Consider the following 144,179-nt stretch of genomic DNA (forward strand, 5'->3'; position numbering starts at 1 on the left):
TGTACGAGGTTCGGAGATGATGCTCCTACTCCTCGGTGTGTCCGTAAGGTGGACGAACCCAATCAATCCGTCGGTGGATGAGTCCCCGAAAACCGGCTAATAAAAACTCCTTCTGGGTGGAGAAACCTCGCCACACTTGTTTGCAACAGCAAACAGGAGTACAAGTACAAAGAAGAAGCAAGAAATACAATAAGAATACACAAGCACTCTACCAATCTTGCTTTCTCATTGACTGGAGTCCGGATGAAACAGCAGCTTCAAAAACCCTAACAGCAGCAGCTGTTCCAGTCGGGGAAGCTCACGCGAAGCTTTCGGAAGGAACTCAAACAGAGCTCTTATCACAACCCACAAATCTTCAGCAGAAGAGAAGAAAAGAAGAGAGTGCTAGCACCGAAGATGCCCTCGATCCTTTATACCTGTGAAGAAGAAACAGCGAAGAAACTAGCCGTTGCGTCGCAACGGCTAGAACCCTGATCGGTCTGTGGACCGATCAGGGAAGAAGCCTTAGCTTCTGTTCCGTCCCTGATCGGTCCATGGACCGATCAGGGAACCTCCTGATCGGTCCACAGACCGATCAGGGAACTTCCTGATCGGTCTAGGGACCGATCAGGCTTTGTGCTGATCGGTCCCCTGACCGATCAGCCCCTCTTGCGCCTCGCTCCTGTTCGGCTTCTGATCGACTCCTGATCGGTCACCAGACCGATCAGTTATCACACAGTATGCTACTGATGTGTTACTGATCGGTCACCAGACCGATCAGAATATTCGCGGTATCACTGGATCGATCACCAGATCGATCCAGCTCATGGTTTTCGCCCAAACCAAGTCCAAACCAACATCCGGTCAATCTTGACCTGTTGGTACATTGCGCCTAGCATCCGGTCACTCCCTTGACCTGCTAGGACTCCCCGCTAAGTGTCCGGTTAATCCCTTTGACCCACTTAGACTTTTCTCTCTGTACCAAGTATCCGGTCACTCCTATGACCTACTTGGACTTCCCATCACCAGATGTCCGATCACCCTTGATCCATCTGGATTTTCCCTTGCCCGGCTTCACTCACCAGGACTTTCACCTAGCTTCACTCACTAGGGTTTTCACACTGCCTAACATCCCAGTTAGGACTTTCTCACTGCCTGGCTTCACTCACCAGGACTTTCCACACTGCCTAACATCCCAGTTAGGACTTTCCACACTGCCTAACATCCCAGTTAGGACTTTCCCACTGCCTGGCTTCACTCACCAGGACTTTCCACACTGCCTAACATCCCAGTTAGGACTTTCCCACTTGCCAAGCTCCCTGCTTGGACTTTTCCCGTGCCAAGCTCCCTGCTTGGACTTTTCCAGTGCCAAGTCTCCATACTTGGACTTTTCGCGTGCCAAGCTCCCTGCTTGGACTTTCCCAGTGCCAAGTCTCCATACTTGGACTTTTCAGGTCAACCAGGTCAATCCTTGACCTAGGGTTGGACCAATAAACTCCCAACCATCTATTCTTGTCTCACATCAAGAATAGAACTCTCTCACGAGTGTCAAACATCAACATGCAACTCAACTAGGTCAACCTTGACCTAAGGTTGCACCAACAATCTTCCCAAGTCAAACATCAAAATACAACTCGAGTCAAGTCACCTCGAGTTGGGTCAACCAGGTCAACCTTGACCCAAGGTTGCACCAACACGAACCACTTAAGGTGCTGGAACACCTTTGTTTGGTCTTCTTCACCTAGTTTGTTCGTGTGGATACGCATAGAGGATCGTACTCTTGACGATCCCGAGATCTGGCGAACCTTTGGACGAGCGGGATTGTGAAGGGCATCTCATCAAGGGTAAAATCTCTCAACCATATAGTTCTAGTGTAGATCTAGAGGTAAGAAACTCGTACTCGAAATTTTACGAAACTATTTTACTTCGCACGGATCCTGTGGCTTGGGGTTCGGGGTTTCCGCAACGTAAAAAGGCAGTTTTTGCGGCCCGAAAAATGCAACATCCACTTCTTCAATAATATCTCTCATATATCTCATCACATAAAAATCACACTATTTCAAATATGGTTGGCGAGGACCCTATGTTAAAAATAAATTGTAAATGTCTTATATACATGTTTAATTGTTTATAATTTAATCATAAGTATACATGCATACCCTTATTACTTCCCATGTAACATGTTTTTTCCCTTTTTTTCCTTGTTTGAATTAAACAATCTTATGCTCCTTTATACATCAATAAGAATATGAGAGTTTTACTGATTAAAAAAATGCTTAATAAAATTTGAATATGTACTCACATATCCACTACGTATTTCCAGTCCTCGTCACGAATGCGATGACTAAGCGAATCCAACAAATAAATTGTTTCCTTATATGGATCAATGACTGTGAGAATCCAATGATAACTATACACAAATCACATAATTATTGCATGCATATTTCTCAAACCAATAAATTAAAACTGATATTATAAGTCTTACTTACCCAGCATTATGTGACACCAAAACTAGTTGATTTCTTGATGCTTGACTTAGCTTATCTACCAAGACATTCATTGAGATAAATTGAGCACAACTTAAAACATTCATTGAATTTCACTATAGGCAACAAAGCCAATGAATAATATTGTCACTTCATAAATCAAGTTTCAAGAAAATTACAGATAGAAGAGACCATTTTAGGAATATATTCTACCATTTTCTATGTTTCTTGAGATAAATGGCTAACAAAGGTAACACCCAAGGAAAGAGCAGATAAATCAGAAAGACCATAATATCTTAGCTAAAAAAACCACCACATGTTGGATTAACGTCACTATTAGCAGCCTCCCTTAAAAAAGATAATGTAATAATATTAAAAATTGTCTCAAGACAAGCATAAAAAAAATGACAAGCGGCTTACAAACTAGAAACGAGTTTGCAGTGACAATGTTCACAGATTTGAAAACATTTCCATTTTAAAGGCATACTAGAATAGCTACCAATATTATGCAGTCAACCATACCAAGGAAATTCATGAAAAGCTAACTAGTTGTAGATTCTAAATTATATTCAAATGCTTAAGTATAGCTGTTAAGAAGTATTAGTATTTAATAGAATTATGGTGTAACAAGTTCAGTCATGCATTGATATTTCAGTTTAGGATTGTATCCAACATTCTATGCATATCCATGTTAATATTTCAGTTTAGGATTATTGTGACATTTTTGTACTCAGTATGAGATACTTTCCAGTGCTTCATCAATTTTGTCTCAATTTTCAATGTAATTTGAGGGTTTGTTTTGTTATTGCATCAGTTACGAATAAATAAGTTTATATATATAACCACAATAGAATGTTGCTTAAAGTTGCAATTTCGGATTTCATTGCTGTAGATAACACAGTGGCCAAAAACTATAATACTTGATTGAAATTCTAGACAACAGCAGTCACACCTGAGATGACTTTAAATAAAAGACATATTTAGAGAACATAAAACAAAACAGTTGTTTCAAATATGGCAAATAAAGCAAACAAATACCAAGGAAAAACGAATTATGTGGCAGAAGCTTACATTTGCTCTAATTTTCCATTGTTTACAAAATATTCATTATGTTTTGTTGACATTTTGTTTACTTGAAAGTATTCATCCTGCAAAAAATAGCATATTCAATATAATCTTTCAATGTTAAACCAGCAAAAAGAAGAAAACAGAATTAAAGGCATCATTAATCAAATGCAAGATGGAAGACAATCTTTGATGCACCTTCTGATCCAGAACTTAAAAGGAACAAGCAATGCATACAAAAACAACTTGGCTGGCAGACGGTAGGTAGGTGCTAGCTTATTTCTGCTCAGGATATATGCTGCCAGTCAGGGCCTCCTAATAAATGGAAAGACAAACATGACTTGAAATATGCATAGCTTATCATTAAATGTCAATCTCAAGAAATGTTTCTGAAATCGACAAGCTGTAGTTGTGGGCTAAAGTTGCTGCCCATGTTCATTGTACCATTGAAGCCATTGTCACTTAGCAATCTATCAAGGTGTCAAAGTTTCAGCATTAGGTGCCATTCAGTCAAGTATCCTCTGCTTTCACATCAAATAAAAACTCGCAAATGAGTACTCACACTTGTTGCAATTGAGGCAAGCTGAATAGCTCGGCCAGAACTTGAACTGTTAACAAAACTAGATTATTTTAGTAAAAAAATCAGTAATGAAGAAGCAAAATCAAATAAAGAAAATTATTCGAGAAACTTGAGCATATGTCAAATATTACCATTGAGAAAAATGAATCCTTCTAGCTGGTAGCATTTCCTTCAATAATTTCTCTCATAAATTTCATCACATAAAATCCACATTGTTTCACATCAGGTTGACAAGGACCCTATGTTAACAAAAAAATTATCAACGAATAATGCACATATAACTATTTTTTAATTAATCACAAGTAGACATATATGTGTATATATAATATAGAAACCTTTGGCAAAGAAATACATGTGCGCACTATAGTTTTTTCTGGATCAGTGTTCATACTATTAGTTCAAGCGAACAAACAGAAAGCACAGATGGATATACTTGAGCACAGAGAAGTTGTTAGTCATCCAAGAGGGTCTTCAACATTTATGAAGTGAAACTACAAACCATGTATCAACCATATATTTGTTAAGTCAGCACAATATTTGTGTTCGGTAGGTATTTGGACAAAAACTAACAAAAGAACAATATGATTTGATGATGATGATTGCTTCTCAGTTCTCTTATCTATTGATCTTTTTTACATTATTTCTAAAAAGTTGCCCAATTTCCATTAGGGTTCTTGAATCATTAGCTTAGGATTGATAATAAATAAATAAACACTGCTTAAAGCTAATCTTTTTATGCTATACTCACCTCCCAACTCATGATTCTTCCGTTTCTCTTGCAGCTCATAGACCAGATCCACAATTCTTTTTTGCTCGGGAGTGCTGAATACTCCAGCATGTAGATCGAGGACATTGAGGATATTAACGATCTTGTCATTAGCCCTCTCCAGGCATATGAAATCCTTCTTCCTGACAACATTCCTAAAGTGTATTTCTTCCCTCTTCTCCCTTGAAAATCCCGTCTCCTTCTTTGCAATCTCCCTTTTAACTCTTGTTGCTCCCTCAATCGAAGTTCTCCCTGACTCCCCCGTCTTTTCCTCCTGCGCCGCAGCCTCCTTGAGCTTGTCTTTTTGAGCCATGTCGGCCCAAGACATCCATATTTGAGGGGACTCTGGCGAAGACGTCAGATCCGGGTCCTACCCAGTTGGTTGGGCATCGGGAAAGGAGGCAGCAAAGCTAGCAGAGGCATATGACGCCTGATCCTCCGTGGAAGTGGACCCGGAGGCATCCGCGTTAGCTTCGGTAGCAAACCGAAAGAAGAGCACCACCCCAGCGAACTAAGTAATCTAGCATTCTTCCAAAGGGACAGGGATCAACAAATTAAGAACCGAGAAAGGAAATGTGATACTTGGGCGAAGGGAGTCGATGCGGCTTCGGACAATGGCGGAGCAGCAGTCGCAGAGGGATCGGGTGAGGAAGTGGAAGCCAATTGGTGAGGAACTCGGCTACGATCTCCAAGTCTTTTGGATCAAACTGTTGGAGGAATAAATCGTCGTCCTCCATGAGCAGCTGTCTTCTTCGTTCAACAAGACGAACAGGTTATGAATCGACGGAGGAGTGCCACCTTTGGCGAAGGAGCAGCAGTGGAAGGTCAAAGGGCCTCGTCGAGCTCAGAACCCGGCTCACTAGGGAGAGAGGAGAGCACACAGTAGTGGATGGCGTGAAGAGATTATATGAGGAGAGGGAAAGAAAAATGGCTTAGAGATCGAGAATGCGAAGGGGAAAATAGGGTGCCGAAAAAATTTGCAGAGATAGGGAAAGCAAAATTGTGAGAGGGAAAATGACGGAACAAATAAAGTCAAAGATAACGGTTTTATCAAAACTGTTGTCGTAGCCCCTAAAACAGCGCTTAAAAACAACGGTTTTAGATAACCGTTGCAAAATGTGTTGTTGATTTAAAAAAAAATTACTCAACGACAACGGTTTTCACAAACCTGTTGTCTTTTGTATTTTATGGGAGCTCAAAGACAACTGTTTTTTGTAAAACCGTTGTCTTTTACCAAATTTACTACAGTTTCATCTAAAACTGTTGTCTTTGTGGTGTTGTCGTTTAACATTTTTGTTGTAGTGATCCTACATTAAGAAAAAACCGACAACGATCTTTGGATGATACAAATAGAGTAAAGAAGTCTATATTTTTTTAGTTATATTTGCCAAATTTAAAGTTGAGAACAATTTAGATGTGATGCACATTGAAAAAATCATTTATGATGCTTTGGTTGGCACATTATTTAATATAGATGGAAAGTCAAAGGATACATTTAAAGCAAGGTTAGACTTGCATGATATGGGGATTAGAAGTGAATTACATTTAAAGAAAGTTGGAGATAAATTTAGTAAACCATATGCAAATTTCACGCTGACATTGGAAGAAAGACGTGCATTTCATCAATTTTAAAATTTGTGAAGTTTCTTGATGGATATGCTACTAATATATCTAGATATGTGAATGTAGATGATGGAAATTTACATGGATTAAAATCACATGATTGTCATGTCTTGTTGCAAAGAATACTTCCATCTACTGTACGTAAATTCACTACAACAAAAACCCTCATAGACATCGGTTTTCCACCGATGTCTATTACATTTTCGACCGATGTCTATGAAGGCGATGTAAAAGGTCTGCCATTTTAGACATTGGGTTAAAACCGGTGTAGTATCACTTAACGACATCGGGTGTAAAATCGATGTAATATTATATGTTAATAACACCAGTTTTGGCAGCGGCTTACGACCGATGTAATATTAGTTAATGACACCGGTTTTACAGCGGTGGAAAACCGATGTAATATCAGTATTGTTTAACGACACAAATTCGAATTCCGAAATAGTGAAAAACCAATATTATCACCAGGCAAATCATAAAATTAAGTTAATATTATTAATTCAATAAGAAAATCACAAATAAAAATGCACCGATGTATCTAAACACACCAAGTCAATATCTATATAACCAACACATAAATATTCTTCTTACAACATAAAAGATAATAGATATTGTGCACATTAAGTCAGTATCCACAAATTACACATAACTATTCTTCCTGAGGGTGACAACTGATTGATGATTCTTTGTAAAGGAGGCTTCCATCTTAAAGGAGCCACTGGAGGCTTTGGGAACTTTGCAACATCCTTCTTGGTTGTCCTCTCACCATTTAATTGATTCTCCAGTTCTCTTACCTAATAAAATAAAACAAAATAATCTGTTATAAGGCATCTTAAAGGGTACCATGCCATTTGGTTAAACTCACACCTTTGGTTCATCAGGAGGATCATATTGGCCAATCCAGTCCTATGGCCAATCAACAAGATGTGGCATTAAGATTAGACAATGCATGAATATAAAAGAAAAGTTTAACTTACCACAGCAGGAATATCAAGTCCACGAGCAGCAACATCAGTGCAGAGCAGTATATACCCTTTTCGGCTTTGCAGAACTCAAAAAATCTACTAGTTCGTTTCTGCTGCTTCTGCTTTCCATGGATATCGAGAAAATCGACATGAATGTATCTGAGAAGCTCAGAATGGTACTTGACCGAATTGCATGAGGAGAAGAAGACCACTATCTTCTTCGACAGGTTCCTCTTAAGAAAAGCATACAAGACCAGAAACCTTTTATTTCTAGGCACGACACAATAGCCCTGCTGCAACCCTTCGACGGTCACCTGAGAAAGATGAATTCGTGTCAACCTTGCTATTGACGAAACAACCGAGTAAAAACAATGATAAAATAAATCTGGAGATTACCTTCGACCTTCCATCATCAACACCTACATATACAGGCTTTTTCCTTAAATGACAAGTTCGCAAAATCCTCAACCTGCTATTTTTTTTATAAGTTAAAGAAAATGAAAACCCAAAATGATTATGAATGGTAGTTAGAAAGAAATAGAAACATGCTTAGTTTGGGTAGCTGTAAATAGAGCAGTTTGCCTTGTCTGCGTATTAGGGAGTGAATGTGATAATTATAAAACATGATGCCGACTTTGCAACACTCTTGTAATAACTATAAACCGAAGGGAACTAAATAGCATACCTTTGGCAGCCGCTTAAATATTTGCTCCATGTCTTCCTCAAAGTTAGCCTCCAATATTCGGTCGGCTTCATCGATTATAAGAAACTACATTTGGTGCACCAACACCCAAAATTAGTATCTCAATATCAAACAAAGGAACATATGAAAATAATTATTGATCTCATGGTTAGGATTAAACATGCTAGCAAATAATCATTAGCATGGATATGCGATAAGATGAAACACGCAACTAGTTGGAGAACATAAGTAGAGCTCATTAAAGCAAAAAAGAAAAGAAACAACAGATCATTTAGTAAAAGGAACTCAATGAGTACTGAGGGCATTCAATGGAAAGATATACAATTTCAGTATGCAACCACTTCAAACTACATCCAGTCACCTCCACTTTGCCATTCTAGTATCTTTCTCAATATGGCTAGCATGCTATGCTGTGCTTAGTTACATTCAATTTCCAAAAACAAATTTCAATAGAACAATGATAAATGAGATTTTAAAAAAACTTTGCTGCCTAAAAATACAATACAAGAGTTCTGTGTGCTAAAAGAAAGAACAATTCCTCAATCCAATAGTCAACGGTTAAGGTATTGTTTAAATCAGTTCCTCACTACTTTTTGTGCTATCATTCCATATAATTGCATAATTTATCAAAACATAAATGACCAGGAACCAAAACACTGAAAATAAGAATAAGCCAATAATTTAGATACATGGGATCAAATGCTTTACAAAAATAATCCATTTATCATAATTTTACTTATTTGCTCAGCTTTTTTGATCTACAAATTTGAAATAATCTGTTATACGACAACTGATTTGAAAGAAGCTAAATATAGTGATGCAGGGTGTATAGTAGATTATTATGATTTTTCTTGGAATATATAAAATAATTTATTCACACTATCTTCAAAAAGATTCTACTTATATTAACATAATAAATTTTCAAAAGAATAAAATGAAAGATTCTTCCTTCATTCTTAAACCTCATAAATCTAAGCGGCATGGAGGAGGCATGATTATAATTAAACTTCCACATAATCAATAGATGTGAATTCACATTCTGTGATCCGAATACATTAACACTAATTTATTGAAAGGTTCATTAAACATGAGATTGAAAAGGAACATGAATTCTTCCAAAAAAAAAACAATGCTCCAGCTCAAAGGAGGTGCAAAATGTGGGCTAGACAGCATCTAGAACCTTGGCCTGCATATTCCTTGACCTCTTAGATATAACTACAATCTTGGTAAAAATTAACCAGAATCAAAGCAAAAGGAATAATATTTATCCAACTCCAAGGCATCAAAAGAAAATCAGAATATCAATGGAAGAAGTAACACATGAACAATAGAACAATGTCAAAACCAATTCCAAGGAAGCCCACATATTACTATAATGGCCTCAAGTAACTAACATGAATGACTGGCGATATACCGACATCAATTAAACAAAAGATATGGCAAAAAATATCTGGAGGTGTACAAGAATAATCTTGCAAATTTCAAAAAAATTGAAAAGTGTCAGAAAGATCAGCATGTACCTGTTAAAGCAAATGTGCCACCAAGCACGGCACATAGCCGAGTTAGGAAATGAAGAAAACTACGTCATTCTTCTCTTATTGTCACCGTAATAGGTGACAGATCATACAAGAAGAAAACAGCTGTTCAAAGGAAAAGGGAAAAATGGGGTTAAAATTCTACCCAAAAAAAAACAAATCATTTTGTATGTTAAATCAGTATGATGCTTGAGACATTGACCTACAACGACCTATCAAAGTCACGCATTGGCACAAAGTATTTTGTGACAGAAAACTGGTCTGTAGTCAACACTTCTTTAGAGAGGTATCTGTATTCCGTTGGAACAATCTGCATTGAATTACCAATTAACCTCTTTCTTGTCTTTTAGAAGGAAAAGGTAGTACTACAAGATTGAATCTAAAGACAATCGAAAACTAGTGTTCTGCAGATTATATTAATTAAAAGAGCAAAATCAAAAAGGTTATAGATGACTACACAAACTGTGTAGAAAATAAGATGTGGCTAGAGTTTGACAAAACCATAACAGACTAAGTAGTAATGTAAACGCCAGGGCGTGAGGTTTAACAGTATATATTTATCTCACTACAGGGAGAGTAAATTTCTCAGTTGAAATCACAAAAAAATACAAGTAAATGAGTGCTACTTTTACTAATGCAGGTTAATCCAATAAATGAAACAAAAAACAGTAGGTTGAAAAACCAAAAGATAAAAATTTTGTTTAATGAGATATAAGAAAAGCCTCAGATGTCAAGAAAAAAAAACCTTCGTAGTACAATCCTGCAATTAGATGAAAGGGCAGAAACAACCTTTATATAATACTTGAACGTTCCACTTGTATCATCTAGTATCCTTGCAGTTCCATCAAGAGGATTATGGATCCCTGGATACTTTGGTCCAAAAGACAAATCGTGAATCACATGACTTACATTCACCTTTTTTGCCCCTCCAAAAATTTGTGGAGGAAGAATATAAAATGATGAGGTAATTGTACAAACCAACATACTATTGTAACTTCAGACAAGTAATAAATTTAGCCAAGTAAGTTGCCATATTCATTATGTGCTTTGGGATACCAGAGAAACAAAATTTACGTTAAGAACATGTAAAATAATTAAAATAGGAACAATAATTAAAATTGAATTGTTAATCACATCAAAAGGTCCAAACCAATTCAAGTTTATCCAGTACTGCATATAAATACAAATAATCATTTAAGTAATCTTCATCGTGAAATCTTTGTAAACATGAATTGCTAAAATTCAATAACCACCTAAATAAAACGGAGGAGCTTTAAAAAAAAGGCAAATCTACCAAAACAAAGGAAAATATCTTTGTTTATGTAAAGTAGATACTTTTAATTCCACATTTCTTGCATGCTTGGTTGCTTTCATCTATTGGAAATTGACAAAGCAGAATCAATCAAATGAGAAGGTAAGCAGAAAATATTTTGTAGCAAATAGTTGCTTACATGATCAAGAAGTGGAGATATTGCACAAGCATTCACTGGATGTTCTATCACATACGTCTGTAGAGACAATGAAGACAAGAGGGTGATTTTCAGTCCAGGGAGGTGAGAGTATTTATGTAATTAGCATAGCACACTACAAACAGACAAGACGCTATGGTGTAATTTCTTATTTCACTTTTTCTTATGAAGTTATAGTAGTCGAAACACATGAACTTATGTTCAATATCCTTAAAAGCATAGCAAAAAATCTACTCCTGGACAAAGAACCCTAATTGTCCCTCCAAAAAAAATGAAGCAAAAGCAAAACCAATCAAAGATTTGTACCTCTGACCTGAGAAGCGAAGTCAAAACCAAGAATAAAAGTAAATACTAAAAATTATTAATAGATCTACACCATCACCTTAATTTAACAAGCTTTAAACCCCTCAAAAAAAAGTCTAGCCATCAAAACAACCAGCGTGAAGAAATTCCAACAAGGAACTCAAAAATCCCAATAGCTCTAGCCCAGTGCCGACCGATTTCCTCCAAGAAAACACTAAGAAACAAACTAAGCATACAAGGATCAACGAGTGATCACCTCCGCATTTGACGAGAGCCACCATGAGTGTAAACGACGAAGGAGCAGCCCCGAGGAGCCAAATTCGAGCACCAGCAGCGAAAATAGCAACGTAATCAAGACGATTTCCTGGGAAAAGGCCGCCGATGAATCATCGGAGAAACCAGAAAGCATGAGGAGAAGAAACCCTAAGAGATGGAGCAACCCGTGAGAGGGCAAAGACGGAAGTGAGAGGAGAAGAGAAGGGGAAAGAGGATATGGATGTGGTCGTTTGGGAAAGCGGGGCATTCCGCAGACCTCACAAGGGAGTCGTGTGTTGATCCTGATCGGAAGAGGAAGGGGCGTCGATCTAGGAAGGGGAAGGACGGCGCGATCTAGGAAGAGGAAGGTTTAGGTTTGGAGGGAAGAGTGAAGTGTTGTAAATTTTGGTTAAGTATTGGTGGAAAAATTAAATTATTTTATTTATCATAGACACCGGGTTTTAAAAACCGCTATTAGAATCGGTGTCTATTAACGAAAAAAAAGGCGATGATAGACATCGGCTAAAAAACTGATGTCTATGAGTGAAAATCTGCGCTCATCGACATCGGTTTTTGGAAAAATTGGTGTAAAATACTCAAAGATATCGATTTTTGCTTAAAACCGTTGTTGTTCCACCGATGTCTATGAGGGTTTGTCTTGTAGTGATTCTTCCCAAAAGATATATGTGGCACACTAATTGAGTTATGTGATTTTTTTTCAAAAAGATAATTGCAGGATTTTTACATATAGCGGACTTATATAAAATGGAGGAGGAAATAGTCTTCATAGTGTGTAAGATGGAAAGAATATTTCCTCTAGTATTTTTTGATATTATGGTTCTTTGGCAGTTCGTTTACCCCATGAAGCTATGTTAGGTAGACCTGTTTCGTCACGATGGATGTATCCCTTTGAACGATATTTAGGCAAACTAAAAAAATATATTTGTAATAAAGCAATACCTGAAGGATCTATCGCAGGGGTATATTATAAATGAGGCATTAACTTTCAGTTCTTTATAAACGAGTCAAATTGAGACAAGATTTAGTAGGGCAGAATGAAACAAAGATATTCAACCAGTAACATGCAATTTAAGTGTTTTCTCACAACAAGCAAGAGTGTTTGGCAACCAACATAATATGAAATTACCTTTGACTTTGTATAAGAAAGTATATTGGTATATTGTCAACAATTATAAAGAAGTTGACTAATATAGAAAGTAAGTTTTTACATTATGTAATTTTATTGTTTATATTTCATTATAAAATTATAACTTAAATATTTATTTATGCAGTGAATATCTACAACTGCTATCACATAAAGTTCATTCACTCGTTCGGGATACATTAGAGGACTTGGAAGTGAGCCAAAGCCAGTTAGGTCCACTTCTTTAGATGCCATCTCCTTAACCAGATCAACTAATACCGCATTACGTGAAAAACTTGAATCCACCTAAGAAGAGTTAGTAACACCAAAGTTCAATTAGCAAGCACTCAAGATGAGTTAGCATCAATGAAATCAAGACAAGATATGTTTGAACAAATTCTTAACCGATTGACACCTGGAGCATTAGATTCCTTGATCCATGATTCATCTTCGGTTCCATCTCCTCCTCCTCGTTCTTAGACTTTGATATTGTGGATTTTTGGATATGAACATGATGTTGCGAAGTTTATTTCTTGTAGACTTTGATGTTGTGGATTTCTAGATGTGAACTTCATGTTTTCAACTTGTTACTTGTTTGTACTTTATTTGTTGCGTTACTTGTGTACTTTATTTGTTGCGTTACTTGATGTTAGACATTGATGTTGAGTACTTGCATCTGTTTGTGAATGTTGCTACAGGTGTGAACTTATACTTGATGAACTATGAGTTGTTTGTGAGTTTATTTGTGAATTTGTTGTTAGAGTTAATATTGTATAAGTTTGTGAATATTGGTGTTAGAGTTGTGATTATTGTGAATATTGTTGTTAGAGTTGTGATGATTGTGTGGGTTTGTAAATGTGTATACAGAGTATGTTGAAAATATTTTTTTTGAAAAAAAAACAAAGGTTAGCGACGAAATCCTCGAAATTTGTCACTAACATTATTAGCGATGAAATATTGTTCAAATTCGTCGCTAACAACTCAAACATATCGAGCCTCATAGTTGGCGTTTGCGGTGAAATGAAATGGGGTTAGCGACGAATCATAATGTTAGCGACAAAAACTTAGCGACGAAACAGTTCAAATTCATCGTTAATAACTTAAACATATCAATACTTATCGCAGGCGTTTGCGGCGAAATGGAATGGGTTAGCGACGAATTAAGATGGCGTTAGCGACGACATTAGGAAAATCGTAGTTAACTTGTTTGCGACGAAAAATTTAGATTCGTTGCAAACAAATTTCTTAGCGACGAACGATTTTAATTCGTCACTAAAAATTTAGCGTTGATTAAAATTATTTAGCGACGAGTTAATCACGTCGTTAATTTATTAGCGACGAAACATAAAAATCGTTGCTAATAATTATTTACGACAAGTTATAACGACGATTCTAGCGTTGAAAAGTTATCATCACAAATATTTGTTAGCGACGAACATTAATATGTTAGCGACGAAATATTTCATCTCTAAATATCAATTTTCTTGTAGTGTAGGACTTTACTTGCCTATCATCTGATTAACCTAGATCTATTAAAACTTTTTATCTTATGTTTAACCTGCGATCAACTTTGATCTACAAGATCTTCGTGATTGCCAAATATATGGTCTTATTTGACCTGTTTAGACTTTCCATCCCAAGTTTAATATCTGATTAATCTTAATTTCTCAAAATTTTATATTTATCTAACATCCGATCGCTCTTAATCTATTTAGACTTCTTTTCTTACAGACCCATAAAATCAGGTCTTTCATGAACTATCAGAACTTTCAATGTTGTCAAGGATCCTCTTGTGTTTTTTATGCATCCATTTGTTGATATTCTTTAGTGTTAATATAGGACGATTGATTTTCATCCAATGTTCGATATATATGCTCTCATATGTATTTACTATACTGGCATTTAAAAAAACATGCACTTCAGCTTGTCTAAAATTCACTACTACTTAAATCACAATCATCAATTTTCAATAATTTTTATTTTATCGTTGGTTAATAACTGTTTATGTATACTTTATTGATATGAACGGATAGAAATATTCCAATGGCGTGCCCATCTTTGAATATTTGGATCGATCAAAAAATATCTTCTAGATTACACAACTTTTGTCGGATAAAATATTTAGAGAAGGGGACTATAAATTCACCATGATTATGACTTACTGTCAACCAAATAATGTGGATGAGTTGGCAGAATAACGTTCCGTAAAAATTAAATCAATATTATAATTTTTTAATATTTGCGCATTACAATGGTAGAGAACTTAAAGTGAAGTGGCATATATTTATTGGCGAGTTTTGTCCTACTCTACAAATCAATGATAAATTATTTACCTGGATTATCTACCGCACAACCACTTGGTATAATTTCGAATGCTTTAATTTTAATAAATAAATTTATCACCTTCTCATCTATAAATAGATGGGAATTGCATGATACTCTAAACAAGCGATCACTTGACTGAAGTGAGTGACATCCGTAGCTTAACCATGGCTTCCCTTGTCATGCTCTCTGCTGCTCTCCTCCTCGGCCTCTTCCTGCCTTCCTCCATGGCCAACAACGTTCTCTTTGGTGGTGACAGGCTGAACACCGGCGAATCCCTCAGAGAAACAATATTATTCGCTAATGTTTATGATTTTGGAGGAGAAGGTTTTTTTATTTTAAATTTTAGAGATCATCTAGAGAATAAGTTAAAAATAGTGGATACTATCGTCCTAAAAATATATATATATAGTATGCCATCCTCTCTCGACTTCTATCTGTGTATATGTATATTATATATATATATATATATATATATATATATATATATATATATATATATATATATATATATATATAATATTAATTTATTTATTAAAAAATAAGGAAAAAATAAAGCTCATAATTAAATATCGAGTTCGATCTTAACTCAATTCTACCAGCCAGCTTGAGCTAGTTTGAACTTGAATTGAATTAGTATTAGTCGAGCCGAGTTCAAGTGTAGTCTGACTCGAGTCGAGGTTATTTACAACCCTAAATGGTAGTTTCGATCGTGCCTACACAGGCAGTACAGGAACATGACACAAAGAGGTTGCCATGTATGCACTCTCGGATGGGCCCCATTGGCCCTCTTGTGTCACGTAGGATTGAAACAAGCAACAAAGAGAATGTTATGATCATTTACTTTCTTCCCCGACACATTACCCTTAGAAGTGGATACCCACTCTCTTTCAAATATCTTTTTAATAAAAATAAGTTCAAATACTACGGCTGAGAAAATTATATTGTAGTAGTTATTGGTTAGTAGCTGCTAGCTAAATATATTTGTTAAGTGAACTTTAAGAGGTTATAATTTTTGACGTAGATTAAACCATGAGATGCACAATATATCAAATCGAACCTCATTCAGATATCTTCAATTTGATATATCAGAATAAAAAATTATGATCTCTCAAATTTACTCAACAAATATATTATAGCAGCTACTGATTAGTAGCTGCTACAACACAATTTTCTCTGTTGTAGTAGCTACTAACCAGTAGCTGCTACAACATAGTTTTTCCTATGTTGTTGTAGTATCTATGAACCAGTAGCTAATACAACAGAGAAAATTATGTTGTCACAGTTATTGGTTAGTAGTTGCTACAATATATTTGTTGAGTGGACTTTGAGAGGTCATAATTTTTTACTCTAATTAAACTATAAGACATACAATATATCAAATCAAAGCTAATTCAAAGATCTTCAATTTTCTATATTGTGCATTATATGATTTATCTATAATCAAAAGTTATGACATCTCAAAGTTTACTTGACAAACACATTGTAGTAGCTAATAACCAGTAGTTGCTACAACACAAATTTCTCTGTTGTAGCAGCTACTAACCAGTATCTTCTACAATATAGTTTTTCCTATGTTGTTGCAGCATCTACAAACTAGTAGCTGCTACAACAAAGGAAATTGTATTATAGCAGCTATTGCTTACTAGCTGCTACAACGTGTTTACCGAGTGAACTTTGAAATATAATAACTTTTGACTCGGATTAAATCATAAGATGCAAAATATATTAATTCAAAGTCCATTTAGAGATCTTCAATTTGATATATTGTGAATTATATGGTTCATCCAGAATCAAAAGTTATGACATCTCAAAGTTTACTCGATAAACACATTGTAGCAGCTGCTAATTAGTAGTTGCTACAACATAATTTTCTCTATTGTAATAGCTACTAGCAAGTAGCTGCTACAACATAGTATTTCTTATGTTATTATAGCATCTATGAACCAGAAACTGATACAATAGAGAAAATTATGTTGTAGCAGCTAGTGGTTAGTAGCTATTACAATGTATTTGTTGAGTAAATTTTAAGAAATTGTAACTTTTGACATAAATTGAATCATGAGACATATAATATATCAAATCGAAGCTCATTTAGAGATCTTCAATTTGATATATTGTTCATTATATGATTCTGTTGGTAGTTTTGAGAGTATGAAACAGAAACAAAATAATGTGGTAACCACTCACAGTGATCTCCCGAAGATATCGTAACTGAAGACGCCGCCGGTCAACGAAGAGGTTGCCGCTGTCGGAAGCACGATCACGGAGCAACCGGAAAGTACTTCAAGGTTCACGAGCCAAATCTCAGCCGTTGGATGTTCTCCTTTGCTCGCACACGATTACCTCACGGCTACGCTCTCTGATCACCTTCGCAACACCAGTCGCTCGCACCCACTCTTCTCCTCTTTGGATATGTGCTTGGACATTGCTTTTATAGGAAGCCTAAGGAAGACGAAGGGGAAAGGACGCCTCTTCGTCTCCTTGGCGTTTGCAGCAAAGGGAGTAACGAAGGGGAACCCTTCGTCTCCAGTAACGCCTCACATCTCCCACTCGTCCAAGTCAATCCATATGGTCACATAGACCATGTTAGTCACATAGACTATAAGGTGATCATGACACAAAGACCAAAGTGAAATTAGTCACAAAGACTAAATAAGTCACGTAGATTTTATGAGGATCAAGTCACAAAGACCAGAGCAAAACTTAGTCACAAAGACCAAATAAGTCACGAAGACTTTATGAGGATCAAGTCACAAAGACCAGAGCAAAATTTAGTCACAAAGACCAAATAAGAACATCTATTCCATACATTAGGGAAAATGGTTCGTGCGACAGCAAGCACAGTGAGCATTCAATTGCTAAGAAGATTGTCACACCTTACTTAGCTGGTCCTTAGAACGAATCAGAGATTTAAATGTCCATAGAAAGAATCAGAGACATAAATGGCTTGCCTTTACCCCAGATTAAATTATTTACATTATTATGAACATCTCTAATCCCTCATATTGACCATATGTCAAGAGCATATTCAACATCTCCAATCAAACAAATTATTCACAATTACATTTTATATACTGAACTAAAAATGTAACGGGCACCAGTGAATAAATGTCACAGATGTAAATCAATCTTAATATTCCTTTTTAGCTAGAATCTATTCATTCTAATCAGTCGCTTTCCTAGTTATGCTCCATAGACCGAATCATCTATAGCCAATAGGAAACATGCTAAAGTAGCAGACACTGATCATAATTTCAAGTAGACAGCTAAATAGTCACTTAGGATAAAATCGAGATTAACTTATAATCTCAAGGGTCTCACATAGAAGAGAAGCAGGGATCCATTCTCCTACTACCCTTCTTGTCGCCATAGCACATGTGGTATGAATCACATGCTACGATGTTATTCTCTTTACCAAAAAGAGCGCATGTTTCCCAAAATTTAACATCGTATAGATTTCGATCTAGACATTCCTAATGTCTAATCCTGAATTCAACATATGAATTCTAATCTGGCCTCAAGCAGATTCAGTAAATGGTGGGTGCATTTACTCCAATCATTACACAAATGATCTCATCTTGACACAAATATCAAGGCGACCTTAACTTATGGGTATGTCTCTATTCACAGCTACATAAGTTGTCCCATAAGTAACGGTCTTACATCTATTTGTACTTAACAAATAGAGATGATTGTCCATGTGAGTGGACCAATCCAATCTACCAACATGCTTATCGAGACTTTTATTCGAATGTAACAAAGACATATACACTGAATAGATCATGGCATTTTTCATTTATCAAAATGTCTTTACAATTGTTACATTCTTCGAAGTCCCAAAGACTTCATATGCCCATGAAATGACTGTTTAGTCAACGACTTAGTAAAAGGATCAGCAAGCATATTTCGTGTAGGGATGTACTCAAGAATCACCTTTTTCTTGTCAACAATATCCCTTACAAAATAATATTTAATTTCTATATGCTTACCTTTGCTGTGATATTTGGGATCCTTGGAAAAAGCTATTGCAGCTTGACTGTCACAGTACACAGTAACAGGACTCCCACTATGCTCAGCAATCTTTAGATGCTTTAGGCACCTTCTTAACCAGACAACCTCTTGCACAACCGCTGCACAAGCCACATACTCAGCTTCCATTGTCGACAAGGCTACACAAGCCTGCTTCTTGCTGTTCCATGAGATGGCGCCATCATTCAGCAAGAAGACATAGCCAGATGTGAATTTTCTGTCATCAAGGTCCCCTGCCCAATGCATTTGTGTAGCCATTTAGGTTCATTTCTGATCCTTGGAAATAGAGGCAATAATCAGTTGTTCCTTTAAGATATCTGAATATCCTCTTCACCACTTTCCAGTGTTTCGATCCTGGGTTTGACTGGAAACGACTAACTAAGCCAACAACATAGCTTATATCAGGACGAGTACATAACATAGTGTACATCAAACTACCAATAGCACTGGCATATGGTTTCTTCTTCATTTTGGCTATTTCCTCAGGAGTCTTGGGATATATTGTTAGGACCAAAAGTAGCTAGAGGGGGGGGGGGGGGGAATAGCTCGTCGCATTTGCTCGGTGCTCGACGTTGCTTGGCGTTGCTTGTTTCTTCAAAGATGTGCAGCGGAAATACAAAGAAACAATCACACAACGCTAACACGGTTGGTTTACTTGGTATCCACCTCACAAGAGGTGACTAATCCAAGGATCCACACCAACACACACACCCTCCACTAATAAAACTCTCCTTTATGGTAACTACCAAGGGCGGAGAAGCCCTACAAGACTCAATACAAGAAGAGAGGGAAAGGATACAAGAAATACAAGCTTACAAGCTTACAATGAGTATAAACCCTAACCCTAGCTTCTCTTCTTGGCTTTGATCCGCCTCTTGACTTAGAGAACTTCCAAGATCCTTCAAGAACTAGCGATCTAAGCTTTGTGAGTGCTGTGGAGGAGCCGACGAGATGGAGTGAATCGGTGAAGAGATGCCGAAGGAATCGTGCGCCTGCGGCCTTACGCCAACGGACGGATCCCGATCGATTCGAATGTTCCCAATCGATCGGGAGGCTTTGGATCGATCCACGGATCGATCCAGAGCGCCTTGGAACGGCCGGATCGATCCATGGATCGATCCGGCGCTTATCGCGCGAAGCAGCCGCTCCCAATCGATCCACCGATCGATTGAGACATCTGGATCGATCCACGGATCGATCCGACCTGCTAGAAAGGCTGGATCGATCCATCGATCGATCCATCTCTGATCGATCGATCGATCCAGCACTTGGTTTTTGCCCAAAACCAAGTCCCAAGCCTCTCAAACCAACATCCGGTCAACCTTGACCTGTTGGTACATCATGCCTAGCATCTGGTCACTCCTTTGACCTGCTAGGACTTCCCACCAAGTGTCTGGTCAATCCCTTTGACCCACTTGGACTTTTCTATTCATGCCAAGTATCTGGTCACTCCCTTGACCTACTTGGACTTCCATCAGATGTCTGGTCAATCCCTTTGACCTATCTGTATTTCCTCGTGCCAAGTATCCAGTCAATCCTTTGACCTACTTGGACTTCCCAACACCAGATGTCCGATCATCCTTGATCCATCTGGATTTTCCCTTGCCTGGCTTCACTCACCAGGACTTTCACCTAGCTTCACTCACTAGGGCTTTCACCTGGCTTCACTCACCAGGACTTTCACCTAGCTTCACTCACTAGGGTTTTCCATCTGCCTAGCTTCTCTCTCTAGGACTTTGCTTCTGCCTAACATCCCAGTTAGGACTTCCCAGTCAAGTATCCGGTCAACCTTGACCTACTTGACTCTTCTTCAATCAATTTCTTATTGTCAAACATCTAAACTCAAACCAAGACTCAGCTTGGTCAACCAGGTCAACCTTGACCTGAGGGATGTTGCACCAACAATCTCCCCCTTTTTGATGTTTGACAATACCACAATAACACTTACAATACCACATGTAAGTTAGGCTAATCCTATAGCCTCAATCTTCATGCCACTAGGTAATGAACACATAAATTAAGCTCTTCATTCTCCCCCTAAGAGGGCACACTCCCTCTAGGTAATGAAAGCCTAACTTACACCTATTCACAGGTCCTTTCATTCTCCCCCTATTGGCACACATCAACCCATCTTTGGGCACACATCAACCCTTGCCCCAATTTTGGGTACACATCAACAAATCCATTTGTTGACGACTCTCCCCCTGAAGAGTTGCTCCTCGTTGTTCACAACATCACTCGTTGTGATCAACACGATAATGAAGGTCCCATAGCCTTCATTTATCCTTAACTTCTCCCTCAATGTAGACAAATACCCAACCTTGAGTATTTTCTAACCACTTGAGTTCCCACTTGAAATAATGAGGATATCCACTCCCCATTTCAAGTTCAAAAGCTCATACATGAGCATTTTCTTTAAAGAAGGTTAACCACCTTCCAAGGTTCATGAAAAATAAATTTTTCATGTCTTTAAAGAGTCCCTCCCCCTAAAGACATGGTGGTAACTTCTGTCATTGCACCAATAATGACTTGGAATCCCTAAACCTTTAGGAAACCCAGATTTAGAAGTTTTGAGGTTCAAATACTCAAAATTTGAAACAAACCTCAACCTAAACTTCAATGAAGCCTTCCTTAACCAATCCATCCTTGTTTTCACATGAAAACACCCTTTGTATGCATACAAATGTATTTTAGGGGTTTGGAATGGTTACCTAGACTCAAAGAGGTTCAAAGATGCTGAAATCAGGCCTTCCCAGCCAAAATCAGCAACTTGGATCGATTGGAGTTGGGTTCCAATCGATTGAACCTTTCTGAATCGATCCACTGATCAATTCAGACTACCTGGATCGATCGGCTGATCGATCCAGCGAGCTTCTGCTCGCGGGATACTTGCCTTTTGAATCGATCCACGGATCGATTCAGGCACTCCAATCGATCCATGGATCGATCAGAGCTCTGATAGTTGCTGAAATTCCATTTCAGTCAACTTCAGAAAACCCTAGAAAATTCTACAAAAATCCAAAAATCATGAAATTTCGTGTAGACATTATTTAGGGCATATACTATCAAAGAAAAATAGTTTTCTATGAAAATACTTCATATTTTCAAAGATTGACATAAACTTGAAAACTTGTAAAACTTTAGTGTTTTCTTCAAATTTGTGTCTAACTATTTAATGATGATTACTATCAAAAGATAGCCTTCACCAAGATTTTCCAAAATCATTTTGAAAACATTTTCAAAACCAATATCCCATCATGTTCCTTGAGCATAATGCACATGACTTGCACATTAGCTTTCCCAATGATGGGAAAACACATAACTATGTGTTTTGATGAATTTAAAACTCAAAAGAATGCACTAAATCAACATGTTGAGTTTTGTTCATCATCCTAACATCTCACTTGTATCTATTGTGCACAAAACACATACAAGTAATCTTATAGGTCTTTGTGAGATGTAAATTTTTGGTTTTGCCCTAATCTAGGGATCATGCATATCTATCTAGGTATTTTAGAGATATTAGACATCCACCTAGGATGTCACTTGTTAATAAGTGTTGTTAAATGCCATTTGTCCTTAATTACAAGGAATTAAACTTAATGCATGATTATGTTATGGCATACATCAAAATGAAATAATTTCCAAAAGAAAATATCCTATAACTACATGATGTATGAATGTCGTGACATGGTATTTTTTTTGGATTTTTCATAATAGCACATGAATGCACAAATAAAACATGATGTCATGGCATATAATGGGCAAACAATCATGGCAAGAATTAGCATAAATAAAATATACCTAGATTATCTATCTAAGTATCCTTAACCACTTAGCTACCTCAAAACCACTTGTTTTAACTTAAACCGTTAAACCTAGATTGCCCTAAATGCTTCAAAGAAATGCCAAAACCTAAATTGACATTTCTATTTCTCTTGATTTGTTTATGCCACTTAAAAATTAAGCATGTCCTGAAATGTTGGCATATTTCATTTTTCCTCAAGAGTGATTACATAAATCAAGGCCCGGATTGCCTTAAATATCCAGGATAATACCAAAATCCCAACTTGGTATTTCTCAAGGTTTTCCCAATTTGTGCCATTTTAAGATAAAATCAATTTTTCCACCAATAGGCACATTTTACTCTTTCAAGGAGTAAACATTAGTTCCATTCCATTTTCAAAGGTTAACAAAAACCTTGAAAATGCTTCTTGAGTGTCAATTTCCTCAAAGTTGGGTTAACTACCCTTCTAATCGGAGTTGACACTCTCTGACCCATCTATGGGGTAGAGAAGATGCTCCTAGGAACCCAACACCTATTGGTGCTCCTTGGATGCTCTAGGTACTCACTAGGGATAACTTCCCTAGATACCTTCCTAGTGACCTTGTTGGGCTTCTTAGAAGCCTTGGTCACATTTTCTAGGTCAACTCTAGGGATAGCCTCCCTTGTGACCTTGTTAGTGACTTTCTTAGACTTCTTAGAAGTCTTAGTCACTTTGGTTGCAAAGACACTTCTAGGGATATCTTCCCTTGTATCTTTGACTTGACCTCTAGACTTAGGGTTTGTTCTATAGCTATATGGAACCCTATGATAACTAGGCACATCCTTTTTAGCTTTGAGTTTGTATCCCAAACCTCTATGGCCATTGGATGACCTTTGTGCTCCTAGCCCTAGGTATTGCTCATTTTGCCCTTTTAGGATATTTTCCATCCTTTTTAGGGTCTTTTCCATTTTATCAAGTCTTGACCTCAAGACTTGATTTTCTATCATTAAATCCTTAGGTTTTGGTCCATGAGCATTTTTGATCTTGGGCATGTATCTATTTTCCTTAGTGTTCCTGCCCAAGTGTCTATCTACCTTCCTAACCTTAGGTTGGGTAGTTTTGGCATGCAGGGCCACATGTTTTTCCTTAAAGCCCTCATGCTTTCTATTCTTATGGTAAATTGCATTAAAATGATAAAGATTAGAACTATCATGCTTTTTACCATAATGTAAAGGGGTAGGCTCAATAAAAGATACCTTCTTCTTTCCCTTGAAGGCTCCCCCTTGACTAGTGCCTCCTTGAGCCTTGACCACCTTCTTCCCCTTGGGGCATTGACTTCGGTAATGCCCCTTTTGATTGCAAGAGAAGCATATAATATGCTCCTTGCTCTTCTTTTTGTTGGGGATGATCTCCTTGGGCTTCACCTTGCCCTTTTGTGCCACTTGGCCCTTCTTCTTGGCCAATTTATGACACTTGCTCTTGTAGTGCCCATGTTCCCTACACTCAAAGCATATAATATGATTTTTATTATTAATTGAAATATTTATACCTTTGCTTGTAGGGGTGGCATCTTTTCCTTTGGATCCGGAGGTAGAAGCTTCCTCTTGATCGGACCTTGATTCTCCTCCATTTGATTTTTCTTGACTTGTGGAGATAGAATCTTCTTCCTCCTCTTCGTCTCTTGACCCGGATGTAGAAGCTTCTCCTTCTTCTTGATCCGGCGTCACCAAGGATTGCTCCCCCTCAATCCTAGAGGTGGAGGCTTCATCATCTTGAGTATGAAACAAGGAGTATGTTCCCTCCTTGTTCGTTGCATTCCCTTGAGGATGAAGCTTCTTGGATTTCCTCTTCTTCGGAGGTTGAGCATCTCTCAACCTCGGAGCCCTCCTCTTGGTCTTGCTCCAAAGAGTCACCCTCTCTGGATACTTCTTGCTCTTGTACAGTGGAGGGGATCTCTTCATGAAGCTTGGCCAATTTGCTCCATAATTCCTTTGCATCTTCAAATTCTCCAATTTTGCAAAGGATGGTGCTTGGCAATAAATTGACCAAAAGCTTGGTCACTTTGTCATTTGCCTCGCACCTTTGAATTTGCTCTGAGCTCCATTTGCTTTTCTTGAGAAGCTTGCCCTTGGAGTTTGTTGGAGCTTCAAATCCTTCCATTAGAGCAAACCATTGCTCTATCTCCATCATAAGAAAGTTTTCGATTCTTGATTTCCAAGAATCGAAGCTCGTGGAAGTGTACGGTGGAGCCACCCTTGTGTCAAATCCAAGTCCATCTTGGAATTGCATCTTGAAGTTGAGCTTCTTGAAATCTTTGACTTTTGATGAATTTGCTTCAACTTCTTCACCCTCTAGCTTTTCTTGTTATGCTTGACCCTTCCGGCGATGATTCCGGTGAAGAGCGGCCTTGCTCTGATACCACTTGTTAGGACCAAAAGTAGCTAGAGGGGGGGGGGGGGTGAATAGCTCGTCGCGTTCGCTCGGTGCTCGACGTTGCTTGGCGTTGCTTGTTTCTTCAAAGATGTGCAGCAGAAATACAAAGAAACAATCACACAACGCTAACACGGTTGGTTTACTTGGTATCCACCTCACAAGAGGTGACTAATCCAAGGATCCACACCAACACACACACCCTCCACTAATAAAACTCTCCTTTATGGTAACTACCAAGGGCGGAGAAGCCCTACAAGACTCAATACAAGAAGAGAGGGAAATGATACAAGAAATACAAGCTTACAAGCTTACAATGAGTATAAACCCTAACCCTAGCTTCTCTTCTTGGCTTTGATCCGCCTCTTGACTTAGAGAACTTCCAAGATCCTTCAAGAACTGGCGATCTAAGCTTTGTGAGTGCTGTGGAGGAGCTGGCGAGAGATCTGGAGTGAATCGGTGAAGAGATGCCGAAGGAATCGTGCGCCTGCGGCCTTTATCGACGCCAACGGTCGGATCCCGATCGATTCGAATGTTCCCAATCGATCGGGGAGGCTTTGGATCGATCCACGGATCGATCCGGAGCGTCCCCGGGGAAAAATGCCCGGATCGATCCATGGATCGATCCGGCATTATCGCAAGAGCGTCCCAATCGATCCATCGATCGATTGAGACATCTGGATCGATCCACGGATCGATCCGAGCTCTCTCTCGCTAGAAAGGCCTGGATCGATCCACCGATCGATCCATCTCCTGTGATCGGATCGATCTAGCATGGTTTTGCCCAAAACCAAGTCCCAAGCCTCTCAAACCAACATCCGGTCAACCTTGACCTGTTGGTACATCATGCCTAGCATCTGGTCACTCCTTTGACCTGCTAAGACTTCCCACCAAGTGTCTGGTCAATCCCTTTGACCCACTTGGACTTTTCTATTCATGCCAAGTATCTGGTCACTCCCTTGACCTACTTGGACTTCCATCAGATGTCTGGTCAATCCCTTTGACTTATCTGTATTTCCTCGTGCCAAGTATCCAGTCAATCCTTTGACCTACTTGGACTTCCCAACACCAGATGTCCGATCATCCTTGATCCATCTGGATTTTCCCTTGCCTGGCTTCACTCACCAGGACTTTCACCTAGCTTCACTCACTAGGGCTTTCACCTGGCTTCACTCACCAGGACTTTCACCTAGCTTCACTCACTAGGGTTTTCAATCTGCCTAGCTTCACTCACTAGGACTTTTCTTCTGCCTGGCTTCACTCACCAGGACTTCCATTCTACCTAACATCCCAGTTAGGACTTCCCAGTCAAGTATCCGGTCAACCTTGACATACTTGACTCTTCTTCAATCAATTTCTTATTGTCAAACATCTAAACTCAAACCAAGACTCAGCTTGGTCAACCAGGTCAACCTTGACCTGAGGGATGTTGCACCAACATATATACTTTTGCTCAAGACAGTACCTTTCGCTATAGGCGTCTGTTCAACGTTGCAATCTGACATATTGAAGTGTTGCAACATCTTAGTGACATAAACTTCTTGAGACAAACCCAAAAGCCTCTTTGATCGGTCTCTAACGATCTTCACTCCTAAGATGTACTCTACTTCTCCCATATCTATTATGTCAAATTGTGATGAAAGTCAACTTTTGACTTTTATCACACACTTTATGTCACTTTCAGCTATTAGCATATCATCAACATATAATGATAAAATAACAAACTTTCCTTTTTTCCTTTCTTAGGTAAATACAATGATCCTCATTGACCATTTTGAAACCATAAGATAATATTACTTCATTAAATCTTATGTTCCATTGTCTTGACACTTGCTTTAGCCCATATATAGACTTCCGAAGTCTACATACTCTTTTCTCTTGGCCTTCAGCAACATAACCTTCTGGTTGTACCATATAGATTTCTTCGTCAAGATTACCATTAAGGAAAGCCGTTTTTACATCCATCTGATGTAATTCCATGTCATATTGTGGTACTATAGCTAGGATGACACGTATTGACACAAACTTCACAACTGGGGAGAATGTCTCTTCAAAGTCAATACCCTCCATTTGGGTATATCCTTTTGCAACCAATCGAGCTTTGTATCGATTAATCGATCCATCTGCTTTCCTCTTTACTTTGAGAATCCACTTATTCCCAATAGTCATTCGGCCCGGAAGAAGATCGACTAAATCCCAAACTTGATTCTTTCTCATTGACTCCATTTCTTCATCCATTGCAACTTTTCATTCTTTTCTAACTGAGCTGCTCAAAGCTTCCTCGAACTCAGTTTCAAGAAAAGTAGCATCTATTGACTCTATTTTAGAGATGGTTTCATCTTGTCCCTCACCAATAAAAACATAACCCTTAGAAGTCTCAGAGTACCTTATAAAGATACACTTCTTACCTCTGGATCCTAATTTTTCATATTCGTGAGTCTTATCATGAACGTAGGCAGCTGACCCCCAAGGTCTCAGATTACTTAAATCCGGCTTTTTGTCTGTCCAACGTTCATGTGGGGTAGATGGAACTGACTTTGAAGATACTTTGTTAAGTATATAGGTCGCAACTAATAATGCATCTCCCCAATAGGAGATTGGCAAATTAGCCTGTGCCATCATGGACCTAACCATTTCAAGAAGAGTCCTATTTCTTCATTCAGCAACCTCATTTTGCTGTGGAGTTCCAGGGACAGTTAGCTGTCTAATAATCTCTTTCTCATTACACATTGTCTTGAACTGATCAGATAAATATTCTCTTCCACGGCCAGTGCGCAAGGTTTTAACCTTACATTCCAATTGATTCTCAACTTCATTCAAGTAACAAATAAAGCAATCCAATGTCTCAGATTTGTGAGAAATCAAATATACATGACCAAAACGTGTGAAGTCACCGATAAATGTAATGAAATAAGAACTCCCATTTCTAGCCTTCATATTCATTGGACCACAAATATCCGAATGAATTAATTGCAATGGTGATTCAGCCCTAATAGTCTTACCAAATGGTTTTCTAGTCGTCTTTCCCTCAAGACAATGCTCACATATAGACAAGTTAATCTTAGCATGAGTGCCTAATAGGCCCTCCTTAGCTAATCTATTCATTCGTTCTTATCCTATATGCCCCAATCTAGCATGTCAAATTTCATCATTTACATCAACATTACTAGTAAGAGCAATGTTTGAAAAACAACCATCATTATTATTTGGTTCCACATCAAGAACCATAAAACCACTTGTTACACAACCATACCCAATTAACACAGAGTTAATTCGAAGTTCCACACAACGACTATAAAAATTTACATTGTAACCTAAATCAAGAAGACAAATGACGGAAACCAGATTCCGTCGAATATCAGGATCGTACAGGACATCATGTAGAAACAAGGTGCCTCCACCACGTAGGTTGAGCTTGCAAGTGTCAATTCCTTTGACTTCAATTCTTGCATTGTTTCCTACATATATCTATTTTTTGCCAGCTGGTACCTGATGATACTCCACATATGTAGCTCGATCATGAGCTACGTGGTTCGTTGCTCCTGAATCTATAATTCACAAAGGATACGAATAAGCTAACAACACTATACTTGCAACATATTGCTCGTGGAAAGAAGACAAAAATGGATCTACCTTTTTAGGCTCAGTACAATCCCGAGCAAAATGACCTTTCTTGCCACAGTTGAAGCAAGTCAACCTGCTCTTAGATTTTTGTCCATATTTCTTTCCTTTCTTCTTGATTTGGTTTTTCGCAGCAACAACATTGCCTCCTTTCCTTTCCCCTTTCCTTTCTTAAACCACTTGTTCTTATTCTTGGAACCAGAACCTTCAGCTACAAAAGCTTGACCCGAAATCCTTGCGGATTCAATCCTCTCCGCCTCAAGTTCCACATGGCGTGAGACATCAGTGAAAGTCTTGATACTCTCACTATGGGTCAGGTTCTGTTTCATCATTTCCCAAGAATCAGGAAGGGAACGGATAACTGTCTGAACCTGTTGTTCATCAGTCAATGTATAACCAACAGTCTTAAGCTCTCGAATCATGTTACCCATCTCCCTGAGATGTTGGTCCATGGTAACATTCGAGCGCTTTTTACAGCTATCAAACTTTATAGTTAGCTGACGGAGCTTACTCAGACTGACTCCACTGTACTTCTCTCTAAGGGCTACCCAGACAGCATGAGCCGATGGTAATGGCTCATACTCAAATACCAGGTCATCCACCATTGAACTAATCAATATACCCTTAGCAATGGAGTCCTTCATTTTCCATGCCTTATAGGCGTCAATGTAACGACCCAACTCCTGGATACTAAGCTATGAGCCGGATCGCTACATTAACTACTGACGCTACTGGGGTGTACTGTGCGGAAACTGGGTAAAATAAAATTTTACTAAACTATTGTAGTTGCCTCTGTTAACTCTGTAGGAGTGAGATTTCATATCCAACTACCTTCTAGGTATTTATAGCTATGCTGGGGAGATGAAACTGGAGCTTTGGATCGGTCCGTGGAACAATCTACTGACACCCACGCGAACACTGGCTGGATCGGTCTGCCGACCGATCCAGCTGCTCACTGATCGGTCAGTGAGACCGATCAGTGGCTCACTGATCGGTCGGCCGACCGATCAGTGACTGCAGATTTCGTCCCGAACTCTCTGTTCGCGGATGGATCGGTCGGCTGACCGATCCTGGGAGATACAATAGCTACTGTATCCATCTGGATCGGTCGGCTGACCGATCCAGGAAGAGGAATGGCACTGGATCGGTCTGCTGATCGATCCAGGTTCTGAAAGTCTGAAACGAAATCAGAGTTTCTGATTTCCAGCACTGATTCGTGCCAAAAATCGCATACACAAGTTCTAGATACATGAAAACACTCTAGCATGCAAATACTAACATTCTAACATCATATATTTAACATTCTAAGCATAATCTAAAGCATGGTTCGTTAACTCATGTCAAACATGGAAATACTAAAGTTCATATGCTGAATTGAAATTACTAAAGAGTTCAAATGCATAATTAAAGCTTGTTAGATCCCTAAGATCTTTCATTCCAGTTCCACACACACACATCTTGATCTGCATTGTCCTTCAGCCTCCTCTGCTAGTCCATCTTTCCTTTACCTTTATCTGCAGTATAAGGAAACATAGTATCTGTAAGCTTAAGGCTTAGTAAGAAACCATCTACCTCACTAAATCATGCATACGATGCAAATATGATTTTAAATCATGCTGTTTGAAAAACATACTGAATATGCAAGCATGGCATGGCATAGTATCATACAAAGCATGGCATAACATATAAACTGAACATGAAACTGAACTAGTCATGCATATATCTAAATCTGTACATGAACTCAAATCAGGTAAACTGAACCTGAACTGAACTGAAAGCTAAATTAGTGTTCTCATCACTGGTTTCAAATTTGAAAACTATACATATAATAGATGAAAATACTAAATATCTTCTTTGGCCCGCAACTATACATCTTGTCGCGCATCCCTACGAGACCGGGATTGCAAGTTCGAATCCAAATAGGTTACTAGGTTATCGAACCTAGGGACGATTGTGAGTCCAGCCCATGGATATCTGATCCAAGTACAAGCGAATAAAAAGTAAAATCTTGAATCTTTATTTTACTTTGTCGCTCTAGGTTATCCGAACCTAGAGGCTACCTAGAGCCCACCCAATGGATATCTGATCCATATAACTGTAATAACTAATAATAAACTGAATAAAATATTTCTAATACATTTTACATGCTGTTAGGACGCCTACTGGTGCATCCTTCGAACTGGGCATTCTATCGAATGCTTGGTGTGCACTAAAGGCACACCTAAAAGCCCAGTAAAACTACTAAACTAACGCCAAAACTAACAAGCGAGAGCAATTAGCAGGTGAGGGGTTTCTTACCTCAATCGCAAGGTTTTCTTACGATTCTATCCGTTAGGTTTTCTGGAAACTGTTCCGTTCGACGAACCGCTTACGTCCTCGCGTTCCTCTCGCGGAGAAGAACCGACTTCGTGTTGGTGTTGTCGCCGGAAAGTGAACACACGATCCTAGGGAAGGAACCCTAGGTCTCCTTTGCTTTGTTTGCTGCGCCGAGAGAAAAGAAACGGGAGAGGGAAAGGAGGCTTCGGTGAGGAGAGAAAATGCCGAACCCAAAAATAAACCAAATCCCAACTTAAGTTAATATTTATATTAAGTGGGTAACTAGGCCCAACTCTAATATAAATTAAATTGTTTCCCTTTCCTTTCAGCACGGCCCTGCTGGGTTCACCGGTTACTAAACTTATCCGTAAACCATAGGTCTCGGGTTCGATTCCCGCCTAAGCTATTTTACGGTTCCAATTATTTTTGCATTTTCCGCTACTCGGAAAATTTCGGAAAAATATCTAAAAATTCTAGAAAAATCATAGAATAATTCTAAAAAAAATTCGGGAATTTTTCGGGCTTTACAATCCCCCATACCTTATAAAATGTTTGTCCCCGAACTTAAAACAATTCTGGGTACTTTTGTCTCATGCTGGCCTCTGTCTCCCAAGTCGCCTCTGCCGCTGTGTGATTTTGCCAACTGACTTTGACTAATGGTACTTCCTTGTTCCGTAATTTCTTTACTGCTCGGTCTATTATGTGAATAGGCCTACTGTCATAGCTGAGATCATCACGGACTGTAACCGGGGCTCAATCACCGGTGGCGTCCGGAATATGCTTCTTGACGGAGACATGAAATACGTTGGACGGTGACATCTCCCGAGGTAACTCTATCTCATATGCTACCTTGCCCACTCTCTTCGTGATAAGGTATGGTCCCATATCTGGGAGCTAGCTTCCCTTCTTCCCAAAAGCATGACTCCCTCATGGGAGCTACTCTAGGAAAACCGTATCCCCAATCGAAAACTCTAGGGTGCGTCGCTGTATCGGTGATAGCTCTTGACTGCTGCCGCCTCTATCCTCTGGCGAATCTGTGTATGGTCATTGTGGTTTCGCTACTAGATCTGTTTGAGCTCTAGTTCCTTCATTCACCACTCTCATACCGGTGATTGGTGATCCGCACCTCCGCCCATAGAGTGCCTCATAAGGTGCCATGCCGATAGTGGCTCGATAACTGTTGTTGTTTGTAAATTCGCTAGATTCAGATATTTGCACCAACTTCCTTGAAATCTAGGCACAAGCCTGAGCATATCTTCGAGTACCGATTTACTCGCTCCGTCGACCATCCGTCGGAGGATGGAAAGTCATCAATTTTACTGGGTGCCCATAGTCGATGTACACCCTTCCGTAGTGTGATGTAAATCTGCTGTCTCTCTCTGATATAATGGTTGACTCCATGCAGCCTGACTACCTCCTTGAGATACAACTGAGCTAGCTCCATGGAATAGGATATTCGATAGCTAAGAAGTGGGTGATTTAGTCAACCTGTCGACTATTACCCAGATAGCATCAAAACCATTCGTGGTTCGGATAATCCCACTATGAAGTCCATAGAGATATCCTCCACTTCCATTCTGGAATCTGGATGGGCAACTCCTCCTGGTCGCTGATGTTCCGCCTTAACCCTTTGATAGGTTAGACAGACTGACGTATCTGGCGATATCTCGCTTCATCCTGGCCACCAAAATCGTTTCTTCATATCCTACATTTTGGTGGAGCCAGGATGCATCGCATAGGAGTCCTGTGAGCCTCATCTAGAATCTATTTTCGTAGTTCCTCGATCCGAACACAAAGTCATCACCACGACACTACCCTGGCGGACACTCAACTCTCCACTTTCTCGCTAACCCTTGCTTGATTTTCTGATTTCGATCCTGCTCCTGAGCTGTCTGGATATCATCAAGCAAGGTAAATGCTAAGGACATAGTGGAAAGCTGCCCGACCATAAGCTCGAGACTAAAATCGTAATCTCCTTCCTTAGGGGTGGTGACATAGGCTGAAGATAATAAGGTAGCACCGACTTCCTGTGGTCTCGCTACCTTATTAGCTTTCCCTGGATGGTAGAGGATATCTATGTCATAATCCTTGACCAGCTCTAACCATCTCATCATATTCGGATCCTTACGAGTAAAGAAATACTTGACTTTGATGATCTCAGTATACACTCTGTGAGCTCGTACAAATAATGTCTCCAAATCTTGAGAGCGAACACCTGCCGCAAGCTCAAGGTCGTGAGTAGGATAGTTCCTCTCATAATCCTTGAGTTGTCTGCGGAGGCATAGGCGATCACCTTGCCTCGCTACATCAGTACTGCTCCTAATCCCAATTTAGAGGCGTCACTGTCGCTGTCTGTGTTTTCTGGTATAGCTAAAATAGGAGCACTTTGGTCAATCTCCATTTTAGTTCACAAGTTTTCTCGCATGATCCTCACCTTGAAATTTCTTGTTCTTCCGGTGAGAGCAGCTGGGGAGGCTATCTCGAGAAGTCCTCTCAATTTCTGTAGTAGCCTCGCTAATCCCAGCTTCGATTTCCGCGTTCTTGGGTCTCTTCCAGTTACTTACTACTTCTATGATCTACAATAACACCATCCTTGGAGATGATGTGACCTAGAAAGGCTACTGGTTCTAGCCAAAATTCACATTTTGTGAATTTGGCGTACAGCTGGTTCCGCAAAACTGTCTTCAGATGCTCTGCATGGTCCTCCGAGTGCCCGAATAGATAAGAATGTCATCGATGAACACGATGACAAACTTGTCTAAGTATTCTCTGAATACTGTTCATGAGGTCCATGAAAGTAATGGAGCATTTATCACGCTAAAAGGCATGACTACGAACTCATAATGTTCATATCTGGTGTCTGAAAGCTGTTTTAGGTATATCACCTTTCTTGACTCTAACCGTGATATCCTGATCCGAGGTCAATTTTAGAGAACACCGTGGCTCCCTTTTGGTCAAACGGGTCATCTATCCCGGGAGAGGGTACTTTTTAATTGTGACTGTTCAAAGCACTGTAGTCTATGCATAGGCGCATGCTTCCATCCTTCTTCTTCACGAACAACACAGTGCTCCCATGGTGAGTGACTAGGGCGATGAAACCCTTGTCAAGAAGCTCCTGTAATTGCTCCTCAAGTTCCTTCATTTGGAGCCATACGGTACAGTGCCTTGGAAATTGGATTTGTGCCGAATGAGCTCTATCTCAAATTCAATCTCCCCGTCTGGTGCTAAGCCTGGTAGCTCTTCGGGAAGACTGAGGTAGTCACAAACGACTCGAACCTCGATAGCTGTTGGTTCTTGTCCTGGCCGGTGTTGACCACATTTGCTAAAATCCCATGCATCCACAGAATCCAATAGTGCTTTCAATGCCGAGAGAAACTTCAGCTTTTCTCTTTGGCTTTCCGTGTACTCAAATCAGCTGCTCCTGGAATATGACCTTACATTTCCGGCACTCTATAGAAGCGCCATATCATAAAATCCATTCCAAAGATGACATCGTAGTCGATCATTTCTAGCACTATCGGATCACCAAAAAGTTCTCTGTCTGCTATTACTGCTCTGAGCCAGTGTGTAGATGCCATAATGTCTCCGAGGGTAGCGTTGTCGAAACTATTGAGTACCTCGGGGTGTTGCTATTTTCTCGCAAATGCCACGGATACATAAGAGTGGGTTGCCCCGATATCGAATAAGACAGTTGCATTATGCTGAAAAATACTGATCTGACCTGTGACAACTATCGAGGCATTTGCTACCTCCTCTCTGGTCAGTGAGAAAATCCTGGCATTTATGGTAGCTGTGGGGGCTTCTAATCTGCCCTGACTGATCTGTGGACCATCTAAGACTGCATACATCTGGTGTAGCTGCGCTGGCTGAGCTCCATACTGTATCGGCTGAGGCTGAGGAAGACTGTTCTTGTTCGGGCACTGCTTAGCCATGTGCCCTTCCTGTCCACATTCAAAACAACCTCGCGTACCCTTGCGGCAAACTCCTGGATGATGTTTCCCACAAGTAGCACATTTGGGATGTCTGGAGTGTTTTCCAGCTGGTCCTCCTTTTGGGTCACTGCTTGCCTTGCGTTTCCCCTTCCAGTTGGAGCTATGTCCCTGTTGTTTCTGCTGAGTACCTGAGCTAGCTTGTCCCTTGGGCTCTATGGAAACCTGCTTCTGCTGGGTGATATTGTGCTGATAGTGCTCGGTGATCAGAGCACTACTCACTAGCTCCTCTGTGGTTTGTGGCCTATGAACGCCACCAGCCACATTCATTGCGATCTCTGGTCTGAGCATCTTCAGCATCAACCGTACTCGTTCCTTCTCTGTGCTGACTAGTTCTGGACACAGACGGGCCAACCTGTTAAATTTCTTCACGGCTTCCTGAACTGATAGGTTGCCCTGACGAAATTCTGTAAACTCGTCATAGTGTCGGTTCGTGACTTGCATGTGAAAGAATTCCTCGAAGAATTCTTTCTCGAAGTTGGCCCATGTCATCTGGTTTACTGGCCACTTTGATTTAATCCGCTCCCACCACATGCGTGCGTCTCCTGTTAAACAGAAGGAGGCACACTTCACCTTTTCGTGCTCTGGCCAGTCTAGAAGCTCCATCGTGCTTTCCAGTGTTTTAAACCATGCTTGAGCATCCCATGGTTCGCTGGTGCCTGAGAAGTTCTCGGGCTTAATTCTCTGCCACTGGATAAGGTAAGCTTCTCTCTTAGCCCCTGCTACTGGGGCTACTGGGACTGGTACTGCAGGCTGAGCTGGTACAACCTCTGTGATTACTGGAGTCGTGAGGTTCAATACTGGAGTGACTGGGGGAGTAGTCTGCTGGTTAGCCTTTAAGGAGGCTATCTCCTGCTGCTGTTCTGCTAACTGACTGAACTACCTGCCTCATGCTGAGGCTCAGCCGCTGATGCTTTCTTAGCTGGACGTCCTCGTACCATTTTCTAGACAGCAGAGAACATATGTATATAACTAGGCTATCATGTTATAGTTAACTACTGGTAACATGTTAAATACTATCACTGTAAACATGAATTAATTAACTACCAACATGAGAGCAAACATGAAAGCATATATAACTGATATGAAAGCTGAAAACAAAACTGAGTGAGAGATGTTCTTACTTGGAAGCTGTAGGCACAATGCTGATGTGTGTGTAGGAAGTAAGGAACACTGCTCTGATACCACTCTGTAACGACCCAACTCCTGGGTACTAAGCTGTGAGCCGGATCGCTACATTAACTACTGACGCTACTGGGGTGTACTGTGCGGAAACTGGGTAAAATAAAATTTTACTAAACTATTGTAGTTGCCTCTGTTAACTCTGTAGGAGTGAGATTTCATATCCAACTACCTTCTAGGTATTCATAGTTATGCTGGGGAGATGAAACTGGAGCTTTGGATCGGTCCGTGGAACAATCTACTGACACCCACGCGAACCTTGGCTGGATCGGTCTGCCGACCGATCCAGCTGCTCACTGATCGGTCGGTGAGACCGATCAGTGGCTCACTGATCGGTCGGCCGACCGATCAGTGACTGCAGATTTCGTCCCGAACTCTCTGTTCGCGGATGGATCGGTCGGCTGACCGATCCTGGGAGATACAGTAGCTACTGTATCCATCTGGATCGGTCGGCTGACCGATCCAGGAAGAGGAATGGCACTGGATCGGTCTGCTGACCGATCCAGGTTCTGAAAGTCTGAAACGAAATCAGAGTTTCTGATTTCCAGCACTGATTCGTGCCAAAAATTGCATACACAAGTTCTAGATACATGAAAACACTCTAGCATGCAAATACTAACATTCTAACATCATATATTTAACATACTAAGCATAATCTAAAGCATGGTTCGTTAACTCATGTCAAACATGGAAATACTAAAGTTCATATGCTGAATTGAAATTACTAAAGAGTTCAAATGCATAATTAAAGCTTGTTAGATCCCTAAGATCTTTCATTCCAGTTCCACACACACACATCTTGATCTGCATTGTCCTTCAGCCTCCTCTGCTAGTCCATCTTTCCTTTACCTTTATCTGCAGTATAAGGAACATAGTATCTTTAAGCTTAAGGCTTAGTAAGAAACCATCTACCTCACTAAATCATGCATACGATGCAAATATGATTTTAAATCATGCTGTTTGAAAAAAACATACTGAATATGCAAGCATGGCATGGCATAGTATCATACAAAGCATGACATAACATATAAACTGAACATGAAACTGAACTAGTCATGCATATATCTAAATCTGTACATGAACTTAAATCAGATAAACTGAACCTGAACTGAACTGAAAGCTAAATTAGTGTTCTCATCACTGGTTTCAAATTTGAAAACTATACATATAATAGATGAAAATACTAAACATGCTGCTGGGCCTTGGCAACTATACTTACTGTGCACGCATCCCTACCAGACCCGGGATTGCAAGTTCCGAATCCAGCAGGGTTACTAGGTTATCTGAACCTAGGGACGACTGTGGGAGTCCAGCCCATGGATATCTGATCCAAGTACAGTGCCAACTGAATAAAAAGTAAAATACTGAATACTGTTTTATTTTACTTTGCTGTTCTAGGTTATCTGAACCTAGAGGCTACTGTGGGAGCCCACCCAATGGATATCTGATCCATATAACTGTAATAACTAATAATAAACTGAATAAAATGTTTCTAATACATTTTACATGCTGTTAGGACGCCTACTGGTGCATCCTTCTGAACTGGGCATTCTACTGAATGCTTGGTGTGCACTAAAAGCACACCCTAAAACTGAAAACTGTAAAACTACTGAACTAACGCCAAAACTAACAAGCGAGAGCAATTATACTGCAGGTGAGGGGTTTCTTACCTCAATCGCAAGGTTTTCTTACGATTCTATCCATTAGGTTTTCCGGAAAACTGCTCCGAACCGCTTACGTCCTCGTGTTCCTCTCGCGGAGAAGAACCGACTTCGTGTTGGTGTTGTCGCTGGAAAGTGAACACACGATCCTAGGGAAGGAACCCTAGGTCTCCTTTGCTTTGTTTGCTGCGCCGAGAGAAAGAAACGGGAGAGGGAGAGGAGGCTTCGGTGAGGAGAGAAAATGCCGAACCCAAAAATAAACCAAATCCCAACTTAAGTTAATATTTATATTAAGTGGGTAACTAGGCCCAACTCTAATATAAATTAAATTGTTTCCCTTTCCTTTCAGCACGGCCCTGCTGGGTTCACCGGTTACTAAACTTATCCGTAAACCATAGGTCTCGGGTTCGATTCCCGCCTAAGTTATTTTACGGTTCCAATTATTTTTGCATTTTCCGCTACTCGGAAAATTTCGGAAAAATATCTAAAAATTCCAAAAAAATCATAGAATAATTCTAAAATAAATTCGGAAATTTTTCGGGCTTTACAGTCAAGGTCACGTATGTTCTATGCTGTAGAACCATCAATCGGTTCCTCCATGATTTGATTTACAGCCTCTAGAACTTCTTGTTCCTCAAGAACGTATTGTATTTTGAGGTGCCAGATTTTGTAGTTATCCCCATATAATTTCTCACCCTTATTGAGTTCAGCTATGATGTTTTTTTTGTTGCCATGATCTACATAAATAAACAAATTATTTATTATTTTAGTGTAATTCATATATGTGCAATTATTTATTGACTCAGTGTAAATTATAGTTAGTTTACAAAATCAAGTGATAACATTGTTTCCACTCATCATTGGTATGTTTTAATCTAATCAGCATTGATCAATTATATTACACACATCCCATCTAATGAACGAATCATTTTTCATATGAATTAATCATATGGATATATAAACTAATCATATCATGAAATGAACTAATCATTTCCAAGTTAGTTAACATATAACTTGTGTATTTATTTGCTAACAATAGTCTGTGTTGTTAGTGTGTGTAAGAGGTTTTTCCGCCTTCACCAAAAGAGATTCTTAGTGAGCTTTCTGTTGGTGCAATATTCCTTAGGTCAAGGTTGACCAAGTTGACTGAGCTTGGACTGAGTCATGCTCGAGTCTTGATATTTGAGTTTCAATGTTTGACAATACATGTAAACAACACATGGAGATTGCAGGTGCAATTGTTCATGTGGGGAGATTGTGAAGAAGAGTCAAGTAGGTCAAGATTGACTGGATACTTGACTGGAAAGTCCTGGTGAGTAAAGCCAAGCAGAAGGGAAGTCCTGGTGAGTGAAGCCAGGCAGAAGGGAAGTCCTGGTGAGTGAAGCGAGGCAGAAGGAAAGTCCTGGTGAGTGAAGCCAGGCAGAAAGAAAGTCTTGGTGTGTGAAACCAGGCAGATGGAAAGTCCTGATGAGTGAAGCCAGACAGATTGAAAGTCCTGGTGAGTGAAGCCAGGAAGATTGGAAGTCCTAGTGAGTGAAGCCAGGCAGATTGAAAGTCCTGGTGAGTGAAGACAGGCAGATTGGAAGTCCTGGTGAGTGAAGCCAGGCAGATTGAAAGTCCTGGTGAGTGAAGCCAGACAATTAATAAAAGTCCAAGTAGGTCAAAGTTTTGACCGGATACTTGGCACGAGAAAATCAAGGTGGATTAAGGTTGATCGGACACCTGGTGGTGAAAGTCCAAGTAGGTCAAAGGGATTGACTAGATACTTGGCACGAGGAGGAAAAGTTCAAGTAGGTCAAAGGGATTGACCGGATACTTGGCACGAAGAAAAGTCCAAGTGGGTCAAAGGGATTGACCAGACACTTGGTGAGCAAGTTCTAGTAGGTCAAGGGTGACCGGATGCTAAGTATGATGTACCAACAGGTCATAGGTGATCAGATGTTAGTTTAGGGGGCTTTGGACTTGATTTTGGGCAAAATCAAGGAGCTGGATCGATCAGCCGATCGTTTGGGTCATGCCAAATCGATCGGCCGATCGATTGGGTGAGTCCCCGCGATAAGATTCCTCTCAATCGATCAGTGGATCGATTGAGAGAGGCTCACAATCGCACAGAACAGCGCTGGATCGATCAGTCGATCGATCTAGAGCTCCCAATCGATCGAGCGATCGATTGGGAGGTGCGATTCTGCACAATAAGCCTTGGATCGATCAGTGAATCGATCCAGGCATTTTCTGAGAGCACAGAGGCGCTCTAGATCGATCGACCGATCGATCCAAAGCCTCCTCCGATCGATTGGGAGCAACCCAATCGATCGGGATCCGACCGTTGGCGCTGGATAAAGCCGTTGGCGTGCGATTCCTTCCCCATCGTTCGCACTGTTCACTCCCGATCTAGACAGCGATCTTCGAGGACTCTTCTCCAGAGCTCATTGCCAGTTTTTGAAGCTTCTTGGAGCAGCGTTTCCAAGGTCAAGAGGCATCCCAAGCAAGAGGAAGAAGCTAACTAGGGTTTATTATTGTACTCAATCTTGTAAGATTTACTTGTATTTGCTTCTTCTTCTCTTCTTGTTTGTTGTGTGAGTTTGTAAAGGCTTCTCCGCTTTCGATAGTTACCATAAAGGAGTGTTTTCATAGTGGAGAGTGCTCGTGTGTGTGGATCCTTGGATTAGTCATCTCATCTTGAAGTGGATACCAAGTAAATCCTTTGTGTTAGCGTTGTATATTTTGTTTCTTGTATTTCCGCTGCATATCATTGAAGAAACAAGCAACGAGAGCACGAGGAGCGCGACAAGCTATTCACCCCCCTCTAGCTACATATTTGGTCCCAACAAGTGGTATCAGAGCAAGGTTGCTCTTCACCAGAATCATCGCCGGAAGGGGCAAAAGCTAGAGGGTGAAGAAGTTGAGGCAAGTCATCACAAGTGAAAGACTTCATCAAAAGTCTCAACTTTAAGATGGAATTCCAAGATGGACTTGGATTCGATACAAGGGTGCCTCCATCATTCACAATGACAAGCTTCGATTTTTGGAGATCAAGAATTGAAAATTTCTTGATGATGGAAATAGAGCAATGGTTTACTCTAATGGAAGGTTTCGAAGCTCCAATAAATTCCAAGGGCATAATTCTCAAGAGGAGCAAGTGGAGCCAAGAACAAATTCAAATATGTGAGGCCAATGACAAAGTGACCAAGCTTTTGGTCAATATATTGCCGAGCAACATCTTGGAGCGAATTGGAGAATTCAAAGATGCCAAGGAGCTTTGGAGCAAATTGACAAAGATTCATGAAGTCCCCTCCACTATGCCAAACCAAGAAGAATCCAAATAGGGTGACTCATTGGATCAAGACCAAGAGCAAGAGGACTCCGAAGTTGAGAGATGCTCAACTTCCAAAGATGAAGAAGTCCAAGAAGCCTCATCTTCAAAGGAGTACAATGAAAAGGGCAAAGAGGGAGCATACTCTTTGTTCCATATACACGATGAGAAGGAAGAAGCCTCCACCTCTAGGATTGAGGGGGAGCGAACTTCGATGATACCGGATCAAGAAGAAGGAGAAGCTTCTACATCCGGGTCAAGTGGAGAAGAAGATGATGCATCCTCCAAGAGTCATAAAGAATCAAATGGAGGATCAAGTGTCATCCCTACATGTGAAGGTATAAATTGTTTAATTAAAAATAAAGATCACATTATATGTTTTGAGTGTAGGGAACATGGACATTACAAGATCAAGTGCCCCAAATTGGCCAAGAAGAAGGGCCAAGTGGCACTAAAGGGCAAGGTGAAGCCCAAGGAGACTGTCCCCACAACAAAGAAGAGCAAGGAGCACATTGTGTGCTTCTCTTGCAATCAAAAAGGACATTACCGGAGCCAATGTCCTAAAGGGAAGAAGGCAGTCAAGCCTAAGGGAGGAAGCATAAGTCAAGGGGGAGCCTTCAAGGTAAAACGAAAGGTATCATTTATTGAGCCTATCCCCTTTAATATTGGTAAAAAGCATGATAATTCTAATTTTTATCATTTTAATACTATTTACCATAAAAATAGGGAGCATGATAGTATTAAAGAAAAACATATGACTCTTCATGCTAAAACCACTCAATCTAGGGCTAAGAAGGTAGATAACCAATTAGGAAGTAATCCTAAGGATTTTAGGTATTTACCTAAGAAAAAGAAAAATCAAGGTTTAGTGAAAAATCCAAGGTTGAGGGATTATGGAGAGAAAATCAAGTCTTAAGGTCAAAACTTGATAAATTAGAGAGGACACTTAGAAAAATCACAAATACTACACAAGGATTCAAGAGTCAAAACCTAGGTCTAGAACAACAAGGGTCATCCAATGGTCATAGAGGTTTGGGATACAAACCTAAGGCTAAGAAGGATGTACCTTCGTATCATATGGTTCCATATAATTTTAGAACCAACCCTAGGTCAAAGGGTCAAGTCAAAAATACTAGGGAGGTCATCCCTAAGAGTATTTTTGCAACAAAAGTGACTAAAACTTCTAAGAAGTCCAAGAAAGTCACAAAGAAGGTCGCAAGGGAAGAAATCCCTAGGGTTGACTTAGAAAAAGTGACCAAGGCTTCTAAGAAGCCTAACAAGGTCACTAGGAAGGTATCTAGGGAAGTTATCCCTAGTGAATACTTAGAGCATCCAAGGAGCACCAATAGGTTTTGGGTTCCTAGGAGCATTTTCTCTACCCCTTAGATGGGTTAGAGAGTGTCAACTCTAATTGAAAGGGTAGTTAACCCAATCATGATGAAGTTGGCACTCTAAAAGCATTTTCAAGGTTATTATCAACCTTTGAAAATGAAGTGGAGTTTCATTTATTCTTTGGTAGAGTAAAATGTGCCATAATTTGAAAGTTCAATTTAAAATTAAATCGGCACAATTGGGAAAATCATAAAGAACTACCAAGTTGGAATTTTGGTATGTTCTTAAGGAGTAAAGGCAAAAATTTAGAACTTGATCTCGATGATTACTCCTTGAAGGAGAAAATTGTGCCAAAATTTGAGGAATATACTTAATTTGTATTGGCACAATGTAGGAAAAGCAAAGGAAATGTCAAAATTAGATTTTGGCATTTTCTTGGGAAATAGTGGGCAATCTAGGATCTAATTTTAACTTAACTAAAGTTAAGGATACTTAGATAGATAATCTAGGTATTTCTTTTATGCTAATTTGCCATGCGTTGTTTGCCCAAAATATGCCATGACATCATATTTATTTTTGCATTCATGTTTTATTATGAAAAACACAAAAATACCATGCCATATCATACATACATCATGTAGTTACAGGAAATTTTCTTTTGAAAATTATTTCTTTTTGATGTATGCCATAACATATCATGCATTATTTTAATTCCTTGCAATTTAAGGACAAATGACATTTATTAACAAATAACATCCTTGGTGGATGTTCATAACCTCAAAATGCCTAGGTAGATATGCATGATCCCTAGATTAGGGCAAAACCAAACTTTACATCTCGCTATGAACTATAAGGTGATTTGTATGTGGTCTAGTACACATTAAATACAAGTGAGATGTTAGGATGATGGACAAAACTCAAGATGTTGATTTAGTGCATTCTTGTGAGTTTTAAGTTCATCAAAACATCCAGGTATGTGTTTTCCAATCATTGGGAAAGCTAATGTATAAGTCATGTGCATTGAGCCCAAAGAACATGGTTGGAAATTGGTGTTGAAAATGATTTCAAAAATGTTTTCGAAAACCTTGGTGAAGACTATCTTTTGATAGTACTCATCATTGAAAAGTTAGACACAAACTAGAAGAAAACACTAAAGTTTTTACAAGTTTTCTAGTTTGTGTCAATCTTGAAAAATATGAAGTATTTTCTTAGAAAACTATTTTTCTATGATACTATATGCCCTAAATAATGTCTACAACGATTTTTATGATCTTTGGAATTTTGTAGATTTTTCTAGGGGTTTCTGAAATTGACTGAAATGGAATTTCAACTTTTTCAGAGCTTCAATTGATCACCCGATCGATTGAAGGGTCTCAATCAATCGGGTGATTGATTGAGAGCAAGATTTTCGCGAACAGAAGCTTCCTGGATCGATCCACCGATCGATCCAACCCTCCTGAATCGATCAGTGGATCGATTCAAGCAGGTTCAATCGATTGGGACCCAACTCCAATCGATTGGGAATGCTGATTTTGGCTGGTAAAGCCTGATTTCAGCATTTTGGACTGCCTTTAGTCTAGGTAACCACTCCTTACCCCTCAAAACATATTTGTATACATTTAGGGGGAGTTTTCATGATGAAAACAAGGACGGATTGGTTAAGGGAGACTAAGTAGAGGTTTAGGTTGAGGTTTGATTTCAATATTAAATTTTTGAACCTCAAAACTTCTAAATTTGGGTTTCCTAAAGGTTTAGGGATTCCAAGTCATTGTTGGTGCAATGACAGAAGTTTCGTACATGTCTTTAGGGGGAGTTACTCTTTAAGGACATGAAAATCTATTTTTCATATACCTTGGAAGGTGGTTAACATTCTTTAGCGAAAATGCTCAGGGTTGGGCATTTGAATATAATGGAGAGTGGATATCTTCATTATTCAAGTGGCGTATGCTCACGGATGAGCATTTGATGACAATGAAGGGTATGTGACCTTCATTTGAATCATGTGTGAATATACCAAGTGGCATATGCTCAAGGATGAGCGTTAAGAATAATGAAGGGTATGGAACTTTGTTATTGTGTTGTGAACAACGAGTGAAGTTGTAAACAACATTGGGTAACTCTTCAGAGGGAGAGTTTTTGATGTGTGCTAATAGGGGGAGAATGTGTGGTTAAGTTAGACCTTCATTTCCTAAGAGGGAATTTGCCCTCTAGAAAAGGAGGAGAATGAATGAAACCATCATTCTCATATTGGCATGAAGGGAGTTGAGGCTATGAGATTAGCCTAACTTACTAGTGGTATTGTTAAACATCAAAAAGGGAGAGATTGTTGGTGCAATATTCCTTAGATCAAGGTTAATCAAGTTGACTGAGCTTGGACTGAGTCAAGCTCGAGTCTTGATGTTTCGGTTTCAATGTTTGACAATACATGTAAACAACACATGGAGATTGCAGGTGCAATTGTTCATGTGGGGAGATTGTGAAGAAGAGTCAAGTAGGTCAAGATTGACTGGATACTTGACTGAAAGTCCAGGTGAGTGAAGCCAGGCAGAAGGGAAGTCCTGGTGAGTGAAGCCAGGCAGAAGGAAAGTCCTGGTGAGTGAAGCTAGGCAGATTGAAAGTCCTGGTGAGTGAAGCCAGGTAGATTGAAAGTCCTGGTGAGTGAAACCAGGCAATTAAGAAAAGTCCAAGTAGGTCAAAGTTTTGACCGGATACTTGGCACGAGGAAATCCAGGTGGATCAAGGTTGATCGGACACCTGGTGGTGAAAGTCCAAGTAGGTCAAAGGGATTGACTGGATACTTGGCACGAGGAGGAAAAGTCCAAGTAGGTCAAAGGGATTGACCGAATACTTGGCACGAAGAAAAGTCCAAGTGGGTCAAAGGGATTGACCGGACACTTGGTGAGCGAGTTCTAGCAGGTCAAGGGTGACCGAATGCTAGGCATGATGTTCCAACAGGTCATAGGTGACCGGATGTTAGTTTAGGGGGGTTTGGACTTGATTTTGGGCAAAATCAAGGAGCTGGATCGATCAACCGATCGATTGGGTCATGCCAAATCGATCGGCCGATCGATTGGGTGAGTCCCCACGACAAGCTTCCTCCCAATCGATCAATGGATCGATTGAGAGAGGCTCGCAATCATACAGAACAGCGCTGGATCGATCAGTCGATCGATCCAGAGCTCCCAATCGATCGGGCGATCGATTGGGAGGTGCGATTCTGCACAATATGCCCTGGATCGATCAGTGAATCGATCTAGGTTTTTCCCGAGAGCATAGAGGCGCTCTGGATCGATCAACCGATCGATCCAAAGCCTCCCCGATCGATTGGGAGCAATCCAATCGATCGGGATCCGACCGTTGGCGCTGGATAAAGTCGTTGGCGTGCGATTCCTTCGCCATCGTTCGCACTGTTCACTCCCGATCTACACAGCGATCTTCGAGGGCTCTTCTCCAGAGCTCACCGCCAGTTCTTGAAGCTTCTTGGAGCAGCGTTTCCAAGATCAAGAGGCATCCCAAGCAAGAGGAAGAAGCTAGCTAGGGTTTATTATTGTACACAATCTTGTAAGATTTACTTGTATTTACTTCTTCTTCTCTCCTCTTGTTTGTTGTGTGAGTTTGTAAAGGCTTCTCCGCCTTCGGTAGTTATAGTAAAGGAGTGTTTTCATAGTGGAGAGTTCTCGTGTGTGTAGATCCTTGGATTAGTCACCTCATCTTGAAGTGGATACCAAGTAAATCCTTTGTGTTAGCGTTGTATATTTTGTTTCTTGTATTTCCGCTGCATATCATTGAAGAAACAAGCAACGAAGAGAACGAGGAGCGCGACGAGCTATTCACCCCCCCCCCCTCTAGCTACATATTTGGTCCCAACACTTTCATCTGCCTTAGATTAACAACCATCCTGGTTGTAACCAAGTAAATTCTGAGTCTCTTTCTTTTAGTTTCGTATTGTTTATTTTTATGTTATTGTTGCTAATCTAAGTCGAAAGATGAGAAAGGTGCTGTGTTTTAGTGTTTCATGCAACTCAACCCTCTCCAGCCGGCCTACTCGATCCTATAAGTGATATCAGAACCTAACAGCTTCAGGAGGACTAATCGTCGAATGAAGAACATGAGATGGTCAGACCAAGCATCTACCCACCAAAGTTTGAGGGGGAGTTCGCGAGCTAGAAAAAGAGAATGGAAGTATTTTTCTAAACAGACTTCGATTTATTATTAATAATGAAATTTGGTTTTGAAGTACCCAAGGGCAAGGAAAAGTTTCAATGGACGAAGATGATTTTCAAGACATGTTTACTGATTTAAGAAATGCAGAAAATATCAATACCATTGAGCCTCAATTAGATGATATTAATGAAAACAAGAATGCAAATGATATTAGAGGAAGTTATTACTCAATGTTTGAAGAAGCACAAAAAGAGTTGTATTACACTTGTACTAATTTTTCTATATTCAGTTTTTTGGTCAAGTTAATGCATGTGAAGGTGTTAAATGGTTGGAGCAATAAATATTTTGATATGTTACTTTAGTTATTGCAAGAGACATTTCCCAAATCGAATGTGATTCCAAACTCTCATTATGAAGCAAAGAAAATGTTAAAAGAGTTAGAATTGGCATATGAGAAGATATATGCATGTAAGAATGATTGTATATTATTTTGGGGTGAGCATGAGAATAAGGATACATGTCCGGTGTGCAAGAAGCCTAGATACAAGTATGATGAGATGAATAAAAAAAGAATGCTCAGAAAATTCTTCAATATTTTCCTTTGAAGACCAAACTTAAGCGGTTGTTTATTGCAAAACATACAACAAAAGATATTAGATGACATAAAGAAAAATGGGTTGAAATTGATGGTGTATTAAGGCATCCAGCATATAGTGAATCACGGAAAGAATTTGACATATCACATGAAATATTTGCTAGTGATCCATGAAATATTCGCTTAGGGTTGGCTATAGACAGTTTTAATCCGTTTGAAAATATGTCAAATGCTTATAGTATGTGACTTGTTATACTTGTAAATTATAATTTGCCACCATTGAAAATGATGAAGCCATCATACTTGATTATGTATCTTTTAATTCCTCGGCCTAAATCACCTGGGAAAGAGATAGATGTATACTTATGACTTTTGATCAATGAACTGATGGAGCTATGGGATGATGGGGTGGCAGTATATGATGCATCGACTAAACAAGTATTTTGATTACATGCTGCTACGATGTGGATCATTCATGACTTTCCAGCATATGGAACAGTATATGGATGGAGCACAAAGGGTTATAAAACATGTCCAGTATGTGTAGTTGAAACTAAATCTCAAAGATTATGGAGTAAAATATGCTATACATGCTACCGTCGATTCTCAAATGTGCAACACCCATGGCGCAGAAATAAAAATTTCAATGGAAAGATTGAATAAGAAGGACCACCATGAAGATTTAGTGGTTATGAGATTTTAGCACAGTTAGATACATTACCCCAGGTGACATTCAGTAAGCATCCTACATTAAGAAAAAACCGACAACGATCTTTGGATGATACAAATAGAGTAAAGAAGTCTATATTTTTTGAGTTATATTGGCCAAATTTAAAGTTGAGAACAATTTAGATGTGATGCACATTGAAAAAATCATTTATGATGCTTTGGTTGGCATAGTATTTAATATAGATGGAAAGTTAAAGGATACATTTAAAGCAAGGTTAGACTTGCATGATATGGGGATTAGAAGTGAATTACATTTAAAGAAAGTTGGAGATAAATTTAGTAAATCATATGCAAGTTTCACGCTAACATTGGAAGAAAGACGTGCATTTCATCAATTTTAAAATTTGTGAAGTTTCTTGATGGATATACTGCTAATATATCTAGATATGTGAATGTAGATGATGGAAATTTACATGGATTAAAATCACATGATTGTCATGTCTTGTTGCAAAGAATACTTCCAGCTACTGTACGTAAATTTTTCCCAAAAGATATATGTGGCACACTAATTGAGTTATGTGATTTTTTTCAAAAAGATAACTGCAGGATTTTTACATATAGCGGACTTATATAAAATGGAGGAGGAAATAGTCTTCATAGTGTGTAAGATGGAAAGAATATTTCCTCTAGTATTTTTTGATATTATGGTTCATTTGGCAGTTCGTTTACCCCATGAAGCTGTTGGAAATGGGGATAGTGGGGATGTGGGAACATGACCCACGTTCCCCACTACTTATAATGGAAAAGTCCATTATGCCCTTGGTTTATTTTCCTATATAAAGGGGTTGCGACCAAGAGATCATTAGTGGGTTGGAGACGAGAGTAAGCGAGGAGAATATTCAAGGCGGTGGGATTTGATTTGTGGACTTGCGGAGGGCTTTTCGATCCTGTGATCGCTCTTCCGACAGTGAGTTTCACCATTACCGATTTCGGATCTGCGGGAGATCGCTATAAGTTTTTACCGCTTTAATTTGATTCCTCTTTTCATGCATTTAGAATTATCTACATTGGTATCATAGCTGTGTTAGTTCTAAATGCATGATAAATTCCTAAATCCTTATCTCTGCATTGAATCAAAATTATGGCTTGGTTCTGTTCATTTTTGTTGGGCGAAATCATGACTGAGTCGTTATCAGCGATTATCATCGCTGCCCTGAACGGAGTTTGTCTTCGTCTAGTTTTACCATAGTCGAGTGAAATCGTGACGCCGTATGCCTCGAGGAACATCCACGGAGTTTGTCTCCGATGATGGATGGCGGCAACGATCCAAGTCCGGCGACAACATCAAGGTTGGCCGGCGGAGTGCTCATGGACACCTCTGCGACCCGTGTTCGTCGCGGGCAAGGTGGCGTGCATAGTGTGCACGACGTGCGCAGCGTGCATGCAGAAGATTGAGGTGGCCTCTTGCAGTTTCTGCCTAGCGTTTGTCGCTCTGAGGCTGGCTGTTGCAGGTGAGACGGCATGCGGCATGGTCGACGTGCGGTCTGTAGCGTGCAGCGTGCAGCATTCAATGTGCAACGTGGAATCGTGCAACAAAGAAAAATGGAAAAGATAAATATCAAGTTTCTGTTTTGACTTTTTCAAATTAAAAACGAACATTGATATGTTCACATAATGAGGTGGAAGGAAATAGGATTAAGTTTTTTTTTAAAAAAAACAAAAGATTGCATAAAATAATTTAAAATTTCTCATTAATTCATGCATGGTTTAAATGCCTACATGCATGTTTAATTATTTTTATTTAATGCAATTAATTTTATTTGTATGCGTTAATTAATTGAATATTACTTTCAATTAATTCACCATTTATGATAAATGGTCTAGAGTAATTTTGGTCCATTTAGATCCGGTTCAGGTTTAAATCATTAGTTGGTTTAACCGAACCAATTTGATCCAACCCTGAAATCAATTTAGGTTGATTGATTGGACTTGGACCAAATATGATCAAATGACCAGATTTGTTCTAATGGGTCAGATTTGATCAAAATAATTAGATTTGTTCTAATTGATCGGACTTAAACCAATGACATTGGTTTGATCAAACGAATCTGAGTTTGATCAATAAGTCTGAAATTGGTAGAAATGGACTTAGATTAAAAGTAACAGAACATAGGTATAAAAATCCCTGTCCAATTAGATTAGTTCTAATTGTCGACTTGAACTCCTGAAAATCGAGAAGATTTATTTTTCTTGATTTATTATGTTGGTACTATGCCTATATAAATTGAAATAAACAGTTTTGTACTGGTTAGTCGGTTTTGTACTGATTTATTTATTTTCAATTTTTCAGATGACACGGATGATTACCACATTGACTCGTCGTGAAGTGCGACGAAATCAGCTCAGAGAGGAAATTCAGGAGATAGAGTATAACTCTACTTATGGAGTCGATGGACACATTGGACGGCTTGATGATCTGTTTTGGAAACTTGAGCGAGAAGAGTTTCTAGTCCTGGACAGTTATATGATATGGGCTTTGATGTGTTCATTGCCAGAAAATCCAAAGATGATAGCGGACTATATTTGGGGGCGTCATCAAGGATGTGTCACATATTCTGTATTATGTGAGGAGATGCTTCATCATATGATTGAAGAGCATCCGGAAGAGTTCGAAGAGGACCCGGAAATGATCGAGGAGGGAACCAAAAGAGGATCCAATTGTGGATCCAATAGAGAACCTTGAAGCTGTCCTGCCTGTGATTACCCCAAATGAGTCTACGCTGAGAGGGATTATTTTGGCCACTGCACTAGTGTCTATCCTAGTGGGAGTGGTAGTTGTCTATCTAGTTTACTAAAGTTCTGTTATTGTGATTGTCGTTTTGTATGAACAATATGTTAGTCCAGTTCATTCATGTCAGTTAGTTGTATGTTAACAATTTGCAGCATAATTTTATGTTAATGATGTGTTCATTTATTTATGTTGTTTGCTTGACATGATGCATGATTAGTTCATGAAGTATTAAATGATTAGTTCATTTAATTAAAAAAACATGATATATTAAATGATTAGTTCATTTAATTAAAGAATTCATGATATTATAAATGATTAGTTCATTTGTTGGGATGTATGTAATAGAATTGATTAATATTAATTTGATTGGTCATACGAATGATGAGTGAAAACATAGTTGTCACTTGATTTTGTAAACCAACTCAAAGTAATATTAAGTCAATCATAAATTGCATACATATAATATACACTGAATACTAAATAATGTGTTTATTTATGATAGATTATGGCAACCAAAAACATAATAGCTGAACTCAACAAAGGTGAAAAACTTAATGAGGATAACTATAAGATCTGACACCTCATGATACAATATGTACTTGAGGAACAAGAAGTTCTAGAGGCTGTAAATCAGGATATGGAAGTACTTGTAGATGGTCCCACTGCACAACACAGACGAGATCTTGATGCCTATAAGGCATGGAAGAAAAAGGACTCCACTGCAAAGGGTATATTGATTAGTTCAATGGTAGACGACCTAGCTTTTGAGTATGAGTCATATCTTATGGCTCATGCAGTCTGGGTAGCCCTTAAAGAAAAATACAGTGGAGTAAGTCTGAGCAAGCTTCGACAACTGACAATCAAGTTTGACAACTACAAAAAGCGCCCGAATGTATCAATGGTTCAACACCTCAGGGAGATGTCGAACATGATTCGGGAGCTTAAAACTACTGGTCATGAGTTGACTGATGAACAACAGGTTCAAGCAGTTATTCGTTCACTTCCAGATTCTTGGGAGACCATGAACAGACCCTAATTCACAGTCAGAGTATTAAGACTTTCACTGACGTCTCACACCATGTAGAATTGGAGGCGAAGAGAGTTGAATCCACAAGGATTTCTTGACAAGCCTATGTGGTTGTAGGTTCTGCTGGATCATATGGATCCAAGAAAAAGAAATGGTTCAAGAAAGGGAAGGGAAAGAAGAGGGAAGTTGCTGGTGTGGGACAGGGCCCAATCAAGAAGATAGTTAAGAAGACTGAAAAAAAACCTAAAAACAAGTTGACTTGTTTTAACTATGGAAAAAGGGTCACTTTGCTCAGGATGCAGTGAGCCGAAAAAGGTAAATCCAAGTGTGTCTTCTTTTCAAGAGCATTTTGTTGCTAGTTCAGTGTTGTTAGCTGATTCTTATCCTTTGTGGATTATAGATTCGGGAGCAACCAACCATGTAGCTCGGGAACGAGTTACATTTGTTGAGTTTCGTCGGATACCAGCTGGCAACAAGTGGATCTATGTGGGAAACAATGCAAGAGTTGAAGTCAAAGGAGTTGTCACTTGCAAACTCAACCTCCGTGGTGGTAGAGTTTTGTTTCTACATGATATCCTGTATGCTCCTTAAATTCGACGGAATCTTGTTTCCGTAACATGCCTTCTTGATTTAGGGTATTGTATTAATTTTTACAGTTAGTCTGTTGAACTTAAAATTGACTCAATGTCAATCGGACATGATATTTTAACAAATAGTTTTATGGTTCTTGATGTAGAACCAGATGTCAGTTATGCTATTGATGGTTGTTTTTCAAACATTGCTTTAACTAGTGATGCAGATATAATTGATGAGGTTTGACATGCTAGATTAGGACACATAGGACAAGAATTTATGAATCAGTTGGCTAGAGATGGTCTATTGGGCACTCGGGCTAAGATTCAATTGTCTATATGTGAGCATTGTCTTGTTGGAAAAGCAACTAAGAAACCATTTGGTAAGGCTATAAGATCTTAAATCAACATTGCAGTTAATTCATTCGGATATTTGCGGTCCAATGAATGTAAGGCTAGAGATGGAGCTTCCTATTTCATTATATTTATTGATGATTTCTCTAGGTTCGGTCATGTGTATTTTATTTCTCACAAATCTGAAGCATTAGATTGCTTCATTCATTATATGAACGAAGTTGAGAATCAAACGGAACGTAAAGTTAAGACATTACGCACTGACCATGGAGGGGAGTATTTGTCTGATATGTTCAAGACAATATGTGATGATAGAGGGATTATTAGACAGCTGACAATCCCTGGAACTCCGCAGCAAAATGGGGTAGCTGAAAGAAGAAATAGGACTCTTCTTAAAATGGTTATGTCTATGATGGCACAAGCTAATTTGTCGATCTCCTATTGGCGAGATGCATTATTAATCGCAGCCTATATACTTAACAAAGTGCCTTCAAAGTCAGTTCCATCTACCCCATATGAACGTTGGATAGACAGAAAATCAGATTTAAGTAATTTGAGACCCTGGTGGTCAGCTGCTTATGTTCATGATAGTTCTCACAAGTATGGAAAACTAGGGCCTAGGGGTAAGAAATGTATCTTGATAAGATATCATGAGACCCCCAAAGGTTATGTTTTCATAGGTGAGCAACTAGATGAAACCATCTCCGAAATAGACTCGAAAGATGCGACTTTTCTCGAAATAAAGTTCCCAATCAGAGGTGATGTTGATAAAAATGTTCCTCTATTTGTGGAGGATGAAATATTATCAACAAGAGAGGTGTCAAAAGGGATACCTGAGTCTAGTCAATCGAGTGGGAGTGATATGCCGAGTCATGAGTTGACTTCTCAACAGCCCAACTTACGGAGAAGTGTTTGTAAGATCAAACCTAAGAAGAGGTTTGATATTGAGAATGAGGCATTGGTTACACTTTTAATTGACGATGACGAACCTCAATCCATTGAGGAAGCATTGGGATGTAGAGTTAGAGAAAAATGGGAAGTTGCAATGGTTGAAGAGATGGAGTCCATGATTCAAAATCACGTTTGAGACTTAGTCGATCTTCCTCCGGGCCGAAGGGCTATTGGGAATAAGTGGATTCTCAAAATAAAGAGGAAAGCAGATGGATCAATTAACAGATACAAAGCTCGTTTAGTTGCAAAAGGATATACCCAAATGGAGGGTATTGACTTTGAAGAGACATTTTCTCCCGTAGTGAAATTTGTGTCAATACGAGTTATTTTGGCCTTTGTGGTACATTATGGCTTGGAATTACATCAAATGGATGTAAAAACCGCTTTCCTTAATGGTGATCTTGATGAAGAAATCTATATGGTTCAGCCAGAAGGTTTCATTGCAGAAGGCCAAGTGCAGAAAGTATGTAGACTTAGAAAGTCTATATATGTGCTAAAGCAAGCATTAAGACAATGAAACATAAGATTTAACGAAGTCATTTTATCTTATGGTTTTGAGACAATCAATGAGGATTATTGTGTTTTCCTGAAAAGGGAAAAATGAAAGTATGTCATTTTATCATTATATGTTGATGATATGCTGATAGCTGGAAATGACATAGGATATGTGAATGAAGTCAAGAAGTGGTTGTCATCACAATTTGATACAACAGATATGGGATAAGCTAAATACATCTTAGGGGTGAAGATTATAAGAGATCGTTCTAAAAGACTTTTGGGTATGTCACAAGAGTCTTATATAAATAAGATGTTACATCATTTCAGCATGTCTAATTGCAACATAGAACATACACCTATTGTGAAAGGTACTATTTTGAGCAAGAGTATGTGTCCTAAAACTCCAGAGGAAATAGCTGAGATGAATAAAAAACCATATGCCAGTGATATTGGTAGTTTGATGTACACTATGTTGTGTACGCGTCCCGATATCAGCTATGTTGTGGGCTTGGTCAGTCGCTTCCAATCAAACCCAGGACCGAGACACTGGAAGACGGTAAAAAGGATATTCAGATATCTGAAGGCGACAACAGATTATTGTCTCTGTTTTCAAGGATCAGATATGAAACTGAAAGGTTATTCAGATGCAGATTGGGTTGGATACCTGGATGATAGAAAATCCACATCAAGCTATGCATTCCTGCTGAATGGTGGCGCCATCACCTAGAACAGCAAGAAACAAGCTTGTGTAGCTTTGTCGACTATGGATGCTGAATATGTGGCATATTCAGTAGCTGTGCAAGAAGTAGTCTGGTCGAGAAGGTTTCTAAAGCATCTGAAAATTGCTGAGGATAGTGGGAGTCCAGTAACTGTCTACTGTGACAGTAAAACTGCAATAGCTTTTTCCAAGGATCCCAAATATCATAGCAAAGGCAAGCATATAGAAATTAAATATAATTTTGTGAGGGATCTTGTGGCTAAAAGAAAAGTCATTCTTGAGTATGCCCCTACAAGTGTTATGCTTGCAGATTCTTTTACTAAGCCAATGACTAAAGAGTCATTTAAAGAACATGTAAAGTCTTTGAGACTTCATAGAATGTAACAATATTGAAATAACAATCAGACTCTGTGTTATGATTGTGTCATTTGCCATAATTTATTCAGTGTATATGTTGTATTTGTTACATTCATATAAGATCTCGGTGAGCATGTTGACAGGTGGAGATTGCTCCACTCACATGGACAATCATCTCTGTTTGTTAAGTACAAATATGGGTAAGACCGTTACTTATGGAATAGCTTATGTAGCTGAAATTAGAGACAGATCCATAAGTTGAGGTCGCCTTGATAATTGTGTCAAGATGAGATCATTTATGTGTTAATAATGATCGAAGTAAATGAACTCACCATTTACTGAACCAGTTGAAAGCCAGATTAGAATTCATATGTTGAATTCAGGATTAGACATTAGGTATGTCTAGATCAAAATCTGTACGATGTTAAATTTGATGACAACATGCACTCTTTTTAGTAAAGAGAATAACATCATAGCATGTGATTCATACCACATATGCTATTGCGACAATAAAAGTAGTAGGAGAATGGATCCCTGTTTCTTTATTATGTGAGACATTTGAGATTATATGTTAATCTCAGTTTTTGCCTTAGTGACTATTTAGCTGTTTACCTGAAGTTTTAATCAGTGTCTGCTACTTTAGCGTGTATCCTATGGCTATAGATGATTCGGTCTATGGAGCATAACTAGGAAAACGACTGATTAAAATGAATAGATTCTAGTTTAAAAGGAAGATTAAATATATTTACATCTTTTATTGTTATTCACTGGTCGACCCATTTCTGTTATGTATAGAAATGAATGTGAATATTGGATATGGAGCATGCTCTTGACATAATGGTCATTATAAGGGATTAGAGATGTTCATATCGATGTAAATGAAAATTATTTAATATGGGTAAATAGCAAGACATGGATATCTTCAAGATAATGGTTGTGTGCCACTTGAAGATTGGATGGATCCTGGATAAAGGCTATGTGCCACCAGGAAAGAGGGTATGTTCCATGAAGAGTGTGTCTCTAATTTATTTGGGCAGCTAAGTAAAGTGTAACAACTTTCTTAGCATTGATTGCTCAAGGAGCAGCTAAGTCAAGGTGTAACAATCTTCTTAGTAACTATCGCTCAGTGTGCTTGCTGTCGCACGAACCGTTTTCTCTAAGTATGGATTGGATGTTCTCATATGGTCTATGTGACCAAACTCTCTAATAGTCTATGTGACTTATTAAGTCTTTGTGACTTACCTGAATGAACTAGTCTTAGTGACTTACCTTGGACGAGTGGGAGATGTTGGAAATGGGGATAGTGGGGATGTGGGAACATAGCCCACGTTCCCCACTACTCATAATGGAAAAGTCCATTATGCCCTTTGTTTATTTCCCTATATAAAGGGGGTGCGTCCAAGAGATCATTAGCGGGTTGGAGACGAGAGTAAGCGAGGAGAATATTTAAGGCGGTGGGATTTGGTTTGTGGACTTGCATAGGGCTTTCCGATCCTGTGATCGCTCTTCCGACAGCGAGTTTCGCCATTGTCGATTGCGGATATGCGGGAGATCGCTATAAGTTTTTACCGCTTTAATTTAATTCCTCTTTTCATGCATTTAGAATTATCTACAGAAGCTATGTTAGCTGGACCTGTTTTGTCACGATGGATGTATCCCTTTGAACGATATTTAGGCAGACTAAAAAAATATATTCGTAATAAAGCAATACCTGAAGGATCTATTGCAGAGGGGTATATTATAAATGAGGCATTAACTTTTAGTTCTTTATAAACGAGTCAAATTGAGACAAGATTTAGTAGGCCAGAATGAAACAAAGATATTCAACCAGTAACATGTAATTTAAGTGTTTTCTCACAACAAGCAAGAGTGTTTGACAACCAACATAATAAGAAATTACCTTTGACTTTGTATAAGAAAATATATTGGTATATTGTCAACAATTATAAAGAAGTTGACTAATATATAAAGTAAGTTTTTACATTATGTAATTTTATTGTTTATATTTCATTATAAAATTATAACTTAAATATTTATTTATGTAGTGAACATCTACCACTTCTATCACATAAAGTTCATTCACCCGTTCAAGATACATTAGAGGACTTGGAAGTGAGCTAAAGCCAGTTAGGTCCACTTCTTCAGATGCCATCTCCTTAACCAAATCAACTAACACCACATTACATTAAAAACTTGAATCCACCAAAGAAGAGTTAGTAAACACCAAAGTTCAATTAGCAAGCACTCAAGATGAGTTAGCATCAATGAAATCAAGACAAGATATGTTTGAACAAATTCTTAACCCATTGACACCTAGATTCCTTGATCCATGATTCATCTTCGGTTCCATCTCCTCCTCCTCGTTCTTAGACTTTGATGTTGTGGATTTTTGGATATGAACATCATGTTGTGAAGTTTATTTCGTGTAGACTTTGATGTTTGGATTTCTAGATGTGAACTTGATGTTTTAAACTTGTTACTTGTTTGTACTTTATTTGTTGCGTTACCTGTGTACTTTATTTGTTGTGTACTTGATGTTAGACATTGATGTTTAGTACTTGCATTTGTTTGTGAATGTTGTTACAGGTGTGAACTTATACTTGATGAAGTATTAGTTGTTTGTGAGTCTATTTGTGAATTTGTTATTAGAGTTAATATTGTATAAGTTTGTGAATATTGATGTTAGAGTTGTGATTATTGTGAATATTGTTGTTAGAGTTGTGATGGTTGTGTGGGTTTGTAAATGTGTATACAGAGTATGTTGAAAATATATTTTTTCAAAAAAAAACGAAGGTTAGCGACGAATTCCTCGAAATTTGTCACCAACATTATTAGCGATGAAATATTGTTCAAATTCGTCGCTAACAACTCAAACATATCGAGCCTCATTGTAGGTGTTTGCGGTGAAATGAAATGGGGTTAGCGACGAATCATATTGTTAGCGATGAAAACTTAGCGATGAAACAGTTCAGATTCATCGTTAATAACTTAAACATATCAATACTTATCGCAGGCGTTTGCGGCGAAATGAAATGGGTTAGCTGTTGGTGCAACCTTAGGTCAAGGTTGACCTGGTTGACCTGACTCGAGTTGACCTGACTCCAGTTGTATTTTGATGTTTGACGAGAATAGAAAAGTTCTATTCTGATGTTTGACGAGAATAGAAAAGTTCTATTCTGATGTTTGACGAGAATAGAGAAGTTGAAGTTGTATCTTGATGTTTGACAAGGATACAAACTTGGGAGATTATGGGTGCAATCTTTGGTCAAGGTTGACCTGGTTGACCCGACTTGAATTGACCTGATTCGGGAAAAGTCCAAGCAGGGAGCTTGGCACGGGAAAAGTCCAAGTATGGAGACTTGGCGTGGAAAAGTCCAAGCAAGGAGCTTGGCACGGGAAAAGTCCAAGTATGGAGACTTGGCACGGAAAAGTCCAAGCAGGGAGCTTGGCACGGGAAAAGTCCAAGTATGGAGACTTGGGGTGGAAAAGTCCAAGTATGGAGACTTGGCACGGGAAAAGTCCAAGTATGGAGACTTGGCACGGAAAAGTCCAAGTATGGAAGCTTGGCATGGGAAGTCGGAGAGGGCTCGACAGCTCGTTCTCCGGACTAGGTCAGAGAGGACTCGGGAGCTCGTTCTCTGGACCAGACGAAGTCGGAGAGGGCTCGGTAGCTCGTTCTCCGGACCAGGTCAGAGAGGGCTCGGGAGCTCGTTCTCTGGACCGGACGAAGTCGGAGAGGGCTCGGTAGCTCGTTCTCCGGACTAGGTCAGAGAGGGCTCAGGAGCTCGTTCTCTGGATCGGACATGGAAGTCGGAGAGGGCTCGGTAGCTCGCTCTCCAGACTAGGTCAGAGAGGGCTCGGTAGCTCGTTCTCAAGACCAGGAAGGCCTTAGGATTTAGGGATGGGAAGCTCTAAATCCACATGGGCATTGGATCGGTCAGCAGACCGATCCAGTGATACTATGGGTTTTCTGATCGGTCTGGTGACCGATCAGTAATCAAACAGTAGCTCACTGTAAATAATCTGATCGGTCACCAGATCGATCAGGAAACGATCAGGAGGCAGAGAAGGTAGGGGGATCGGTCTGTGGACCGATCCACCTATAGCCTGATCGGTCCACAGACCGATCAGCTTCAACCCAGACCGATCAGGATGTGTCGGGATCGGTCCGGAAGACTATGGATCGGTCCGACGACCGATCGAGATCTCCTGGACCGATCGGGATGGAGCCCGATCGGTCCAGGCCTAGCCGCTGCGACACAACGGCTATCTCTGCTTCGTCTGTTCTTCTTCGCAGGTTGCAGGGAGATACCAGATGATATAAGGCCTCTACAGTGAAAGACAACACTAAAAGAACTGCTTCTGCTAATTCTTCTTCTTCCTCTTGAGCTTTGCTGAGCTCTCGGTTTGCTGAAGCTTCGCGTGAGCTTCGTGCTGGTTTTCTAGCTGCTAGAGCCGTGAAGCTGCTGCTTCATCAACGGACTCCGACGAGAAGGCAAGCAAGTGTGTTTACAATTTCTATTGTTCTTGTTTGTTTCCTCTATTGCTGTACTCCTCTGTTTTGCTGTTGCAAAGACTTTGTGGTGAGGTTTCTCCACCCAGAAGGAGTTCATATTAGCCGGTTATCCGGGGTTTAATCCACCGACGGATTGATAGGCTTCGTCCACCTTACGGACACGCCGAGGAGTAGGAGTATCATCTCCGAACCTTGTTACATCGCTGCGTCTAAGGTTTGATCTTCTCGTTCTCGTTTCTATTATTTTATTTCCGCTGCGCTAACTTGATTTGTAGAAAGAAACGCGAATTTGGGGTCGGCTATTCACACCCCCCCTCTCTAGCCGCATCCGAAGGTCCTAACAAGTGGTATCAGAGCAAGGTTGTTCTTCGTCGGATTAACACCCGGGGGAGCACAAGCTAGAGAATGGATCGACTCGAAGAAGACATCACGATTCCACCCTTCTACGAGTGCTGCGACTTCGCGTATTGGAATGTAAGAATGAAGTATTTTCTTATGACTAACCTAGCAAATTGGAATTGTGTACAAGTAGGTTTTATTCCTCCGGTGGATAGAAAGGGAGAACTTCTCAAGAAAAAGAAGTGGACGAAAGAACAAATCCACCAATCCACAATCAACGACGAGGTAACGAAAATCCTTGAATTTTTATTACCTAGTGATATCTTGTGTAAGATAGGTGGATACCACAATGCCAAGGAGTTGTGGAACAACTTGGCTAAGTTTCATGAGGAGAGCTCCAATTCAAGTCATGAAGAGGAGTCAAGTGAGCCAAGTAGCTCACATCATGGAGGTAAGGAATTAGAAGTTGAGGGCTACTCAACATCTATGGAAGAAGAGGAGGAGAGTTCTTCTTCAAGATTGGTGCAAGAAGAAGCTTCTACCTCCAGAAGGGATGAAGAAGAGAGCTTACATCCATCCTCAACCCTAGGTAACTCAAGCGATTTAATTTCAAGTAAATTACATATAATGTGCTTTGAGTGTAGGGAATATGGGCATTACAAGAGTAAATGTCCAAAGAGGACTAGGAAGACTCCACCGGCACCAAAGGTCAAGGAAGCCGGAGTCCCGAAATGCAAGAGCAAGGAGCACGTGGTGTGCTTCCAATGCAAGGGAAGGGGACATTATAGAAGTCAATGTCCGAGGGGGGAGGCAACCTCACAAGGACAAGAGACCAAGCACATCTATAGGGGGAGCTAAGGCAAACCCTAAGGTATCTTTTAAGGCACATTCTTGCAATCCTTATAAGACACATGCTAGTAATTTTATTGCAATTGTCAATAATGATAAGCATGATAATCTTAGAAACCGATACATGTGCTTAGGTGCAAAACATGTTAGCCTAGACAAGAACAATACTAGAAATGCCAACCCTAGGACTAACTCATCTAAGGTTAAGGAAAACCTAGGTAGAAATCCCAAAATAACTAGACATATGCCTAGGAATACCTCAAAGAAAAATGACAAATTAAAACTTGAGGTATTAGAAAAGGAAAATCAAGTCTTGAGGTCAAGACTTGACACCTTAGAAAAAACCCTTAAGAATTTGGAGAAGTCAACTCTAGGGTCTAAGGGTCAAAAGCAAAAGCCCAAGGACATGAGAGGTTTGAGTCACAAACCTAAGTCTCAAGTGGTCGAGCCCACTTACCATAATGTTCCATTCGATTATGGAACAAGACCTAGGGCTAGGAAGACCATCACCAAGGTCACAAGGGGAGTCACCCCTAGAGTTGATCTTGATGAGTCCCAAATGACCAAGGCTTTAAAGCTTAGGAGGGTCATTAGGAGGGTTGCTAGGGAAGTCATCCCTAGTGAATATTTAGTGAACCCAATGAGCTCAAATAGGTATTGGGTTCCTAGGAGCGTGATTCCATCACGCTAGATGGTTTAGGGTGTGCCAACCTTACTTGAATAGGTAGTTAACCTAATCATGGAAAAAGGTGGCACTTTAGGAATTTTCAAGGTGTAATCAAGCCTTGAAAATGAAATGGAAAGTTATTCCTAAGATGATTAGCATGTGCCAACCATATTCGAGGAATTCTCTAGGGTCAATCTAATTGGCACATAGTGATCTAAAAATCTTTAGTATATGATTTTAGGTCTATTACACTTAGGAATATGGAATTTATGGCAAAAAGATCAAAATTATCAAAAATGGCAACTAAGACTAGAATTAGGTATTTTCTATACCTTTATATATTATTTGCCATGTATTGTTTGCCATATGCCATGTCATGACATCATATTTAATTTATTATCATTTGAAATGTCATGATAATACTTAGGTTAGCTATATGTCATGCCTTATTTAAGTTTCATACTTTATGACATGACATCATGACATTGGCACATGTTTTTACTTATGATATTATTTTATGTCATGTCATCATCTCTTGCATTTATCAATTAATTTGATTTAAGGATAAAAACACAATTTGATATGGAGATCAAATTGTTGTTTAGAAAATGCATGAGAACTTAGATTAAGATGACCTAAACCATATCTCACATCAAAATTGACTTGGATGTGTTTGATACACCTTAGATGTGTGTGAGATATTAGGATCATGAGTTAGGATCAAGGTGCATAGTTCTTGTACCTAGATGAGCCTAATTCAAAATGGAGGATCATAGGGAAAGCTTGTGTACAAGTCATGTACACTTAGCCCTAAGATTGTGGTCCTAAATTGAATGGTTTAAAATCATTTCAAAATTGATTTGAAAAACCTTGATGAAGCTTTTCTAGTGATAGAATTCATCATTGAGCAAGTTGATACAAAGTTGAGGTAAACTTGAACTATTTCAAAGTTTTTAAACTTTGTATCAAGATTTGAAAATGGAAGTTATTTTCATAGAAAACTATGTTTCCATGATAATATATGTTATGAGGAATGTATCCTCAAAATTTTATAATTTTTAGAATTTTCTGTAATTTTGTAGGGGTTTCTGAATTTCGGGAGGAAGAAATTCAGAAATCAGATGTGTGACCGATCAGGAGGTTTCCTGATCGGTCCAGGGGATGCTGGATCGGTCACTGGACCGATCCAGGGAGCTCCCGATCGGTCTGGTGACCGATCAGAGCGTGTCAAAATGCTGATTTTCGATTGTTGTCTGAAATTTCAGCTTTGGAAGTTGGTGTTTTTGATTTCTAAAGGTTTGAAACTCTCCAAGACATTGTTGGTGCAATGGTCAAGGGGGAGTTGACCTTTAGGGGGAGCTTTACCTATTGGTCAAGGGGGAGTTGCCTTTTAGGGGGAGTTTTTACTAGTGATATGGGATTATCACTAAGTTGATTGTTGACTTTAGTATCAAGGGGGAATTTAAGGGTTTCAATGAAAGGTATGGGACTTTCATTAGGAAGAAACTCTTGACCTTGATTTACTCTTTTTGATGTGTGTCAAAAAGGGGGAGAATGGGAGAATGTCCAAAGAATGTTCAAGAAAGAACATTAGAGTTTGGGGAGAATGTTCAAGGAAGAACATTGGAAAAATGTTCAAGGAAGAATATTGGAAAACCTAAGTTAGGTTATCGGGTTAACCTAACTTGATTATGAATTTTATCAAACATCAAAAAGGGGGAGATTGTTGGTGCAACCTTAGGTCAAGGTTGACCTGGTTGACCTGACTCGAGTTGACCTGACTCGAGTTGTATTTTGATGTTTGACGAGAATAGAAAAGTTCTATTATGATGTTTGACGAGAATAGAAAAGTTCTATTCTGATGTTTGACGAGAATAGAGAAGTTGAAGTTGTATCTTGATGTTTGACAAGGATACAAACTTGGGAGATTATTGGTGCAATCTTTGGTCAAGGTTGACCTGGTTGACCCGACTTGAATTGACCTGATTCGGGAAAAGTCCAAGCAGGGAACTTGGTACGGAAAAGTCCAAGTAGGGAGCTTGGCACGGGAAAAATCCAAGTATGGAGACTTGGCGTGGAAAAGTCCAAGCAGGGAGCTTGGCACGGGAAAAGTCCAAGTATGGAGACTTGGCACGGAAAAGTCCAAGCAGGGAGCTTGGCACGGGAAAAGTCCAAGTATGGAGACTTGGCGTGGAAAAGTCCAAGTATGGAGACTTGGCACGGGAAAAGTCCAAGTATGGAGACTTGGCACGGAAAAGTCCAAGTATGGAGACTTGGCACGGGAAAAGTCCAAGTATAGAGACTTGACACGGAAAAGTCCAAGTATGGAAGCTTGGCATGAGAAGTCGGAGAGGGCTCGACAGCTCGTTCTCCGGACTAGGTCAGAGAGGGCTCGGGAGCTCGTTCTCTGGACCAGACGAAGTCGGAGAGGGCTCGGCAGCTCGTTCTCTGGACCAGACGAAGTCGGAGAGGGCTCGGTTCTCCGGACTAGGTCAAAGAGGGCTCGGGAGCTCGTTCTCTGGATCGGACATGGAAGTCGGAGAGGGCTCGGTAGCTCGCTCTCCAGACTAGGTCGAGAGGGCTCAGTAGCTCGTTCTCAAGACCAGGAAGGCCTTAGGATTTAGGGATGGGAAGCTCTAACCACATGGGCATTGGATCGGTCAGCAGACCGATCCAGTGATACTATGGGTTTTCGATCGGTCCGGTGACCGATCGAATCAAACAGGAGCTCACAGTAAATAATCGATCGGTCACCGGATCGATCGTGAAACGATCGAGGCGAGAGAGGTAGGGGATCCCGTGGACCGATTCAGCCTCGATCGGTCCACGCATCGATCAGCTTGGAACCGACACTCACAGATAGTTGGGGATCGGTCCGGGACCGATCAGACAGGGTCGATCGGTCCACGCATCGATCAGGATATCTGGACCGATCGTGATGGAGCTCGATCGGTCGAGCCCAGCCGCGACACAACGGCTATCTCTGCTTCGTCTATTTTCGTCTGTTCTTCTTCGCAGGTTGCAGGGAGATACCAGATGATATAAGGCCTCTACAGTGAAGAACGAGAGACAACACTGGAAGAGCTGCTTCTGCTAATTCTTCTTCTTCCTCTTGAGCTTTGCTGAGCTCTCGGTTTGCTGAAGCTTCGCGTGAGCTTCGTGCTGGTTTTCTAGCTGCTGGAGCCGTGAAGCTGCTGCTTCATCAACGGACTCCGACGAGAAGGTAAGCAAGTGTGTTTACAATTTCTATTGTTCTTGTTTGTTTCCTCTATTGTTGTACTCCTCTGTTTTGCTGTTGCAAAGACTTTGTGGTGAGGTTTCTCCACCCAGAAGTAGTTCATATTAGCCGGTTATCCGGGGTTTCATCCACCGACGGATTGATAGGCTTCGTCCACCTTACGGACACGCCGAGGAGTAGTAGTATCATCTCCGAACCTCGTTACATCGCTGCGTCTAATGTTTGATCTTCTCGTTCTCGTTCTCGTTTCTATTATTTTATTTCCGCTGCGCTAACTTGATTTGTAGAAAGAAACGCGAATTTGGAGTCGGCTATTCACACCCCCCCCCTCTCTAGCCGCATCCGAAGGTCCTAACATTAGCGACGAATCAAGATGGCGTTAGCGACGACATTAGGAAAATCGTAGCTAACTTGTTTGTGACGAAAAATTTAGATTCGTTGCAAACAAATTTCTTAGCGACGAACGATTTTAATTCTTCGATTAAAATTATTTAGCGATGAGTTAATTACGTCGTTAATTTATTAGCGACGAAACATAAAAAAATCTTCACTAATAATTGTTTACGACAAACTTATAACGACGATTCTAGCGCAGCGATGAAAAGTTATAGTCGCAAATATTTGTTAGCGACGAACATTAATATGTTAGCGACGAAATATTTCATCACTAAATATCAATATTCTTGTAGTGTAGGATTTTACTTGCCTATCATCTGATTAATCTTGATCTATTAAAATTTCTTATCTTATGATTCATATCCGATCAAGTTTGATCTACAAGAATTTGTGATTGCCAAACACTTATTTGACTTGTTTAGACTTCTCATCTCCTACTTAATATCTGATTAATCTTAACTTGTCAAGATTTTATCATTGTCAAATATTCGTTCTTTCTTAATCTATTTGGATTTCTCTTCTTACACCTAAAATATGGTCCTTTATGACCTGTCAAAACTTCCAACGTTGCCATGGATCATCTTGTTTATGCATCCATTTGTTGATATTCTTTATTGTCAATATAGCACGATTGATTTTCATCCAATGTTCGATATATATGCCCTCATATGTATTTAATATACTGGCATTTAAAAAAAAACATGCACTTCAGCTTGTCTCAAATTCACTACTACCTAAATCACAATTCATCAATTTTCAATAATTTTTTTTTGTCATTGGCTAATAACCTTTTATGTATATTAGAAATTTTAAGCAAGATTATGACTTACTGCCAACCAAATAATGTGGATGAGTTGGCAGAATAACGTTCCGTAAAAATTCGGTCAATATTATATATTTTTTTTAATATTTGCGCATTACAATGGTAGCGAACTTAAAGTGAAGTGGCATATATTTATTGGCTAGTTTTGTCCTACTCTACAAATCAATGATAAATTATTTACCTGGATTATCGACCGCACAACCACTTGGTATAATTTCGAATGCTTTAATTTTAATAAATAAATTTATCACCTTCTCATCTATAAATAGATGGGAATTGCATGATACTCTAAACAAGCGATCACTTGACTGAAGTGAGTGACATCCGTAGCTTAACCATGGCTTCCCTTGTCATGCTCTCTGCTGCTCTCCTCCTCGGCCTCTTCCTGCCTTCCTCCATGGCCAACAACGTTCTCTTTGGTGGTGACAGGCTGAACACCGGCGAATCCACGAACATTCTCTATGGAGGTCACAAGCTGCGCACCGACGAATCCCTCAAAGAAGGGGACTATACCTTCGTCATGCAGTCCGACTGCAACCTGGTGCTGTACGCCAACAACAACAACCAGGTCATGTGGTCCTCCCAAACCAACAACCTAGGTACGAGGTGCTTCGCCCGCATGCAGACCGACGGCAACTTAGTCATCTTCGAGGGTATTAATTTCAACCAAATTTGGGATAGCAACACCCGCAGCCCGGAGGGCAAGTACATCCTCGTCCTGCAGCGCGACGGCCACGTCGTCATCTACGGCAGCCCTATATTTACGATCCCCAACGATGAACCCACGAACAGGAAGATCGCCATGGTGACTAAAAAATAGTTGCCTTCACCACGAAGGATGCATGGGTAGCTATTAAATAAAAGCGAATAAATTGAAGCGAGGCATAAATAATAATTAGCTAGCTACATGGTGGCATAGCACGTAGCCTCGTTGTTCTGGTGTACGTAACTACTGTTAAGTTGGTGTGAGTCGATCACCTTAATTATCTATCTGCTCTGCCTTTTTTTAGTTGAATTGCATTGAAAAAAGAAAAATAATTAATTAAAGAAATCTAATAGTACACATATATAAATTGAAAAAATAAAATTATAAGGTAGAATCTAATTAACCAATTCCAGCTTTGATAATATGAAACAATATTATTCGCTAATGTTTGAGATTTTGGAGGAGAAGGTTTTTTTATTTTAAATTTTAGAGATCATCTAGAGAATAATTTAAAAATAGTGGATACTATCATCCTAAAGATATATATATATATAGTGTATCATCCTCTCTCGACTTCTATCTGTGTATGTGTATATGTATATTATATATATATAATATTAATTTATTTATTAAAAAATAAGAAAAAAATAAAGCTCATAATTATATATCGAGTTCGATCTTAACTCAATTCTACCAGCCAGCTTGAGCTAGTTTGAACTTGAATTGAATTAGTATTAGTCGAGCCGAGTTCAAGTGTAGTCTGACTCGAGTCGAGGTTATTTACAACCCTAAATGGTAGTTTCGATCGTGCCTACACAGGCAGTACAGGAACATGACACAAAGAGGTTGCCATGTATGCACTCTCGGATGGGCCCCATTGGCCCTCTTGTGTCACGTAGGATTGAAACAAGCAACAAAGAGAATGTTATGATCATTTACTTTCTTCCCCGACACATTACCCTTAGAAGTGGATACCCACTCTCTTTCAAATATCTTTTTAATAAAAATAAGTTCAAATACTACGGCTGAGAAAATTATATTGTAGTAGTTATTGGTTAGTAGCTGCTAGCTAAATATATTTGTTGAGTGAACTTTAAGAGGTTATAATTTTTGACGTAGATTAAACCATGAGATGCACAATATATCAAATCGAACCTCATTCAGATATCTTCAATTTGATATATTATGTATTATATGATTAATCCAGAATCAAAAATTATGATCTCTCAAATTTACTCAACAAATATATTATAGCAGCTACTGATTAGTAGCTGCTACAACACAATTTTCTCTGTTGTAGTAGCTACTAACCAGTAGCTGCTACAACATAGTTTTTCCTATGTTGTTGTAGTATCTATGAACCAGTAGCTAATACAACAGAGAAAATTATGTTGTCACAGTTATTGGTTAGTAGTTGCTACAATATATTTGTTGAGTGAACTTTGAGAGGTCATAATTTTTTACTCTAATTAAACTATAAGACATACAATATATCAAATCAAAGCTAATTCAAAGATCTTCAATTTCTATATTGTGCATTATATGATTTATCTATAATCAAAAGTTATGACATCTCAAAGTTTACTTGACAAACACATTGTAGTAGCTAATAACCAGTAGTTGCTACAACACAAATTTCTCTGTTGTAGCAGCTACTAACCAGTAGCTTCTACAATATAGTTTTTCCTATGTTGTTGCAGCATCTACAAACTAGTAGCTGCTACAACAAAGGAAATTGTATTATAGCAGCTATTGGTTACTAGCTGCTACAACGTGTTTACCGAGTGAACTTTGAAATATAATAACTTTTGACTCGGATTAAATCATAAGATGCAAAATATATTAATTCAAAGTCCATTTAGAGATCTTCAATTTGATATATTGTGAATTATATGGTTCATCCAGAATCAAAAGTTATGACATCTCAAAGTTTACTCGATAAACACATTGTAGCAGCTGTTAATTAGTAGTTGCTACAACATAATTTTCTCTATTGTAATAACTACTAGCAAGTAGCTGCTACAACATAGTATTTCTTATGTTATTATAGCATCTATGAACCAGAAACTGATACAATAAAGAAAATTATGTTGTAGCAGCTAGTGGTTAGTAGCTATTACAATGTATTTGTTGAGTAAATTTTAAGAAATTGTAACTTTTGACATAAATTGAATCATGAGACATATAATATATCAAATCGAAGCTCATTTAGAGATCTTCAATTTGATATATTGTGCATTATATGATTCTGTTGGTAGTTTTGAGAGTATGAAACAGAAACAAAATAATGCGGTAACCACTCACAGTGATCTCCCGAAGATATCGCAACTGAAGACGCCGCCGGTCAACGAAGAGGTTGCCGCTGTCGGAAGCACGATCACGGAGCAACCGGAAAGTACTTCAAGGTTCACGAGCCAAATCTCAGCCGTTGGATGTTCTCCTTTGCTCGCACACGATTACCTCACGGCTACGCTCTCTGATCACCTTCGCAACACCAGTCGCTCGCACCCACTCTTCTCCTCTTTGGATATGTGCTTGGACGTTGCTTTTATAGGAAGCCTGAGGAAGACGAAGGGGAAAGGACGCCTCTTCGTCTCCTTGGCGTTTGCAGCAAAGGGAGTAACGAAGGGGAACCCTTCGTCTCCAGTAACGCCTCACATCTCCCACTCGTCCAAGTTAATCCATATGGTCACATAGACCTGTTGGTTGCTACTCGGAAAGCCTAGAGGTTCCACTGTACAAAAATTTTGTACAAAGGTCTGAACCTTTTCCTAGCTACCATGTGTTCTTTTAAATTAAATTTTGGATCGCCTGCGGAACTTAACACGTTTGATCCAAAACTTAATCTATTTGTTCTTTTAGGTTTTGACTTGGATCTCCTGCGGAACTTAACACGTTCGACCCAAATCACCTTAAGTTATTAATTTCATTAAATATTAATTTCCATAATTGGTTCCTAGTACTGACGTGGCGAGGCACATGGCCTTCTTGGATATGGGAGCAACCACCACCGACTAGACAAAACCTTTTATAGAAATCTAATATTTAATTTCCTAAAATAACTTTAGGTTAACCGAAAAGAACAATCAAATCACAAGGAAAAATAAAACAAAAGAACACAACTTCGAAAAACATATTCGAAATACTAGAATCGTAAGCCTCTTGTATTTGGTATTATTTCCAAAAATAACTAGTATGATGCGGAAAGAAAAAATACTAGTTATACCTTTTAGAAAGACCTCTTGATCTTCTACCGTATTCCTCTTCTAACCTCGGACGTTGTGTGGGCAACGATCTTCCGAGATGAGAATCCACCAAAGCACCTTCTTCTCCTTTCTTCAAGTTTCGGCCAAGCACAAAGCTTCCAAAAGATGAAGATCTTTTTCCACCAACCAAGCTCCAAGGGATACAAGCTTTCTCTCCTTCTTCTTCTTCTCCAAGTAGTATCCGACCACCACAAGAGCTCCAAGCAAATAGAGAAGGTTCGGCCACCACCAAGAGGAAGAGAGGAAGAGAGGTTGGCCGGCCACAACACCAAGGAAAAGAGGGAGAGAAATAATAGAGGTTGTTCACCATGAAGCCTTCTCTACCCCCTCTTTTATAATCCTTGGTCTTGGCGAATAAGGAAAATTTAATAAAAATTTCCTTAATTCTTTTTCCATTGAAAAGGAAAAATTATTTAATTAAAAACAATTTTCTTTCTCAATTCTATTTGGCCGGCCACACCAAAGCTACAAACAAGGAGAGTTTTAATTAATTAAAACTTCCTAATTTGTCTCCAGAAATTTATAAAATTTCTCCAATAATTTAATCCCTTCATGATTGGTTTAAAAAGGAAATTTAATAAATTAAAATCTTTCTTTTAAACATGTGGATAAAAAGAAAGTTATCTCTAAAAATTAAAATCTCTTTTAATCTACAAATAAGGAAAGATATCAAATCTTTTCTCAATCTTTTGTAGAAACTAATAAAAGAGAATTATTAATTTTAAACTTTCTTTAAATCATGAACATGGTTAAAAGGAAAGTTTTCTTAAAATTTAAAATCCTCCTTTAATCAACAAATAAGGAAAGATTTCAAATTTTAAACTCTCTTTTAAACATGTAGATGATTTACAAATAAGGAAAGTTTTTACCAAAAATTAAAACCATCCTTTTAAACTACAAATAAGGAAAGAGATTAATCTCTTCTCTTAATCTTTGGTAGAAAGCTATAAAAGGAAATTTTTAATTTTTAAACTCTCTTTTAAAATCATGATATCCACATAAGAAATAATTTTAATAAAAATCCTTTTTAATATTCTAGTGGCCGGCCACCTAAGCTTGGGACCCAAGCTTTGGCCGGCCGCCTACATGACTCATCCACTTGATCTTGGCCGGCCCTAGCTTGGGTTCCAAGCTAGCTTGGCCGGCCCCATTGGATGGGTAAGAAGGTGGGTATGCGGTGGGTATAAATCTCTATATACTAGAGGCTACGATAGGGACCGAGAGGAGGAATTGGTTTTGGTCTCCCGATGCATCCCGTGTTCGCCCCGAACATACAACTTAATTTCATCAATAATAATTCATTCCACTAAAGAACTATTATTGAACTACCTCACCAATCCCAAATTACATTTTGGGCTCCTTCTTATTATGAGCGTGTTAGTCTCCCTGTGTTTAAGATATCGAATGTCCACTAATTAAGTGAGTTACTGACAACTCATTTAATTAATATCTAAGTCCAAGAGTAGTACCACTCAACCTTATTATCATGTCGGACTAAGTCCACCTGCAGGGTTTAACATGACAATCCTTATGAGCTCCTCTTGAGGACATTATCAACCTAATATCTCTAGGACACAGTTTCCTTCTATAATCAACAACACACACTATAAGTGATACCATTTCCCAACTTATCGGGTTTATTGATTTATCGAACTAAATCTCACCCATTGATAAATTAAAGAAATAAATATCAAATATATGTGCTTGTTATTATATTAGGATTAAGAGCACACACTTCCATAATAACTGAGGTCTTTATTCTTTTATAAAGTCAGTATAAAAGGAACGACCTCAAATAGTCCTACTCAATACACTCTAAGTGTACTAGTGTAATACCTAATTACACTACGACCTTCCAATGGTTTGTTCCTTTCCATCTTGGTCGTGAGCTACTGTTTATAATTTATAAGGAACCGATAACATGATCTTCTGTATGTGACACCACACACCATGTTATCTACAATATAAATTAATTGAGCAACTACATTTATCATAAATGTAGACATTTGACCAATGCGATTCTTATTTCTAGATTAATGTTTATACCAAAAGCTAGGCTTTTAGTATACACTCTAACAAGACCATGTTAGTCACATAGACTACAAGGTGATCATGACACAAAGACCAAAGTGAAATTAGTCACAAAGACTAAATAAGTCACGTAGATTTTATGAGGATCAAGTCACAAAGACCAGAGCAAAATTTAGTCACAAAGACCAAATAAGTCACGAAGACTTTATGAGGATCAAGTCACAAAGACCAGAGCAAAATTTAGTCACAAAGACCAAACAAGAACATCTATTCCATACATTAGGGAAAATGGTTCGTGCGACAGCAAGCACAGTGAGCATTCAATTGCTAAGAAGTTTGTCACACCTTACTTAGCTGGTCCTTAGAACGAATCAGAGACTTAAATGTCCATAGAATGAATCAAAGACATAAATGGCTTGCCTTTACCCCAGATTAAATTATTTACATTATTATGAACATCTCTAATCCCTCATATTGACCATATGTCAAGAGCATGTTCAACATCTCCAATCAAACAAATTATTCACAATTACATTTTATATACTGAACTAAAAATGTAACGGGCACCAGTGAATAAATGTCACAGATGTAAATCAATCTTAATATTCCTTTTTATCTAGAATCTATTCATTCTAATCAGTCACTTTCCGAGTTATACTCCATAGACCGAATCATCTATAGCCAATAGGAAACATGCTAAAGTAGCAGACACTGATCATAATTTCAAGTAGACAGCTAAATAGTCACTTAGGATAAAATCGAGATTAACTTATAATCTCAAGGGTTTCACATAGTAGAGAAGCAGGGATCCATTCTCCTACTACCCTTCTTGTCGCCATAACACATGTGGTATGAATCACATGCTACGATGTTATTCTCTTTACCAAAAAGAGTGCATGTTTTTCCAAAATTTAACATCGTATAGATTTCGATCTAGACATTCCTAATGTCTAATCCTGAATTCAACATATGAATTCTAATCTGGCCTCAAGCAGATTCAGTAAATGGTGGGTGCATTTACTCCAATCATTACACAAATGATCTCATCTTGACACAAATATCAAGGCGACCTTAACTTATGGGTATGTCTCTATTCACAGCTACATAAGTTGTCCCATAAGTAACGGTCTTACATCTATTTGTACTTAACAAATAGAGATGATTGTCCATGTGAGTGGACCAATCCAATCTACCAACATGCTTATCGAGACTTTTATTCGAATGTAACAAAGACATATACACTGAATAGATCATGGCATTTTTCATTTATCAAAATGTCTTTACAATTGTTACAATCTTCGAAGTCCCAAAGACTTCATATGACCATGAAATGACTCTTTAGTCAACGACTTAGTAAAAGGATCAGCAAACATATTTCGTGTAGGGATGTACTCAAGAATCACCTTTTTCTTGTCAACAATATCCCTTACAAAATAATATTTAATTTCTATATGCTTGCCTTTGCTGTGATATTTGGGATCCTTGGAAAAAGCTATTGCAGCTTGACTGTCACAGTACACAGTAACAGGACTCCCACTATGCTCAGCAATCTTTAGATGCTTTAGGCACCTTCTTAACCAGACAGCCTCTTGCACAGCCGCTGCACAAGCTACATACTTAGCTTCCATTGTCGACAAGGCTACACAAGCCTGCTTCTTGCTGTTCCATGAGATGGCGCCATCATTCAGCAAGAAGGCATAGCCAGATGTGAATTTTTTGTCATCAAGGTCCCCTGCCCAATGCATTTGTGTAGCCATTTAGGTTCATTTCTGATCCTTGGAAATAGAGGCAATAATCAGTTGTTCCTTTAAGATATCTGAATATCCTCTTCACCACTTTCCAGTGTTTCGATCCTGGGTTTGACTGGAAACGACTAACTAAGCCAACAACATAGCTTATATCAGGACGAGTACATAACATAGTGTACATCAAACTACCAATAGCACTGGCATATGGTTTCTTCTTCATTTTGGCTATTTCCTCAGGAGTCTTGGGATATATATTTTTGCTAAAGACAGTACCTTTCGCTATAGGCGTCTGTTCAACGTTGCAATCTGACATATTGAAGTGTTGCAGCATCTTAGTGATATAAACTTCTTGAGACAAACCCAAAAGCCTCTTTGATCGGTCTCTAACGATCTTCACTCCTAAGATGTACTCTACTTCTCCCATATCTATTATGTCAAATTGTGATGAAAGCCAACTTTTGACTTTTATCACACACTTTATGTCACTTTCAGCTATTAGCATATCATCAACATATAATGATAAAATAACGAACTTTCCTTTTTTCCTTTCTTAGGTAAATACAATGATCCTCATTGACCATTTCGAAACCATAAGATAATATTACTTCATTAAATCTTATGTTCCATTGTCTTGACACTTGCTTTAGCCCATATATAGACTTCCGAAGTCTACATACTCTTTTCTCTTGGCCTTCAGCAACATAACCTTCTGGTTGTACCATATAGATTTCTTCGTCAAGATTACCATTAAGGAAAGCCGTTTTTACATCCATCTGATGTAATTCCATGTCATATTGTGGTACTATAGCTAGGATGACACGTATTGACACAAACTTCACAACTGGGGAGAATGTCTCTTCAAAGTCAATACCCTCCATTTGGGTATATCCTTTTGCAACCAATCGAGCTTTGTATCGATTAATCGATCCATCTGCTTTCCTCTTTACTTTGAGAATCCACTTATTCCCAATAGTCATTCGGCCCGGAAGAAGATCGACTAAATCCCAAACTTGATTCTTTCTCATTGACTCCATTTTTTCATCCATTGCAACTTTTCATTCTTTTCTAACTGAGCTGCTCAAAGCTTCCTCGAACTCAGTTTCAAGAAAAGTAGCATCTATTGACTCTATTTCAGAGATGGTTTCATCTTGTCCCTCACCAATAAAAACATAACCCTTAGAAGTCTCAGAGTACCTTATAAAGATACACTTTTTACCTCTGGATCCTAATTTTTCATATTCGTGAGTCTTATCATGAACGTAGGCAGCTAACCCCCAAGGTCTCAGATTACTTAAATCCAGCTTTTTGCCTGTCCAACATTCATGTGGGGTAGATGAAACTGACTTTGAAGATACTTTGTTAAGTATATAGGTCGCAACTAATAATGCATCTCCCCAATAGGAGATTGGCAAATTAGCCTGTGCCATCATGGACCTAACCATTTCAAGAAGAGTCCTATTTCTTCATTCAGCAACCGCATTTTGCTGTGGAGTTCCAGGGACAGTTAGCTGTCTAATAATCCCTTTCTCATTACACATTTTCTTGAACTGATCAGATAAATATTCTCTTCCACGGCCAGTGCGCAAGGTTTTAACCTTACATTCCAATTGATTCTCAACTTCATTCAAGTAACAAATAAAGCAATCCAATGTCTCAGATTTGTGAGAAATCAAATATACATGACCAAAACGTGTGAAGTCACCGATAAATGTAATGAAATAAGAACTCTCATTTCTAGCCTTCATATTCATTGGACCACAAATATCTGAATGAATTAATTACAATGGTGATTCAGCCCTAATAGTCTTACCAAATGGTTTTCTAGTCGTCTTTCCCTCAAGACAATGCTCACATATAGACAAGTTAATCTTAGCATGAGTGCCTAATAGGCCCTCCTTAGCTAATCTATTCATTCGTTCTTGTCCTATATGCCCCAATCTAGCATGTCAAATTTCATCATTTACATCAACATTACTAGTAAGAGCAATGTTTGAAAAACAACCATCATTATTATTTGGTTCCACATCAAGAACCATAAAACCACTTGTTACACAACCATACCCAATTAACACAGAGTTAATTTGAAGTTCCACACAACGACTATAAAAATTTACATTGTAACCTAAATCAAGAAGACAAATGACGGAAACCAGATTCCGTCGAATATCAGGATCGTACAGGACATCATGTAGAAACAAGGTGCCTCCACCACGTAGGTTGAGCTTGCAAGTGTCAATTCCTTTGACTTCAATTCTTGCATTGTTTCCTACATATATCTATTTGTTGCCAGCTGGTACCTGACGATACTCCACATATGTAGCTCGATCACGAGCTACGTGGTTCGTTGCTCCTGAATCTATAATTCACAAAGGATACGAATAAGCTAACAACACTGTACTTGCAACATATTGCTCGTGGAAAGAAGACAAAAATGGATCTACCTTTTTAGGCTCAGTACAATCCCGAGCAAAATGACCTTTCTTGCCACAGTTGAAGCAAGTCAACCTTCTCTTAGATTTTTGTCCATATTTCTTTCCTTTCTTCTTGATTTGGTTTTTCGCAGCAACAACATTAGCCTCCTTTCCTTTCCCCTTTCCTTTCTTAAACCACTTGTTCTTATTCTTGGAACCAAAACCTTCAGCTACAAAAGCTTGACCCGAAATCCTTGCGGATTCAATCCTCTCCGCCTCAAGTTCCACATGGCGTGAGACATCAGTGAAAGTCTTGATACTCTCACTATGGGTCAGGTTCTGTTTCATCATTTCCCAAGAATCAGGAAGGGAACGGATAACTGCCTGAACCTGTTGTTCATCAGTCAACGTATAACCAACAGTCTTAAGCTCTCGAATCATGTTACCCATCTCCCTGAGATGTTGGGCCATGGTAACATTCGAGCGCTTTTTACAGCTATCAAACTTTATAGTTAGCTGACGGAGCTTACTCAGACTGACTCCACTGTACTTCTCTCTAAGGGCTACCCAGACAGCATGAGCCAATGGTAATGGCTCATACTCAAATACCAGGTCATCCACCATTGAACTAATCAATATACCCTTAGCAATGGAGTCCTTCATTTTCCATGCCTTATAGGCGTCAAGGTCACGTATGTTCTGTGCTGTAGAACCATCAATCGGTTCCTCCATGATTTGATTTACAGCCTCTAGAACTTCTTGTTCCTCAAGAACGTATTGTATTTTGAGGTGCCAGATTTTGTAGTTATCCCCATATAATTTCTCACCCTTATTGAGTTCATCTATGATGTTTTTTTTGTTGCCATGATCTACATAAATAAACAAATTATTTATTATTTTAGTGTAATTCATATATGTGCAATTATTTATTGACTCAGTGTAAATTATAGTTAGTTTACAAAATCAAGTGATAACATTGTTTCCACTCATCATTGGTATGTTCTAATCTAATCAACATTGATCAATTATATTACACACATCCCATCTAATGAACGAATCATTTTTCATATGAATTAATCATATGGATATATGAACTAATCATATCATAAAATGAACTAATCATTTCCAAGTTAGTTAACATAAAACTTGTGTATTTATTTGCTAACAATAGTCTGCGTTGTTAGTGTGTGTAAGAGGTTTTTCCGCCTTCACCAAAAGAGATTCTTAGTGAGCTTTCTGTTGGTACAATATTCCTTAGGTCAAGGTTGACCAAGTTGACTGAGCTTGGACTGAGTCATGCTCGAGTCTTGATGTTTGGGTTTCAATGTTTGACAATACATGTAAACAACACATGGAGATTGCAGGTGCAATTGTTCATGTGGGGAGATTGTGAAGAAGAGTCAAGTAGGTCAAGATTGACTGGATACTTGACTGGAAAGTCCTGGTGAGTAAAGCCAGGCAGAAGGGAAGTCCTGGTGAGTGAAGCCAGGCAGAAAGAAAGTCCTGGTGAGTGAAGCCAGGCAGATTGGAAGTCAGATTGGAAGTCCTGGTGAGTGAAGCTAGGCAGATTGAAAGTCCTGGTGAGTGAAGCCAGGCAATTAAGAAAAGTCCAAGTAGGTCAAAGTTTTGACCGGATACTTGGCACGAGGAAATCCAGGTGGATCAAGGTTGATCGGACACCTGGTGGTGAAAGTATAAGTAGGTCAAAGGGATTGACTGGATACTTGGCACGAGGAGGAAAAGTCCAAGTAGGTCAAAGGGATTGACTGAATACTTGGCACAAAGAAAAGTCCAAGTGGGTCAAAGGGATTGACCGGACACTTGGTGAGTGAGTTCTAGCAGGTCAAGGGTGACCGGATGCTAGGCATGATGTACCAACATGTCATAGGCGACCGGATGTTGGTTTAGGGGGCTTTAGATTTTATTTTGGGCAAAATCAAGGAGATGGATCGATCAGCCGATCAATTGGGTCATGCCAAATCAATCGATCGATCTATTAGGTGAGTCCCCGCGACAAGCTTCCTCCCAATCGATCGGTGGATCGATTGGGAGAGGCTCGCAATCATACAGAACAACGCTGGATCAATCAGCCGATCGATCCAGAGCTCCCAATCGATTGGGAGGTGCGATTCAGCACAATAAGCCCTGGATCGATCAGTGAATCGATCCAGGCATTTCCCGAGAGCACAGAGGCGCTCTGGATCGATTGACCGATCGATCCAAAGCCTCCCCGATCGATTGGGATCCGACCGTTGGCGCTGGATAAAGTCGTTGGCGTGCGATCCAATCGATCTTAGAGCAGTGTTTCCAAGGTCAAGAGGCATCCCAAGCAAGAGGAAGAAGCTAGCTAGGGTTTATTGTACACAATCTTGTAAGATTTACTTGTATTTGCTTCTTCTTCTCTTCTTGTTTGTTGTGTGAGTTTGTAAAGGCTTCTCCACCTTCGGTAGTTACCGTAAAGGAGTGTTTTCATAGTGGAGAGTGCTCGTATGTGTGGATCCTTGGATTAGTCACCTCATCTTGAGGTGGATACCAAGTAAATCATTTTTGTTAGCGTTGTATGTTTTGTTTCTTGTATTTCCGCTGTATATCATTGAAGAAACAAGAAACAAAGAGCACGAGGAGCACGACGAGCTATTCACCCCCCCCCCCTCTAGCTACATATTTGGTCCCAACACTTTCATCTGCCTTAGATTAACAACCATCCCGGTTGTAACCAAGTAAATTCTGAGTCTCTTTCTTTTAGTTTCGTATTGTTTATTTTTATGTTATTGTTGCTAATCTAAGTCGAAAGATGAGAAAGGTAATGTGTTTTAGTGTTTCATGCAACTCAACCCTCTCCAGCCGACCTACTCGGTCCTATAAGTGATATCAGAACCTAACAACTTCAGGAGGACTAATCGTCGAACGAAGCACATGAGATGGTCAGACCAAGCATATACCCACCAAAGTTTGAGGGGGAGTTCGCGAGCTAGAAAAAAGAGAATGGAAGTATTTTTCAAAACAGACTTCAATTTATTATTAATAATGAAATTTGATTTTGAAGTACCCAAGGGCAAGGAAAAGTTTCAATAGACGAAGATGATTTTAAAGAAGATGATTTTCAAGACATGTTTACTGATTTAAGAAATGCAGAAAATATCAATACCATTAAGCCTCAATTAGATGATATTAATGAAAACATGAATGCAAATGATATTAGAGGAAGTTATTACTCAATGTTTGAAGAAGCACAAAAAGAGTTGTATTACACTTGTACTAATTTTTCTATATTCAGTTTTTTGGTCAAGTTAATGCATGTGAATGTGTTAAATGGTTGGAGTAATAAATCTTTTGATATGTTACTTCAGTTATTGCAAGAGACATTTCCCAAATCGAATTTGATTCCAAACTCTCATTATGAAGTAAAGAAAATGTTAAAAGAGTTAGAATTGGCATATGAGAAGATATATGCATGTAAGAATGATTGTATATTATTTTGGGGTGAGCATGAGAATAAGGATACATGTCTGGTGTGCAAGAAGCCTAGATACAAGTATGATGGGATGAATAAAAAAAGAATGCTCAGAAAATTCTTCAATATTTTCCTTTGAAGCCCAGACTTAAGCGATTATTTATTGCAAAACATACAACAAAAGATATGAGATGACATAAAGAAAAATGGGTTGAAATTGATGGTGTATTAAGGCATCTAGCAGATAGTGAATCACAGAAAGAATTTGACATATCACCTGAAATATTTGCTAGTGATCCATGAAATATTCGCTTAGGGTTCACTATAGACAGTTTTAATCCGTTTGAAAATATGTCAAATGCTTATAGTATGTGGCTCGTTATACTTGTAAATTATAATTTGTCACCATTGAAAATGATGAAGGCACACTACAAGAAAAACCCTCATAGACATCGGTTTTCCACCGCTGTCTATTACAAAATTGATCGATGTCTATGAAGGCGATGTAAAAGGTCTGCTATTTTAGACATCGGTTTATAACCGGTGTAGTATCACTTAATGACATTGATTTTCGAATCAGTTATAAACCGGTGTAGTATCACTTAACGACACTGTTTCAACAACGGTGTAAAACCGATGTAATATTAGTTAATGACACCGATTTTAGCAGCGGTGGAAAATCGATGTAATTTCAGTATTGTTTAACGACACAGATTCGATTTCTGAAACAGTGAAAACCCGATATTATACAAACAAGTCAATATCCATATAATCAACATTTAAATATTATTCTTACAACATAAAAAGATAATAGATATTATACACATCAAGTCCGTATCCATAAATTACATAAATATTTTTCTTACAACAGTATCCATAAAATACACAAATATTCTTTTTACAACATCAAAAGGTGTAATAGATATTGTACACATCAAGGTAGTATCCACAATTTACATTCCATGCAAATGCATGGATCATCCAAAGTTTTCAAAAATCAAATACCTTTCCTGCTCAAATGTAATCTAGCATGCATTCAGCCCACTCGAACTGCACTTCATCAATTTCAACTCTGGAATACTTGAGATTTGTAAACTGTAAAAACACATAAATAATATATTAGTAAACCAAGACCAAAAATCATAGTTGAAAGAGAGAAGAGAAGTCCGTTTTAGACCAAACAAATGGTATGCTGCAACTTAACTTAAGAAGACCGTTTCCACAACCTCCAGATTCCTTGGATGGGCAAGGAATGTTGCTTCCATGATTCTTAGCCTTGCTATCAGACTCAACGGTGGATAAAGATGAGTTATCTGGTCGCTCTCCTGTGGAACATCTCCGTCTTTTCCCAACAATTTCTCTGATGACATACTTCTTTGCCCTCTGTCTCCTACCAGCCTTGGAGGAATCAATTGTAGGTGTCTGAGAAGCAGTTCCCTTTACTATCTTTACGCAACAATCTAAGCAAAGTTTGTAAGAGCAATTTGAGCAGCTTTTGTGAAAATCCACTAGTGAAGTCCTGCAATAATTACTGGTTCCAAGGGAGAAACAAGAAAAGAAAACAATATCAATCAAGTGAACATTTTAATGCATGATGAGACGATAACAAAGAACAGAATATGACCTAAAAATTAGAACTTGCTAAAGCAAAATAGAGGCACAAGTTTACAAATGACCATCTAAGAAACAGGGTCAGGACACATTATTCAGTTATTATGTCCATGATTTCAGAAACATAGCAAATTACGAAATTCTCAGAGGTGTTACAGATGTGAAGACATACCAGTTAACAAGCTCATTGTGAGGCTCATATACTCGAAGAAGTACACCAGAAAATCCACCTTCTGGATGATAGATCGATCAAGAGGATATCTAACTGGAGGAAGAAACTAGGAAATTGTTTTGAAGCTTACCTTGATCCCCTTGCTTTACTTCCAGCTCATTTAATTGGTTCTGATAGATATGTTTCAGCAAGGGAAGCAATTCAGATATCAAGCTATATGTGTGCTCCTTATTATTAAACTTGTTTTGTAACCATTTGCTAGTTCCTGAAGATGATACAAATTGCATATGCATATAAAAGTTCTAGACTAGTATGAAAGTTGACAGAAACCGTCTCTAACTTAACAATAATTGGCTAGGAAGTTAACCTTATGCCAGTCTTCTTTTGCTCCAAGAGGAGAACAAGTCGGACAATCCAATTGTTCATGACTAACAGGGTAGACAGTTGTCACATCGACAAGACAAATCTCATTACTATCGGCATGCTCAGTCTTCCTATGCTCTTGAACAATTTCAAGATCCTGAAGATCACATAAATGGAAACTTTCATGACAAAACATTCTCAGAGTAAATAATGTTCATAAAACTTTGCATGTTAAAAGTAAGTAAACCTTATAACCATCTTTAGCTGGACTTCTAGAATATGCTTTGCAATCACAACAGTCGCGACAAACAAGACAAGCAATCTTTACCTCCTTTTCAAACATACCAGAGTACCTTGACAATACAAACTAAATCAGATAAACAGAAGTAGTTTTTTTTTTATGTATAAGATCCTATATCACTGATATCAAGATGTTCAAGTCTAAAAAGGATATGTGATTCACATCCTGTTTCCACAACATCAAAAAGCTAAAAGAGAAAAATAAATCAAAAGCATTTTGCCAATATGGTTCAATTCTCTTCCTGTAGACAATGCATGCCATTTGAAATTTAATCACAAACAGGGTGGATATACAAACAAGATCACAATTCAAGCCATTGGATGTGAATATAGTAACAGCAATATAGCTCAACCACAATGAAACTTCACCAAAATAACAAAAGCAATCTAGCTCAACTCACAGTGAAACTTATACTCATAAGACAAAAAGGTAATTTAATAATATCAAAATCAAACCAAATCATGAGAAAAGGCTCAAATAAGATTAAAGCATAATTAAGATTAACCCAAACCTAAAATTAACTTGGATTCATCCTACAATAAATCAAAATTGATCTAAAAATCTCTACTGAAAGTCCTAATCCAAGTGTACCTTGAGTGACCCTCCATAATGATAATCCATTCAAATCGAAGCTTCTCATACTAAGGAATATAACAGAACCTGCAAACTGAATCCAAAATAAATAAACTATTTGGTATTCAATTTAGGGAGTAAGAGTTCACAATTCAGCCTAATGACATAACTAGCCCATCAAGGGATACAGTGTGTGATTATATCCACTGTAGAATTTATATGCTTTCAGGACCAAGAGATACCAATTGCAAAACTAATCGGGTAGGCTGGAAACCTAAAGCCATGCTTCCCAGATGGCCGAAAGTTTAACAATAAAAATTTGTTTATATGTACCAATATATTGAAGTTTCATCGACTTTAATCTAGTAACACACACAATAGGTAACAGCTTGTAGGACACATTTTGGTATAAATTAATGGGTGTCAATGAAAGAAATCTTTTTGTCTTTGTGAAATGTTAATAATATGATTGGTTAGCTTATGAAGATTCACAGGATTTCATTAACTTATGAAGTTGTTACGAAATCTCCCAGTTGCAGAAGCTTAGCTAGGCCAAGTATTCACACAGAACTTGTTATATTAGCAACACACTAACTAAGATGATAGTATGAGGGTGCCAATAGGAAATGCATTTATGTTAGGGAACTTACTTTTAGTTACTAAAGACAGTGAGTAACATGTAAATCTCGATAATAAGTTGTGAGATGCACAAATTCTGTTATTCACTAATGTGGTATAAAAGGAAGCTTTTGACATGGATTCATGATCGATTATCATTTGAAAATTCTGAGTATTACCTTTCAAATTCCTGCATAATAAGATAATAATCACAGGATAATAGCATTAGTATAGCAAAAGGAAATAAATTTAGTTTAGACAATTTAAGTTTTTGGTGCTGAAATACGGAATAGGTAATAGCTTGTAGGACACATATATTCTGCTATTGACTGAAGCAATAAGCTTTTGCCTTGGAAGCTGTTATGATTGGTTATCATTTGAAATTCACAGTATTGTTTTCCAGTTCCTGCATAATCAAATGTAAATATATTAGATAATGCAAGAGTCCAATTGAGAGAATGTCGTCGATGTAAAATCTGTGTACAAAACAAGAAAATTTCATGAACTTTCACAAAAAAAATGTTACATTTGCAACATCACCACGCCACAAAGAAAGTGATGCATACGAACTTTCAAATTCAAAATAATAGTAAAAGGACAACTATAGATGCTTTTCTTCTCAATGCATGTAGACATCCACACCAAATGCACAAGAATGAGTAATGATCAGTCTTTTTCCTTGTCCAATTACATGATGTGGCACCACCCAATTTTTTAGGTTTATTTAGTAGTAAGGAAAAACCAGCATGCAAGGAGGATCTAAAATCAACAAACATATGAAAAATAGAACCTGTGATCTCTTTGTGAAGACTTGATAAGAAGACAATCAAAGTCTGAGAAAGTGAAATCAATAAGTCACAGATCCATGCAATGAACTTGCAGGACAATTAGAACAATACAGTTACATTAATGAGAAAGCATTTTTATGCCATCATCAAAATCCATAGCAGACAACTGCCTAGTGTATTAGATTCTTTGCAACTTTGACAAACACACTCATAATTGCATTAAAGAGAAAGCGGACAGTAGGAATTCGGTAATGCATACTTGATACATAAAAATGTTGCAACCAATGAAAACAATACAAAGCATGCATGACAGCAAGGATACATTTTCCAGCATCTGAAGGAACAAGTCTCATTTCAGTGATTTTTGACAACACCAAATCACCATTTATTTCTGAATATGAGTCTTCGGACTCCTCTTCATCATCCTCATCACCCGTCTCAATCTTATCAAGAATCCAACAAACATGCATAAGCAGGAAAATGAAAATCACTAGAGAAGCCATAGACAAAATAGTCCTTTAATGCTCAAAAAATTCAAGTCAAAGTGACAAACTCAAGTTTACCAAGCAGTGAATAAGGGGAAAAAATATATCACATTTTGCGCTTTAATCCTGTTATCTTCAGATAGAAAATCACGAAACTCGATCTTAAACCAAATACCTGAGTATAGATGCAAGGAAATGGGTAGGCCTCCCGGTCCCTCGATACAGCGTGAAGGGACAACGACAGAAAATCCACCGCGTATCCTTTCCCTCTGTCGGCGTCGCTCAACCAAATCACTCTCCTACAAGGAGCTATTCGCATCAGACAGAAACACCAAGAAAGAAAGTGAGCAACGTGACACTGATACCTAGTGGTGACATAGAGAGACCCAGGAGACTCCAGGGCTCGGGAATCGAGGGCGACGGCGATGCCATGCAAAACATACATCAGCTCCTCGCTGCCGTCGGAGCCCAACCGAGGTCGTGCGTTGCCGTCGATGATGCAATCGTCGAAGTGCTGCAGCCCTGGAACAAGGTAGGTTCAAAGATGTCCTTTTTTTAAAAAAAAAAAATCTTTTAACAGAACCTAGCTATTCGCTGGTCGAGGGAGAGGTGGGCAGTCCGGCCGTGGCCGTGAAGCATGAGGTTGGAGTCTCCAAACAGTTGGGTGTAGCCTTCCTCAAAGGAGATGGTGGCGAGGTTGGGTAACTTCGAGAGGAAAGCAGCCTCATGGGAAAGGAGCAGAACCGAACACAAAAACAGGAGGAAGTAGAAAGGAAAAGATAAAGTATGGACTAAGAAGGGGAAGCAAGGGCATCGTGTCTTGATCCTGATCGGGAGAGGAAGGGGCGTCGATCTAGGAAGGGGAAGAGGGAGATGAGGCTGAGAGAGATGGTCGAATGGCCAGCGGCGAGGAGGAAAGTGGTGGTGGTGTCGCGACGGTATACGGTGGACGACGCGATATAGGTTTAGGTTTGGAGGGAAGAGTGAAGTGTTGCAAATTTTGGCTAAGTATTGGTGGAAAAATTATATTATTTTATTTTGGTTCATAAACATCGGGTTTTAAAAACCGCTATTAAAATCGGTGTCTATTAACGAAAAAAGGCGCTCATAGACATCGGCTAAAAAATCGATGTCTATGAGCGAAAATCTGCACTCATAGACACCGATTTTTGAAAAACCCGGTGTAAAATACTCAAAGACATCGATTTTTGCTTAAAACTGTTGTTGTTCCACCGATGTCTATGAGGGTTTTTGTTGTAGTGCCATCATACTTGATTATGTATCTTTTAATTCCTCAGCCTAAATCACCTGGGAAAGAGATAGATGTATACTTATGACCTTTGATCAATGAACTGATGGAGCTATGGGATGATGGAGTGGCAGTATATGATGCATCGATTAAACAAGTATTTTGATTACATGCTGCTATGATGTGGATCATTCATGACTTTCCAGCATATGGAACAGTATATGGATGGAGCACAAAGGGTTATAAAGCATGTCTAGTATGTGTAGTTGAAACTAAATCTCAAAGATTATGGAGTAAAATATGCTATACATGCCACCGTCGATTCTCAAATGTGCAACACCCATGGCGCAGAAATAAAAATTTCAATGGAAAGATTGAATAAGAAGGACCACCATGAAGATTTAGTGGTTATGAGATTTTAGCACAGTTAGATACATTACCCCAAGTGACATTCAGTAAGCATCCTACATTATGAAAAAACCGACAACGATCTTTGGATGATACAAATATAGTAAAGAAGTCTATATTTTTTGAGTTATATTGGCCAAATTTAAAGTTGAGAACAATTAAGATGTGATGCACATTGAAAAAATCATTTATGATGCTTTGGTTGGCACATTATTTAATATAGATGGAAAGTCAAAGGATACATTTAAAGCAAGGTTAGACTTGCATGATATAGGGATTAGAAGTGAATTACATTTTAAGAAAGTTGGAGATAAATTTAGTAAATCATATGCAAGTTTCACGCTAACATTGGAAGAAAGACGTGCATTTCATCAATTTTAAAATTTGTGAAGTTTCTTGATGGATATGCTGCTAATATATCTAGATATGTGAATGTAGATGATGGAAATTTACATGGATTAAAATCACATGATTGTCATGTCTTGTTGCAAAGAATACTTCCAGCTACTGTACGTAAATTTTTCCCAAAAGATATATGTGGCACACTAATTGAGTTATGTGATTTTTTTCAAAAAGATAACTGCAGGATTTTTACATATAGCGGACTTATATAAAATGGAGGAGGAAATAGTCTTCATAGTGTGTAAGATGGAAAGAATATTTCCTCTAGTATTTTTTGATATTATGGTTCATTTGGCAGTTCGTTTACTCCGTGAAGCTGTTGGAAATGGGGATAGTGGGGATGTGGGAACATGGCCCACGTTCCCCACTACTCATAATGGAAAAGTCCATTATGCCCTTGGTTTATTTCCATATATAAAGAGGGTGCAGCCAAGAGATCATTAGTGGGTTGGAGACTAGAGTAAGCGAGGAGAATATTCAAGGCGGTGGGATTTGATTTGTGGACTTGCGGAGGGCTTTCCGATCCTGTGATCGCTCTTCCGACAGCGAGTTTCGCCATTGCCGATTGCAAATCTGCGGGAGATCGCTATAAGTTTTTACCGCTTTAATTTAATTCCCCTTTTCATGCATTTAGAATTATCTACATTGGTATCAGAGTTGTGTTAGTTCTAAATGCTAGATAAATTCCTAAATCCTTATCTCTGCATTGAATCAAAATTATGGCTTGGTTCTGTTCATTTTTGTTGGACGAAATCATGACTGAGTCGTGATCAGCGATTATCATCGCTGCCCTGAACGGAGTTTGTCTTCGTCTAGTTTTACCGTAGCCGAGTGAAATCGTGACACCGTATGCCCCGAGGAACATCCACGGAGTTTGTCTCCGATGATGGATGGCGGCAACGATCCAAGTTCGGCGACAACATCAAGGTTGGCCGATGGAGTGCTCATCGACACCTCTGCGACCTATGTTCGTCGCGGGCAAGGTGGAGTGCACAGTGTGCACGACGTGCGCAGCGTGCACGACGTGCGCAGCGTGCATGAAGAAGATTGAGGTGGCCTCTTGCAGTTTCTGCCTAGCGTTTGTCGCTCTGAGGCTGGCTGTTGCGGGTGAGATGGCGTGCAGCATGGTCGGCGTGCGATCTGTAGCGTGAAGCGTGCAACGTGTAACGTGGAATCGCACAACAAAGAAAAATGGAAAAGATAAATATCAAGTTTCTGTTTTAACTTTTTCAAATTAAAAACGAACTTTGATATGTTCACAAAATGAGGTGGAAGGAAATAGGATTAAGTTTTTTAAAAAAAAACAAAAGATTGCATAAAATAATTTAAAATTTCTCATTAATTCATGCATGGTTTAAATGCGTACATGCATGTTTAATTATTTTTATTTAATGCAATTAATTTTATTTGCATGCGTTAATTAATTGAAAATTACTTTCAATTAATTCACCATTTATCATAAATGGTCTAGAGTAATTTTGGTCCATTTAGATCCGGTTCAGATTTAAATCATTAGTTGGTTTAACCGAACCAATTTGATCCAAACCCGAAATCAATTTGGGTTGATTAATTGGACTTGGACCAAATATGATCAAATGACCAGATTTGTTCTAATGGGTCATATTTGATCAAAACAATTAGATTTGTTCTAATTGGTCGGACATAAACTAATGCCATTGGTTTGATCAAACGGACCTGAGTTTGATCAATAAGTCTGAAATTGGTAGAAATGGACTTAGATTAAAAGTAACAGAACATAGGTATAAAAATCCCTGTCCAATTAGATTAGTTCTAATTAAGAACAATGGACCGAGCTTAGGATCTAGATCCCTAATCAACCGATCCAATGGGTCTGACCAATTAGATTAGTTCTAATTGTCGACTTGAACTCCTGAAAATCGAGAAGATTTGTTTTTCTTGATTTATTATGTTGGTACTATGCCTGTATAAATTGAAATAAACCGGTTTTGTACTAGTTAGTCGGTTTTGTACTGACTTATTTATTTTCAATTTTTCAGATGGCACGGACGATTACCACATTGACTAGTCGTGAAGTGCGACGAAATCAGCTCAGGGAGGAAATTCAGGAGATAGAGTATAACTCTACTTTTGGAGTCGATAGACACATTGGACGGTTTGATGATCTGTTTTGGAAACTTGAGCAAGAAGAGTTTCCAGTCCTGGACAGTTATATGATATGGGCTTTGATGCGTTCATTGCCAGAACATCCAAAGATGATAGCAGACTATATTTGGGGGTGTCATCAAGGATGCGTCACATATTCTGTATTATGTGAGGAGATGCTTCATCATACGACTGAAGATCATCCGGAAGAGTTTAAAGAGGACCCGGAAATGATCGAGGAGGAACCAGAAGAGGATCCAATTGTGGATCCAATAGAGAACCTTGAAGTTGTCCTGCCTGTGATGACCCCAAATGAGTCTACGCTGAGAGGGATTATTTTGACCACTGCACTAGTGTCTATCCTAGTGGGAGTGGTAGTTGTCTATCTAGTTTACTAAAGTTCTGTTATTGTGATTGTCGTTTTGTATGAACAATATGTTAGTCCAGTTCATTCATGTCAGTTAGTTATATGTTAACAATTTGCAGCATAATTTTATGTTAATGATGTGTTCATTTATTTATGTTGTTTGCTTGACATGATGCATGATTAGTTCATGAAGTATTAAATGATTAGTTCATTTAAATAAAAAAACATGATATATTAAATGATTAGTTCATTTAATTAAAGAATTCATGATATTATAAATGATTAGTTCATTTGTTTAGATGTATGTAATAGAATTGATTAATATTAATTTGATTAGTCATACGGATGATGAGTGAAAACATAGTTGTCACTTGATTTTGTAAACCAACTCAAAGTAATATTAAGTCAATCATAAATTGCATACATATAATATACACTGAATACTAAATAATGTGTTTATTTATGATAGATTATGGCAACCAAAAACATAATAGCTGAACTCAACAAAGGTGAAAAACTTAATGGGGATAACTACAAGATCTGGCACCTTAGGATACAATATGTACTTGAGGAACAAGAAGTTCTAGAGGCTGTAAATCAGGATATGGAAGTACTTGTAGATGGTCCCACTGCACAACATAGACGAGATCTTGATGCCTATAAGGCATGGAAGAAAAAGGACTCCATTACAAAGGGTATATTGATTAGTTCAATGGTAGACGACCTAGCTTTTGAGTATGAGTTATATCTTATGGCTCATGCAGTTTGGGTAGCCCTTAAAGAAAAATACAGTGAAGTAAGTCTGAGTAAGATTCGATAGCTGACAATCAAGTTTGACAACTATAAAAAGCATCCGAATGTATCAATGGTTCAACACTTCAGGGAGATGTCGAGCATGATTCGGGAGCTTAAAACTGCTGGTCATGAGTTGACTGATGAACAACAGGTTCAAGCAGTTATTCGTTCACTTCCAGATTCTTGGGAGACCATGAACAGACCCTAACTCATAGTGAGAGTATTAAAACTTTCACTGACATCTCACGCCATGTAGAATTGGAGGCGGAGATAGTTGAATCCGCAAGGATTTCTGGACAAGCCTATGTGGTTGTAGGTTCTACTGGATCATATGGATCCAAGAAAAAGAAATGGTTCAAGAAAGGGAAGGGAAAGAAGAGGGAAGTTGCTGGTGTGGGACAGGGCCCAATCAAGAAGATAGTCAAGAAGACTGAAAAAAAAAAACCTAAAAACAAGTTGACTTGTTTTAACTATGGAAAAAAGGGTCACTTTGCTCAGGATGCACTGAGCCGAAAAAGGTAAATCCAAGTGTGTATTCTTTTCAAGAGCATTTTGTTGCTAGTTCAGTGTTGTTAGCTGATTCTTATCCTTTGTGGATTATAGATTCGGGAGCAACCAACCATGTAGCTCGGGAACGAGTTATATTTGTTGAGTTCCATCGGGTACCAGCTGGCAACAAGTGGATCTATGTGAGAAATAATGCAAGAGTTGAAGTCAAAGGAGTCATCACTTGCAAACTCAACCTCCATGGTGGTAGAGTTTTGTTTCTACATGATGTCCTGTATGCTCCTGAAATTCAACGGAATCTTGTTTCCGTAACATGTCTTCTTGATTTAGGGTATTGTATTAATTTTTACAGTCGGTATGTTGAACTTAAAATTGACTCAATGTCAATCGGACATGATATTTTAACAAATGGTTTTATGGTTCTTGATGTAGAACCAGATGTCAATTATGTTATTGATGGTTATTTTTCAAACATTGCTTTAACTAGTGATGCAGATATAACTGATGAGGTTTGACATGCTAGATTAGGACACATAGGACAAGAACGTATGAATCAGTTGGCTAGAGATGGTCTATTGGGCACTTGGTCTAAGATTCAATTGTCTATATGTGAGCATTGTCTTGCTGGAAAAGCAACTAAGAAACCATTTGGTAAGGCTATAAGATCTTAATCAACATTGCAGTTAATTCTTTCGGATATTTGCAGTTCAATGAATGTGAAGGCTAGACATGGGGCTTCCTATTTCATTATATTTAGTGATGATTTCTCTAAGTTCGGTCATGTGTATTTTATTTCTCACAAATCTGAAGCATTAGATTGCTTCATTCATTATATGAACGAAGTTGAGAATCAAACGGAACGTAAAGTTAAGACTTTACGCACTGACCGTGGAGGGGAGTATTTGTCTGATATGTTCAAGATAATATGTAATGATAGAGGGATTATTAGACAGCTGACAATCCCTGGAACTCCACAACAAAATGGGGTAGCTGAAAGAAGAAATAGGACTCTTCTTAAAATGGTTATGTCTATGATGGCACAAGCTAATTTGCCGATCTCTTATTGGGGAGATGCATTATTAATTGCAGCCTATATACTTAACAAAGTGTCTTCAAAGTCAGTTCCATCTACCCCATATGAACGTTGGATAGGCAGAAAATCATATTTAAGTAATCTGAGACCCTGGGGGTCAGCTGCTTATGTTCATGATAGTTCTCACAAGTATGGAAAACTAGGGTCTAGGGGTAAGAAATGTATCTTGATAAGATATCATGAGACCTCCAAAGGTTATGTTTTCATAGGTGAGCAACTAGATGGAACCATCTCCGAAATAGACTCGAGAGATGCGACTTTTCTCGAAACAAAGTTCCCAATCAGAGGTGATGTTGATAAAAATGTTCCTCTATTTGTGGAGGATGAGATATTATCAACAAGAGAGGTGTCAAAAGGGATACCTGAGTCTAGTCAACCGAGTGGGAGTGATATGCCGAGTCATGAGTTGACTTCTCAACAGCCCAACTTACGGAGAAGTGTTTGTAAGATCAAACCTAAGAAGAGGTTTGATATTGAGAATAAGGCATTGGTTACACTTCAATTGACGATGATGAACCTCAATCCATTGAGGAAGCATTGGGATGTAGAGTTAGAGAAAAATGGGAAGCTGCAATGGTTGAAGAGATGGAGTCCATGATTCAAAATCACGTTTGAGACTTAGTCGATCTTCCTCTGGGCCGAAGGGCTATTGGGAATAAGTGGATTCTCAAAATAAAGAGGAAAGCAGATGGATCAATTAACAGACATAAAGCTCGTTTAGTTGCAAAAGGATATACCCAAATGGAGGGTATTGACTTTGAAGAGACATTTTCTCCCGAAGTGAAATTTGTGTCAATACGAGTTATTTTGGCCTTTGTGGCACATTATGACTTGGAATTACATCAAATGGATGTAAAAATCGCTTTCCTTAATGGTGATCTTGACGAGGAAATCTATATGGTTCAGCCAGAAGGTTTCATTGCTGAAGGCCAAGAGCAGAAAGTATGTAGACTTAGAAAGTCTATATATAGGCTAAAGCAAGTATCAAGACAATTGAACATAAGATTTAACGAAGTCGTTTTATCTTATGGTTTTGAGATGATCAATGAGGATCATTGTGTTTTCCTAAAAAGGGAAAAATGAAAGTATGTCATTTTATCATTATATGTTGATGATATGCTGATAGCTGGAAATGACATAGGATATGTGAATGAAGTCAAGAAGTGGCTGTCATCACAATTTGATACAACAGATATGGGAGAAGCTGAATACATCTTAGGGGTGAAGATTATAAGAGATCGTTCTAAAAGACTTTTGGGTATGTCACAAGAGTCTTATATAAATAAGATGTTACATCATTTCAGCATGTCTAATTGCAACATAGAACATACAACTATTGTGAAAGGTACTGTTTTGAGCAAGAGTATGTGTCCTAAAACTCCAGAGGAAATAGCTGAGATGAATAAAAAATCATATACCAGTGCTATTGGTAGTTTGATGTACACTATGTTGTGTACGCGTCCCGATATCAGCTATGTTGTGGGCTTGGTCAGTCGCTTCCAGTCAAACCCAGGACCGAGACACTGGAAGGCGGTAAAAAGGATATTCAGATATCTAAAGGCGACAATAGATTATTGTCTCTGTTTTCAAGGATCAGATATGAAACTGAAAGGTTATTCAGATGCAGATTGGGCTGGATACCTGGATGATAGAAAATCCACATCAGGCTATGCATTCTTGCTGAATGGTGGCGCCATCTCCTGGAACAGCAAGAAACAAACTTGTGTAGCTTTGTCGACTATGGATGCTGAATATGTGGCATGTTCAGCAGCTGTGCAAGAAGCAGTCTAGTTGAGAAGGTTTCTAAAGCATCTGAAAATTGTTGAGGATAATGGAAGTCCAGTAACTGTCTACTGTGACAGTCAAGCTGCAATAGCTTTTTCCAAGGATCCCAAATATCATAGCAAAGACAAGCATATAGAAATTAAATATAATTTTGTGAGGGATCTTGTGGCTAAAAGAAAAGTCATTCTTGAGTATGCCCCTACAAGTGTTATGCTTGCAGATCCTTTTACTAAGCCAATGACTAAAGAGTCATTTAAGGAACATATAAAGTCTTTGAGACTTCATAGAATGTAACAATATTGAAATAACAATCAGACTCCGTGTTATGATTGTGTCATTTGCCATAATTTATTCAGTGTATATATTGTATTTGTTACATTCATATAAGATCTCGGTGAGCATGTTGGCAGTTGGAGATTGCTCCACTCACATTGACAATCATTTCTTTTTGTTAAGTACAAATATGGGTAAGACCGTTACTTATGGAATAGCTTATGTAGCTGAAATTAGAGACAGATCCATAAGTTGAGGTCGCCTTGATAATTGTGTCAAGATGAGATCATTTATGTGTTAATAATGATGATCGAAGTAAATGAACTCTCCATTTACTGAACCTGTTGAAAGCCATATTAGAATTCATATGTTGAATTCAGGATTAGACATTAAGTATGTCTAGATCAAAATCTGTACGATGTTAAATTTGAAGATAACATGCACTCTTTTTAGTAAAGAGAATAACATCATAGCATGTGATTCATACCACATGTGCTATTGCGACAATAAAGGTAGTAGGAGAATGGATCCCTGTTTCTCTACTATGTGAGACCTTTGAAATTCTATGTTAATTTCAGTTTTTACCTTAGTGACTATTTAGCTGTTTATTTGAAATTTTAATCAGTGTCTGTTACTTTAGCGTGTATCCTATGGCTATAGATGATTCGGTCTATAGAGCATAATTAGGAAAATGACTGATTAAAATAAATAGATTCTAGTTAAAAATGAAGATTAAATATATTTACATCTTTTATTGTTATTCACTGGTAGACCCATTTCTGTTATGTATAGAAATGAATGTGAATATTGGATATGGAACATGCTCTTGACATAATGGTCATTATAAGGGATTAGAGATGTTCATATCGATGTAAATGAAAATTATTTAATCTGGGTAAATAGCAAGACATGAATATCTTCAAGATAATGGGTGTGTGCCACTTGAAGATTGGATGGATCCTGGATAAAGGCTATGTGCCACCAGGAAAGAAGCTATGTGCCATGAAGAGTGTGTCTCTAATTTATTTGGGCAGCTAAGTAAAGTGTAACAACTTTCTTAGCATTGATTGCTCAAGGAGCAGCTAAGTCAAGGTGTAACAATCTTCTTAGTAACTATCGCTCAGTGCCCTTGCTGTCGCACGAACCATTTTCTCTAAGTGTGGATTGGATATTCTCATATGGTCTATGTGACCAAACTCTTTAATAGTTTATGTGACTTATTAAGTCTTTGTGACTTACCTGAATAAACTAGTCTTAGTGACTTGCCTTGGACAAGTGGGAGATGTTTGAAATGGGGATAGTGGGGATGTGGAACATAGCCCACGTTCCCCACTACTCATAATGGAAAAGTCCATTATGCCCTTGGTTTATTTCCCTTTATAAAGGGGGTGCGCCCAAGAGATCATTAGCGGGTTGGAGACGAGAGTAAGCGAGGAGAATATTCAAGGTGGTGGGATTTGGTTTGTGGACTTGCGGAGGGCTTTCCGATCCTGTGATCGCTCTTCCGACAACGAGTTTCGCCATTACCGATTGCGGATCTGCGGGAGATCGCTATAAGTTTTTATCGCTTTAATTTAATTCCTCTTTTCATGCATTTAGAATTATCTATAGAAGCTATGTTAGCTGGACCTGTTTCGTCACGTTGGATGTATCCCTTTGAACGATATTTAGGCAGACTAAAAAAATATATTCGTAATAAAGCAATACATGAAGGATCTATTGCAGAGGGGTATATTATAAATGAGGCATTAACTTTCAATTCTTTATAAACGAGTCAAATTGAGACAAGATTTAGTAGGCTAGAATGAAACAAAGATATTCAACTAGTAACATGCAATTTAAGTGTTTTCTCACAACAAGCAAGAGTGTTTGGCAACCAACATAATATGAAATTACCTTTGACTTTGTATAAGAAAGTATATTGGTATATTGTCAACAATTATAAAGAAGTTGACTAATATAGAAAGTAAGTTTTTACATTATGTAATTTTATTGTTTATATTTCATTATAAAATTATAACTTCAATATTTATTTATGTAGTGAACATCTACAACTTCTATCACATAAAGTTCATTCACCCGTTCGGGATACATTAGAGGACTTGGAAGTGAGCTAAAGCCAGTTAGGTCCACTTCTTCATATGTCATCTCCTTAACCAGATCAACTAACACCCGCATTACGTGAAAAACTTGAATCCACCTAAGAAGAGTTAGTAAACACCAAAGTTCAATTAGCAAGCACTCAAGATGAGTTAGCATCAATGAAATCAAGACAAGATATGTTTGAACAAATTCTTAACCCATTGACACCTGGAGCATTAGATTCCTTGATCCATGATTCATCTTCGGTTCCATCTCCTCCTCCTCGTTCTTAGACTTTGATGTTGTGGATTTTTGGATATGAACATCATGTTGTGAAGTTTATTTCTTGTAGACTTTGATGTTTGGATTCTTAGATGTGAACTTGATGTTTTAAACTTGTTACTTGTTTGTACTTTATTTGTTGCGTTACCTGTGTACTTTATTTGTTGTGTTACTTGATGTTAGACATTGATGTTTAGTACTTGCATCTGTTTGTGAATGTTGCTACAGGTGTGAACTTACACTTGATGAAGTATGAGTTGTTTGTGCGTTTATTTGTGAATTTGTTGTTAGAATTAATATTGTATAAATTTGTGAATATTGGTGTTAGAGTTGTGATTATTGTGAATATTGTTGTTAGAGTTGTGATGGTTGTGTGGGTTTGTAAATGTGTATACAGAGTATGTTGAAAATATTTTTTTTAAAAAAAAATGAAGGTTAGCGACGAATTCCTCGAAATTTGTCACTAACATTATTAGCGACGAAATATTGTTCAAATTCATCGCTAACAACTCAAACATATCGAGTCTCATCGTAGGCGTTTGCGGTGAAATGAAATGGGGTTAGCGATGAATCATATTGTTAGCGACGAAAACTTATCGACGAAACAGTTCAAATTCATTGTTAATAACTTAAACATATCAATACTTATCGCAGGCGTTTGCGGCGAAATGAAATGGGTTAGCGACGAATTAAGATGGAGTTAGCGACGACATTAGGAAAATCGTAGCTAACTTGTTTGCAACGAAAAATTTAGATTCGTTGCAAACAAATTTCTTAGCGACGAACGATTTTAATTCGTCGCTAAAAATTTAGCGTTGATTAAAATTATTTAGCGACGAGGTAATCACGTCGTTAATTTATTAGCGACGAAACATAAAAACATCGTCGCTAATAATTGTTTACGACAAGTTTATAATGACGATTCTAGCGATGAAAAGTTATCATCACAAATATTTGTTTGCGACGAACATTAATATATTAGCGACGAAATATTTGATCGCTAAATATCAATTTTCTTGTAGTGTAGGACTTTACTTGCCTATCATCTGATTAACCTTGATCTATTAAAACTACTTATCTTATGTTTAACATGCGATCAACTTTGATCTATAAGATCTTCGTGATTGCCAAATATATGGTCTTATTTGACTTGTTTAGACTTTCCATCCCATGTTTAATATCTGATTACCTTAATTTATCAGAATTTTATATTTATCTAACATCCGATCGTTCTTAATCTATTTAGACTTCTTTTCTTACTTATAAAATCAGGTCTTTCATGACCTATGAGAACTTAAAGTCAGGTCTACCCATAAGATTGGCTTCTGCAGCTCAATGCAGTTCCCCATCTCTCACTTCCTTTCCCGGCTCTGCTTCTTTTGTGTTCCTAAAATCTGACGAGCGTTCGGGGAGGAAGATAACAGGAGAGAAGTTCGATTCTTATGGACGAAGGAAATGTAAGTAGTGGCTTGCTATGAACGTATTTTTTTTTCCTTTCTTTTTGTTTTGGTCAAATTAATTTGTATTTAGATGTAGGAGGAGTAGCAATTGACAAAGAAATGCCAAAAATATTTACTTAAAAAATGTGGGCTGGTTGGGTACTTCGTGGAAGCAAGGGTCGATGCAGCCGTCATCCTGCCTCAGCAAGTGTCTAATAAATTTGCATGCCTGGATGGCTGACCTGTGACCAATATCTACCACCCACCACCTTGCTTAATTTAATCATTGGAATGAATAAAAATATTTATGTTTGTGCAAATTTTAGGAACTTGTAAGTATAACTTGTTTACAATTATTTATGTCTGTCGCCTTCTTTATTCGTATTTATGTATTCAGCGAATGTGGGAAGAGCCGAAGAGATTATGAACGCCTATTCGCCTGAGACGACGAGGTGTTGTGCGGGATCAGAGAGCCGAGGCTGGTCGAGGGGGACGTCCCTAACTTGCAGCCACTGCCATTTTGCAGTCCGTCGCCTTGTTACCGTGCGTTTGCCTGCAGCTCGTGGCATATCTGTGCGGTGCAAGCATCCAGGCGGCGCCGGGCTTCGTATCCGGATGGTGCGCGTGTGACGTAGGACTTCTTTTCTTAATCTTATAGGTCTTTCATGACCTATAAAATCAGGTCTTTTCTTTAGTGTTAATATAGGACGATTGATTTTCATCCAATGTTCGATATATATGCTCTCATATGTATTTACTATACTGGCATTTAAAAAAACATGCACTTCAGCTGGTCTAAAATTCACTACTGCTTAAATCACAATCATCAATTTTCAATAATTTTTATTTTATCGTTGGTTAATAACTGTTTATGTATACTTTATTGATATGAACGGATAGAAATATACGAGTCCCATTTCCAATGGCGTGCCCATCTTTGAATATTTGGATCGATCAAAAAATATCTTCTAGATTACACAACTTTTGTCCTAAAAATATTGGATAAAATATTTAGAGAAGGGGACTATAAATTCACCATGATTATGACTTACTGTCAACCAAATAATGTGGATGAGTTGGCAGAATAACGTTCCGTAAAAATTAGTCAATATTATATATATTTTTTTAATATTTGCCGATTAACGGTAGAGAACTTAAAGTGAAGTGGCATATATTTATTGGCCAGTTTTGTCCTACTCTACAAATCAATGATAAATTATTTACCTGGATTATCGACCGCACAACCACTTGCTATAATTTCGAATGCTTTAATTTTAATAAATAAAATTACCACCATCTCTTCTATAAATAGACGGGAATTGCATGATACTCTAAACAAGCAATCACTTGACTGAAGTGAGTGATATCCGTAGCTTAACCATGGCTTCCCTTGTCATGCTCTCTACTGATCGTCAAAAGGGGCCGCAGCGATGAATCCACGAACATTCTCTATGGAGGTCACAAGCTGCGCACCGACGAATTCCTCAAAGAAGGGGACTATACCTTCGTCATGCAGTCCGACTGCAACCTGGTGCTGTACGCCAACAACAACAACCAGGTCATGTGGTCCTCCCAAACCAACGACCTAGGCAGCAGGTGCTTCGCCCGCATGCAGACCGACGGCAACTTAGTCATCTTCGACGGTATTAACTTCAACAAAATTTGGGATAGCAACACCCGCGGCCCGGAGGGCAAGTACATCCTCGTCCTGCAGCGCGACGGCCACGTCGTCATCTACGGCAGCCCTATATTTACGATCCCCAACGATGAACCCACGAACAGGAAGATCGCCATGGTGACTAAAAAGTAGTTGCCTTCACCACGAACGATGCATGGGTAGCTATTAAATAAAAGCGAATAAATTGAAGCAAGGCATAAATAATAATTAGCTAGCTACATGGTGGCATAGCACGTAGCCTCGTTGTTCTGGTGTACGTAACTACTGTTAAGTTGGTGTGAGTCGATCACCTTAATTATCTATCTGCTCTGCCTTTTTTAGTTGAATTGCATTGAAAAAAGAAAGAAAAAATTAATTAAAGAAATCTAATAGCACACATATATAAATTGAAAAAATAAAATTAAAAGGTAGAATCTAATTAACCAATTCCAGCTTTGATAATATGAAACAATATTATTGGCTAATGTTTGAAATTTTGGAGGAGAAGGTTTTTTTATTTTAAATTTTAGAGATCATCTAGAGAATAAGTTAAAAATAGTGAATACTATCGTCCTAAAGGTATATATATAGTGTGTCAGCCTCTCTCGACTTCTATCTGTATATGTATATACCTCGTTTTATATTTATAGGGTTGGTACTAGAGGATCGCTAAGGTAGCGAATTTATTTTTTTAATTTTTTTTATTTTAATATTTATTGTCTCTCACATAGCTTTAATATAAATATATATTTTGTCTATATTATAAATTATTTTATATAAATCAAGTTTAATTTAACTCTAACATGAGAGATGATGATTAAAATACGAGGAAGGTCTAATTTAATTTAACAAATACATTTTCCAATGCGATTGTAAATTGTTTTATATATATTTAACTCTTGTGAGAACAATAGTGATATAAAATATGAGGAAGGCCGAAAATTAGATTCAGGTGAGTCCTATTTCGGTTGGCTGCAATCACCCAGACAATCGGAGCAACAGAGGAGTGAGAGAAGCTGATGAAGACTGATGGAGGCACCCACAAAGGAGATTGAATGTGCCTCCGAGACGCGCTCGCACCTCCTCCACCTTTGGGCGGAAGGCGCCCTCAATAAGCATAGAGGGCGTCCTCCAAGAGTATAGAAGGTGTCCTCGGCCAGTCAAAGTAGTCGTTCACAGTGGATAAAGTTTTATCCACTGCGCCTCGCTGGAGGCGCTCTCCAAACCCTTTTGATGTACCCTCAAGCTGCGGATAATTTTTTTCAGGGGTTGTTATAAAAAGACTCCTGGACCTAGGAATATAGCAACAACTTGTGTATTTATTTGCTAACAATAGTCTGCGCTGTTAGTGTGTGTAAGAGGCTTTTCCGCCTTCGCCAAAAGAGATTCTTAGTGAGCTTTCTGTTGGTGCAATATTCCTTAGGTCAAGGTTGACCAAGTTGACTGAGCTTGGACTGAGTCAAGCTCGAGTCTTGATGTTTGGGTTTCGATGTTTGACAATACATGTAAACAACACATGGAGATTGCAGGTGCAATTGTTCATGTGGGGAGATTGTGAAGAAGAGTCAAGTAGGTCAAGATTGATTGGATACTTGACTGGAAAGTCCTGGTGAGTGAAGCCAGGTAGAAGGGAAGTCCTGGTGAGTGAAGCCAGGTTGAAGGGAAGTCCTGGTGAGTGAAGCCAGGCAGAAGGAAAGTCCTGGTGAGTGAAGCCAGGCAGAGTGAAAGTCCTGGTGAGTGAAGACAGGCAGATTGGAAGTCCTGGTGAGTGAAGCCAGGCAGATTGAAAGTCCTGGTGAGTGAAGCCAGGCAATTAAGAAAAGTCCAAGTAGGTCAAAGTTTTGACCGGATACTTGGCACGAGGAAATCCATGTGGATCAAGGTTGATCGGACACCTGGTGGTGAAAGTCCAAATAGGTCAAAGGGATTGATTGGATACTTGACACGAGGAGGAAAAGTCCAAGTAGGTCAAAGGGATTGACCGGATACTTGGCACGAAGAAAAGTCCAAGTGGGTCAAAGGGATTGACCGGACACTTGGTGAGCGAGTTCTAGTAGGTCAAGGGTGACCGGATGCTAGGCATGATGTACCAACAGGTCATAGGTGACCGGATGTTGGTTTAGGGGGCTTTGGACTTGATTTTGGGCAAAATCAAGGAGCTAGATCGATCGGCCGATCAATTGGGTCATGTCAAATCGATCGGTCGATCGATTGGGTGAGTCCCCGCGACAAGCTTCCTCCCAATCAATCGGTGGATCGATTGGGAGAGGCTCGCAATCACACAGAACAGCGCTGGATCGATCAGCCGATCGATCCAGAGCTCCCAATCGATCGGGCGATCGATTGGGAGGTGTGATTCTGCACAATAAGCCCTAGATCGATCAGTGAATCGATCCAGGCGTTTCCCAAGAGCACAGAGGCACTCTGGATCGATCGACCAATCGATCCAAAGCCTCCCCGATCGATTGGGAGCAATTCAATCGATCGGGATCCGACCGTTAGCGCTGGATAAAGCCGTTGGCGTGCGATTCCTTCGCCATCGTTTGCACTGTTCACTCCCGATCTACATAGTGATCTTCGAGGGCTCTTCTCTAGAGTTCACCACCAGTTCTTGAAGCTTCTTGGAGCAACGTTTCCAAGGTCAAGAGGCATCCCAAGCAAGAGGAAGAAGCTAGCGAGGGTTTATTTTACACAATCTTGTAAGATTTACTTGTATTTACTTCTTCTTCTCTTCTTGTTTGTTGTGTGAGTTTGTAAAGGCTTCTCCGCCTTCGGTAGTTACCGTAAAGGAGTATTTTCATAGTGGAGAGTGCTCGTGTGTGTGGATCCTTGGATTAGTCACCTCATCTTGAGGTGCATACCAAGTAAATCCTTTGTGTTAGCGTTGTATGTTTTGTTTCTTGTATTTCGGCTACATATCATTGAAGAAACAAGCAACGAAGAGCACGAGGAGCGGGATGAGCTATTCACCCCCCCCTCTAGCTACATATTTGGTCCCAACAAGTGGTATTAGAGCAAGGTTGCTCTTCATCGGAATCATCGTCAGAAGGGAAAAAGCTAGAGGGTGAAGAAGTTGAAGCAAATCATCACAAGTCAAAGACTTCATCAAAAGTCTCAACTTCAAGATGGAATTCCAAGATGGACTTGGATTCGATACAAGGGTGCCTCCATCATTCACAATGACAAGCTTCGATTTTTGGAGATCAAGAATCAAAAATTTCTTGATAATGGAGATAGAGCAATAGTTTATTCTAATGGAAGGTTTCGAAGCTCCAACAAATTTCAAGGGCAAAATTCTCAAGAGGAGCAAGTGGAGCCAAGAACAAATTCAAAGATGTGAGGCCAATGACAAAGTGACCAAGCTTTTGGTCAATCTATTGCCGAGCAACATCTTTGAGCAAATTGGAGAATTCAAAGATGCCAAGGAGCTTTGGAGCAAATTGGCAAAGATTCATGAAGTCCCTCCACTATGCCAAACCAAGAAGAATCCAAAGAGGGTGACTCATTGGATCAAGACCAAGAGCAAGAGGACTCCGAAGTTGAGAGATGCTAAACCTCATCTTCAAAGGAGTACAATGAAAAGGGCAAAGAGGGAGCATACTCTTTGTTCCATATACACGATGAGGAGGAAGAAGCCTCCACCTCTAGGATTGAGGGGGAGCGAACTTCGGTGACACCGGATCAAGAAGAAGGAGAAGCTTCTACATCCGGGTCAAATGGAGAAGAAGATGATGCATCCTCCAAGAGTCATGAAGAATCAAATGGAGGATCAAGTGTCATCCCTACATGTGAAGGAATAAATTGTTTAATTAAAAATAAAGGTCACATTATATGTTTTGAGTGTAGGGAACATGGACATTACAAGAGCAAGTGTCCCAAATTGGCCAAGAAGAAGGGCCAAGTGACACTAAAGGGCAAGGTGAAGCCCAAGGAGACCGTCCCCACAATAAAGAAGAGCAAGGAGGACATTGTGTGCTTCTCTTGCAATCAAAAAGGACATTACCGGAGCCAATGTCCTAAGGGGAAGAAGGCGGTCAAGCCTAAGGGAGGAAGCATGAGTCAAGGGGGAGCCTTCAAGGTAAAACGAAAGGTACCATTTATTGAGCCTATCCCCTTTAATATTGGTAAAAAGCATGATAATTCTAATTTTTATCATTTTAATGCTATTTACCATAAATATAGGAAGAATAATAGCATTAAAGAAAAACATATGGCTCTTCATGCTAAAACCACTCAATCTAGGGCTAAGAAGGTAGATAACCAACGAGGATGTAATCCTAAGGATTTTAGGTATTTACCTAAGAAAAAAAATTTCAAGGTTTTAGTGAAAAATCTAAGGTTGAGGGATTATGGAGAGAAAATCAAGTCTTAAGGTCAAGACTTGATAAATTGGAGAGGACTCTTAGAAAAATCACAAATAATACACAAGGATTCAAGAGTCAAACCTAAGTCTAGAACAACAAGGGTCATCCAATGGTCATAGAGGTTTGGGATACAAACCTAAGGCTAAGAAGGATGTACCTTCGTATCATATGATTCCATATAATTATGAAACCAACCCTAGGTCAAAGGGTCAAGTCAAAAATACTAGGGAGGTCATCTCTAAGAGTATTTTTATAACAAAAGTGACTAAAACTTCTAAGAAGTCCAAGAAAGTCACAAAGAAGATCGCAAGAGAAGAAATCCCTAGGGTTGACTTAGAAAAAGTGACCAAGGCTTCTAAAAAGCCTAACAAGGTCACTAGGAAGGTATCTAGGGAAATTATCCCTAGTGAATACTTAGAGCATCCAAGGAGCACCAATAGGTTTTGGATTCCTAGGAGCATTCTCTCTACCCGTTAGATGGGTTAGAGAGTGTCAACTCTAATTGAAAGGGTAGTTAAGCCAATCATGATGAAGTTGGCACTCTAAGAGCATTTTCAAGGTTATTATCAACCTTTGAAAATGAAGTGGAGTTTCATTTATTCTTTGGTAGAGTAAAATGTGCCATAATTTGAAAGTTCAATTTAAAATTAAATCGGCACAATTGGGAAAATCATAAAGACCAAGTTTGGATTTTGGTATGTTCTTAAGGAGTATGGGCAAAAATTTAGAACTTGATCTCGATGATTACTCCTTGAAGGAGAAAATTGTGCCAAAATTTAAGGAATATGTTTAATTTGTATTGTCACAATGTAGGAAAAGCAAAGGAAATGTCAAAATTAGATTTTGACATTTTCTTGGGAAATAGTGGGCAATCTAGGATCCAATTTTAAGTTAACTAAGGTTAAGGATACTTAGATAGATAATCTAGGTATTTCTTTTATGCTAATTTTCCATGCGTTGTTTGTCAAAATATGCCATGACATCATATTTATTTTTGCATTCATGTTTTATTATGAAAAACACAAAAATACCATGCTGTGTCATACATACATCATGTATTTATAGGAAATTTTATTTTGAAAATTATGTCTTTTTGATGTATGCCATAACATATCATGCATTATTTTAATTCCTTGCAATTTAAGGACAAATGACATTTATTAACAAATAACATCCTTGGTGGATGTTCATAACCTCAAAATGCCTAGGTAGATATACATGATCCCTTGATTAGGGCAAAACCAAACTTTAGAGGGAGACTTTCGTTATTGTGTTGTGAACAACGAGTGAAGTTGTAAACAACATTGGGTAACTCTTCAGAGGGAGAGTTTTTGATGTGTGCCAATAGGGGGAGAATGTGTGGTTAAGTTAGGCCTTCATTACCTAAGAGGGAGTTTGCCCTCTAGAAAAGGAGGAGAATGAAGGAAACCATCATTCTCATATTGGCATGAAGGGAGTTGAGGCTATGGGATTAGCCTAACTTACTAGTGGTATTGTCAAACATCAAAAAGGGGGAGATTGTTGGTGCAATATTCCTTAGGTCAAGGTTGACCAAGTTGACTGAGCTTGGACTGAGTTAAGCTCGAGTCTTGATGTTTGGGTTTCGATGTTTGACAATACATGTAAACAACACATGGAGATTGCAGGTGCAATTGTTCATGTGGGTAGATTCTGAAGAAGAGTCAAGTAGGTCAAGATTGACTCGATACTTGACTGGAAAGTCCTGGTGAGTGAAGTCAGGCAGAAGAGAAGTCCTGGTGAGTGAAGCCAGGCAGAAGGAAAGTCCTGGTGAGTGAAGCTAGGCAGAAGGAAAGTCCTGGTGAGTGAAGCCAGACAGATTGAAAGTCCTGGTGAGTGAAGCCAGGCAGATTAGAAGTCCTGGTGAGTGAACCAGGCAGATTGAAAGTCCTGGTGAGTGAAGCCAGGCAGATTGGAAGTCCTGGTGAGTGAAGCCAGGCAGATTAGAAGTCCTGGTGAGTGAACCAGGCAGATTGAAAGTCCTGGTGAGTGAAGCCAGGCAGATTGGAAGTCCTGGCGAGTGAAGCCAGGCAGATTGAAAGTCCTGGTGAGTGAAGCCAGGCATTTAAGAAAAGTCCAAGTAGGTCAAACTTTTGACCGGATACTTAGCATGAGGAATTCCAGGTGGATCAAGGTTGATCAGGCACCTGGTGGAGAAAGTCCAAGTAGGTCAAAGGGATTGATTGGATACTTGGCACGAGGAGGAAAAGTCCAAGTAGGTCAAAGGGATTGACCGAATACTTGGCACGAAGAAAAATCCAAGTGGGTCAAAGGGATTGATCGGACACTTGGTGAGCGAATTCTAGCAGGTCAAGGGTGACCGGATGCTAGGCATGATGTACCAACAGGTCATAGGTGACCGGATGTTGGTTTAGGGGGCTTTGGACTTGATTTTGGGCAAAATCAAGGAGCTGGATCGATCAGCCGATCGATTAGGTCATGCCAAATCGATCGGCCGATCGATTGGGTGAGTCCCCACGACAAGCTTCCTCCCAATCTATCGGTGGATCGATTGGGAGAGGCTCGCAATCGTACAGAATAGTGCTGGATCGATCAGCCGATCGATCCAGAGCTCCCAATCGATCGGGCGATCGATTGGGAGGTGTGATTCTGCACAATAAGCCCTGGATCGGTCAGTGAATCGATCCAGGCATTTCCCGAGAGCACAGAGGTGCTCTGGATCGATCGACTGATCGATCCAAAGCCTCCCCGATCTATTGGGAGCAATCCAATCGATCGGGATCCGACCGTTGGCGCTGGATAAAGTCATTGGCGTGCGATTCCTTCACCATCGTTCGCACTGTTCAATCCCGATCTACACAGCAATCTTCGAGGGCTCTTCTCCAGAGCTCACCGCCAGTTATTGAAGCTTCTTGGAGCAGTGTTTCCAAGGTCAAGAGGCATCCCAAGCAAGAGGAAGAATCTAGCTAGGGTTTATTGTACACAATTTTGTAAAATTTACTTGTATTTGCTTATTCTTCTCTTCTTGTTTGTTGTGTGAGTTTGTAAAGGCTTCTCCACCTTCGGTAGTTACCGTAAAGGGGTGTTTTCATAGTGGAGAGTGCTCGTGTGTGTGGATCCTTGGATTAGCCACCTCATCTTGAGGTGGATACCAAGTAAATCCTTTGTGTTAGCGTTGTATGTTTTGTTTCTTGTATTTCCACTGCATATCATTGAAGAAACAAGCAACGAAGAGCATGAGGAGCGCGACCCCTCTAGCTACATATTTGGTCCCAACACTTTCATCTGCCTTAGATTAACAACCATCCTGATTGTAACCAAGTAAATTCTGAGTCTCTTTCTTTTAGTTTCGTATTGTTTATTTTTATGTTATTATTGCTAATCTAAGTCGAAAGATGAGAAAGGTGCTGTGTTTTAGTGTTTCATGCAACTCAACCCTCTCCAGCCGGCTTACTCGGTCCTATAAGTGATATCAGAATATAACAGCTTCAGGAGGACTAATCGTCGAACAAAGCACATGAGATGATCGGACCAAGCATCTACCCACCAAAGTTTGAGTGGGAGTTCACGAGTTAGAAAAAGGGAATGGAAGTATTTTTCAAAACAGACTTCGATTTATTATTAATAATGAAATTTGGTTTTGAAGTACCCAAGGGCAAGGAAAAGTTTCAATGGACGAAGATGATTTTCAAGACATGTTTACTCATTTAAGAAATGCAGAAAATATCAATACCATTGAGCCTCAATTAGATGATATTAATGAAAACATGAATGCAAATGATATTAGAGGAAGTTATTATTGGATCGAGAAGCGCTTGATGTGCGTAGATTATACTCTTTTATGCATGTTTTTACGCACATTTACATACTTTGAGCATGCTTGATCTATACATTTTTATACTTCCAGCTTTCCTTTTAGCATATTTACTCTTTTGGTTCGGAGATATGCTTTTTGTGCATTTTCTGTACACAGGAGTCGATTTGGTGAAGAATCTACATCTTTGGGCAAGCCTTGGAGGAAACAAAGGGAGAAAGCACCAGGACGTATATCTCACACGGCCCTGCACTGGTATGGAGCTCGGGCCGTGTGGAGTTTGGCAGCAACAAAAGAGGAAGATGACATGACCGTGTGAACCTCACACGGCCGTGTCAAGATTTGAAGCCAACCAGAGCAGAAGCCTTACATGGCCGTGTGGATCTACACGGCCGTGTGAGGTTTCCAGAAACCAAGCAGGCTGTGGCCGTGTGCACCACACGGCCGTGTAGCATTTCCAGAGAGCAGAAGGGTCCTGGCCGTGTGAGTCACACGGCCATGCAGCTTTGGCAAAGAAGGAACTGGACATGGCCGTGTGAATCTCACATGGCCGTGTCACGGGGCCGTGTGGCGCCCGATTCCCTCCTCTATTTAAACCCTCCTTCATGAATTGAAAGGGGATCTCTCCCCCTTTGGGAGAAGGCAAGATTTGGTGGTTTCCTCCCATTCTTGGGAGGATTTCTGGGCGATTCTAAGGGAGTTCTTGACGATTTCGACTCCGGAGCGAGGATTGGATCCGAAGACAAGGCTTCTTCGTAGATAAGTTTTCTCTTTTCCCCTTTTCTTAGTTTCTTGGATTGGGGATTTAAGAAATGCTTGTAATCTTCATTTCTTCGGATATTCTTCCTCGATTCATGGAGTAGATCTTGTATTCTAGGATTAAGGGAGTATTTGTATGATGGATTGATGTAATCTCTTATGGATTTGCCATTTTCTTGTTTCAATGACATTGTCTTGCTTGTATCAATTAGATCTTGAATGATTAATGTTGGTTTGTGCTTAATTCTCATTCTTGATTGATTGTTTGGATTTCTTGTGGACTTTGTAAAGATAAACTCTCACTCGATCATCCGAGGGATCCACGTGACAGGTGCAAGCCCGTGTAAGGACGTTTGAGAGATAATCTTGAAGAGGAAATAGGAACATTCAAGAGAGTAGGATGGATTTTATGATTAGTTTCTTGTATCTTGATAGATTAATAAGTTGTGGGCTTCTATGTTGATATCCGAGGAAGGCATAGTAATAGGTGCGCTTCTGTGTAAGGACAACGTAGGTTCACGTCTAATTGATCATATTTAGATACATTTCTCAGTCCTTAGCCGGTTGTCTATTGCAAGAGAGAACCGGCAACTTTCTACAAGTGCTTGGCAATTGAGGGATAAGAATTGGTGAACCATTTACATTCAAGAAATCTTACAAAGAAACCAAAACTCCTAGAATCTCCCTTATCATAACCCAAAACACTAAACTCTTGTTTGTAGATCTATAATATTAGATTTGTTTACCTTCACTTTGCATTTGAAACGATTGGATTGTTGTTTAGCTAATTCGCATTGAGACATTTCTAGTGCTTATTCCAGTCCCTGTGGATACGATAATCTTTTATATTACTTGCGACATTTCCGTACACTTGCGGAGCGTGACAAGTTTTTGGCGCCGTTGCCGGGGACTGCGCTATAACATTAGGAATTATCAATTGAGTTAGACTAAACATAACATTTGTTTTCCTTTCATATTGCATAGTTGTAACTAATCATTAGATTTCTGTTTTTATTTTCTTGTATAACTTTTACTTCTTGTTAATTCTTTTTGTACAAATTCAATTCTGCATTTTTTATTCTTGTATTTTTCTTTTTCTGTTAAATTGTCATTTGCTATCTTGTTCTTGTGTATGCGAAGATCTAACTTTGCAGGGGAATTCTTTCCTTTTGACCCTTAGATTGACAGAACTTTCCATAAAAGAAGAATTCTGCAAAGGCAAATAGAAGAACAAGAATATCTTAACATGGTGTGCAAGTCACTAGGAGATTATGGAGCTCCGAAGTCTGCAAAACAAATGGGAGCAATTGTTTACCCTAACATACAAGCAAGAAATTTTATACTCAAACCATCTTTTGTTTCCATGGTTCAGAAAACTCAGTTTGGAGGATTGGAGATTGAGAACCCTTATTCCCATTTGATGGAGTTTTATAGATATTGTTATACTTTGAAATATGAAGAAGGTTCATCTGATATTGTTCAGCTGCTTGCTTTTCCTTTTAGTCTGAAGGATGCTGCAAAAAGATGGTATAATTCTCTAAAGTCTCAAAGTATCAAAACATGGGATGAGTTAGAGCAAAAATTCCTTGACCAATATTTCCCTCCAAGGAAAAATACTTATTTGAGAAGTCAAATTTTAAATTTTAAGCAATTGGATGGAGAAAAATTATACCAAGCCTAGGAAAGATATTCTTCTCTTCAGCAGTTATGTCCACGTCATGGAATTGAGAAATGGTTAATTATGCATTTGTTCTACGTTGGGCTTTCTTTCTCAAATAAGAATCAACTGGATTTAGCATCTGGAGGATCATTCTTGAAAAAAATCTAGAAGAAACTTTTGAGATAGTTGGCAGAATTACGCAAAATTCCAATGATTGGGCAGAGCAAGATAGCTCATTCTTAACAATGAATATCATTAGGGAAAAGGATGATGTTGAAAAAGGGCTTATCTTGAATCAAAACGATTTCCAAACATTATTTCCTTGGTGCTGTGAATCATTATCAAAAATGTTTGGTGAAAAAGCATCTTCAACATAAAAGGGGGTATGTCTTGGTGATCTTGAGGAGGATGATCTGTCTTTAGATAATGAAGAGTTTTTAGAAGAAAGATTGGCTAAGGAGGAGACTATGTTGATAGAACTAGAGCCAGTTTTACCAGAAATAGTACGACCTCAACTTGAACTTAAACCATTACCACCAAATCTTAAGTATAAATTTCTTGGGCCGAATTCTACTTATCCAGTTATAATTAATGCTCAGTTAAATGAGTTTGAAACAAAGAGACTGTTGGATGAGTTAAGGTTGCATAGAAAGGCCATTGGATATACAATTGATGATATAAAAGGGGTTAGTCCATCTCTCTGTATGCATAGAATTTTACTTGAAGAGGGGTACAAGAACTCAATTGAGCATCAAAGGAGACTAAATCCAAATTTAAAAGAGGTAGTAAAGAAGGAAGTGATTAAACTTCTTGATGCAGGGATTATTTACCCAATTTCGGATATTGAATGGGTGAGTCCGGTCCACGTGGTTCCAAAGAAAGGAGGAATGACGGTTATCAAGAATGAAGAAGATAAGCTAATTTCAACACGAACAGTGACGGGGTGGCGAATGTGCATTGATTATCGGAAGTTGAATAAAGAAACAAGGAAAGATCATTTCCCTTTACCATTTATTGATGAAATGCTTGAAAGATTAGCTAAGCATTCCTACTTTTGTTACTTGGACGGATATTCTGGATTTTTTCAAATTCCAATTCATCCTCAAGACCAGGAGAAGACTACTTTTACTTGTCCTTATGGTACCTTTGCTTATCGTCGGATGCCATTTGGGCTTTGTAATGCTCCAGCCACTTTTCAGAGATGCATGATCGCAATTTTTTCAGATTTAATAGAAAAAATTATGGAGGTGTTCATGGATGACTTCTCAGTTTATGGAAATGACTTTGATTCTTGTTTGTCAAATCTTTCTACTGTTCTAAAAAGATGCGAAGATACAAACCTAGTGTTGAACTGGGAAAAATGTCATTTTATGGTTAAGGAAGGAATAGTTTTAGGGCATAAAATTTCAGATCATGGTATTGAGGTAGACCAGGCAAAAGTGGAAGTAATAGACAAATTACCCCCACCCATCAGTGTAAAAGGAGTTAGGAGTTTTTTGGGACATGCTGGTTTCTATAGACGTTTTATTAAGGACTTTTCAAAGATTTCCAAGCCATTGACTAATCTGTTGATTAAAGATGTTGAGTTTTGTTTTGATAGAGAATGTATTGAAGCCTTCAATAAAATCAAGAGTGCTCTTACAACAGCTCCAGTCATTCAAGCACCTGATTGGGATCTTCCTTTTGAAATAATGTGTGATGCTAGTGATTTTGCTGTAGGAGCAGTTTTGGGACAACGAAGGAATAAGATTTTACATGCGATCCATTATGCAAGTAAAACACTTGATGCAGCCCAAGTAAACTATTCTACTACAGAAAAAGAATTATTGGCAGTGGTATTTGCTATTGATAAATTCAGATCCTATCTAGTAGGATCAAGAATAATAGTGTATACTGATCATGCAGCTATTCGGTATTTACTTGGAAAGAAAGATGCTAAACCCAGGTTAATCAGGTGGATTTTACTTTTGCAAGAGTTCAACCTTGAGATTAGGGATAAGAAAGGAGCTGAAAATGTAGTAGCGGATCATTTGTCTAAAATATCTCAAAAGTCAGAAAATGAGGTGGAATTTGATTTACCTATTGATGACATATTCCCGGATGAACACTTATTATCTTTATCAAGTGTGAAAACTCCTTGGTACGCAGATTTTGTGAATTTCCTTGCTAGTGGAGTGTTACCTCCGGATTTTTCTCATCAACAAAGAAAAAAGTTTTTTTCAGAAGTTAAGAATTATGTTTGGGATGAACCTCTCCTGTATAAGAAGTGCAATGATGTGATTTATCGAAGATGTATACCTGAAGAAGAAGTTAGAGATATCTTGTTTCATTGCCATTCTTCGTCTTATGGAGGACATTTGGGTAGTTCAAAAACAATTACGAAAATTCTTCAAGCAGGATTTTATTGGCCAACCTTATTCAGGGATGCTAAGTTGTTTGTTCAATCTTGTGATCAATGTCAGAGAACTGGGAATATAACTAAAAGAAATGAAACGATGTTAAATTACATTCTTGAGGTTGAGTTATTTGATGTTTGGGGAATTTATTTCATGGGACCTTTCCCTCTTTCATATGGGAATAGGTATATTCTTGTGGCGGTGGATTATGTGTCCAAATGGGTAGAAGCAGTGGCATCTCCTACGTGCGATGCGAAAACAGTTATCAAATTATTTAGGAGTATTATCTTTCCAAGATTTGGGGTGCCAAAGGCAGTCATTAGTGATGGAGGATCACATTTTATAGAGAGACAGTTTGAAAACTTACTTAGAAGATATGGAGTGAAGCATAAAGTAGCAACACCTTATCATCCTCAAACTAATGGGCAAGCTGAGATATCTAACCGGGAAATTAAGTCCATATTGGAAAAGACTGTATCCACTTCAAGAAAGGATTGGGCATTGAAATTAGATGATGCTTTATGGGCATATCGAACTGCTTATAAAACTCCTATTGGGATGACCCCATTTCGATTAGTTTATGGTAAGCCTTGCCATCTTCCAGTTGAACTAGAACACAAGGCTTATTGGGCAATTGCAAATTTGAATATGGATTTAAAGGAAGCAGGGGAGAAAAGGAAGCTTCAATTGAACGAACTTGATGAATTAAGGATGGATGCATATGAGCATGCTAAGTCTTACAAAGAAAGGACGAAGAAATGGCACGATCAGCACATTCTTCGTAAAGACTTTAATGTAGGAGATTTGGTTTTGTTGTTCAATTCGAAATTAAAACTTTTTCCTGGGAAGCTTAAGTCAAGGTGGACGGGTCCATATGAGGTAAAAAAGGTTTATCCTTTTGGAGCTGTAGATATTTGGAACAAAGATTTTGGGATAATTAAGGTAAATGGTCAACGGTTGAAAAAATATATTCATGGTGCGAAAATAGAAGAGGTACAAAGGTTGTATTTTTCTGAACCTCACCCTCCAGATTGAATTCTTTTAGCTAGTATAAATTCATTTTGTTGGTTTTTACTTGTTTTTTATTTTGTTTTCAGATTAGGTGCAAAACAGAGCCAGGCCGTGTGCTATACACGGGCAGGTAAAGGTTGCAGAGAAGGGAAGTGTTAGGGCCGTGTCATCCAGACACGGTCGTGTGGGATCTCCCGAGGAGAAAAAGGTATAGACCGTGCCCTAGACACGACCATGTAAAGAATCCCGAGAAGAAGGATGGAGAGGCCGTGTCCCAAACACGGCCCGTGTCTGGAATCCAGAGAAGAAAGAGAAGGGGGCCGTGTCACAGACACGGCCGTGTGATGAGAAATGAATATGGCCGTGTGATATCACACGGCCCGATCCACTTCTTTCTAGGGAATTAGGGCACGGGGTGTGGGCGGAACACGGCCGTGTACCGCCGCTCGTTCCTCTTTCCTATTTTCCCATTTCTAAAGATTTAAACTACTTCTTCTAATTTTTCTTTCTCATTCTTCTTAAGGAGATTTGATTTTCTTCCATGAAAAACGTGATTGAGGAGATTTCGGCCACAAGAAAAGGGAAGGAGAAGGTGGTTGCAAGAAAGGAGAGGAATGTTTGCTTTAAAGGTATTTCTAATGACTTTGGTATTGTTTTCTCTAGTGATGAGCAACGGTATAGATATTCTTCTTTATGTAAACGACCTATTTTAGGCACTAGGTTTCTTGATGTTGAAACTTTAGAAACTTTGGGGTTAAGGATGATTTAGTTTGGTTATTTGAAAGGATAGGATGGAGTGGTTTAGTGAACATGAAATATCCTACTTGTCCTAGAATTGTTTTTGAATTTTTAAGCTCAATAGAGGTTGATAATGTTCAAGGTGGGGGGAAGTTTAAATTTCGTTTGTTTAATGAAAGTTATGAATGGACGTTGGGAGATTTTAATACTTGCTATGAATTGCCAAAGAATGAGCTGTGTGTGATTTTGCCCCAATTTGAGAATTCACATTTTTGGCAACAAATTTCTGAACAACCGCTATTTGATCCTCATAATTCTAGAGTTTCCCAAATTATCAATCCTATTTTTAAATATGCTTACTTATTCATGAAAAACACTATATTTGGAAGGGAGGACAAAGAGGGATCAGTAAGACTTGTAGATTTGTATTGTTTGTGGGCAATGGTCGAAAATGTTCAAATTAATTCTGGTTATTTCTTTCTTAAACATTTGGCAAAATTAGGGAAATCGAATTCTACCACACCTATTATTTTAGGGGGATTACTTACTCAATTGGCCTTAGTATTAGGATGTGATTTGAGTGAATTAGAGGTGGTGGAGAGTTCTTGTACATTGGATTTGAATTCATGTTTAGCAATGAGAATGATTAAGCATGAAGAGCATGGATTTAGTTTAGTTATTAAAAATGGTTTCCCTTTAAAACTGCCCAATCGTGATTTTACTACAATTCATAATAAAGAGAATTGGTGTTTGAAGTTAGCTAGGCAACAATCTAGAGCTTTGTCATCTTTTACTCCAAGAAATGTTCCTAAGGGTAACCAAGAGATTCATAGTTTTATGTTTCAAGAACTTAATTCTGCTTTAAAGAATATTCATAGTGATTTGGATTCAACTTATGAATTTCTTGAGAATAAGAAGCTTATGGAGGAGGAACTATTTAAAAAGTTACAAGATTGTTTTAAGAGTGAGAGAGAATTGTGTGATAAGATTTCTAAAATGATGAATGCTTATAAGGCTAAAATGGAATTTCATGAAGATCTTAGAGGTTTTATGAGATTTGTGCAGGATGATATTGATAAATTTCTTGAATATCATAATTTTTTCAGAAACGAAGTTAGATGGTTTGTTGAAGATTTTGTATTTCTCTTCCCTGATTTTCCACCTCCTCCACCATATTGATTTCATCGGGACGATGAAAAGTTTAAGTCTGGGGGGGTGTCATGTACTGTTTAGTTTGGTTTTCATTTTCAGTTTTTAGTTCTTGTTAGTTTTTCATGTTGGTTCTTGTTGCTTTATTTTGCTTGATTTTGAAATAATCATGGCAAAAAAATTTTGAGAACATCAAATCTTCACTTATATGCTTTCTTGGATTCAAGTGAAATGTTAGCACGATTATTGTCTTGATTCATGGTGTTCGAATGATGCTATTAGTAAACTTTGTGTAGTTCTTTTTTCTATCTTGGGAAGCATTAATAAGCTGAGAATCTTATGGTGATGAGTTTTAGTTTTGGTTCAACCTTAAGGATTTTATCTTCACTACACTTGTGCTTGATGCTTGAATAGTTGATGTCATTGAAATAGTCATGATTCATCTTGTTTGCTTAGTACTTGGTTTCCATGGTGATTTCTCAACTTTCATTTTGGTTACTGGATGAGGCTCAAATCATTAAAGCTCATTTGGAAAAATCAAAATATCCCAACATGTGTGCTAAAAAGTACATTTGTGAATAAGTTTTGCATAATGCAAACACTTATAAAAAAAAATAATAATAAGGGATATAAAAAATAGTTGTCATGAGTGGAATCTAGCAAGTCACCCCTTTGAGACCGAGTTAGGTTACTGGGGAAATGACTGTTTAGCTTCTCTTGAGATTGAGCACACCTTTGAGACCTTGGGTTAGTTGAGAAATATGAACCAAGTGAATGGTGAGTAAGTGCCTATCACTGGTTACTTGTCTTTCACTGGAAACACTAGGAATTCAAATTTGATGACGACTTGACTAGGACATGGATTGAAACTTGAAGGGTGTTGAGTTACTTTTACACTGTGCACAAGATTCTTATGCTTGAACCATACTTTACTTGTTTCTATGATCATGCTTGTTAATGAAACTTTTTGATAGAGTTAGGAAAGTGCACTAGGTTTTATGAATGTGTTGTAGAACATATGAATTTAGACTGCGGCATTTTGCTTGAGGACAAGCAAAGGTTTAAGTCTGGGGGTGTGATGTGCGTAGATTATATACTCTTTTATGCATGTTTTTACGCACATTTACATACTTTGAGCATGCTTGATCTATGCATTTTTATACTTCCAGCTTTCCTTTTAGCATATTTACTCTTTTGGTTCGGAGATCTGCTTTTTGTGCATTTTCTGTACACAGGAGTCGATTTGGTGAAGAATATACATCTTTGGGCAAGCCTTGGAGGAAACAAAGGGAGAAAGCACCAGACCGTGTATCTCACACGGCCCTGCACTGGTATGGAGCTCGGGCCGTGTGGAGTTTGGCACCAACAGAAGAGGAAGATGACATGGCCGTGTGAACCTTACACGGCCGTGCCAAGATTTGAAGCCAACCAGAGCAGAAGCCTTACATGGCCGTGTGGATCTACACGGCCGTGTGAGGTTTCCAGAAACCAAGCAGGCTGTGGCCGTGTGCACCACACGGCCGTGTAGCATTTCCAGAGAGCAGAAGGGTCCTGACCGTGTGAGTCACACGGCCGTGCAGCTTTGGCAGAGAAGGAACTGGACATGGCCGTGTGAATCTCACACGGCCGTGTCACGGGGCCGTGTGGCGCCCGATTCCCTCCTCTATTTAAACCCTCCTTCATGAATTGAAAGGGGATCTCTCCCCCTTTGGGAGAAGGCAAGATTTGGTGATTTCCTCCCATTCTTGGGAGGATTTCTGGGCGATTCTAAGGGAGTTCTTGACGATTTCGACTCCGGAGCGAGGATTGGATCCGAAGACAAGGCTTCTTCGTAGATAAGTTTTCTCTTTTCCCCTTTTCTTGGTTTCTTGGATTGGGGATTTAAGAAATGCTTGTAATCTTCATTTCTTCGGATATTCTTCCTCGATTCATGGAGTAAATCTTGTATTCTAGGATTAAGGGAGTATTTGTATGATGGATTGATGTAATCTCTTATGGATTTGCCATTTTCTTGTTTCAATGACATTGTCTTGCTTGTATCAATTAGATCTTGAATGATTAATGTTGGTTTGTGCTTAATTCTCATTCTTGATTGATTGTTTGGATTTCTTGTGGACTTTGTAAAGATAAACTCTCACTCGATCATCCGAGGGATCCACGTGACAGGTGCAAGCCCGTGTAAGGACGTTTGAGAGATAATATTGAAGAGGAAATAGGAACATTCAAGAGAGTAGGATGGATTTTGTGATTAGTTTCTTGTATCTTGATAGATTAATAAGTTGTGGGCTTCTATGTTGATATCCGAGGAAGGCATAGTAATAGGTGCGCTTCTGTGTAAGGACAACGTAGGTTCACGTCTAATTGATCATATTTAGATACATTTCTCAGTCCTTAGCCGGTTGTCTATTGCAAGAGAGAACCGGCAACTTTCTACAAGTGCTTGGCAATTGAGGGATAAGAATTGGTGAACCATTTACATTCAAGAAATCTTACAAAGAAACCAAAACTCCTAGAATCTCCCTTATCATAACCCAAAACACTAAACTCTTGTTTGTAGATCTATAATATTAGATTTGTTTACCTTCACTTTGCATTTGAAACGATTGGATAGTTGTTTAGCTAATTCGCATTGAGACATTTCTAGTGCTTATTCCAGTCCCTGTGGATACGATAATCTTTTATATTACTTGCAACATTTCCGTACACTTGCGGAGCGTGACAGCGCTAGAGGGGGGGTGAATAGCGCTTGCGGCTATTTCGTTCGATTATCGAAATCGTAAAACGTTCGTCGAGTAATTAAAGCAGCGGAATAAAAGAACAAGCAGATGAACACAGTGGATTTACTTCATTCGGAGCCTAGATCGACTCCTACTCGAAGGCCTGCGATCCTTGATCGCTTTCCGTGGGCAACAACTATAAGCTCGTATAATTATTACAAACTAATTACAAATGTAACTGTAATTAAAGTTATACCGACAATAGTGGTAGAAAAATCTGAGCTCCGGGTCGTCGGAATGTTGCAGCAGCACTTCGAAAGCAATATTTGAGCAGAACACAGCACGAGGAAGCTTTTTATTTCGTTATGTGTTGCTGCTGCTCGAACCCCTCTTATAAAGGGTGTTCAAGGCACCTTAAACCCCTCCAAGGCGCCTCAAGGCTGGCCGCGTCACCCGTGTGGATCAGAACTGACCTGGTCGAACTTTATCTTGTTCAAGCACCTTCAACCTCTCCAAGGTGCCTTCATCAACTTGTTCAAGGCGCCTTCAGCCTCTCCAAGGCGCCTTGAAGCTTGCTTCGCAGCCAGCTCAGGTTTTGCACCCAAGGCGCCTCCAAGCTCCATGGAGGCGCCTCGGACACTGTTTATCTGAGGCTTAACTTTGTTCTTTCGTACCTGCAAGACATGTTAGACCCAAAACACAAACATGTCCTGCAAAACAAAAGTTAGCACATATAATATTATAAACATGAAGTTTGACAGCCATTAGACTATCCGGGTCTGACTTCGGATTTCCGACCCGAAACCCTAGGTCGACCCGACGCCTACTGTTCCTTCTACGGGGACGCGTCCTCACCTACTCCACTCAGAAGATATACCTGATGCCAATCCGGTCCTCCAGACCGACTGGACTTTCCGCCTAGGGTTACCACTCCCTAGGACCTAGGGTTACCGCCCCCTAGGGTTTTTCTCCACCTAGGGTTACCGCCCCCTAGGACCTAAGGTTGCCACCCCTTAGGGTTTTCCTCCACCTAGGGTTACCGCCCCCTAGGACCTAAGGTTGCCGCCCCTTAGGGTTTTCCTCCACCTAGGGTTACCGCCCCCTAGGACCTAAGGTTACCACCCCTTAGGATTTTCACCTGCCTAACCGCAGTTAGGACTTTCCTGAAACCTTATTTAAGCATGTTAGATGACAAAGAATCTTAACTTTGAATCCCTTTGCCATTATCAAAACTTGGGTTCGATCGTTGGATGCTTCCCACACCAACAATCTCCCCCTTTTTTATTATGACAACAAAAATTCAAAGTTAAGAAAATAATGCCACAAAAAATATAAGCATGAAAAATACAAACATAATGATAATTAAGTGCAGAGCTTAAATTAAGTGCAGAGCTCCCCTTAGTGAGAAACTTAAGTATAAAGACTCCCCCTTGATAAAAGCTCACCTTAAAATTTGAATTTCTTAAATTCTTTGAATTTTCCTTAATTCTTTGAATTTTCTTATACTCTCCCCCTTTGCCATAAATCAAAATAAACAAGAAATTAGTTTATATAGGCCTTAGTTTTGTTTTTGTAAAAACTGAACTTTTCAGAATAGAGGGTTAAGTAAACACTTAGATACCAAGTAAATAAAAATAATATAGGGCTCTAAAGATACTTCGATAAACACTTAGTTTTTAGAAGTTGCTTGTAATATTGAAGTCATATATTTTGAAAGTATGCCTTTTTCTTTTAAAATTAGCTAAGATAAAATTATTTTGACCTTGAAAAATAACTTAGCTAATTTTGTGATATCAAAACACTTAGAAAAATATTTAGCTTAATTAAAAAAACTTCTTGAAAGTTAGTTAACTTTTTAAATTAGAACAAGAAATTTTTCTAAAAAGGAATACTTAGTTAAATCCTTAGTTTGAAAAGTAGGGAGTTTGATAAAAATAAGCCTTTTTGTTTTTAAAAAAATATAGAAAAATTTGAGATAATTTTGAAAGACCATTTAGTAAACTACTAAGCTAAATTTGAAAAGTTTTTAGAAAGATATTTAATTAAATTTGAAAATCTTTAGTTTGAAAAACTTAGCTAAATTTGAAAAGCTTTTAGAAAGATATTTAATTAAATTTGAAAAGCTTTAGTTTGAAAAACTTAGCTAAATTTGAAAAGCTTTTCAAGATTTACTCGATAATTAGCTTGACTCCGCTTACTCCCCTTTAATTAATGCCAAATTAAATCCTTAGGGTCTTAGAGTACAAGCATAAGAAGAACTTTATATTATCCTAATTCCATCTCACCCATTCTAGATTATCAAGCATGTTCAGCTTATGAGTGAGTGTGAGACGAAATTAATTTTAATATTTGAAAATATTGAGAATTTAAGTTCCAAATGAGTAAATATTAAACTTTTGAGAATATGTTGAAAATTAATTGGAGTTAACATTAGCAATCAGAAATTGATGATATGATTTGAGAATTAAAGATTTTTAAACCCCATTAAATTAATTAATATTTTGAAATTAATTTTTAAATAATGATTTTAAAAGATTTTTCAAGTAATTTTGAAATTAAGTTTTAAAATATTTTTGAAACGACTTTAAAAGATTTTTTCAAATATTTTTGAAATGAAGTTAGATTTTGAAATGATTTTAAAAGATTTTTCAAGTAATTTTGAAATGAAGTTTTAAAATATTCTGAAATGATTTTAAAAGATTTTTCAAGTAATTTTGAAATGAAGTTTTAAAAGATTTTTGAAGTGATTTTTAAAAGATTTTTTTTTCAAATAATTTTGAAATTAAATTTTAAAAGATTTTTAATAATTTTTCAAGTAATTTTGAAATTAGGTTTTAAAAGATTTTTGAAGTGATTTTCAAAAGATTTTTTTTCAAATAATTTTGAAATTAAATTTTAAAAGATTTTTAAATAATTTTTAAAATATTTTTCAAATAATCTTGAAATTAAGTTTTAAAAGATTTTTAAAATAATTTTAAAAGATTTTTCAAATAATATTGAAAATAAGTTTTAAAATATTTTTAAGATAATTTTTTAAAAGATTTTTCAAATAATTTTAATAAAAAAACATAATATTAATTACGAATTTAATTTTGAATTTGAATTTTAAATTCCTTAGTCATCTCACCCGATCTAAATTTTCAATCAGGGAATCCTATAATTTTTGTGAGATGAATTGAGGTTCAATTATAGGGTTATGTTTAACTTTGTGTTAGATTCAGGTTTAACTTTGGATTCAACATGTAAGCATTCTTTGGATAAACTTCTGGGCTATGGTGAGTCACAAGGAACTCATTAAAGTAACCATGTCTTCGAGGTTCTTGAAATTAAGTTTTAAAAGATTTTTAAAATAATTTTTCAAGATTTTTCAAATAATATTGAAAATAAGTTTTAAAAGAATTTTAAGATAATTTTTTAAAAGATTTTTCAAATAATTTTAATAAAAAAACATAATATTAATTACGAATTTAATTTTGAATTTGAATTTTAAATTCCTTAGTCATCTCACCTGATCTAAATTTTCAATCAGGGAATCCTATAATTTTTGTGAGATGAATTGAGGTTCAATTATAGGGTTATGTTTAACTTTGTGTTAGATTCAGGTTTAACTTTGGATTCAACAAGTAAGCATTCTTTGGATAAACTTCTGGGCTATGGTGAGTCACAAGGAACTCATTAAAGTAACCATGTCTTCGAGGTTTTCCAAATAGTCCTACCCATTGAACTTAATACTAAACCTTGGTCTAACTAGTTATGATCCATTTAAGGGTAGCTTCGGTCAGTTCCACTTGGCCAAATGCACCAGGTCGAAGTCATATCTTCCTAGACATGCGATGCCCAAGCTTCCCTAACATACTATCATCCAAAAACTTCACCAGTACCGTGGGTCAAGTTAAACCTAGCCCATTTTATCTAACCTTAATTACCCTGCCGGGTAGTCTACTCTTGTTTACCCATTTCGGGTAGATTAAGTTTGGGTTATCCTGCCGGGTAAGTTTGTTTTGGAGGTGCCAGCTATTCTGGAGCCTCCCCCTACATTATTGATAATTTTATTTAAATTAGGTTAGAGTTATATTTAAATTAAGTTTAGTAAATAAAAGATACTTGATTATAGCTTGGTTTGTAGTGTTTAAGTTTTACTTTAGACTTGTAATCTAAGTCTAGATTTTGTGATTTGACTAAATTATTAACAATCTTCTCTAATTTATCAATTTTATCTTTTAAAATATTATTTTGTATTCCTAATTTTCTTAAAGTTAATTTCTTATTCTTACTTAATAATTTTGAGTTATTCTTGTTTAGATATGAATCAAATTTAATCATGGTATTATTAGCATGCGTATCTAATTTTGAAGAAAAATCTATACTTGAGCAAGCAAGATTAGTTGAACTACTGCAATCATGTGTTGTAAAAACTGGATTTTCATATAATGTAAATTTATTTACCTTGATTTCTCTCTCTGGATTATTGGGTCTTCTTTCTAGGCATTGTCTTTTGCAGTGACACATTTGTTTGCATTTGGAGCATTTAATTTGTTCCTTCCCTCTTTTGATCATTTTCTCCTTCTCCTCCGATTGTGTCGGTCGAGTCTTACGAGTGGGGCATTCGTTTCTATAGTGCCCTCTCTCCCTACACTTAAAACAGATTATGAGAGATTTACTATTTGAATTTATAATTTTACCTTTTAGATCCGTGATAGGATCCTCCCCCTTGACTGTTGCCGTCTCAAATTCAGACTCAGATTTAGCAATTTCTTCTCTGGTCATTAGTGCTATGAAATCGGTCTGATCTGATTCTTCTGAGTCTAGTTCAGAGGTTGATTCTGGAAAGTCGTGTTCGAATTCGAACTCTGGTTTATCTTGATCTTCTGACTCTGAAGGAATCTCATGAAGCTTGAGCAATTTCTCCCAATGCTCCTTAGCATTGTTGAATTTTCCGACTCGATCAAGTTCTGAATTTGTTAGGCCGCATAGGAGAGTCCATGTTGCTTTTGCATTTGCCTCGAATGTTCTTATGGTTTGTGAATCCCACTTGTCGCAAGTGATGGGTACACCTTCTTCGGTGGGGAGAATAAATCCAATATGGATTATAGTCCATATTTCTACTTCGGTCTTCAATTGGTGCTCCATCTGGTCTTTCCAGTATCTGAAGCCTTCGCCGGAGAAGAGCGGTGGACGAGTGGTGCTATAGCCTTCTTGGAGAGCCATTGAATCTTGCACAAAAAAATAAACAAAAAACTTGTCCCAGGACTTAATCCTGGATTAGTAGTGCAGAATAAAGATAGAAATAGCAATTTACAAATTTTGAAAAAAAATAATAAAATAATAAAAAATATTATTAAAATAATATAAAAAAATATTATTTCAAAATTTGCTAAATGCGATATTTCGTTAATCCCAATCAATTGTGAAAAGATGAAAATGAATTTTTTGAAAATAATTTTGGAGGGAAAAAACGAAAGGCGTAAACAGATGAAAAAGCCACAAAAAAAATGCTCGAATATGGTGGTTTCACCTATTTGAAGCGACCCCGCTCTGATACCAATTGTTGGATCGAGAAGAGCTAGAGGGGGGGGGTGAATAGCGCTCGCGGCTATTTCGTTCGATTATCAGAATTGTAAAACGTTCGTCGAGTAATTAAAGCAGCGGAATAAAAGAACAAGCAGATGAACACAGTGGATTTACTTCGTTCGGAGCCTAGATCGACTCCTACTCGAAAGCCCGCGATCCTTGATCGCTTTCCGTGGGCAACAACTATAAGCTCGTATAATTATTACAAACTAATTACAAATGTAACTGTAATTAAAGTTATACCGACAACAGTGGTAGAAAAATCTGAGCTCCGGGTCGTCGGAATGTTGCAGCAGCACTTTGGAAGCAATACTTGAGCAGAACACAGCACGAGGAAGCTTTTTATTTCGTTATGTGTTGCTGCTGCTTGAACCCCTCTTATAAAGAGTGTTCAAGGCACCTTAAACCCCTCCAAGGCGCCTCCAGGCTGGCCGCGTCACCCGCGTGGATCAGAACTGACCTGGTCGAACTTTATCTTGTTCAAGGCGCCTTCAGCCTCTCCAAGGCGCCTTCATCAACTTGTTCAAGGCGCCTTCAGCCTCTCCAAGGTGCCTTGAAGCTTGCTTCGCAGCCATCTTAGGTTTTGCACCCGAGGCGCCTCCAAGCTCCATGGAGTCGCCTCGGACGCCTCGGACACTGTTTATCCGAGGCTTAACTTTGTTCTTTCGTACCTGTAAGACATGTTAGACCCAAAACACAAACATATCCTGCAAAACAAAAGTTAGCACATATAATATTATAAACATGAAGTTTGACAACCATTGGACTGTCCGGGTCTGACTTCGAATTTCTGATCGGAAACCCTAGGTCGACCCGATGCCTACTGTTCCTTCTACGGGGAATGCATCCTCACCTACTCCACTCAGGAGATTTACCTTATGCCAGTCCGGTCCTCCAGACCGACTGGACTTTCCGCCTAGGATTACCACCCCCTAGGACCTAGGGTTACCGCCCCCTAGGGTTTTTCTCCACCTAGGGTTACCACCCCCTAGGACCTAAGGTTACCACCCCTTAGGGTTTTCCTCCACCTAGGGTTACCGCCCCCTAGGACCTAAGGTTGCCGTCCCTTAGGGTTTTCCTCCACCTAAGGTTACCGCCCCCTAGGACCTAAGGTTGCTGCCCCTTAGGGTTTTCCTCCACCTAGGGTTACCTCCCCCTAGGACCTAAGGTTACCCCCCCTTAGGATTTTCCTTCACCTAGGGTTACCACCCCCTAGGACCTAAGGTTTCCACCCCTTAGGATTTTCACCTACCTAACCGCAGTTAGGACTTTCCTGAAACCTTATTTAAGCATGTTCGATGACAAAGAATCTTAACTTTGAATCCCTTTGCCATTATTAAAACTTAGGTTTGATCGTCGGATGCTTCCCACACCAATAGTTATTACTCAATGTTTGAAGAAGCACAAAAAGAGTTGTATTACACTTGTACTAATTTTTCTATATTCAATTTTTTGGTCAAGTTAATGCATGTGAAGGTGTTAAATGGTTGGAGCAATAAATCTTTTGATATGTTACTTCAGTTATTGCAAGAGACATTTCCCAAATCGAATGTGATTCCAAACTCTCATTATGAAGCAAAGAAAATGTTAAAAGAGTTAGAATTGGCATATGAGAAGATATATGCATGTAAGAATGATTGTATATTATTTTGGGGTGAGCATGAGAATAAGGATACATGTCCGGTGTGCAAGAAGCCTAGATACAAGTATGATGGGATGAATAAAAAAAGAATGCTCAGAAAATTCTTCAATATTTTCCTTTGAAGCCCAGACTTAAGCGATTGTTTATTGCAAAACATACAACAAAAGATATGAGATGACATAAAGAAAAATGAGTTGAAATTGATGGTGTATTAAGGCATCCAGCAGATAGTGAATCACGGAAAGAATTTGACATATCACATGAAATATTTGCAAGTGATCCATGAAATATTCGCTTAGGGTTGGCTATAGACAGTTTTAATCCGTTTGAAAATATGTCAAATGCTTATAGTATGTGGCTTGTTATACTTGTAAATTATAATTTGCCACCATTGAAAATGATGAAGCCATCATACTTGATTATGTATCTTTTAATTCCTCGGCCTAAATCACCTGGGAAAGAGATAGATGTATACTTATGACCTTTGATCAATGAACTGATGGAGCTATGGGATGATGGGGTGGCAGTATATGATGCATCGACTAAACAAATATTTTGATTACATGCTGCTATGATGTGGATCATTCATGACTTTCCAACATATGGAACAGTATATGGATGGAGTACAAAGGGTTATAAAGCATGTCCAGTATGTGTAGTTGAAACTAAATCTCAAAGATTATGGAGTAAAATATACTATACATGCCACCGTCGATTCTCAAATGTGTAACACTCATGGCGCAGAAATATAAATTTCAATGGAAAGATTGAATAAGAAGGACCACCATGAAGATTTAGTGGTTATGAGATTTTTGCACAGTTAGATACATTACCCCAAGTGACATTCAGTAAGTATCCTACATTAAGAAAAAATCGGCAACGATCTTTGGATGATACAAATAGAGTAAAGAAGTCTATATTTTTTGAGTTATATTGGCTAAATTTAAAGTTGAGAACAATTTAGATGTGATGCACATTGAAAAAATCATTTATGATGCTTTGGTTGGCACAATATTTAATATAGATGGAAAGTAAAAGGATACATTTAAAGCAAGGTTAGACTTGCATGATATGGGGATTAGAAGTGAATTACATTTAAAGAAAGTTGGAGATAAATTTAGTAAACCATATGCAAGTTTCACGCTAACATTGGAAGAAAGACGTGCATTTCATCAATTTTAAAATTTGTGAAGTTTCTTGATGGATATGCTGCTAATATATCTAGATATGTGAATGTAGATGATGAAATTTACATGGATTAAAATCACATGATTGTCATGTCTTGTTGCAAAGAATACTTCCAGCTACTGTACGTAAATTTTTCCCAAAAGATATATGTGGCACACTAACTGAGTTATGTGATTTTTTTCAAACAGATAACTGCAGGATTTTTTACATATAGCGGACTTATATAAAATGGAGGAGGAAATAGTCTTCATAGTGTGTAAGATGGAAAGAATATTTCCTCTAGTATTTTTTGATATTATGGTTCATTTGGTAATTCGTTTACCTCGTGAAGCTGTTGGAAATGGGGATAGTGGGGATGTGGGAACATGACCCACGTTCCCCACTACTCATAATGGAAAAGTCCATTATGCCCTTGGTTTATTTCCTTATATAAAGGGGGTGCGGCCAAGAGATCATTAGTGGGTTGGAGACGAGAGTAAGCGAGGAGAATATTCAAGGCGGTGGGATTTGATTTGTGGACTTGCGTAGGGCTTTCCGATCCTGTGATCTCTCTTCCGACAGTGAGTTTCGCAATTGTCGATTGCGGATCTGCGGGAGATCGCTATAAGTTTTTACCTCTTTAATTTAATTCCTCATTTCATGCATTTAGAATTATCTACATTGGTATCAGAGCTGTGTTAGTTCTAAATGCATGATAAATTCCTAAATCCTTATCTCTGCATTGAATCAAAATTATGGCTTGGTTCTATTCATTTTTGTTGGGCGAAATCATGACTGAGTCGTGATCAGCGATTATCATTGCTGCCCTGAACGGAGTTTGTCTTCGTCTAGTTTTACCGTAGCCGAGTGAAATCGTGACGCCGTATGCCTCGAGGAACATCCACGGAGTTTGTCTCCGATGATGGATGGCGGCAACGATCCAAGTCCGGCGACAACATCAAGGTTGGCCTGCGGAGTGCTCATAGACACCTCTGCGACCCGTGTTCGTTGCGGGCAAGGTGGCGTGCACAGCGTGCATGCAGAAGATTGAGGTGGCCTCTTGCAGTTTCTGCCCAGCGTTTGTCACTCTGAGGCTGGATGTTGCGGGTGAGACGGCGTGCGGCATGGTCGGCGTGCGGTTTGTAGCGTGCAGCGTGCAACGTGGAATCGTGCAACAAACAAAAATGGAAAAGATAAATATCAAGTTTCTATTTTGACTTTTTCAAATTAAAAACGAACTTTGATATGTTCACAGAATAAGGTGGAAGGAAATAGGATTAAGTTTTTTTAAAAAAAAACAAAATATTGCATAAAATAATTTAAAATTTCCCATTAATTCATGCATGGTTTAAATGCCTACATGCATGTTTAATTATTTTTATTTAATGCAATTAATTTTATTTGCATGCGCTAATTAATTGAAAATTACTTTCAATTAATTCACCATTTATAATAAATGGTCTAGAGTAATTTTGGTCCATTTAGATCCAGTTCAGGTTTAAATCATTAGTTGGTTTAACCGAACCAATTTGATCCAAACCCGAAATCAATTTGGGTTGATTAATTGGACTTCGACCAAATATGATCAAATGACCAGATTTGTTCTAATGGGTCAGATTTGATCAGAATAATTAGATTTGTTCTAATTGGTCGGACTTAAACCAATGACATTGGTTTGATCAAACGGACCTGAGTTTGATCAATAAGTCTGAAATTGGTAGAAATGGACTTAGATTAAAAGTAACAGAACATAGGTATAAAAATCCTTGTCCAATTAGATTAGTTCTAATAAAGAATAATGGACCGAGCTTAGGATCTAGATCCCTAATCAACCGATCCAATGGGTCTGACCAATTAGATTAGTTCTAATTGTCGACTTGAACTCCTGAAAATCGAGAAGATTTATTTTTCTTGATTTATTATGTTGGTACTATGCCTGTATAAATTGAAATAAACCAGTTTTGTACTGGTTAGTCGGTTTTGTACTGACTTATTTATTTTCAATTTTTCAGATGATACAGACGATTACCACATTGACTCGTCGTGAAGTACGACGAAATCAGCTCAGGGAGGAAATTCAGGAGATAGAGTATAACTCTACTTATGGAGTCGATGGACACATTGGACGGCTTGATGATCTGTTTTGGAAACTTGAGCGAGAAGAGTTTCCAGTCCTGGACAGTTATATGATATGTGCTTTGATGCGTTCATTGCCAGAAAATCCAAAGATGATAGCAGACTATATTTGGGGGTGTCATTAAGGACGCGTCACATATTCTGTATTATGTGAGGAGATGCTTCATCATATGACTGAAGAGCATCCGGAAGAGTTCGAAGAGGACCCGGAAATGATCGAGGAGGAACCAGAAGAGGATCCAATTGTGGATCTAATAGAGAACCTTGAAGCTGTCCTGCCCGTGATTACCCCAAATGAGTCTACGCTGAGAGAGATTATTTTAGCCACTGCACTAGTGTCTATCCTAGTGGGAGTGGTAGTTGCCTATCTAGTTTACTAAAATTCTGTTATTGTGAGTGTCGTTTTGTATGAACAATATGTTAGTCCAGTTCATTCATGTCAGTTAGTTATATGTTAACAATTTGCAGCATAATTTTATGTTAATGATGTGTTCATTTATTTATGTTGTTTGCTTGACATGATGCATGATTAGTTCATGAAGTATTAAATGATTAGTTCATTTAATTAAAAAAACTTGATATATTAAATGATTAGTTCATTTAATTAAAGAATTCATGATATTATAAATGATTAGTTCATTTGTTGGGATGTATGAAATAGAATTGATTAATATTAATTTGATTGGTCATAAAGATGATGAGTGAAAACATAGTTGTCACTTGATTTTGTAAACCAACTCAAAGTAATATTAAGTCAATCATAAATTGCATACATATAATATACACTAAATACTAAATAATGTGTTTATTTATGATAGATTATGACAAACAAAAACATAATAGCTGAACTCAACAAAGGTGAAAAACTTAATGGGAATAACTACAAGATCTGGCACCTCAGGATACAATATGTACTTGAGGAACAATAAGTTTTAGAGGCTATAAATCAGGATATGGAAGTACTTGTAGATGGTCCCACTGCACAACACAGACGAGATCTTGATGCCTATAAGGCATGGAAGAAAAAGGACTCCACTGCAAAGGGTATATTGATTAATTCAATGGTAGACGACCTAGCTTTTGAGTATGAGTCATATCTTATGGCTCATGCAGTTTGGGTAGCCCTTATAAAATACAGTGGAGTAAGTCTGAGCAAGCTTCAACAGCTGACAATCAAGTTTGACAACTACAAAAAGCGTCCGAATGTATCAATGGTTCAGCACCTGAGGGAGATGTCGAACATGATTCGGGAGCTTAAAACTGCTGGTCATGAGTTGACTGATGAACAACAGGTTCAAGCAGTTATTCGTTCACTTCCAGATTCTTGGGAGACCATGAACAGACCCTAACTCATAGTGAGAGTATTAAGACTTTCACTGACGTCTCACACCATGTAGAATTGGAGGTGGAGAGAGTTGAATCCGCAAGGATTTCTGGACAAACCTATGTGGTTGTAGGTTCTGCTGGATTATATGGATCCAAGAAAAAGAAATGGTTCAAGAAAGGGAAGGGAAAGAAGAGGGAAGTTGCTGGTGTGGGATAGGGCCCAATCAAGAAGATAGTCAAGAAGACTGAAAAAAAAAACCTAAAAACAAGTTGACTTGTTTTAACTATGGAAAAAGGGCCACTTTGCTCAGGATGCACTGAGCCGAAAAAGGTAAATCCAAGTGTGTCTTCTTTTAAAGAGCATTTTGTTGCTAGTTCAGTGTTGTTAGCTGATTCTTATCCTTTGTGCATTATAGATTCGGGAGCAACCAACCATGTAGCTCAGGAACGAGTTACATTTGTTGAATTTCGTCGGGTACCAGCTGGCAACAAGTGGATCTATGTGGGAAACAATGCAAGAGTTGAAGTCAAAGGAGTCGTCACTTGCAAACTCAACCTCCGTGGTGGTAGAGTTTTGTTTCTACATGATGTCCTGTATGCTCCTGAAATTCGATGGAATCTTATTTCCGTAACACGTCTTCTTGATTTAGGGTATTGTATTAATTTTTACAATCGGTCTATTGAACTTAAAATTGACTCAATGTCAATCGGACATGATATTTTAACAAATGGTTTTATGGTTCTTGATGTAAAACCAGATGTCAATTATGCTATTGATGGTTGTTTTTCAAACATTGCTTTAACTAGTGATGCAGATATAACTGATGAGGTTTAGCATGCTAGATTAGGACACATAGGACAAGAACGTATGAATCAGTTGGCTAGAGATGGTCTATTGGGCACTCGGGCTAAGATTCAATTGTCTATATGTGAGCATTGTCTTGCTGGAAAAGCAACTAACAAACCATTTGGTAAGGCTATACGATCTTAATCAACATTGCAGTTAATTCATTCGGATATTTGCGGTCCAATGAATGTGAAGGCTAGACATGGAGCTTCCTATTTCATTATATTTATTGATGATTTCTCTAGGTTCGGTTATGTGTATTTTATTTCTCACAAATCTGAAGCATTAGATTGCTTCATTCATTATATGAATGAAGTTGAGAATCAAATGGAACGTAAAGTTAAGACTTTACGCACTGACCGTGGAGGGGAGTATTTGTCTGATATGTTCAAGATAATATGTAATGATAGAGGGATTATTAGACAACAAACAATCCCTGGAACTCCACAGCAAAATGGGGTAGCTGAAAAAAGAAATAGGACTCTTCTTAAAATGGTTATGTCTATGATGGCACAAGTTAATTTGCCGATCTCCTATTGGGGAGATGCATTATTAACTGCAGCCTATATACTTAACAAAGTGCCTTCAAAGTAAGTTCCATCTACCCCATATGAACGTTAGATAGGCAGAAAATCATATTTAAGTAATCTGAGACCCTGGGGGTCAGCTGCTTATGTTCATGATAGTTCTCACAAGTATGGAAAACTAGGACCTAGGGGTAAGAAATGTATCTTGATAAGATATCATGAGACCTCCAAAGGTTATGTTTTCATAGGTGAGCAACTAGATGGAACCATCTCTGAAATAGACTCGAGAGATGCGACTTTTCTCGAAAGAAAGTTCCCAATCAGAGGTGATGTTGATAAAAATATTCCTCTATTTGTGGAGGATGAGATATTATCAACAAGAGAGGTGTCAAAAGGGATACCTGAGTCTAGTCAACCGAGTGGGAGTGATATGCCGAGTCATGAGTTGACTTCTCAACAGCCCAACTTACGGAGAAGTGTTTGTAAGATCAAACCTAAGAAGAGGTTTGATATTGAGAATGAGGCATTGGTTACAGTTTCAATTGACGATGACGAACCTCAATCCATTGAGGAAGCATTGGAATATAGAGTTAGAGAAAAATGGGAAGCTGCAATGGTTAAAGAGATGGAGTCCATGATTCAAAATCATGTTCGAGACTTAGTCGATCTTCCTCCGGGCCGAAGGGCTATTGGGAATAAGTGGATTCTCAAAATAAAGAGGAAAGCAGATGGATCAATTAACAGATACAAAGCTCGTTTAGTTGCAAAAGGATATACCCAAATAGAGGGTATTGACTTTGAAGAGACATTTTCTCCCGTAGTGAAATTTGTGTCAATACGAGTTATTTTAGCCTTTGTGGCACATTATGACTTGGAATTAAATCAAATGGATGTAAAAACCGCTTTCCTTAATGGTGATTTTGATGAAGAAATCTATATGGTTCAGCTAGAAGGTTTCATTGCTGAAGGTCAAGAGCAGAAAGTATGTAGACTTAGAAAGTTTATATATGGGCTAAAGCAAGCATCAAGACAATGGAACATAAGATTTAACGAAGTCGTTTTATCTTATGATTTTGAGATGATCAATGAGGATCATTGTGTTTTCCTGAAAAGGGAAAAATGACAGTATGTCATTTTATCATTATATGTTGATGATATGCTGATAGCTGGAAATGACATAGGATATGTGAATGAAGTTAAGAAGTGACTGTCATCACAATTTGATACAACAGATATAGGAGAAGCTGAATACATCTTAGGGGTGAAGATTATAAGAGATCGTTCTAAAAGACTTTTGGGTCTATCACAAGAATCTTATATAAATAAGATGTTACATCATTTCAGCATGTCTAATTGCAACATAGAACATACACCTATTATGAAAGGTACTGTTTTGAGCAAGAGTATGTGTCCTAAAACTCCAGAGGAAATAGCTGAGATGAATAAAAAACCATATGCCAGTGCTATTGGTAGTTTGATGTACACTATGTTGTGTACGCGCCCCGATATCAGCTATGTTGTGGGCTTAGTTAGTCGCTTCCAATCAAACCCAGGACCGAGACACTGGAAGGCGGTAAAAAGGATATTCAGATATCTGAAGGCGACAACAGATTATTGTCTCTATTTTCAAGGATCAGATATGAAACTGAAAGGTTATTCAGATGCAGATTGGGCTGGATACCTGGATGATAGAAAATCCACATCAGGCTATGCATTCTTGCTTAATGGTGGCGCCATCTCCTGGAACAGTAAGAAACAAGCTTGTGTAGCTTTGTCGACTATGGATGCTGAATATGTGGCATGTTCAGCAGCTGTGTAAGAAGCAGTCTGGTTGAGAAGGTTTCTAAAGCATCTGAAAATTACTGATGATAGTGGGAGTCCAGTAACTGTCTACTGTGACAGTCAAGCTGCAATTGCTTTTTTCAAGGATCCCAAATATCATAGCAAAGGCAAGCATATAGAAATTAAATATAATTTTGTGAGGGGTCTTGTGGCTAAAAGAAAAGTCATTCTTGAGTATGCCCCTACAAGTGTTATGCTTGCAGATCCTTTTACTAAGTCAATGACTAAAGAGTCATTTAAAGAACATGTAAAGTCTTTGAGACTTCATAGAATGTAACAATATTGAAATAACAATCAGACTCTGTGTTATGATTGTGTCATTTTCCATAATTTATTTAGTGTATATGTTGTATTTGTTACATTCATATAAGATATCGGTGAGCATGTTGACAGGTGGAGATTGCTCCACTCATATGGACAATCATTTCTATTTGTTAAGTAGAAATATGGTTAAGACCGTTACTTATGGAATAGCTTATGTAGCTAAAATTAGAGACAGATCCATAAGTTGAGGTCGCCTTGATAATTGTGTTAAGATGAGATCATTTATGTGTTAATAATGATCGAAGTAAATGAACTCACCATTTACTGAACCTGTTGAAAGTCAGATTAGAATTCATATGTTGAATTCAGGATTAGACATTAGGTATGTTTAGATCAAAATCTGTACGATGTTAAATTTGAAGACAACATGCACTCGTTTTAGTAAAGAGAATAACATCATAGAATGTGATTCATACCACATGTGCTATTGCGACAATAAAGGTAGTAGGAGAATGGATCCCTGTTTCTCTACTATGTGAGACCTTTGAGATTATATGTTAATCTCAGTTTTTGCCTTAGTAACTATTTAGCTATTTACTTGAAGTTTTAATCAGTGTCTGCTACTTTAGCGTGTATCCTATGGCTATAGATGATTCGGTCTATGGAGCATAACTAGGAAAACGACTGATTAAAATGAATAGATTCTAGTTAAAAAGGAAGATTAAATATATTTACATCTTTTATTGTTATTCACTGGTCGACCCATTTCTGTTATGTATAGAAATGAATGTGAATATTGGATATAGAACATGCTCTTGACATAATGGTCATTATAAGGGATTAGAGATGTTTATATCGATGTATATAAAAATTATTTAATCTGGGTAAATAGCAAGACATGGGTATCTTCAAGATAATGGTTGTGTGCCACTTGAAGATTGGATGGATCCTAGATAAAGGCTATGTGGAAAGAGGCTATGTGCCATGAAAAGTGTGTCTCTAATTTATTTGGGCAGCTAAGTAAAGTGTAACAACTTTCTTAGCATTGATTGCTCAAGGAGCGGCTAAGTCAAGGTGTAACAATCTTCTTAGCAACTATCGCTCAGTGTGCTTGCTGTCGCACGAACTATTTTCTCTAAGTATGGATTGGATGTTCTCATATGGTCTATGTGACCAAACTCTCTAATAGTCTATGTGACTTATTAAGTCTTTGTGACTTACCTGAATGAACTCCAGAGGAAATAGCTGAGATGAATAAAAAATCATATGTCAGTGCTATTGGTAGTTCGATGTACACTATGTTGTGCACGTGTCCCGATATCAGCTATGTTGTGGGCTTGGTCAGTCATTTCCAGTCAAACCCAGGACCGAGACACTGGAAGGCGGTAAAAAGGATATTCAGATATCTGAAGGCGACAACAGATTATTTTCTCTATTTGTAACGACCACCCTTCTTACTACTACTACACTCTAAGGATGACCGTTACTTGACTACTAACTCTACTTAACCGGTATGATAAAAAAATCACATGGAAACCCTACCGAAAAATTTCGACAGAATCTCCCCTGTACCGGTGACCAAATCAACAATACAAATAATATATACTCAGCCACAGGCGGCTGGAACATATAATCACTCAACCACGCAGTATAATAACTCAATAAGAAGAATGAAACTACTCTAGCAATAGTAAACAGATAATACTCCAACAATAAAACATAACAAAGTGCGGAATAGACTCAATTACAATCTCAACTTCATCATAGCATTAAGGAGAAAAGAAAAGGAAACATAACAAATCTTAAACTAAGTGAGTTCTTTAGCTAAGTCTCAAGGATCTCCATAGTCCACACATCACACACCGTCACAGCATCTCCTTGTCGCCTTCTTCCTTATACTTTAGCTTTTCCTTTATCTGCAGTAGGAGGAAATGTAGTCTATAAGCATAAAGCTCAGTGAGCGCTATCTACTCACAAAAACTCGATATGCATGTATACAAATAAAGACATGCTAAAACTGAATGCTAACATGTAAAGCTACTCATGCTCATAAATAGCAAAGAAATCAACTAACTGAAAAGCTAACATGTATAGCTACTCATGCTCATAAATAGCAAAGGAATCATACTAACTGAAATACTAAACATGTATAGCTAATCATGCTCATAAACCAATAAAGGAATCATACTAACTGAAAAACTAAACATGTATAGCTAATCATGCTCATAAACCAATAAAGGAATCATACTAACTGAAATACTAAACATGTATAGCTAATCATAGAACTATCATGTGTATCAATAGGAAACTGAACCGATACATAAGCTGAACTAATTAATGCTAAACTGAGTCTAACTTGTATTCACATAACTAATTTGTGAAGTTTTGAAAACTATTTACATAATAGATTAAAATAATAATTATGCTGCTGATGGGCCCGGCAACTATACTTGTTGTGCGCGCATCCCTAACTAAACCCGGGATTGCAAGTTCCGAGTCTAGTAGGGTTTACTAGGTTATCTAAACCTAGGGACGACTGTGGGAGCCCAACCCAATGGATATCTAATCCAGTACAGTGCCACTGCTGAAAATAAAATACTGATTTCATAGCTAATTTTCTTATCTTGCTTTTACTAGGTTATCTGAACCTAGAACTAGGTTATCTGAACCTAGAGGCGACTGTGGGAGCCCACCCATTGGACCGTAGTCCCATATAAGCTGAAGCAAGACTAAATAAGTTATTTTAAATGCTTCTACTGCATTAACTGAGCTATTAAAATGCCTACCGTAGCATTATATTGAGCTAAGCATTTTATCAAGCACTTGGGGTGCACTAGAACACACTCTACGTACTGAAAATCTGTATACAAAGTTTAACATAAATCTGCATGTAAAGCTTAATAAAAATCTGCATACTAAGTTTGTCAAAATCTGCATACTAAGCTTATCTAAAATCTGCATGCAATACTTATGAAAATCTGCTTATTAAAAATCTGCATACTTTACTTATAAAAATCTGCATGCTATAAAAATAGAACTGCTCATGTTATTCCAATAGCAAATAGGAAACTAGAACAACTTAAGCATGCTGTGAAAGTAAAACAACTTAAGCATACAAAGAGATCTAACTATACTAAAATTCTGCACTATACTACTAAATTCTGCATACTATAAGCTTAACAAAATCTGCATACTATGTTACTAAATTCCACATAACATTCTGCCCTATCATGCTTAACAAAAACTGTGCTATATTACTAACCAATTCAACTACTAGGCATGCAATAGAATCTAGAAAATAAAGGAATCGTTGCTGCATGGAATTAACAGAATATCATGCTTACTAACTCAACACAAAAAGGATCTAAACTGCTATGAATTGGTGGCTGTTCTTGCCCATGAATATGCACAACAGAACTTAACAGTAAGCTTCAAAAGGAATCATTCTCAGCCCCAAATGGCTGTTCATGCCTGCTGCAGATACCAAAGAGATACCAACGTACTGTTAATAGGATGAATTGCTATCAACTGATCAGCAAGAAGGCAAACAAAATTTCCTTAATGAAACTAAAACACATGTTAATCAAATATGCTATAGCGAAGAACTAAAATACCCAAGAACTAATGCTCTAGAACAATAAAGACTGTGAAGTACAGTGCTTCTCGTTATAGAACAAAAATACCAGAACATATCCTCTAGAAGCATAGGCATGTATGCTTCTAACTACCAGAGCTACACAACCCTTTTTAACCTCACGGCAGGACCCAAAAACAACAAGAGAAAACTCTAAACCAATGCCACAAGGAGGATTGTTCATGCTCGGCAAGGAAATGAAGAAGGCAAAATCACGGAACTACTCCTACTGTAGGTGAGATGCAACTCACCTTGCTTCTGGAACTCACAACCGAACGCAAGGAGGACTTCTAGGTCTCGGAGCTCTGATAGGAAAACTCGAAATCGTGGCTCCTCCTCGTGCTCTAAACTTCTCCTCGTCGAGAGGAGCTCGGCGGTAGAATCCACAGAACCTTGCCTTAGTCGGCCGCCGGAGTTGAGCCCTAAGCTCTGTTGCGTTCTTCGCCCGAGAAAAAAACGCCGTCGCCAAGAGAGGAGAAAGAAAGGGTTTCGGGAGAAAATTAATTTCTCTCTTAACTTATCCCTTTTTATAACCTAGGGTTATTTCTGTTATCAACTATACCTTAAATAATTTTACTATCTATTCTTAAACAAAACCGCCCGCAGCACACTTGGTTAGCCAGGTTTTAACCAAGTCAGAGATCTCGGTTTCGAATCCTCAGCCGTGCACTTTTATTTCCAATTTATCTTACTGTTCCTAACTACTACTTAAATATATATCGCTCCATATATGATTAACAAAACGAGTGTAGCTCGGCTGGTCAGCTGCTTCCGGTTAAAACCTGGTTCGGGTCCGAGGTTTTGGGTTCAAAACTCGGCTTCAACATATATATTTTTTATTATTTTTTTAAACTTCTTCCTCTTGGTAAAAATACCAAACGAACTCCAAAAATTCCCTAAAAATACTCTAAAAATTTCTAAAAATCTCTAGAATTTTTATAAAACATTTCTAGATTTTAATAAGGTCTTTTAGAACTCTAAATCATGAAATTTGGGGTGTTACACTATTTTCAAGGATCAGATATGAAATTGAAAGGTTATCCAGATGCAGATTGGGCTGGATACCTGGATGATAGAAAATCCACATCAGGCTATGCATTCTTACTGAATGGTGGCGCCATCTCCTGGAACAACAAGAAACAAGCTTGTGTAGCTTTGTCGACTATGGATGCTGAATATGTGGCATGTTCAGCAGCTGTGCAAGAAGCAGTCTGGTTGAGAAGGTTTCTAAAGCATCTGAAAATTGCTGAGGATAGTGGGAGTCCAGTAACTGTCTACTGTGACAGTCAAGCTGCAATAGCTTTTTCCAAGGATCATAAGATTTAACGAATTCGTTTTATCTTATGATTTTGAGATGATCAATGAGGATCATTGTGTTTTCCTGAAAAGGGAAAAATGAAAGTATGTCATTTTATCATTATATGTTGATGATATGCTGATAGCTGGAAATGACATAGGATATGTGAATGAAGTCAAAAAGTGGCTGTCATCACAATTTTGTACAATAGATATGGGAGAAGCTGAATACATCTTAGGGGTGAAGATTATAAGAGATCGTTCTAAAAGACTTTTGGGTCTGTCACAAGAGTCTTATATAAATAAGATGTTACATCATTTCAGCATGTCTAATTGCAACATAGAACATACACCTATTTTCTCTAAGTATGGATTGGATGTTCTCATATGGTCTATGTGACCAACTCTCTAATAGTCTATGTGACTTATTAAGTCTTTGTGACTTACCTGAATGAACTAGTCTTAGTGACTTACCTTGGACGAGTGGGAGATGTTGGAAATGGGGATAGTGGGGATGTGGGAACATAGTCCACGTTCCCCCACTACTGATAATGAAAAAGTTCATTATGCCCTTGGTTTATTTCCCTATAAAAAGGGGGTGCGTCCAAGAGATCATTAGTGGGTTGGAGACGAGAGTAAGCGAGGAGAATATTTAAGGTGGTGGGATTTGGTTTGTGGACTTGCGGAGGGCTTTCCGATCCTGTGATCGCTCTTCCGACAGCGAGTTTCGCCATTACCGATTACGGATCTGCGGGAGATCGCTATAAGTTTTTACCGCTTTAATTTAATTCCTCTTTTCATGCATTTAGAATTATCTACAGAAGCTATGTTAGCTGGACCTGTTTCGTCACGATGGATGTATCCTTTTGAACGATATTTAGGCAGACTAAAAAAATATATTCATAATAAAGCAATACCTGAAGGATCTATTGCAGAGGGGTATATTATAAATGAGGCATTAACTTTCAGTTCTTTATAAACGAGTCAAATTGAGACAAGATTTAGTAGGCTAGAATGAAACAAAGATATTCAACCAGTAACATGCATTTTAAGTGTTTTCTCACAACAAGCAAGAGTGTTTGGCAACCAACATAATATGAAATTACCTTTGACTTTGTATAAGAAAGTATATTGGCATATTGTCAACAATTATAAAGAAATTGACTAATATATAAAGTAAAATTTTACATTATGTAATTTTATTGTTTATATTTCATTATAAAATTATAACTTAAATATTTATTTATGCAGTGAACATTTACAACTTCTATCACATAAACTTCATTCACCCGTTCGGGATACATTAGAGGACTTGGAAGTGAGCTAAAGCCAGTTAGGTCCACTTCTTCAGATGTCATCTCCTTAACCATATCAACTAACACCGCATTACATGAAAAACTTGAATCCACCTAAGAAGAGTTAGTAAACACCAAAGTTCAATTAGCAAGCACTCAAGATGCGTTAGCATCAATGAAATCAAGACAAGATATGTTTGAACAAATTCTTAACCCATTGACACTTGGAGCATTAGATTCCTTGATCCATGATTCATCTTCGGTTCCATCTCCTCCTCCTCGTTCTTAGACTTTGATGTTGTGGGTTTTTGGATATGAACATGATGTTGTGAAGTTTATTTCTTGTAGACTTTGATGTTGTGGATTTCTAGATGTGAACTTGATGTTTTAAACTTGTTACTTGTTTGTACTTTATTTGTTGCGTTACCTGTGTACTTTATTTGTTGTGTTACTTGATGTTAGACATTGATGTTTAGTACTTGCATCTGTTTGTGAATGTTGCTAAAGGTGTGAACTTATACTTGATGAAGTATGAGTTGTTTGTGAGTTTATTTGTGAATTTGTTGTTAGAGTTAATATTGTATAAGTTTGTGAATATTGGCGTTAGAGTTGTGATTATTGTGAATATTGTTGTTAGAGTTGTGATGATTGTGTGAGTTTGTAAATGTGTATACAGAGTATGTTGAAAATATATATTTTTTTTTAAAAAACGAAGGTTAACGATGAATTCCTCGAAATTTGTCACTAACATTATTAGCGACGAAATATTGTTGAAATTCTTCGCTAACAACTCAAACATATCGAACCTCATCGTATGCGTTTGCGGTGAAATGAAATGGGGTTAGCGACAAATCAGATTGTTAGCGACGAAAACTTAGCGACGAAACAGTTCAAATTCGTCGTTAATAACTTAAACATATCAGTACTAATCACTGGCGTTTGCGACGAAATGAAATGGGTTAGCGACGAATTAAGATGACATTAGCGACGACATTAGGAAAATCGTAGCTAACTTGTTTGTGACGAAAAATTTAGATTCGTTGCAAACAAATTTCTTAGCGACGAACGATTTTAATTCTTCGATTAAAATTATTTAGCGATGAGTTAATTACGTCGTTAATTTATTAGCGACGAAACATAAGAAAATTGTCACTAATAATTGTTTACGACAAGAGAGATGTCAAAAGGGATACCTGAGTCTAGTCAACCGAGTGGGAGTGATATGCCGAGTCATGAGTTGACTTCTCAACAGCCCAACTTACGGAAAAGTGTTTGTAAGATCAAACCTAAGAAGAGGTTTGATATTGAGAATGAGGCATTGGTTACACTTTTAATTGACGATGACGAACCTCAATCCATTGAGGAAGCATTGGAATGTAGAGTTAGAGAAAAATGGGAAGTTGCAATGGTTGAAGAGATGGAGTCCATGATTCAAAATCACGTTTGAGACTTAGTCGATCTTCCTCCGGGCCGAAGGGCTATTGGGAATAAGTGGATTCTCAAAATAAAGAGGAAAGCAGATGGATCAATTAACAGATACAAAGCTTGTTTAGTTGCAAAAGGATATACCCAAATGGAGGGTATTGACTTTGAAGAGACATTTTCTCCCGTAGTGAAATTTGTGTCAATACGAGTTATTTTGGCCTTTGTGGTACATTATGGCTTGGAATTACATCAAATGGATGTAAAAACCGCTTTCCTTAATGGTGATCTTGATGAAGAAATCTATATGGTTCAGCCAGAAGGTTTCATTGCAGAAGGCCAAGAGCAGAAAGTATGTAGACTTAGAAAGTCTATATATGTGCTAAAGCAAGCAATAAGACAATGAAACATAAGATTTAACGAAGTCATTTTATCTTATGGTTTTGAGACAATCAATGAGGATCATTGTGTTTTCCTGAAAAGGGAAAAATGAAAGTATGTCATTTTATCATTATATGTTGATGATATGCTGATAGCTGGAAATGACATAGGATATGTGAATGAAGTCAAGAAGTGGTTGTCATCACAATTTGATACAAAAGATATGGGATAAGCTAAATACATCTTAGGGGTGAAGATTATAAGAGATCGTTCTAAAAGACTTTTGGGTCTGTCACAAGAGTCTTATATAAATAAGATGTTACATCATTTCAGCATGTCTAATTGCAACATAGAACATACACCTATTGTGAAAGGTACTATTTTGAGCAAGAGTATGTGTCCTAAAACTCCAGAGGAAATAGCTGAGATGAATAAAAAACCATATGCCAGTGATATTGGTAGTTTGATGTACACTATGTTGTGTACGCGTCCCGATATCAGCTATGTTGTGGGCTTGGTCAGTCTCTTCCAATCAAACCCAGGACCGAGACACTGGAAGACGGTAAAAAGGATATTCAAATATCTGAAGGCGACAACAGATTATTATCTCTGTTTTCAAGGATCAGATATGAAACTGAAAGGTTATTCAGATGCAGATTGGGTTGGATACCTGGATGATAGAAAATCCACATCAAGCTATGCATTCCTGCTGAATGGTGGCGCCATCACCTAGAACAGCAAGAAACAAGCTTGTGTAGCTTTGTCGACTATGGATGCTGAATATGTGGCATATTCAGTAGCTGTGCAAGAAGTAGTCTGGTTGAGAAGGTTTCTAAAGCATCTGAAAATTGCTGAGGATAGTGGGAGTCCAGTAACTGTCTACTGTGACAGTAAAACTGCAATAGCTTTTTCCAAGGATCCCAAATATCATAGCAAAGGCAAGCATATAGAAATTAAATATAATTTTGTGAGGGATCTTGTGGCTAAAAGAAAATTCATTCTTGAGTATGCCCCTACAAGTGTTATGCTTGCAGATCCTTTTACTAAGCCAATGACTAAAGAGTCATTTAAAGAACATGTAAAGTCTTTGAGACTTCATAGAATGTAACAATATTGAAATAACAATCAGACTCTGTGTTATGATTGTGTCATTTGCCATAATTTATTCAGTGTATATGTTGTATTTGTTACATTCATATAAGATCTCGGTGAGCATGTTGGCAGGTGGAGATTGCTCCACTCACATGGACAATCATCTCTGTTTGTTAAGTACAAATATGGGTAAGACCGTTACTTATGGAATAGCTTATGTAGCTGAAATTAGAGACAGATCCATAAGTTGAGGTCGCCTTGATAATTGTGTCAAGATGAGATCATTTATGTGTTAATAATGATCGAAGTAAATGAACTCACCATTTACTGAACCTGTTGAAAGCCAGATTAGAATTCATATGTTGAATTCAGGATTAGACATTAGGTATGTCTAGATCAAAATCTGTACGATGTTAAATTTGAAGACAACATGCACTCTTTTTAGTAAAGAGAATAACATCATAGCATGTGATTCATACCACATATGCTATTGCGACAATAAAGGTAGTAGGAGAATGGATCCCTGTTTCTTTATTATGTGAGACATTTGAGATTATATGTTAATCTCAATTTTTGCCCTAGTGACTATTTAGCTGTTTACCTGAAGTTTTAATCAGTGTCTGCTACTTTAGCGTGTATCCTATGGCTATAGATGATTCGGTCTATGGAGCATAACTAGGAAAACGACTGATTAAAATGAATAGATTCTAGTTAAAAAGGAAGATTAAATATATTTACATCTTTTATTGTTATTCACTGGTCGACCCATTTCTGTTATGTATAGAAATGAATGTGAATATTGGATATGGAGCATGCTCTTGACATAATGGTCATTATAAGGGATTAGAGATGTTCATATCGATGTAAATGAAAATTATTTAATATGGGTAAATAGCAAGACATGGATATCTTCAAGATAATGGTTATGTGCCACTTGAAGATTGGATGGATCCTGGATAAATGCTATGTGCCACCAGGAAAGAGGCTATGCTCCATGAAGAGTGTGTCTCTAATTTATTTGGGCAGCTAAGTAAAGTGTAACAACTTTCTTAGCATTGATTGCTCAAGGAGCAGCTAAGTCAAGGTGTAACAATCTTCTTAGTAACTATCGCTCAGTGTGCTTGCTGTCGCACGAACCGTTTTCTCTAAGTATGGATTGGATGTTCTCATATGGTCTATGTGACCAAACTCTCTAATAGTCTATGTGACTTATTAAGTCTTTGTGACTTACCTGAATGAACTAGTCTTAGTGACTTACCTTGGACGAGTGGGAGATGTTGGAAATGGGGATAGTGGGGATGTGGGAACATAGCCCACGTTCCCCACTACTCATAATGGAAAAGTCCATTATGCCCTTGGTTTATTTCCCTATATAAAGGGGGTGCGTCCAAGAGATCATTAGCGGGTTGGAGACGAGAGTAAGCGAGGAGAATATTTAAGGCGGTGGGATTTGGTTTGTGGACTTGCATAGGGCTTTCCGATCCTGTGATCGCTCTTCCGACAGCGAGTTTCGCCATTGTCGATTGCGGATATGCGGGAGATCGCTATAAGTTTTTACCGCTTTAATTTAATTCCTCTTTTCATGCATTTAGAATTATCTACAGAAGCTATGTTAGCTGGACCTGTTTCGTCACGATGGATGTATCCCTTTGAACGATATTTAGGCAGACTAAAAAAATATATTCGTAATAAAGCAATACCTGAAGGATCTATTGCAGAGGGGTATATTATAAATGAGGCATTAACTTTTAGTTCTTTATAAACGAGTCAAATTGAGACAAGATTTAGTAGGCCAGAA

General features: G+C 38.3%; 1 protein-coding gene and 1 long non-coding RNA gene across 2 annotated transcripts; one reads left to right on the top strand and one right to left on the bottom strand.

The window, feature by feature from the left end:
• The first annotated feature begins 15,321 nt into the window (after positions 1–15,321).
• On the top strand, positions 15,322–99,692 carry LOC122022340 (mannose-specific lectin-like). Its single transcript, XM_042580303.1, has 2 exons — positions 15,322–15,473; positions 99,134–99,692. The coding sequence occupies exons 1-2, from the start codon at positions 15,363–15,365 to the stop codon at positions 99,503–99,505; spliced, it is 483 nt and encodes a 160-aa protein (XP_042436237.1). The 5' UTR covers positions 15,322–15,362; the 3' UTR covers positions 99,506–99,692.
• LOC122022341 lies at positions 81,475–82,009 on the bottom strand. The gene is made up of 3 exons (XR_006122952.1): positions 81,892–82,009; positions 81,762–81,822; positions 81,475–81,509 (listed from the first exon to the last, which is right to left on the bottom strand). It is a non-coding gene; the product is annotated as an uncharacterized LOC122022341 (long non-coding RNA).
• Positions 99,693–144,179: the final 44,487 nt, after the last annotated feature.

The sequence above is a fragment of the Zingiber officinale genome, chromosome 9B (assembly GCF_018446385.1).
Source record: "Zingiber officinale cultivar Zhangliang chromosome 9B, Zo_v1.1, whole genome shotgun sequence".
Lineage (NCBI taxonomy): Eukaryota > Viridiplantae > Streptophyta > Magnoliopsida > Zingiberales > Zingiberaceae > Zingiber > Zingiber officinale.

Coding starts and splice junctions, on each gene's coding strand:
- LOC122022340 (XM_042580303.1), top strand. CDS start 15,363: ATGGCTTCCCTTGTCATGCTCTCTGCTGCTCTCCTCCTCGGCCTCTTC. Junction 15,474..99,133: donor GGCTGAACACCGGCGAATCC/CTCAGAGAAACA, acceptor AGCGATGAATCC/ACGAACATTCTCTATGGAGG.